At 45.6% G+C, this 124,735-nt stretch overlaps 6 protein-coding genes across 6 annotated transcripts; 3 read left to right on the top strand and 3 right to left on the bottom strand.

Moving 5' to 3' along the window:
- Window positions 1-28,647: 28,647 nt before the first annotated feature.
- On the top strand, window positions 28,648-33,139 carry LOC119163762 (neurotrophin 1). The gene is made up of 4 exons (XM_037415829.2): window positions 28,648-28,841; window positions 29,417-29,700; window positions 30,663-30,926; window positions 32,742-33,139. The coding sequence occupies exons 1-4, from the start codon at window positions 28,797-28,799 to the stop codon at window positions 32,920-32,922; spliced, it is 774 nt and encodes a 257-aa protein (XP_037271726.2). The 5' UTR covers window positions 28,648-28,796; the 3' UTR covers window positions 32,923-33,139.
- A 10,964-nt stretch (window positions 33,140-44,103) lies between these two features.
- On the bottom strand, window positions 44,104-51,969 carry mRpL46 (mitochondrial ribosomal protein L46). The gene is made up of 6 exons (XM_037415828.2): window positions 51,811-51,969; window positions 51,348-51,543; window positions 50,146-50,267; window positions 47,627-47,769; window positions 46,159-46,290; window positions 44,104-44,428 (listed from the first exon to the last, which is right to left on the bottom strand). Exons 1-6 carry the CDS (start codon window positions 51,905-51,907, stop codon window positions 44,144-44,146), a joined length of 975 nt encoding a protein of 324 aa, XP_037271725.2. The 5' UTR covers window positions 51,908-51,969; the 3' UTR covers window positions 44,104-44,143.
- Window positions 51,970-52,077: 108 nt separating this feature from the next.
- LOC119163760 (uncharacterized) lies at window positions 52,078-58,002 on the top strand. Its single transcript, XM_075873503.1, has 4 exons — window positions 52,078-52,359; window positions 52,445-52,506; window positions 54,622-54,649; window positions 57,741-58,002. Exons 1-4 carry the CDS (start codon window positions 52,317-52,319, stop codon window positions 57,902-57,904), a joined length of 297 nt encoding a protein of 98 aa, XP_075729618.1. The 5' UTR covers window positions 52,078-52,316; the 3' UTR covers window positions 57,905-58,002.
- A 1,630-nt stretch (window positions 58,003-59,632) lies between these two features.
- On the bottom strand, window positions 59,633-60,802 carry mRpS34 (mitochondrial ribosomal protein S34). The gene has a single exon (XM_037415825.2). The coding sequence runs from the start codon at window positions 60,641-60,643 to the stop codon at window positions 60,083-60,085; it is 561 nt and encodes a 186-aa protein (XP_037271722.2). The 5' UTR covers window positions 60,644-60,802; the 3' UTR covers window positions 59,633-60,082.
- Window positions 60,803-64,530: 3,728 nt separating this feature from the next.
- LOC119163758 (XK-related protein 6) lies at window positions 64,531-82,173 on the bottom strand. The gene is made up of 5 exons (XM_037415824.2): window positions 81,666-82,173; window positions 78,150-78,355; window positions 74,742-75,027; window positions 73,674-73,905; window positions 64,531-70,470 (listed from the first exon to the last, which is right to left on the bottom strand). Exons 1-5 carry the CDS (start codon window positions 82,064-82,066, stop codon window positions 70,222-70,224), a joined length of 1,374 nt encoding a protein of 457 aa, XP_037271721.2. The 5' UTR covers window positions 82,067-82,173; the 3' UTR covers window positions 64,531-70,221.
- Window positions 82,174-82,995: 822 nt separating this feature from the next.
- Window positions 82,996-111,509, top strand: LOC119163756 (XK-related protein 6). The gene is made up of 5 exons (XM_037415823.2): window positions 82,996-83,399; window positions 86,009-86,214; window positions 87,150-87,438; window positions 91,499-91,730; window positions 102,219-111,509. The coding sequence occupies exons 1-5, from the start codon at window positions 82,996-82,998 to the stop codon at window positions 102,474-102,476; spliced, it is 1,389 nt and encodes a 462-aa protein (XP_037271720.2). The 3' UTR covers window positions 102,477-111,509.
- The last annotated feature ends 13,226 nt before the right edge of the window (window positions 111,510-124,735 follow it).

Here is a 124,735-nt window from a genome sequence, read left to right as displayed (position 1 = left end):
TGGGTAGTGATCACAAACGTATCAAGCTAAGTTTTGGAAGAGCAGTGAAAGAGGGAAGGAGACAAAATGAGAAACTACAGGAAACTTTTTATTCATAAAGGCGAATTGAAATAGCCACTAAACAAATTGAGAAAGTAATCACTGAGGAAAATAAAACAGTGTGGACATACACGAATCTAATTAGACTGTTTGAGCTAGAGCTTGCTAAGGCACGTGACAAGTCACCCTGGAAAAGAAGACACAAGCCCAAAAGTTGGTGGGATGAGGAAGTCAAGAGAGCCATAGAAAAACGTCAGTAAGCCTCTAGGGAACACAGACATGCTAAGCAGCGGGGTGAACCGACAGATGATGTTAAAAGAAAATGGGAAATCTTTCCAAGCCGTAGAAGGGATGCATCTCTTCTGATCAATGAAAATATTAGAAGACAGGGAGCTTATTGGCTGGTAGAAGTACATAAAAAAGATAGAAAGGCAGCTGCGAAATTTTGGAACCATCTAAACTCCCTAAAAAATTAGACTAGCCTAGAGCAGAGGTTTATAACTACAGCTCAATGTGCTAGGCTAGAAGGGGACGAAGCTATTGTATATATAAGAACAAGGGTGACAGAAAAACTTCAACAAATAAGTATTTTATGCACCATAATAGACAAAGATGAATCAAGTGGCGTAATGGCTCCGTTTTCACAACAAGAGTGGGAAAGGGCTGAGAAAAGGGTTCCTAGTAGTACATCAACAAGTCCAGATGGCATTCCCATTATGCTGATAAAGACATTAGGTCCGAAGTGTAAGCAGGCTTTGAGAGAGGCAGAGAGCAAAATAATAATCGATAGAGAAGTTCCCGATGAATGGAAACTTAGTAGGATGAGCATGATCGATAAAGGAAAGGGGGACAAAGCTGACATGAACAACTACCGTCCTATAACAGTGACATCAGTGGTCTATAGGCTGGCGATGCAGATTATAAAAGAAAGACTGCAGGCGTGGATAGAGGATGAGGGGGTGCTGGGGGAACTGCAGAATGGGTTTCGGAAACACAGGAGGTTGGAAGACAATCTGTTCTCACTGACGCAGTGCAACGAAATAGCAGAAAAGGAACACAGGCCCCTGTGGCTAGCATTTTTGGATATCAAGGGAGCGTACGATAGCGTGGTTCAAGAGGAATTGTGGGGAATACTGGACACACTAGGCGTGGAACATGTAGTCACTAATCTTTTAAAGGGTATCTATAAAGGTAACAATGTAGTTATAAAGTGGGAAAACAGGTATCCAAGCCTGCAGAGGTACAACGGGGACTCAGGCAGGGGTGTCCCCTGTCATCCTTATTATTCATGATGTACCTATAAGGATTAGAGGCCAAATTAGAGGGAAGTGGACTGGGCTTCAACCTCTCTTTCGTCAAACAAGGAAAACTCATTGAACAGGCACTACCAGCATTGATGTACGCAGATGATATACTGCTAATGGCCGACAACAAGGAAGATTTGCAGAGATTGATGGACATCTGCAGTAATGAGGGAGATAGGTTAGATATTAGATTCAGTAAGAAAAAATCAGCAGTCATGATTTTCAATGACAATGACGGTAGTGAGCTTAGAATACAGGAGGTCACGCTAGCGATAACAGATAAATACATATATCTGGGCGCATGGATAAGCAATGGGACCGAGTACCTGAGGGAACACGAAATATACGTGTCGACTAAAAGTAACAGGAATGCAGCGGTAATGAAAAACATGGCACTGTGGAATTACAATAGGTATGATGTTGTGAGAGGAATATAGAAAGGGGTCATGGTTCTTGGTCTGACGTTCGGCAATGCGGTCTTGTGCATAAGATCAGAAGTTCAAGCAAGATTAGAAATTAAGCATTGTGGAATAGGTAGGCTTGCCTTAGGAGCTCACGGTAATACACCAAATCAGAGAGTACAAGGTGATATGGAATGGACATCAGTTGAGAGCCGGGCAGCTAGCAGCAAGATAAAATTTGAGAAGCGACTGAGAGAAATGGGGGAGGAACGTTGGGCTAGGAAGGTATTAAGCTACTTGTACATGAAGAATGTCAATACAAAATGAAGGAAGCGAACCAGAAAATTGCCTGGTAATTACTTGGAAAACAGCAGGGGGCCAAACCAAAAAAAAATTATCGGTTAAGAAGAAGGTGAAGGAAGCTGAGACAGATATGTGAAGGATCGGCAGGATTAAGAAGTCCGCACTATAGATCTATCGAACTTTTAAGCAGAAAATTGCCAAGGAAAAGTTGTATGATAATACTCGGGGTAGTTCTCTACTTTTTGAGGCCAGGACGGGAGTATTGCGAACCAAGACATATCGGGCCAAATACGAATGGGTAGACACGGTATGCAGTGCGTGTGGAGAGGAAAAAGAAATTGTTGAACACTTGATAATGTTCTGTAAAGGGCTTCACCATATAGTTCAGGATGATGGCGCAAAGTTTTTCAAAGCACTGGGGTTTGGGGACAGGGAGGGCAAAGTAGACTTTAAGCGGGTAGAATTAACTAGAAGGAGGTTATCTGATTGGTGGCTAAAGTCAAGGCACGAGTGAAAATTAAACCCTTCACTGCAAAGTACGAATCCTCAACCTCACTATTAAAGGGGGAAAAATATAGTTCTTGGTTCATTAAGTATTACGGCTCGGTGGCGCTAGCTGCCGCCCGATCGAAAGGGTACAGCCATATACATCCATCCATCCATCCCTCCCTCAACTCCAGCGCGTGCTCTGGTATGAGTGGAGACTGCTAGTGGCGCTGCGCTTCTCTGCGTGTAGGCGCTTTCTCCTTTCACTCACACACACAGCGTAGTAGTATAAATAAAGACATGAGCATGAGTGTGGTGGAGGCGAGAGATTACAAAGCGCTTGTGTTCGAAATAATTAACGTCTACAGCAATGAATAAAAACGCCTCTTTACAGAACCTTAAGTCGACCTATGGCTGCTTCGCATGCTACTCATGGTTCACATTACGAAGAGATTTTTTTTACCAGCTTTGCAGTAAAGCTCAATTGTAGCAGTAATTCAAGAACGATCGCAAAGTGTAGTCCCAGTGAGGGTAGACATTGTGTTGCGTCAAAAGTCTCTGCCACCTCCCCGCTGACGTCAGTTGTCGAGACGTTAGAATAACGGCGGGCCCGGACTCCTTTTGGTAGCGTGGTGGGGAAATGATGCTAGGAAATGATGCTCCGGATTGGGTAAATGATACTAGCAAGTTGGGACAACAAAAAACGAACTGGTTTACTGACAGTTTTTGTTCAACTATTTACGTAACGAAAATGTAAGATTACCGCGAGCCACGAGCAAGGTGGATGAGTCGTTGGCTCCACGCCCAGGGCTCCTTTTTCCACTTGCGTTTCAGCATTCGCGTTGAATGACACATCTAAAGCTTTTGTCTTAGAGAGAGAAACGAGAAAAAAGGAAGGCAGGGAGGTTAACCAGATGCGAGTATCCGGTATATGCTACCCTACACTGGGGTTGGGAAATACGGGGTTGAGAGAGAAAGAGAGAGTTAAAAAATATAAATAAGAGAAAAACACTGACACACACGCACACACAAAATCAGTCCACACAAAGGCGTTCTGACAAGCCAGTAGTTCGTAAGAAGCCCAGTAGCGCTTGCCCGGCTTTCTTCTGTGACGATGAGTCATGACGATGGCGCAGTATACTTTCTTCGGACAGTGGCTGGTAATCTAACCTGTTTAGTTTATTAGAAAGGTGTTGTCTTTCCAGGTTGTATTTCGGGCAGTCACACAGGATATGTCGAATTGTTTCTTCATCTCCGCAGTGTGCACAGTCGGCGGTGTCGGCCATACCTATGCGGAACGCGTACGCACGGGTAAACGCGACTCCCAGCCATAGTCTGCACAGAGCAGTAGCGTCGCCTCATCGAATTTTTGTTGGAAGCTGCATGCTTAACGTTGGATCAAGAGATCGTAATCTTGCATGCGTAAAGAGAGGCTCATTCCAAAGAGCCATGGAGCGTTGGCGAGCAAGCATGTGGAGCCTCCTAGCAGTGTCCGTCCTTGAGAGAGGTATTGACTGGTCGTTGTCTTTTGTATGGGCTGAACGGCCAGCTTGATCAGCTCGTTCGTTACCGATAATTCCGCAGTGGCTTGGAAACCACTGAAATATAACGTGATGACCTTTCTCTGTTATATAGTGTAGCATTTCTGCTGTTTCAAATACCAACTGCTCGTGTGGACCACGGCGTAGATTTGACAGAAGTGACTGCAGTGCCTTCTTGCAGTCGCAGAAAATCGTCCACCGTTGTGTGCTTTGGTCGTTAATGAAACGCAGCGCAGCGCGAAGCGCTGCAAGCTCTGCTGCCGTTGTTGTGGTTGCATGAGCTGTCCTGAATTTGATGGTTGTGGCAAGCGTTGGAATAACGACCGCCGCAGTTGAGCTGTTTGGCAGGACGGAGCCGTCGGTGTAGACGTGGGTGCAGTCTTGGTACTTCTCGTACAGCAGAACTAAGGCGAGCTTCTTGAGGGCTGGTGTTGAGAAATCTCGTTTTTTCTGGATGCCTGGTATTGTCAGGTTGATGACTGGCTGTTTGAGGCACCATGGAGGAATTGAAGGTCTCGCCGCGGGCGTAAAACCAGTTGGTAGGGAGTCACCATGTGTAGTTATTGTTCGACAAAAAAGGAAGTATGAGGTCTATCCACTGGTAGAGAGGCTAGGTGGTGATGGGGAGTCCGGCCCACATGCCTTATGTGTGTCTTCAAAACTTCAATTTCAATATGGGTCTGCACGAGGTGGTCTTTGGCTATAGCTATAGTCGCCATTGTTGAGGCACCCTGAGGCAGACCTATAGACATATTCGAAGCGTCTGTGCCTGAACGCTTTGTATCATGCGTCGACTTGTTTTGCTGGCATTTGATAATGCAGGCTGACTGTATCGTAAAAAGCCAAGGAAAAGCACCCTGTACAGTCGTAACATAGCATTAGGCTGTATTCCCCAAGTCTTTCCAGCGAGAAACTTGAAAAGATGGCATATGCCTGTCAATCGCTTTTTCAAATACAACACATTAGGGCTCCTTGATATGTCTCTGTCGACTATGACACCCAGAAATTTGTGAGATCGACGAAATGGTATATTTTGACTGTTAATTGACACTCTGTAATTCGACATGGGTTTGCGCGTAAATGCCAGAAGAGCGCACTTTCCGGAGGAAATTTCCAGGCCTCGATTGTGTACATACAAAGCAGTTGCAGTAGCAGCTCTCTGTATTTTCGCTCGTAACTGCAGGCGAGTTACCGCAGATGTCCAGATGCAGATGTCATCAGCGTATGTTTATAGAAAATATTGTTTGGTAGGTGCGTATGGAGAGCGATTAGTGTTATATTGAATAGCACGGGGCTCAGTACACCACCCTGAGGGACGCCACGACAACTGAACTGTGTAGACGTGTTCCCGGTCTCTGTACTCACAAAATAGGATCGCATTTGGAGATAACTGCGTATCCACTTTAACATTCGGCCACCCACTCCAATCTCTTCTAGTGCGGTAAGGACGGCTTCATGTGTAACGTTATCATAAGCTCCTTTGACGTCAAGGAACAGAGAGGCGCAAAGACGCTTATGGCCTTTCTCGTGTTCAACGTACGTGATTAGGTCGATGACGCTATCAATCGATGATCGACCACGTCGAAAGCCAGCCATGGCATTTGGGTAGATCTCATGATACTCCAAGTACCACTCGAGTCGGACGATAATCATTCTCTCCATCACTTTACCTACGCAACTAGCCAATGCGATTGGGCGATAGGAGGAGAGTTCCAATGGTGATTTGCCAGGTTTTAGTAATGGTACTAGACGACTAGTTTTCCAACTTAAGGGGACGGTGCCCTCTAGCCAACAATCATTATATAGCTGAAGTAGAGCTATTCTCGCGCGCTCATTCAGATGACAAGGGGTTCTGTAGGAGATTCCGTCAGGTCCTGGTGCGGAGGTACGTTTGCATGAAGCGAGTGCTGCTTTGAGCTCCTGAATGGTGAACGGGATGTCCATACAGGAATCACGTGGTGGCGGACAACTGCTCAAAAGTGGTGAGCTGCTGATGGCTGTAGTTTGCTCTGATAATCCGGCACAGAACTCTTCAGCAACGACCACATCTGGTCAATTTTGGTGAAGGGCTAGGGCCTTGAATGGTGACTTCTGAATGGGCGATGACCGCAAACCTCTAACCGTCCTCCATATCTGCGATAAAGGCTTACGAGGGTCGAGTGACTCGCAGAAAGTAATCCAGCGTTGGAATTCTAGCTTGTCCAACCAACGTTTGATCTTCTTCTGCATACGTCTAGCAGTCCGTAAATATTCTATGTCCTTCGTGCGCCGGTACCTTCTTTCAGCTCGTCGTCGCAAGGCTCGAAGCCGCTCCAGCTCTATGTCGATGTCCATGATTCTTACAACGCATGGGATCGTACACACAGTCTCTTTTACAGGGCTCTTGATGGCCTCTTGTAAATCGGATATATGTTCTTGGCATTGGTCTTCCATACGAGACTGAAATTTTTTCCAGTCCACTCTTTTAACCATGTCGCGCACTTTAGGAGGCGACAATCTTCTGATCTTGACGTATGTTGGAATGTGATCACTCCCGTGCGTTTCTATATCCGTGAACCATTCAGTATATTTCACTAGGCTTCACGAAACAAAAGCCAAGTCGAGACAGCTACTGTATGTGGAGCCACGTAAAAATGTAGGACTGCCATCGTTCAGTAACCAAAGTTGGTTGTCGGAGGCAAAAGACACCAAGCTTCTGCCTTTCATGTTGGTATTCTGACTTCCCCATAATGTGTGATGAGCGTTTAAATTCCCCAATGATAACACACGAGTCAGGAGTTAACGCTATGATGTCTCGTAGTCTTTTTTGATCGAAACGGCTTGATGGTGATAGGTATGTGCCAACCACAGTGATGTTGAGCCTCCTCTTTTTCACTCTTAAGCATATGTATTGGTTTCCGTCATGAGGTGGTACAGGTTGAAGGATGTATGTGAGGTCTCGGCGAATGTGCACCAGAACCTTGCTGCTTTCAGTAACAGTAGACGACATAAAATGTTCGTATCCCGAGAGTCGTATTGCACTCGATAAGTTCAGCTCACAGATGACGATTACGTGAAACATATTGACGTACACAAATCGACGAAAGTCACCAATGCGCGATCTCAGCCCCCTGGCATTCCACTGCCTTAATAAATAGAGGTAGCATATTGCATGAGCAGCAGGAATAGAAGGAACTTCGTGTGTGCCCTAGTCAAGTTATTTTCCTTCATTCCTGCTGCTATGCATTCATAGAATCTACTGTATTCTGTATCAACTGGCGCAGCATGTACCACCTCTAAATAGCACGTCTTACACGGCAGGATTCATGATTACATCTTTTACAATGCAAATGATTTTTGATGTTCCACATAAGTATCTTCCCATTGGTTCGTGCCGTAGCTTGCTCGTTGAAATATGCCATTATCATAATTACACCATTTATTTTACTGCAACGTCACCGAATACAAGCCCGCGCATGATTATACTCAACTGTGGATGTACCCCCTCACAGTGATATTGTTACAATAGCGTGCAATTTTAGCTCAGTGTCGCACTGTACAAGACTCATTCCGGGCTTTCTCGCAGCCCAGGCACTGCTGCATATGTCGCTGCACGGCCGGTGACCATAGGCGAGCAGATGATCACGTCTTCCCGGACACCGCATTCGACGAGGTCGACGTCAAACTCAGTAAGCACCTTGCGGCGAATTGCAGGACACCACGTCACGCCTGGGAAAACGATGCCATTGACCCTATTGCGTGGAAGGATGGCCACTGTGCCCCAACGGGGGATCAGGGTTCCTAAAGCGATCAGGGTTACTAAAACTCTGATCGCTCTAGGAACCCAATCAGGGTTTCTAGAGCGATCAGTGTTCCTAAAAGCAGTTCCTAAGAGCGTGACTTCCGAGATCGCGCGCCGGCACGGAATCTGGGCGCGCAGTCTCAGAGGCCACACTCGAACGTAAGACGTTAGTTTCACGCAGCCTTGACGAGAATGAAAACGTTCATTCGGGCTCGGTTTTATTTACGCGCGCTCTTGTTTTGAAGGCACCATCGGTCTGTAGGAACAATACCCTTCCTAATGATATTGCCTGTGGACGCCTTGCAGGCGAACGACAAAAACATACTGCCTCATCTCAGCGTTTTCGCCACCGAATTTTACAGCGTACCAACAAAAGCGTGCACATGGTCGTACAAACACTTCTGTATGTATCTCTACAGAAGCGACCGAGCGCGCCTGGCGTCGAGCCACCAGGACATCTGCCCGCCTTCGCTGAATCAGGAAATCCTCGTCTTCAAGCTTGGCTTCCGAGTGCCAGAGGCCCGACTGCTCGCCGTTCGCCAGCGTCCACACCGGTTTGTACTCATATCTCTAGTTCTCTGTCTTATCTATAGGTTAGATTTATGTCACCTTATTTGGAGTTGCTCAGCGTTCCCATAACAAAGAACGAACATACAGCACCTGTCACGCGACGACATAAGAACCCTCGGCGATGTACTACAGCCTAAAGACGAAGCATAATAAGGTCTCACCAGTTATGCCAGTTATATATTTTGACCTGTTTCAAGTGGTGTGAAAGGGGTCGACTGTTTCATGGGAGGGCGACTGAATTGAAGGGTTACCTAAGAGGAACAGAACGCTAAGCAAACAATCTAATAACAAAGTCTGATACCAGTTTTAATACTGACGCTACTTACCGAACGCTGCCATAGCTATCTCCAGCCCATTTAATAGCTAAACCTAAGCTATGGCCTAAAGCCGTGCTCCCCTGAAACCAAGGTTCATTTCATACATTTTAATCCTGTCACAGGAATCCTCCATTCTCATTCACCACGTCGAGAAGTCTTACCGGACCGTAGCATTGACGGTGGCCTTGGCCATAGCCACGACCGTCATCCTTAGCATGTTCACCTACGCACTCTTCACTAGGCCTGGACCAGAGCCGAACGTGATGGACAGCTAGCCGTTTCTGCCACACCGATGACTGCGAAAAGCAGGCGCACATACTCCAGCGCTGGCTGAACATGATCATAGATTCATGCAGCAACTTTGACCGCTACGTCTGCTCTAAATGGGTGTACGCCGAGGGTGAGGTGCCGTTCACCGGGGGGATAGGCTACGGACTCAAGAAGTGGGAGCACAGTCTTGAAGACAAACTGAGTCATGTGACTCAATACATCAAAAATGCCGGTCATGTACAGGACGTCTACAGAAGGTGCATGGGTGACGTATCAACGGCTAAGTCGCGCAAGAGCATCCGCCAGCTTAAGGAATTCATGCGCGAACTCCGATTTCCCTGGCCCGAAGCACCGCCAGCTAGAGTAGACACTCTGGAGGTCGCTTTAGACCTCTCACTCAGCTGGCGTTTGGAGCCATGGTTCGACGTCACCGTGTTGAAGTACGGTGACGGAACTCACAACGCTGTGCTTAAACCGGCAGCCCTTCACTGGCAGTGGTTTTCTATTGAGAAAGACATGCGAGCTTCGAATGCGCACCTTGTTGTTTGGGATGGTCTGTACGGAGAGCTTTCGCAGCGCAGTCCTCTTCGTCCTTGGTCCGAGGTAGAAGAGGTCGTACGAACGCACAGGGACATCTACGACGAGTTCAATACCGTGGTCAGAACAGCACCCACGAGGCCGTTCCAGGTAGATCTTCACCACATCGGGGCACACACCGTCAATATTACCACAGAGCGCTGGAGAAAAGCGCTGCAGGCGTCGAGTCGTCAACCATTCCTTCTGTCAGACAGCGTTACGTTCTCTACCAAGGCGTCTCTAAAGGCTCTGAAAAGAATATTCATCCGCCACAACAACACTTCCCTCTTGAAGGACTTGTCCTGGACGTTTGTTCTGGTGTTCTCCTCGATCGCCGAGCGAGACTTCCTGACGCTCAAGTTCGGCACGCCGGGAATGGCCCGCGATCAGCGACGCTCGTTCGGCGCTACCGAACTAGATGCGGCGTACCGGTGGGTCATTGTCTCCCTGCTCGTCACCGCCGACTTCCCGCGGCAGAGTCGAGACGCCATAGACGCTTCGTTCAACGAAATCACGCGTACCGTCATCTCGCTGCTCAAAAAGGCGTTCTGGTCCCACCTCGACCTAGAAAAGGCCCTGAGCGACAAGGTGAGAAACGTGTCGGTTATCCTATGGCCAAACGAACGCCTCCTGACCGAGTAAGGGCTCTCCATGTTCCTAAGGGGCTGGTTCTCGAAGGCGAGAACCTTCATGGAGCACTGGATTACCACTGTCAGAAACTGGCACAAGCTGAGGCTGTCATGGGAGGATCATCGAGAAGTCATTGAGCACCCTCTAAACTTCCTAGTGCCCTTCCGCCAGTACGATAACTTTCTCAACGCTATCCACGTGGCACTAGTGTCGTTGTCACGTCCCTGGTACTACGCGAAGGGCACCAAAGCGATGCTTACGGTTCTCTCGGTTCCTTCTACGCACATCCAGCTGCTTAGGAGCTTCGACGCCACAGGAATCCAGGTGCGGCAATACTGCATAGTATATTCATAAATCGGACCTCTTCGCTCAGGCCACGGTGTAAGATATATCTTACAAAATGACCCATGTGCTATGGCTATGGGATGAAACGGCACTCTACGTCGCACCGATGGGTTTGCTGAAGATGTCAGTAGAAATTTAGCTCATGAAAAACTATCGAGGTGCCCTAGAAAAACGCATCATTCAGCGATATACCTTGTATACATGGTTGTATATATTGTTCCTTCTGTGGCCACAGCTGCATAAAGGACAACTTGACGGTTATTCCTTTCTGCTTTGAGCGCCCTGACGTGAATGTACTTAAAACATGTAAAACCTACAAAAATAATCGCACCAGTTTCACAAGTGGACAACTCGCACCACTCTTTGGGTATATTTATAATTCCGCCATATTACGCGTCGTAGTGGTTAAGTTAATTAGGACAGATAATGATGCCAAGAAAAAGTGTGGGGGACGTCATAAGTAGTAATTGTATTGTAAGTGTCGAGTTGGTACATCTTGTAAGCTTGGCAGACTAGGTGGCGTCTGCCACCACGCATATTATCTCCTTTTCTTCACCCTTCACGTAACGAGGAGCTGTGGGGCGATGCTCTCCACGATGTACCTCTTGAGGTCCTCCGACCTTTGATACAGCGGGCCCGGCCGACTCAACGCTGGAGTCGTCCTAGGAACTCCAGACTAGGTTTCCTCCCACTCCCTCCTTCTCCATGCCTTTATGAATAAAGACGTTTTCTCTCTCTTAATCCACATAGACAAAGGCTAAAAACAACTGTGTAGTTACGTTTAGGCGGCTGTTACAAGCGACAAGGTTGTCAAAATCCATATTCTCCTACACCGGCGAGCGCGATAATTCCTATTGTAATTTTGGCACGTGAAAGTAAAGAGTTTAGGTTGAAATATTTTGGCTTCTTGTCGAAGTCCTCTTTTTGAACGCAATCAACAACTCGCAGAGCGGCTCCGGCGGCGATATATATAGGGCCACATGCTTTCTGGGCTTCTGATTAGAATACTTAAACATTTATGCCATCTGCACTTCCTATCAGTAGAAGTGCAACTACATTTGACTATAAATATGAACATGTCCCTTGTCAGAATTTAAAGACAGAGGACGTAGATTTGTCAACAGCAGCCTTGGGGGCTCCCTAGCAGGGCGGTGGTTGGGGAGTTCAAATTGCCCGAAATGTTTCGATTTTGCTTGCGTATATATACACGCACACATAGAGACGCACGCACGAACAAGCATAAATAATAGTTAACCCGCCCCTCCTCCAAAAAAATCACAGCATATTCACGGAGTGAATCATGAGTGGGGTGAAGCGTGCGTCAGTCGGTACGCGCTTCAGTCCGTCCGTGCGTCCGTCTGTGCGTCTGTCCCTGCGTTCATCCATCCATTCCTGCGTCCGTCCATTCCTGCGTCCGTCTGCTTTTCTGTCCATCTGTCCAGTGAACACTCCAAGTACCGTCATCTCGCATCTTTTCATCTATTCATTATATGAAAGTACCGCTATCAAGCGGACATTTCAAGGACTAAACGAGAAGTGGCTATACTACTACTACCACTACTACTACTACTACCACCACTACTACTACCACCACTACTACCACCACTACTACCACCACCACCACCACTACTACCACCACTACTACCACCACCACCACCACCACCACTACTACTACTACCACAATTACTACCACCACTACTACTACTACTACTACTACTGCTACTACTGATGAATTGCCTGATGCGGCGTGTTTCATAAGAACCTGGTATCATGAATTGAAATGTTTGTGTGCGACTGCATACAAACATTCCGATTTCGTATTTATTGATATGCTGCCAACAGTTGCTAGCACTGGCTGTAATGATGGCTAAAATTTTGCTCATGTCAGCAACCATGTCGGCTATGTCACCTATAACAGGCCGACCACCTTCATTTTTTTTTCTAATTGCCGCGATGATTCGGATATGCGTAAACAGAAACTCGAATTGGTTCTGACTGATCTTTTCACGCACTTTTCAGGTGGACCCTCGAGGAAGAATCACAGATTCGTGGCTGCCCGCCGGCACGAAAGCCACACTAGCCGAAAGGGCATCATTCCTCGGGCCCGATTCGTGCAACTACAGTGCCTTCTTCCCGGAGATGGCCGTCACCCAACACAAACGCTCGATGAAGGTTTTTCCGGCGCTGAGCGAGGACCAACTGTTCTTCGTCGTCGCCTGCATCACCGTGTGCAGCCTAGTCAACGTGTTCCCGGTCGAACTGCGAGTCAGCTGCAACAAGGCTGTTTCCGGCATGCCTGCCTTCGCGAAAGCTTTTCGTCGCCAAAAAGGCGCCGCCATGAATGGGACAAACAAGTGCATGTTCTTTTCGTGATTTCCGTTCACATCGAGCGAGGACTTCGAATAAACGTCTAACCGTTGTCTATCATAAATATTTGTTGATTTACGAGATATTTCAATCATGATGCTCTATTGCGTGATGCCTCAGTGTGTTTCATTAGAAATGTGTATGCATGCAGTGCGCATGAACTCTAAGTATCACGAGTTTGGTTTGCCCCGCATATCTTTTTGTGCAGCGTATATATAAATACACAGATCATGCACGCATTTTTCATTGGGGTAGGAGAACAGATGGTTAATGACGATTGCCTTATGTTCTCGCCGAACACACAGGCAATCATTTCATCTAGTATTGTCAGTAAACTTTCAAATTATACAACGTAGTTTAAGTGGTCTCAGAGGGGACCTGCTACTACTTCCTGCTCTCAAACTGCGAATGCGTATTCCTGCTGTCGAAGTAACATCTGATTAGTCCGCGAGAACCACCAAGAGACGGCACCCTCTATACTTCGTCCACCAACGGGACATGAACGCAGAGGAGTCAGAACTATAGGACGACCCCGACCGTCTTGCGAATGTCGAAAGACGGCACAAAGATAAGGCCGAAGCACGTTTGCTCATACGCAAGCACTCGTAGTGCACGCGCTTCGAACACCTACGCACCAGCGACCCTGCATTCGGTACGAGCTCCTTGGAGTCAGAAGACTCCATGGGTCAAGGTCTGTCTTCGAGACCCTGAGATCCGCCTCCTCCCTCGCCCCTAGTCTCTTGCGCAGCTGGGTTTGTTATTCAAGTGACTAGAACCCGGCCATGCATGACATGTAGACAATTTCAAAATAAGTTCAAAAACGATGTCCAGCCACCAACGCTTTGTTTTTCACCACGCTGGACGAATCGACATGAACGGCTGCGAACGAAACCGGGATGAACGGCGCTCCGCGCTCGTTACATGGCCCGATACAATAAACGGCCACTCCGCAGTCCTTTGGCTTACAAGGTAGAGGACGCAAGAGCGCGGGCCGGCGTGCGCCCCTTTCATGAGGATGTCCGCCGGGATCCCCGGCGCACCGTGCAATATTTCCCGCCGCAATAAAAGGACAGAAGCACGTCGCGATGAGCCACTAGAAGGTCGCGAACGTAGCGGCGGCGCCGATAAAGAAACCAAGAAAGGCGTGCGTCGCCCAACCAGCGCATTACGTCATCGCTGAGGTCTGTGTTCCGACAACGACCGCTGTAGCGTTCCTGAGCGACCCACTTCAGTGAGCCGACTCCCCCGCACGCTCTTGGGCAGAAGAGTGCCAGCATATTGAAAGGCATACCATATGGTTTACAGAGGAGGATCCCCCTTGTGGAGGTCACTCGCACTGTGATAGAAAGGAGTTATGGTGAAGTAGCAGTATACTATGATGGAGAAAGTAATGTTGCAAGTACGATATAGAGAACCTCTTGGAATATCTGTCCTTGACAATTCTCGACTATCCAAAACGGTGACAACAGTGCCTACAGCACTTTGGGTAGTAGTCCTGGTGCTGTCAGGGTCAGATAATCGAACAAGTTAGGATACTGCCTCCTCTAAGCTCATTTTCATTCCTCTGTTAAGATAAAGGGTCGCTAATATAAGCGAGCGACGAACTCCGACGGCGCAACTCAACTCGCCGAGTGCGCCTAAATTACTCGCTGAACGAATTCATTGAAAGAGTAGACTAGTTTGCTTGTGTGTGTGTTCTTGGGCATAGACTGTCAATGAAGAGTTATCTAAATGAACCACAACGTAATGAAACACTACGGGATAGCGCACTCAAGTTCTTAAACAGCGAACCTGTTCTTGATCGAGCCTTTTATACCATGATCCGTAGTAGCGCTTGTGGGTATCACAAGCGGGTATGCGCCACAGCAACAGGGTAAATCCAATCCACTGTTAAAATGAAAGCAGCTGTTCGCTCAACCAAATGGTATGTGACACAAATATACGTTTGACCTATCAGAAAGCAATTATTAAAGACGAGCATCTGTCATAAAAATCGGGCTAATCCCACTGCACACAACTTCCAATGAAGAGGAAGAAGGCAACAGTTATATATCCCAACTGTCACGCGGACTTCTGTGATTTTAAAAAAAGGTGGTGGCTATTCCTTTCACTCACGGTGTGTACAAATGGAGACACACACTTCAATGGTACGTCATGCACCGCGTGTTTGATCAAACGACTTGAAACTTGGTGGGCACATTCGAGCGGGCCTCCTAAGTGGCGATTATTTAACATCAATATACAAGCTGTGTACTGCTGCAGAGGACGACTTTGCTGGATGTACTACATGTTCGGTGATTGTTCGACGTGACGCATTCCAAGACCAACATGAAAGTATTTTTTTTCCTTCGCTCGAAACAAATGCAGCCATAAAACAAACTGTATATATCTCAAGCCTAGTAGCGGATTCTCTTTATGCAAGTACTGAAGCTGACTGCTGGCAGAATAATTAGATAATTATTGACACACTTATTAACTTCAATTACTCAAACTGACACGACACAACGCTTTCATTCATTTTGTTACTTGGAATGTTATACTGAGGGTTTAAGAATTGTGCCACGCGAATTTGACATGTTTCTGACAGCGCATCATAATTCGTGACTGAAGGGGATAATATGCTACCACCTGAAAGCCAAACAAATTGTTTAATAAGGAGTAGTGATGGAACATAAATGGAAATCTTGCAAAACACAGGAATGTGTTAGCCGCATGTAAAGAAAGCCACCCGCTTCGCTGTTTCATCGGTGTCCTCGAAGCGGAACTGGCTGATTTTTTTTAATGTGAAGCATTTTTTGCATACTGCAAGGTATTTTGGCATCTATCTATCTATCTATCTATCTATCTATCTATCTATCTATCTATCTATCTATCTATCTATCTATCTATCTATCTATCTATCTATCTATCTATCTATCTATCTATCTATCTAGTCGCTTACGCCTGGGTGCTCTCATGATCATCCTCTTAACTTTTCGTGAACCAAAATTAGTATGGGAGCGTAAGATGGTTTGACGAATATGACGCACTGGTAAGCACTTGAATGTCACAATCCCATCGCGCACCTCATCAAACGCTTCCCGCCAGATGGCCGCGGGTTTGTGCCACAAGTGATTGACGCTGAGTATCCGCCCAGGAACGACGAGAACACATCGGCAATATTAACGCATGCGTGTTGAGAAAAACCCGACACTGGCAGCGTTGACCCGACGAATGTAAAGAATTATAATTGTCAGGGTCTCAGCATGAATCAAACCCAAGCATTCTGTGTGGCAACCAAACATTCTACCACAGAGCCACGCCAGATCTCGGAACTACTTTTCATATAGACCCTGTAATGTTCGTGATACGTCAATTATGGTTGCAATGTTGTATATCCATTTTTATAAACATTACATATGTATTCATACGATGCAGCTGTCACGTCGGGTTAACTTCAATTGTAGTTAGGTGCCATGCGCTGAAGTTGGTTTATGTAGCAGTGTCCCGTGTTACAGTCTTCGCGAGCACCAGCACTTCACATCATAAGCTTACCGCTTCTGGTGTTGCTAACACATTGTTCAAGTGCTGACTACTGGTTATATAAACATCTGCAACTATTCAACATATATCGGTGCATGCAACATTTATTTAGCGCAATTTCATGACATGTCACTGATAAAAAAAATGCTGCAGGGTCACCCTCCCTCCGCATGCTTCTCGTACCGTCGACACCGAAGTGTGGTGGTTCTTGGGCCCTCATACGCAGTGAAATCCATGACAAGTACAAGAAAAACATTTGTGGACTTCACACAAGACAATCACAACACTGTGGATATCTGTACAACGCACTGGATTTTATAGCTCAGTTATACAGTCCCTAGGTCTACGCGCACACGAGTAACCGACGCGTCCTGACTGCTCGGAAGCCTAATTTCGAGTGCCACTCACGCTCCCGCTGAAGACGATGGCGTCGACGACGCAACCTCGCCACGAGAAGGTTGCCAAGTACACGGGAGCTCACGAGAGCTCATCAACTGCTCGTGCTGGACCAAGCGGCCCCACGCTGAGACCGACGCAACACCGAGGTCGCACCTTCGCGGTTGTGTCGGACCGGCTCCAACGTGGCACCATGGCCACGATATCGGTGACTGGTTGGGCCGTACCCGAGTCTGGACAGGATAAGCCGCTCGCCCTGGCCCGCACACTCGTCCGCCACAGGAACCGCATGTCGGGCCCGGCCCGGAACGCCACAAGCCTCAGGAATGCGCCACGCTGGTCCCGGCTGGGTTGGTGACACCGGCTCATCCGTTCGGTCCCCTGAGGTCCAACGCCTAGCGCTCTTGCTAGCTGGCCACGTTCTTCCTCTACCCGTCGCTGTTGTTTTCCTTTGCACATGGCTCGTACCCAAAGGAGGGGATTGACCGATCATAAAGTGAAGCTCACGCACTCACGTTCATCTGACCCCGCGCACACCTTCGTCTTCATCGGTTGTTTTTCGCTGTCAATATCACTTCCAGTTTCGGTTTCTTACCACCATGCTACGTGGGATCTGCCTTTTTTTTTTCAAGCTCTACGTGCTACGTAAACTCAAGCTGAGGTATCATCGGGAGACCTTTCATATCGGCCACGTGCACCATATTACAGTTGTCAACTCCACGCGAAAGCCACTGCAGAACACCTCGTAAATTAAGCCGACTCACCATAATGAGTCAACTGTCTTATTGTGATGGCAATTATATGGACTCTCTCGGCTGGATTTTTCCGCCGGCGTCCCTTATGTAAATGCATCTATATATGAAAATACAAGAAAGAAAAAAAAAGACCCAGTAAAAGACTCCGGCGCGCGGAATCGAACTTCCGTCCTCTCAATCGTGAGTGCGATGCATTAACCACTAAGCCACCGAGGAACTTTTTTTTCTTTATTGCCTTCTTGACTACAGGTTAAGCTAATATGACAATCACTATCACACGTGTTTCATGCGTGATAACGCGTCAAACAAAGATATTACATCTTCAACACAGTCGGTAGTCTTATACACATCTCGCACTTTTATAACAGCTTCCACGAAACACTCATTAACGGATAGAACTCTCACATCACAGTGTCTGTACGATAGCATACTACGCCAAACGGAATGAAGACCAAGTAAAAATATAACATCCAAATTTTGCACAGAACTATCACAAGGCAAAAAACGAATTCCATATGAAGTAAGAGGTAAATCTTTTTTTAAAGTCCTTTGTAAAATGTCCCAAAAGAAAATAGCGTTCTTACAATCAATAAACACATGTTCAATGGTCTCAGGTTTGTTACACAGGAGACAGCTGCTTCCCCATGGTACATACATCCCTCTCTCTTCAAGCCACGTTTTTACTGGCAAGGTTCCCGTATGAAGTTTAAAAAAGAAGGTTTTCACACTGGGTGGTATACACATGTTTTTCACTCACTTTAGTACGTCATGACCATATGATTTTTCATACTTTGAACGGTACAGGGGCACAGGAAAAACATTCTATATTAGGTCTTTCACCTGGAGCTCTACGTGGGAGAGAACATCTAGAACTAACTTGTTTCGGCGAGTTAAGCAAGGAGGGTTGTCTCTGTGCCATCTGTTTCTTAAACAAGTAATATCACGTTTCCTGCTCATTAGAGACCAGAGAGACTCTTGTTTACGTTCTTTATTTCAAACAACGCTGTTACACCACATGCCTGACTTCTTTGTATCTTCAGACAGGCGAGAACGACACACCTTGTCACCGTTTTTGCGCGAAGTTGTGTTCTCATATCGTTTCTTAAGGGCGAGGTTTTCGATAGATTACCTAACTAATGTGGAAAGAAAGAGCCACCGAGGAACGTGTCTTTCACCATTCAAACGGCAAGCTATTTATATATACCACTTACCGCTGCTGACGGGCACCTCGGAGGGGGGATTATTGTGTTTGCAGCATAATCAGCAAAATGGAATGGCGCAATAAGCACGCGTCGCCACCTCGCTCTGCGGCACGCGCTTTCATCTCCCACGCGTACTTTGCCCCGTTTAGAAGGTGGGAGCAAGGGTCCTTCGCGCACCCTTATATAGCAGTGGGGAGGAAGGGAGGATTTTACATCTTGACAGGCCTCGGGCTTTACCTGGAACGACTGTGTTGTAGTTACCGGGCGCACAAAAGTAACTGCAATTATTGCAGCCTCCGTTTGCGAAAAGCGCGCGCTTTTCAGACACAGCGAAGGTATAACTAAGACGTTTAGTCGCGTTCATCTGTACCTGTGAGTACGTTTCGGGTGGAATTTGTGCGTGAGAAACGCTGGGCACGTTTCGATCTGCTTTGCATTCTGCGCGTGACCTTCCAATTTATTGCTATCACGTTCATTGCTTCGCTTTTGCGGCAAAGCTGTGACAGCGAAAGCACCAATGACACAGTGGGTTTCGAACCCGGGTCCGCTGGGTGCCAGCCCAGTATTGTTCCACTGAGCTACACCAGTGCTTGTGACTTGTTGGCAAACTTGCCTTAGGCAGGCAAGTTTGTCGAGAAGGGAAATATTGTCGGGAAAGCAATCGCGTTAATACGACTTATAAAGTGTTTTAAAACAGCGAAAGAACAACCAGTCGTCGCACAATGCCAATAGCATAACGACTGCTCTGTCCAATGCTCCAACCCATTAAAAAAGCTTGTTTTTGCTCAGCCATTAACTGTGGTGCACACCGACTTCAGCCATAATTCTTCATCATCGTCCGTCACTGCATGAACAATTGGTACAGCATTCCTTGCAAGTGTTCAGCGCATGCCACGTTTCTCCGAAGAATGACGAAAAATAGCATAGCGAATGCCAGCCTAACACCCAAAAAATTTCTTATTAATGCCCTAGTGGGTATCAAGCAAGTGTGCTTGCAGTAGTTATCTAATGAGCGTTTTGAAAAGGCACTGAAAGGCCACTCTTCTAGCTTTCGCTGAGACCTGTGCTGCGCCTTCCGAGCAGGCCTGGCGTGTTTTTTTTTTTTTAAGAAAACGATGTTTAGCACTGTCTTGCTAGGACATGTATGCTGTGCAGAATCTACACGTGCCGCTGTTCTCAGAGGCACGTGAATATCTGTGTTTGTTGAGACTATAGTGAGCTAACGAGACCCGCGCGAGCCAATACTAAGTCTCGCGTACATGGTCTCGCCAACAAAAGCAGCATTAGCCAAGTATTCAAAAGAAAAGCTGTCACAGTAAAATGGTTGCTTGACCTGTGCGATGTTCTGTAATCTCTTCAGTCATAAACACAAATTTTGTGTGCGTGTTGCTCAGATAAAAAGAAAAAAATCGCAGCATATCCACGAGGTGAATGATGACGAGTGGGGCGAAGCGGACGGAGGGACGCACGGACTGACGGAAGCTTTGCCCCAATGATCATAAACTCCATGGATATGCTGGGACACCATTTATATTGTCATGAAATGCAACTGGCTACCACGACGACTATGACGACACGGGACATAAGAACCACGGCGTAAGGAGCTTCGCCTCTAAAAACAAATGAGACCATTTTCACTATACTATGGAAATGGAAGCCAGCGAAGCAGTGACTGTGGTGGGTCTGGTATAGCAAATATCGCTATAAATAGTAAACGTTATAATTATTGCGAATATTCAGTGTATAAAGACAAATTCCAAGTTCCAGATGTTTTCTTTGCGCGTGACGCATGTTATATCGTAAGCGGCGGTCTCAGAATGAGACACTGTAGTGCAGAGTATACTCTTGAGAGTATACAAAATGGCATGACGGTCGTTCCTCATGCACGTGACCTTGTCGTAAAGCATCTTAAATTGAGAATCAGTAGCACTACGGCTTGAACAGAAAACAAGCATGTGCGAAAAATACAGTCAGAGAAGTAACGCAACAAATTTCTGAAAGCGCTTGCTCATATAAAGTAAAGTGTACTCCATGCTTAGAGAGGCCCGAATGTTGATAATAATGCCCACACGCTAAATAATGGTGTACTCACTGAGGAGAATTAAGTTGTTGCGAGTGAATTGATCAGATCAAACTACCTAGTGTCCATCACATTATTTCCCATGCGTAAGTTTCTGATTTGCGCCGCCGCTCTCCTTCGCGCGTCTTCCGCATCCTTCAGGAAGTGATAGAACTACACGTTGCCATCTTTCCATCGTGATCCCACGCATTGCGGCACACTTCAACGGCCTTTTAAAATCACTACGGCACACATCGCAGCCCGCGAATGCGACAACTGGGCATTCCCGTACGAGATCCGAGGCACCTCGCCACTCTACAAAAGAAGCAGAGGCAAGAGAACCCGTACCACTAACATATTGCCGCGTGCATAGCTGCATTTAGCGGCGAGATAGCAACGACAACGAAGAAGGCGGTTTTGCTCGAGAGGCGCAGCGCAGGCAAGTGAAGAAGACGACAATCCTAGCGGCCTTCTCTGAGAGCGTCTCTATAAGTTCCACTGTCCGTGTTTTTAAATAAACCCCCTGTAATTTACAACCCGCGACACTGGTGGAGGTGCTGGGTACTACCACCTCATGGTCAGCACCCCTGTGAGAAGCCCCGAGTCCAGCCCTACGAGACAGCCACGCGTGGAGACGCCGGTGCACCGCTCAAGCCGTCGCCTTCGAGGTCTTCAACCGGAATTTGGCCTTTTAAAGGGAGCAACACTTTCTACAGCCACCCCTACTCAAGAAGTGGCAAGGAGTCCTGCACAGGTGACGGTTCAGAATATGCGCATTCCTGAACCATTTCACGGCCGGCCGAACGAAGATGCGCAAGACTGGCTTGAGCAGTTTGAACGGGTAGCTAAATCGAACTACTGGAGCCTCGAGGGGAAGCTCTTCCACGTATACTTCGCCCTTGAAGACGGCGCGAAGACGTGGTTTATAAACCGGGAGGCAACATTGACGACATGGGAGGAGTTTTGTCGTCGGTTTCTTCACACCTTCGGTAACGCGGACCGACGCGAAAACGCACAACGCCTTCTTGAAGGACGCACCCAACAGCTGCATGAAAGCGTCGCCATGTTTGCTGAGGATATGGTGCGTCTGTGCCACCGCGCGGACCCCAACATGCCCGAGGCTCGAAAGCTAAGCCATCTCATGAGGGGCGTCAAATAGCAGCTATTTGTTGGTCTTGTGCGCAATCCACCGACAACAGTGGACGAGTTCACCAGGGAGGCCACCGCAATATAGCGTGCGCTGCAGCAACGGTACCGACAGTCTGATCGCCCGGCCACCGGCGCAGCTGCAGGCGCCGCCGCACTTACCGCAAACGACGAGTTTTCTCTACGCCACCTGATTAGACAGATCGTGCGTGAGGAGATCGCGAAGGAGAACGCAAAATACACATTGCAGTCACAGGCACCCCCGCAGCAGGAGTCCACGGTAGCCTCCGTCGCTGAAGTCGTTCGCCATGAACTTCGACAAGCGTTTGCCTCTCCTCAGCAGTATTCCGCTCCACCGCACCGTCCGAACTCGTGCACCTATGCAGACGCTGTGCGTCGTCCATTGGCTCCAGAAGTATCCTACCAGCCGAACGGATACAGCTATGCAGACGCTGTTCGTCGACCCACGCCCATGCCAGCACCGCAGTACCTCGAGCCGTATCCTGTGGCAGCCTGGGCTCAGCAGGATTCTGTCAGGCGACCCTATATGCGGAAGACCGACATATGGCGCACTGCGGATCGCCGACCACTCTGCTACAACTGTGGAGAGCCAGGGCACATTTACCGTTTTTGCCCACATCGCCGAGCTGAATACCGCGGTAGTGCACCTGCAGCTACGCGCCGACAGTTTGACGAAAGCCATGCCCACATCGACGACGACCAGGCTGGCAGGCGGGAAGGCTCTTCTACCTTCCGGACGCGCTCACCATCCCCGGCTCGCTTTGGTTCACCAAGCCGCCGTAGTTTTGCCGACGCCGTCAGAGGTCGGTCTCCCAGCCCACGGCGGGGAAACTGAAAGCAGCGACCTCTGGGGGGAAGGTTGCAAGCCGTCGAATTGCCGAAAATCCCCCACTGCTGCCGAAACACGTGAGAGACGACGATGAAGACTCCGCCGAGAAAACTGTGACTGCCGACCTCGCTGTGACGATTGACGGCGTTGAAGTGACAGCCTTAGTCGATACGGGTGCAGACTTCTCCATAATGAGTGAACGATTGGCAGACGAACTTAAGAAAGTCAGGATGGAATGGACGGGCCCATATATCCGAAATGCTGGAGGCCAGATAATGACTCCCACCGGAAAATGTACAGCAAGACTCACAATTGAGAATGCAGCTTTTGTAGCCACATTTCTGATCCTACCGGAGTGCTGCAAACCTACGATACTGGGAATGGACTTTTTAAGAGAGTACGGTGCTGTGGTTAACATACGCGATGGTGTGATCACATTCGCCGCTGACAAGACTGCGACCCAAGATCGAGACCAAGAACCCAGGGTGTTACGTGTGGTTGACGACGACGTCTGCGTGCCACCACTGTCTTGTAGTCTTGTTTCTGTGTGTTGTGACGTGAACTGTAATGAAGACGCCATAGCCGAACGCATCACTGCCCTTCTTTTTCGCCAAGGCATCGCCATCGCTCGCGGCATCGTCAGCTTAGTGGATGGGCGCGCAGAGGTGCTTCTGACCAACTTCACGAATGAGCGCCGGCACATCGGTAAAGGCACGGCTGTGGCGTACCTCGAAGAGCTCGACTACTCTCACGACTGTCTTCTGATGCAAGGGGAAGCCACAGCTCAATCACCTCCACATACACCACCAGTTGATATCGGTCCGAGTCTAACACCGACTGAAAGATGCCGTCTTATGGAGCTGCTCGACCAGTTCAAGGACTGCTTCTCATCGACATCACGAGTGGGTCGAACGCCTCTGACTAAGCATCGCATCATTACGGAAGACACAGCAAGACCGATCCGACAGAACCCATATCGCGTTGCTCAGAAAGAACGTGAGGTAATCCAGCAGCAAGTCAAGAAGATGCTAGAGGATGATGTAATCCAATCATCGAAGAGTCCTTGGGCATCGCCAGTGGTTCTCGTGAAAAAGAAAGATGGCAGCTTGCGTTTCTGCATCGATTATCGTAAGCTGAACCATGTTACAAAAAGAGACGTTTATCCATTACCACGGATTGATGACTCTTTGGACAGGCTACGGCATGCGCGCTACTTCTCGTCAATGGACTTTAAAAGTGGATACTGGCAAATAGAAGTGGATGAGCGCGACCGAGAAAAGACCGCATTCGTGACGCCAGACGGGCTTTATGAATTCAAAGTCTTCCCTTTCGGTCTATGCTCAGCCCCAGCCACGTTTCAGAGACTAATGGATACGATTCTGTCCGGCCTGAAATGGAAAACATGCCTTGTGTACCTCGACGACGTGATCGTTTTTTCGGCCACGTTTGAAGAGCATCTAAAGCGGCTACTGTCAGTTCTTCAAGCCATACGGTCCGCTGGGCTCACACTCAAACCGGAAAAGTGCCACTTCGGCTTCGAAGAACTCCAGTTCCTGGGACACGTGATCAGTCGCGAAGGTGTGAAGCCTGACCCAGATAAAACGGCAGCCGTCGCAAAGTTCGCAAGGCCTGTTGATAAGAAAGCGGTCAGGCGTTTTCTGGGTCTCTGCGCCTACTACCGGCGATTTATAGCAGGCTTTGCACACATCGCCTCTCCACTCACCCGCCTTACAAGGGAAGACATTGCATTTGTATGGGGTGAAGAGCAAGAAGCTTCGTTCAACGAGCTGCGACAGCGTCTACAAACTCCACCTGTCCTCGCTCACTTCGACGAGAATGCACCAACAGCCATCCATACAGACGCCAGTAATGTGGGCCTAGGTGCTGTTCTTGTCCAATGCCAAGATGGTATGGAGAGAGTGGTCGCCTACGCTAGCAGAACGTTGACACGCGCCGAGTCTAACTACTCAACAACGGAGAAGGAGTGTCTGGCCGTCGTCTGGGCAGTTGCGAAGTTCCGCCCGTACTTATATGGTCGCGCCTTCCAAGTCGTAAGCGACCATCATTCTCTTTGTTGGTTGACCAACATGAAAGACCCATCTGGACGTTTAGCACGATGGAGCTTACGGCTCCAAGAGTACGACATGGCCGTAGTTTATAAGTCCGGAAGGCAGCACTTAGACGCCGACTGTTTGTCAAGGTCTCCGATTGAATCACCGGCTGTAGAGGATGATGATTTCCCAGGTTTTTTAGGAGTTGTCGATGCAGCTATCATTTCTCGACAACAACAAGATGATCGGGAGCTCAACTCGCTTATAGAATTCTTGAACGGACGGGCCGCCAATGCACCAAGATTGTTTTCGAAGAACTTATCGTCATTCTGTTTACAGGACGGAATTCTGTACAAAAAGAACTTTTCGTCAACAGGTATAAGCTATCTGCTGGTAGTTCCTGGAGCTCTCCGCAGGGAAATATTACAAGCCTGCCATGACGAAGCCACTGCGGGCCACCTCGGTTTCACAAGAACACTGACACGCATCAAAGAAAAATATTACTGGCCAAGAATCGCAGCAGAGGTTAAAAATTACGTACGAACATGCATTGATTGTCAGCGGCGCAAGGTACCACCTGACAAACCCGCTGGGCTATTACATCCTGTGCCCGTGCCAGAAACGCCGTTTTCTCAAATCGGAATGGATCTGCTGGGCCCATTCGCAACATCGGACAGCGGCAACAAATGGGTCATAGTAGCGACGGACTACCTCACCCGATACGCGGAGACCAAGGCAATCGCGAGTGGCACTGCAGCTGAAGCGGCCCAGTTCTTCATTGAGAAAATTGTCCTGAGACATGGTGCTCCAGCTGTCGTCATAACAGACAAAGGCACCGCGTTTACAGCCGAGCTTTTGCGCACTGTGCTTACGCTCAGTGGCACAGCGCATAGGAAGACGACTGCTTACCACCCACAAACAAATGGGCTCACAGAACGACTTAACAGGACAATCGCTGACATGCTTTGCATGTACGTCGACGTGGAACACAAGAACTGGGACCGAATATTGCCGTACATCACATTCGCGTATAATACGGCACGCCAGGAAACAACAAAAATGACACCGTTCGCGCTAATTCATGGCAGAGAAGTTACGACAATGCTTGACGCCATGCTGCCTTACGATTGCAATGATTCAGAGACAGACGCCGCAGACTTCACTGAGCGCGCCGAGGAAGCAAGGCAGCTTGCCCGCGTCAGAATATTGAACCAGCAGCAACTTGACGCCCAACGGTACAACCTTCGCCATCGATTCGTCATATATCAACCAGGAGATAGAGTCTGAGTTTGGTTTCCTGTACGACGAAGAGGCCTCTCAGAGAAACTCCTACGTCGATACTTCGGACCCTACAAGGTTTTGCGCCGTCTTAGCGACATGACTTACGAAGTCGTGCCCGACGCCTCCTCCTGTTCGAAACGTCGCCAGCATCTGCCTGAGACAGTGCACGTGGTCCGCATGAAACTTTACCACTCTCAGTGATGTAAACACCCGCTGGCTGCATCTCTACCTGTTGAGCATCGGGACGACGCTCACTCTGGCGGGAGGGTAATGCCGCGTGCATAGCTGCATTTAGCGGCGAGATAGCAACGACAACGAAGAAGGCGGTTTTGCTCGAGAGGCGCAGCGCAGGCAAGTGAAGAAGACGACAATCCTAGCGGCCTTCTCTGAGAGCGTCTCTATAAGTTCCACTGTCCGTGTTTTTAAATAAACCACCTGTAATTTACAACCCCCGACATGCATTACTGCAACATTATCGGCTCGAACGCAGGTCATACCCTCCGTCACATCTAAAACTCACAAGAGACGAAGGCACTGACTACACAGGCGTCTTTAAAGCAACGCGTTCACCCATGGCGTACTATTGCACCATATGAGGCCAACGTTGCACAGCTACATCTGTCCTCACTGCAATGTGGCAGACACTCAGGGCACACCTCCTACTGCAGTGCAAAGTGAGCGTCCCAAGGCTACAAGTAGCAGCAGCAGATGCGGACCAAGACCTCCTCAGTGAAGCGTGGGAGGTGGCGATCTCCCAGCAGGACCTGGTCGAGCAGCGTCAACTCCTCGCTCGAGCCCGGCAGGCTGTCCAGGCCAAAGAGTTCCTGGAATAAGGTACCCTCCCACCTTCACTGACAAGCTTAACTCAATAAATGTTTTCTCTCTCTCTTTCTTTCTTCTTTTCCGGCGCTTGCTTGCCGCATAGCGAAAATAAAGGAACTTTATGCGGCCGCTTATGAACGCGCGCAACTTGGTAACGTATCCCTTTTCAAGGTTGACCCTGCTAACGCCGTTTTCAGGCGCGGCCGCTGGGTGGCGACCGCTCAGTTGGAATCGCAAGCATGCCACTTTTATTTAACGAAAAAAAATTGCTGCTTTAGTCGAGCTAATCAGTTCGCCGAAGGATGTTCTACACGTCTTTTGCCAGTGGTAAAGATTCACCGAAACCGAGCCATATGTAGATTCGGTGTAAAAATTAAGCAGATCCGCACTAGTGCCAAGCCTGAAGAAAATGTGGGGCTGGACAGCCGTCCTTATTGCTCTTCGGTTTCGTCTTTCTTGCCTCCTTTCATCCTTTTTTTTTTCAGACTTTTCTGTCTTGTTTTTCTCTTTATTTCTATTTCTTTCTTTATCTTTCAACCCTTTTCTTCTCTCTATTTCACGCTTGCTTTCTACTTTTTTTCTATACTTTCATACCTAGTTTTCCCTGCGTTTTGCCAAGCGATGACAGCATACGGAAGCCCAACCACTTAAAATGCTCCGCACTTAACAGTAAGCTTTAGTGTAGCGTATAAGCTAAGATAGCGTTCATTGCGGTCGTCCACTATTTCCGTCAGCAGGGGCCCGCAAAAGGTTAACGCAAGATGCAGCAGGGACAAAGCAGCAGGGATGCAGCTAACGTAAAGCTTTGCGTACTCTATTCTAAAACTGCCTAATATCATCATGAAGGCACTCGAAGAACAAGAAGAAGACTTCTTGGTGCAAGTGCGTGCACAATATGCTACAGATGAATATGACACATGTGGTTTTACCTGTGTTATTCCAAGCGATGACCGCTTACGACAGCATACGATAGCATGGCGTATTGCACTTGAAAAAAATTACGAATAAGCAACGAATCGGCAAGAGTTTGCAGTTTCGCACTTTATAACAGCCGGAAAGAGAAAGAAGGCAGAATATCCCTATAGTCAACGAGTAGTGTGCACACAGTGTAGGGCTCAACTACATACTTCCGACGACTCCAGTGGCACGGACAACTTGCCTTTTCGGGCCCAGAAGAGCCATTAGCGCTTCTCAGTCATGCTAGGCGAGTGGCGCAAGAACGTGAGGCCCTGTATTTGGGGCCACAACCAACATGCTCCCGTATTCCCCCTTCCCTACCCCTCCCCATAAAATATTTAAGTTTTGTTCTCCACCGCTTGTTTTCAAAAGGCCCGACCATGCGCTATATCAGCACGCCATCGCCACTTCCAGATGACGCCTTGAGCGGCAAGTCCACAAAGCAGGCCCACGAAGAAGGCCGCGTGCTTGAGCCGTCAGCTCCGAACGAGTACGCCCCCATGTGCCACTGCGCGCCTCGCGCATGTCTACGAGCGCGCGGAGTCTTCGCGTTCGCTTTCACCGGAATACGCACGCCCCTTCTACACCGTGGCGGCACAGCGAGGCGCGCAATTAGCGGTGCCGGTGGCATCCCGGCGACCGCAAGAAAACAAAGCTCGCCGCGCGGCGGTGGCCGCTCTCCCTTGGCCCCGTTCCGGCCCGGTGCTTCTTTTGTAGCGCGGGCCGCCTTAAAAACACCGGCGCCGGACCGCGCGTCCACTCGGGGCGCGTAGAGAGAAGCATCCGCGTGAACGGAGTTGCCGAGCGAGTCTCAAGCTTGTCACCATGGACACTCGGCGGAGGCCCAGTATTCCGCCACGGATAGGCACGGTGAGGACCCGGGCGGCGACGGAATGGGATTGCTCCTGACATCTCGTACTTTTGTTTACTGGAAGTGATACGCGCCAACACTTGTTGAGGACGTGGATGCGCCGGTGACGAAGAGTGCAGTTCCACTTACAGTCACAGAAGAAGCTATGTTGTCCACAAGAAGTAGCCTTAGCGGCTCGACAAGCCGTAGAAATACGAGGCGCTGATTTGCAGCTGTTAACAAGTGTAACTTGATTAGAACTTTAAAGAGAAGGGGGGAGGGTAGGGGACGCATTTTTGTGCGATGTCCTGTAAGATTATGTCCGGTTGCTAGACGTAACATGTCATATAGACATGAGCCTTTACACGTATAGTTGTTGCAAATACCATAGTTCTCGTCACGTAAAAAAGTATACAGTGCGGCCTTTATTTTCGTTGCGGAGCTGCGGTAAACTTATCCTTTTTCGCGTCATATTAATAGTATTGATTGCTATTAATAGATTGCTTCAGGTTCAGTTCCATTTACCCACTTGCTCCTTGATGCAAATGTAAATATCAAGCATACGCTGTTACACGATACAATATCCCCCGCATAGGCGCAGTTGATGCCAGCAGCGGCCGGTGCCCTCTGCCTGGCGCTGTTCTGGACCACCACTACGGTTTTGGGCTCTGAGTTCCCGCACCACCACGGTTCTGGCGGCGCAAGCGGAGTGGTGGTCCTGTACCACAAGGAACCTCCGTTCTCCAGTGACAGGCGCTTCTCCAAGGGAAAGACGTCTCTTGTGCCGGCGGCGTCCATCATTCCGTCCGGCTTCGTGCACGGCAGGCCCTCTTGCGCGAGGGACCTGGACTTGTGCGTGTTCAACCACGACTACCCAATGTGAGTGCGCTGGAACACACAGCCGCATGTGCCGTACGGGCAGTCGTACGTTTTTTGTGTGTTTGTGAGTGTGCGTACGTGTGTATACACACACAGACGTGGATACTTTCAGCAAAGGGGATAATCCTTCCCCACTCTAGCCGCGCCAAGGGTTGATAGGGGAGACAAAATACAGCAGCAGTTTATTTGTACGCTCATGTTGTATTTTCGGCAAGGAAGCAACCAGTACATGTTTACAGATGTGCATTCGAGACGTATGAGCCACCCCGTTGGGCTGTGAAAAGAATGCTTCCATTTTTTAATATTGTGACGCGAAACTAAGGAGGTCACAAAATGCCGAATGCACCAAATAAAGTGCTTATATGCATGTGCGCTCATGACTGCACTGTTCGTTTAGTCGTTTAAGAAACATGAAGGCAAAGTTGACTGCCCAACATAGCAGCATAGAAACCAACTTGAAAGGCAGTCTAGTGTGTACCGCATCATGCTTAAGCTGACACTATTTCCGTTTTTCTTTTTTGTTCCGAGATCGGCCGACGTTCGTACTCAGCGGGCTAAACACTCATCGCATGCTATCAGTTGCTTTCGAACCCGCGCAGTGTGTCGTGTAATCAACGACAGCCTAGTAATTGCCTAACAATCGAACAGAAAGAGCTAGTGGACTTATTCGACTGATAAGCTGAAATTGGGAACAAAACTAATCCCTTATTAGGCTTCTCGCGCCGAAGGAAACATTAAGCGGCACTAATTTTGCTCACTAGTCAATGTACAGGGAACCTGGACATGCGTCCAGGTATATTTACCGCTTATCCGGCATGTAGGAACGAAGGCACTGTCGATGTCAGTTAATGTCATCTACAAAGCCAGAGATATAAACAAAAAAAAGATATAGCTTCGAGTGTGTAGTCTTTGAACGCTTCTGATGACGTGGTGCTCAAGACAACATGCTTGTCCCGTTGCAGCGAGAAAGTGCAAGCGGTCGTGGACCGGTACTACAACCACATGTACGACCTGTACCACACGCTGTACAAGACGCCTCCGCACGAAGTCCAGTGGGTGGAGAACTACACGCTGGCGTTCGCCGCCGAGAAGCAGCACGGCAGCTTCGTGTGCCGCTCGGAGGCCGTGTACCTGCGCATCGGCTGGGCCAAGAACTGGAAGGGCCTCTGGATGACCGTCGTCAACACCGAGCGCTTCCCGCAGGTCACGCGCGTCGAGAAGTGCAAGTACGTATGTGCACGTGCGAACGCAAAAGCGTCCTTTCCACATTCTATCAGAAGCGCAATGACGAAGCTTCCTGTAGCCGTCCCATCGGCGCATCTCCCAGCCGCAGTGAATATTCTCGCGAAAACATCCTTTTCAGGTCGCACGTCTTGTGACGTGTGACGTAAGTGTGCTTTTCCATATTACAAAACACGGAATAGGCACTGTAGGCTGAGTGTCGCGTATACACACGGCGTCATGCAGATGGGGCGTCCCGAAGCAGTGCGGGCAACTGTACACATGGACTTCGCGTTTTAGAGGCGAAGCTCCTTATAGCGGCAGTCGTTCGTCCCTCGTAGCCGTTGTAGAAGTGTAACAAGTATAACATTTTGACCTCCAAGGTGGTGCCGGTGAGAGATTTCTTCTGTGCATTGTTGAACAATAATAGATAGTGCTCAATGTACGTGCCAATGGCTGCTAAGGGGGAATGAGAGACGGGAGAATTCGGCTTTTAGTTAACGCGCACGCTGCGAATTTTTTATTGTTCAACAGCGCACAGAAGACAAGAAAGGGTTGCTACGTTATACTCGCTGGGCGTAACCTCCTAGGTTTTAAAAAAAGATTTAGCGAGCGTTGGGCCGCAGTGCCATGAATACAGTGAACTAGTATATAACATGAACTCGAGGTGGTTAAATGTGGGAAGTAGACACGAAGCGCAAGCCGTAAGAAAGTGTGCGTGTGCCTCCTCTCGTTCAGTCCTTGGAATGTCCGCTGGATGGTGGTGCTTCTATATGAGGAATATATGATGAAAAGATGAGAGATCGTGGTACTTGGAGTGTTGAATAGGTGGACGAATGGACACACAGACATATGCATTGACGGACGCACGGGTGGCTGCACGAACGGATGGACGCATGGACGGACGCAGGAGCGGATGCATGGACGAAAGCAGGGACAGACGCACAGATGAACGTGCTGACGCACGAACAGACGCACGCACGGACGGATGGACGCGCGGGCGGCCACACAGACGCACGCATGGATGGATGGAAACAAGAACGAATGGACGGACGGATGCTTCGCCCCACTATCCATCATTCACTCCGTGGATATGCTGCCATTTTTTTTTTTGACGAGCGCGTCTTCTCGGCACGTGGTCAGCTTGGCCGCCAAATGACGGCGAAACGGTAGTCGCACGCTCCGTTCAATCGGAAGCGCGAGCGGAGCGAAAGATGCGTTCTACGTTCCGCTGCTTCTACGATCGTTCCGCGCTGGCGCTCTCGAGTTACTTCAACACGTTCGTGAAAATCGGCTAGCATATTCTCGTTTAGTCAGTCTCGGTCATCTGCCTTGCTGCTTCTTGGTCGTCGCGTCTGCTTTCATGACGTCATGCGTACATAATTTGCAGTGCACTTTGCAGGGACGGCGCCAGGATTTTATCACTGGAAGGGGGATGGGGGACATCCACGACAAGAATAAGGCTGAAAATAAAGGTGTGTTATGAATATACTTGCTCTTGGGGAGGCAGAGAGGGGTCAGGCAGAAATTTCGGAAAGCTCCAGCCCACCCATACCCACCACTAGTACCACTCCTGGCTGTTTGGCAGCTTAATTCATAAGCGGTCAAAGGCATACGCTCGATAGAGGAACTGTCCGCGTTCACGAAGCCAAACGTCAAATTTCTTTTTCGGCCCACGATACGCGAAGTTAAAGGATAAACTGAAAGCACCTGCTTACCTGCAATGTATTTTCACTGCCGCTGACACGATGCAATGTCGGCTCGGTTCCGTGACTCGATGAAGTCGTCATCACTTGTGGCGTGTTTCTGCTGTCTCGCAGGTACCGGAACAAGCCGTGCGACTACATGGTGCCCTGCTACAAATCGTCATGCAAGCAGCGCGAGATGCTCTTCCCGCTTATTGCAGTCAATCCTTACGATCCGGGGCAGAAGCCCCTCATCGACCTGTTTCCCATTCCCAGCGGATGCGTCTGCTACGTAGACGACTACCGGTTCCACTAGGTGCCGCTAGGGGACATCACGAACCTTGTTTTGTTAGAGTGCCTCGATGCGAGCATCGAGGCACGCATCGAGGCACCCTATGTTCTGTTAGAGATACTGTATATGCTACCTTTAGGTAGGGAGCATATACAGTGCCTCGATGTTTTGTTATCTGTGACATTCTGCTCGCAAAGCATGCGTCGAATCAAGAAGCAGATCATCGAGCGAAAAGGAGGCGTAACACTTACCGTTGTATGATCAAGTGATCAACTGAATAATGCATCTGATATGCTCGAATGGCAATGATTTCAAAGTGGTTCTGCAGTGCTATCTTAAACAGTTCAGAAGGTGAACCGCTTCGTTTCACGCGTGGGATTCGACAAAATCACTGTTTCACTGACGCAAGTGCAATCGTAGCCAAGCAAGCGGAGGCAAAACGAACTTGTTCACGTTTCAAAGCGGTGTATCATAACACCCCACGTGCTGTTTGTTGTGAATGTGTGGCTCGCTGTGGAATGTTCATTCGTAAAGAAGTACTAACATATTTCTAACGATTCATTTACTGTGTTTAATTAAGGTAAAGACCTCAAGACCATGTAAAGACACCTGAAGCCTGTGGTCCACTTAAGCGATTCGATGTCATAGCTCTTCCACATTTAGTTTTGGTTACGTTTCCCGGATTCTGCGTCGTGAGATCGTGATGACGATTCTGGGCACGTATGAGCAGCACGCTGCAACGTGTTTCTGCTCGCTCGATCGTTTCCTAGGCGGCGTTTACAAGCTTAGCAGCATAAGTGGTCGAGCGAGAGTCACAGCGAAGCATTGTTTTTCTCCTATACGTGACCAGATCAGAGAATACCTATAGGCAACCAGATTTTGTAACAATGACCGCACGCAGCGAAACTTTCTGGAAACGAAAATGAAGGTAAGGTTGTTTCGAGCGCTTTCAGACACCATAGTATTATTTACATGGTTTTGAGGTCCCACGCTTTCATCGACGTAAAATAAACATGATATGAAATAAAAAAGTAAAAAAAAAACTTTTCAGTACTCTGAAATTCATAGCTTGGGATGCACTCATATATACTGTATCTTTGCTGCATTACAGCGAACGTGAGGGTCATAGTGAAGACGCAAGTCAAAACAACCTCACACTGTTGTCTGCGCAATGCGCTAAGCATTGCTTTGTCAAGGAACAATACATAACCAGAACTTCACGTGTGAGAGATGTTACATGGGCTCTGGTCAAGCTCTATGTTTATCAAAAAAAAAAAGAAATGACAAACCATTATTACCAACTTCATTAGTTCTTGTGAATCACAGTGCAGATGATTTCATAATAGTTACGTATCTTTCTTCTTTTTTTTTACAAGATGCGACTTCTAATAGTGCTCATGTTCAAATGTTCTCTGTATGCCCCGTTGGTAGTGGACTGGTACCTGCGTAATGCATTGTTTTGCATTTATCGACAGTAATGTGCCGCTCAATGATACCACAAAGACTGGTGCAATGACTTGTTCTGCTTCCGGCCAGATGAAAGCTTTTTTCCACCATTCACAACAACAAAAACACAGTTTCGCCGCAAGGGCGATGCAATGAATGCGACAGCAATGAATCAGAATGTAAAAATAAAAAAAAAGAAAAGCTGTCTATCAACCAACTCCTTTAGGAAACGTGGCCACGCCGCAGCTGTGAGTGAAGTGACCGTACTTTCTATGGCTCCAGCGCAAACTTAGCATTCAAAACACAACACGCAGGAGGCTATGAGCCAGCTGCTGATCCCTTATAAAAGATACGCGAGCGACTACGCCCGGCCGGTTGATAATAGTAACGAATTTCCTGCATGCACGCCCCCCCCCCTCCCCTCCTCCGCCTGTTACCTTCTCCATGCACCCCTCGCGCAAGGCACATTTTATATACGCTTGAGCAGTTCGTTTACAGCGCGCCTGTGCTTTCACTCGCACACAGAACATACCACACGCGGAGAAATGCTGTCGATTTGGACTTAATACTGCACATGGCGGCAATTGCAATGGCAAGAAATGCACCTGGAATGCTCACAATTATAAAAAAAAAAGTTTGTTCTCTATTACACACTGCTGTCTCCCAGTAAAAGCCTAATAATTTATGCAGTATGTAAATAACCAACACGGAAAAATATCACTGCAGTCTGTGGGGTAACAGTCATGCAGTAACAGTGGCAATATACAAATGAGGACACATTCTACCACACAATATTCTAGTTGCCCACAAACCACCACAAAAAGAAAGAACTAAGTGCCATGAAGGGATCTATTAAACTACATCTGACATTCTATCATTAAAACATGCTAGGCAATATGAAGACAAAAAAAGTTCACCTAAACTCAAGTGCAGGATTACATCAATATTACTCAGATCACTGCACGTTGTAAAGAGACCAATTTATTTGCACAAGTATTACACCAGTTACGTTAGTTGAACCCCGACGTATTAAATCAGAAAAGGAAAATAAGATTGTTCAACACATAAAGTCAATACGGTACACGAGATATGGGCCTGCAAGTACGTCAACATAGTATGCTTTACAGCACTACACAACTGTGCTTCAATGATGCTTACTAAAGAAAATCGACATTAAAGAGGCCCTGCAGCATGCTTCTAAGTGGCCATGGAATGGATTGACTAAAGGAGCTTATTGGTCCCGCCGCGGTGGTCTAGTGGCTAAGGTACTCGGCTGCTGACCCGCAGGTCGCTGGATCAAATCCCGGCTGTGACGGCTGCATTTTCGCTGGAGGCGAAAATGCTGTAGGCCCGTTTGCTCAGACTTGAGTGCACGTTAAAATATCCCCAGATAGTCAAAATCTTCAGCGCCCTTCACTACGGCGTCTCTCATAATTATATGCTTGTTTTCGTACGTTAAAACCCACACGTCAATCAAAAGAGCTTATTACCTCACGAATTCACCGCTGCAAAAGCTTTCGGAATTCCCGTTCAGTATGAGCGGAGTTACAAAGATTTATCACATGCTGCAAACGCATTCCTTGTCTCGTACGGACGAAAGCGCTAGAATTAGGCTAAGCAGAGACGGATGACATGGAGGAAGGAAATGCGTCCCGAACGCCTCGTAACCTACAGTACTTTTCTCTCTCTCTCTTTGCTTCTTCGAACACGTGGCCTTCCAATGTGATCGCAAGCGCACGCCAAGGACTAGACGTGGCTTCCAGCGGTTAACGACCCAGCGCGCCATGCTCAAATAAGCCAATGGCTGATACTAGGCCTGGGACGTAGTAATTTTGAGCCAGTAGTACCTTCTGCAACACTACCTGTAGCGTCATTTGTCGAGAGGAGGAAGCGAGTTTTAGCTGACTTTGAACATTTATTGTAAATTCCACGCCGCGCACTGCGCTATAATATTTGATATACGCGTGTTCTCTGGAGCCTCGACTACCGATCGACGGCGTTTTCTGACCGTGCTTAAAAAAAGTCACAGCACTGCCGGAAAGGCAAAGCAATGAATGTGATAGCAACAAATTGTAGTGTCACGCGAAGAATGGCAAGCAGAAAGAAAAGTGTACCGCGTTGCTCGCGCACAAATAACGCACGCAACTTACTCACTGGTACAGATTAACTAGAATAAGTGTCTGAGTTGTTACTTACTTCGCTGTGTCTGAAAAGTGCGCCCGCCCTTTTCTCGAACGGAGACTGTGCAGCGAGTGCAGTGGCCTTTGTGCACCCGGTAATTATAACAGAATCGTTCCGGTGAAAGCCCAAGACGTACGTACGATTCTCCCCACAGCGAGATAAGCACGCGCACGCATAGTCGTCTACCGCCCCTCCTCCCCCGCTCCCCCACGGGTCAAAGTACCCGTGGGAGATTAACGCTTCAGCGCACGTCACCGCGTCTTGACGATCTGTTTAGATGGATGGATGGATGTATCCAACTGTGCCCTTTAGATCAGGCGGCTCATGCCACCTAGCCATAAAGTTAAGTACTATAACTATGTGTTGAAGGAATGAATTTCACTCGCATCTTGAATCTAGCCACCAATCAATTAACCTCCTCCTGGTTATTTCTATCCGTTTAAAGTCTCTTTTGCCTTTACTGTCCCTAAACTCCAATGCTTTGAAAAATTGCACGCCTATATCTTGAACTATAGGGTGGAGCCCTCTACAGAACATTATCAAATGTTCAGCCATTTCCTCCTCCTCTCCACACGCACTACATAACGTGCCTGTGCCTTCGTATTTGGCTCGGTATGTCTTGGTCCGCAATACTCCCGTTCTGACCTTGAATAGCAGGAAACTACCCCGAGAATCATCGTAGATCTTTTCTTTTGTGATTTCCTGCTTGAAAGTTCGGTAGGTCTTCAGTGATGATTTCGTAAGCACTCCAATCTTCCAAGTGTCCTTCTCAGTTTCCCTCACCTTCTTCTTAACCGATGTTTCCTTTCGGCTTGGTATTTTGCTGTTGTCTGAATACTTGCTTGGCAATTTTCGACTTCACTTCCTCCATTTAGTATGAACATCCTTCGCGTACAAGTAGCTCATTGCGACGCGCACTGATTGCGCCATCTCGATGGTAATACTAAAAACACGATAGCTACCCCGAGTTCGGTATCGGTAAGTGGACGATATAAATCGCTTGCCGTTTCAACGTTGAATGAGGTGCTCCTTCGTGGCTCAGTGGCTAACGCCACGCACTCACACGCAAGACGTGGCTGGGAGGATAGCCGCCGTGGTAGCTTAGTGGTTCGAACGCGTTATTCGAAGGTCGCAGGTTCGGTTCCTGCCCACGGCAAGTTATCTTTTCACCCACTTTTCTTTCTTCAAATTTACCTTACGATTCGGTCTAATTACCTCCCCTATAGACGGTTTCGCCAGAGCCTGCCGGTCTCTGGCAACATTGTGCGTTCACCGGGAAACCCCTCTGGAAACATCCGGTTAAGCTTGTTTTTGCGTGGTTTCAGTGTTTGTTGCTGGCCGCGGCTGCTTGTGTTCCATTGTTTTCTGCGGATAAAATGATTTCGATGAAGCGCTGGCAACTCGAGCACAGCTGTGTCAAGCCAGGATGCAGTCTACATGCCTGAATTAATTTTATATGCTAGTCAAAACGTTCCGTTGTCTGACCGATGACGATAGAAAGAGTGCCTGCATTGCAGCAATCACGCGAGAAAGCTGGATTCCCACCAAGAGCGCGTAGGTTTGTTCTGCCGATTTCATCAATGTTACGGTAAACCTCAGCTCAGACTAATGGCACATAGGTGATACTCAGACATTGGACTAGTTGAAGGCCCCGTTACCGGGAAGACATCAGTCACTCTCGTCTTCCATCCGTGGCAGATAAGTGTACTGACGCGGAAAATGGGTAGCAAAACGTGGAAGCTAACACTGAAAATGCATCGCAAAGGTGTTTATTTTATAGTTTGCGCTATATCGATGATGCGTTCTGTTCGAAACAAACCGGACATAATGTAGCCGCGCTTAACATTAATCGCCGCACAGTGTACGCCACGGTGTCCTCGTTTCGTTGTCGTCGCATTTGCTTTTTCGAAAGCGATGTCGGCGAGTCGGCTGTCATCTGTGCGAGCAAATGACTCATCGTGCCGCGACTGAAAATCACCGCATTCAAGCTCATTTATATTTTGGGTGTGAAGATGAACTGCCGGCTTAGGTAGGTTCAACTTGAAATTTTGGTTCATGAATAGCTTGCTCGTGAGTAAAACATAATAGTTCGCGTGACACTGCAGCCGTAGTTTACCTCATCACATCAGTAAATTTTATAATTTCTCAGTCACACGGACACTTCAAATTGCAAGCGATTCCGATCGCCGCTGATTTCTTTAAAATGTGCCTGGTGTGACATAGGTGCAGAAATAGGCGTTTTCTCCTGAGGTTGTGTGCTTAGACGAAAATACAAATATGTTCGGTGTTCAACAGGAGAAAGGTTTTCAGTTCTAGTCGAAAAGCTGAATTGAACAACTTCACTACTCTCCTACACATCGACGATGTGGGTGCGCTTTGAAGACGTGGACAGGAAAAAGACAGGTGTGTGTTGTCAATTCCCGGTCCGCGTCTTTAAAGCGCATTCACATCGTTGACATGCAGAACCAACTGGCCCAATTACGTTCGCTGAAAAATGTGTTCTGCAATCTATGCATTTTCTGTTTGTATAGGCACGGCCACTATCAAAGGTAAAATGGAGCAGGGGGCCGCGATCAACGGAAGACGGATATCTTGCGCGGCGCCCGTCGGCCACGCGAGCCGCGTTACCTGCAGCAGTGGCCGCACCTGTGCCTGCCGTATGCTACGTCGAGCCGCTTCATGTAGCCGCTAGACGTTGCTCCAAACACATCCCAAGGAATGCGCCAGAAATAATAGAGCCGAAAATTCAAACACACCGCGAAGACACCGCCAGAACCATTGAGAAAGCATTGCCGGAAGTGCCGTACCGGAAGTCAAGTGGGTTAGGCCGTTCGGCGCGAGCCGGTTTGTTTACAGACACCGAAACCGTCTATACTTTCCTTGGCATTATTGTCTGTTATATTTCAATAATTTATTGTCAAAACACGGAAAAACAAGCCCTTAAGTATACACTTCTTTGCCTTATTCATTAACGAGAATCTCGTACTGGCAGACTTAGTGCCTTAGGTTGTATACGAGGGACTATTGGTCAGCTGCCAGATCGTCATAAGTTCACGTGTTACGTGACGCCACACAGGCTCATAAAAGAGTGTGCCACATTTGCCGCCATGGCTACAGATGGCGCTGACTGACATTCCCACGTTTAAATTCACATATATACCTATCAAAGTGGCTGGGAGGATAGCCGCTGTGATAGCTCAGTGGTAGAACATCGAACGCGTTATTCGAAAATCACAGGTTCGGTTCCTGCCCACGGCAAGTTATCTTTTCACCCACTTTTCTTTCTTCACGTTTACCTTACAATTCGGTCTAATATACGCATCCTATGCTTTCCTTGGCATTATTGTCTGTTACATTTCATTAATATTGTGTCCAAACACGGGAAAACGAGCCCTTAAGTATACACTTCTTTCCCTTATATATAGATACGTATACATATACGGTGAATGACGGCGGTCACCGACGCCGGCAGCAAAATACAGCCGAGAGTGTCCATATAATTGCTATCCCAATAAAAGCACTGCAAGGCCCCGGAGCACAATTAAGACTGATGCTGCATGAATCACCAATTTCTGAAGACATATTACAATGGCGTGCGACGCATGTCGCAAATGCGCGACTCGTAAGACCCACTTATCAGCATTTCGGATTTCGTAGCGAAGATCACCGCGAGACTTGCGGTCGAGCATCGCGTACTTCAAAACGTCAGGAAATGCGGCCATGCACAGCGCGACTGCTCGGAGTCGTGGCTAAGCCTAACTCCGCTCACGGTGCTGATCAGTGTACGAGATCTACGAATCCGAACATCGTGCTATCAGACATGCGAAAGCGAAGACCCCGCAGTGTGCTTCATCTGAAGCAGGTAATTGCATCACCCAATGGCTTCTCGGAACCGCAGTTGCCCGTTTCACGCAAGCTCGTCGCGCAGCGATCGCTCGGAACACCGGTGGAAGCGGCTAGCAGTTTCTCATGTCGGCGCTCCCAAACGCACGATTAAGATGCTGCACGCCAATTTTGTTTTCATTTATCAACCGTTTTTACGGAAATTTCCTGTGCCAATCGAATCGAATAGCAAACACTATTCGAAATATATTCTAAAGTTCGAATACTCGCACGCGACTAATTCTTTCTTCTTAAGGAAGCTGTAGGTCTCCATCCTTCGACATTGAAGCATTTGACTACATCGGTGTGACGAGCTCAAAATGCTTGCAATTGCAGAGTTGGTGTGATTTTGTTCAACACTCTACCAATGAGTGTAGCCACATCAGTTTTATCAGATGAAGAAAAACCTACCAGAATGTGACGCTTTACAGAGCAAGTCAAGCAGGAGAAACTGATTGTTTCTAGTGCAGCCGATTGCTATCTCCAGTGAATAGAAGGACGGAAAAATGCAGACGGGGATAGCAGAAGATTAGGTGGGAATAGAGTTAATGTATACTGACACGGGATCGTGACGTGGCCGAAAGCAGGAGACTGGATGTCCATGTCAAACTGTTTTATTTGGACGAAGCTGAGCCCGGTAAAAGGAAAGTTGGATTACAGTATAGCAGGCTTGCACTGATAGCGGCGAACGGAGCGTCGGCCGTCGATCAACTGGCAAGCGGTGAAGCTCGTCGGCATTTTACACGTGTGGTCGAATATTCTAGCGTTATCGCTAGTGGCCAAGTAGGTTCCAGAATAATCTGTAATGTTCGCGAAGTGGGCGTGATCCTAACGAAATGATCTACCACAGGCCCTGATTCTCGAACACTGCAGGCCTGATTTGCGCTAAGAATTACGTACAGTGTAACAGCGCGATAACAAAACTGAGGAAGGAACGTGGCAATATGCTCCATTGTCTTAAGGTAGCATATACAGTAACTCTATAGGTGCAACAAAACTAAAAAAAATTCCGCCATATCCACGAAGTGAATGATAATGAGTGGGCGAAGCTCCGGAAGTAAACCTGGTAAACCATGAATCCTCTGTATATTTTGCCCACTCGATTTTATTACATCGCTCCCCCTAGCGTACGTCGCCACACTAAATCGAACGATTGCCTTCAACCAATGACACGCGCCATATGTGACATCATTCCTATTTTATAAGATCTCGCGTCTTTCGTCAACTACAAGTACCGCTTTCTAGTTTATAACATCTTGCATCTTTTCATCATCAGCTACAAGTACCACCATCTAGTAAACACTACAAGAACTAAACGAGAGGTGGCTACATACAGGAGAGGGTACCGCCATCTAGTGAACACTGCAAGAACTAAACTAGAGGTGGCTACATACAGGGGACGGTACCGCCATCTAGTGAACACTGCAAGAACTAAACTAGAGGTGGCTACATACAGGCTACAGGGGACGCACAGCCCACGCCCTAAGGAGCTTCGCCCCTAAAAAATTGCAGGCTTAGAATGTAAGCTGCTTGCGAAAGTAAAGTCGAAGGTAATTAGAAAAGAAATATACCATCTTGCGCTAAAGGGAACCATCTGTAGGTCCGAAGCAGCGGGCGCTAACGCTTACACTGGCGACGGCGTTGACGCTGTCGCTCATCATGGCTTTACACAGGAGAGAAACCTGGGGAGGCGCAAAGCTCGCAGTGATGAACCGGTGTTTCCTACTGGAATATGTCAATTGCTGCTCATGGACAATATGAGACAGAAGACTCCGATTGCACAGCGAGACACACAGTCCGCTCTTAGTTAATGCAGTCGCTGCAAATTTTTGTTGTTCAATGCACAGGAGAAATCACCCACCAGCACTACCGTGGGGCCAGTGAACGGTTGTGCAGCGCGAGCAGTCAGTTTTCCCAATAGAGAAACTCGTCAGCAGACACTGCCTACGCCGGCGTTGCGAAACACGAAAGGAGGGGATGGAAGCCGCATGCTCAAAGGGATACCTAGAAGAGAGAGAGAGAGAGGAGAGAGCGAGCAGACGCTACCTGCGTTATGTTTTGCGAGGCGAGAGAGGGGGAGCATAGGAGAGGAGGGGCGCGAATGCGCAATAGTCGTGTAAACACCGCGGGGGGAAGTATGCCTAGAGGAGAGGAGAGAGCGAATGTTGGCTAGCAGACATTGCCTGCATGGGTGTTGCGAGGCGAGAGAGTGATGGCGGCGCGCATGCGTAGTAAGGGTGGTCACGCCGCACACCGGATTGAGCTCGATCTCAAGAAGCTTCGCATCTTCAAGCCTTGAGCTTGAATTGTAGCCCTATTGAAACATTCCTTATGCATTCAAATAATTACAGCTGTTGTCACTAAGACTCCTTAGGAAACTTTATAAAACTTTCATGCAATCTGCATGTACTTCGTAAAAATAGCACAAAAGTACAGAATCACTGGAATGAGATACGGAACATTATCATTGAGAAGCCTGCTCAACTAGACTCCTCGGATTTTTCACACCCACACCTCCCCTCATTCGTTAGGCTTGAAAAATCCCACTCGAATTCAGATTTGATTGATTTATTGATATGTGGGGTTTAACGTCCCAAAACCACCATATGATTATGAGAGACACTGTAGTGGAGGACTCCGGAAATTTCGACCACCTTGGGTTCTTGAACGTGCACCCAAATCTGAGCACACAAGCCTACAACATTTTCAGCTCCATTGGAAATGCAGCCGCCGCAGCCGGGATTCAATCCCGTGATCTGCAGGTCAGCAGCCGAGTACCTTAGCCACTGGACTACCGCGGCTGGGCCCACTCGAATTCAGTTTCCTTTGACTCATACCTGTTGTAGAAAGAAATATGTTCGCACGGTCCAGGCATAGTGCAAGGCCTTTGATGCTTTCTGTCGTCACTGCTGCTCAGTAGAGCTCAGGCCCATAGCCAGAATTGTTTTTTTGGAAGGGGTACTCGTTAAAGGCCCTAAAAAACACCCATTTTAAACACCCGCTTGGCTACAAGCCTGATAGAGCTATAAGTTTGTGGCGGACACTCTCAGGAAGACATTGTGGTATAAATGCTAAGCCCCATGGTTTGGACCATCTTATTCCAGCAGAGCAGGCTTCAAATAAACATACAATTGCATGAAGTGTTGAAGACACAATATTCCTGCTGACGCTAACACGACTGTTTAAGGACACATCTTTATGACAATGCTGCATCAAATAAACTCACAGTGATGTGTTCGCTAAAACTGAATAATAATAATTGTTGGAGTTTAAGGACCCAAGACCACCATATAATTATGAGACGCCGTAGCGGGGGCTTTGGAAATTTCGGCCACCTGGGGTTTTTTAACATGCACCTAAATTTAAGCACATTGCCCTCAAGCATTGTCGCCTCCATCTAAAATAGAGTCTTAAGGGCCAGGATTCAATTATGCACCCTGCAAGTCAGTAGCCGGGTGCCTTAGTCACTAGACCACCAGTATGGTTCCACTAAACCTGAATGATAACAATGTTCATACTGTTAGATTCCACTTCACACCCAAAGCCAAGCTGCATTTACTGTGTCTTTTGAATTGGTTAAGCTGAAAGGTGTTCGAATTGGTCATTAAACATCAAGCTCTCAATGATAAACCCATTGTAGCACTATGATCAACATGCCAACACAATAGCACAACAATAACAGTGCTTTGTCACTGATTGGCTACAGTAAATTCAACTTTATTGTAAAACACGTTCCTTAGCTTTTTCCAACTTCTACCGCAGCTTTGTCCTCACGTGGTATTTCTGGTGTGATGCTCGATTTTTGCCACGTGACCGAAGAGAGTGCCCTGTCGAGCAGGTGTTGATATGGAGTTTCATCGGGCGCCATAATAAAAGACCGCACTGCCTTGCAGTACCTTGGGAGCATTTTCGAACAGAGCTCCTTGTACGTAAGCCACGCAAAGTCATCTGCCTTTGTTAGCTTCTTCAAATCGCCAACAGACAAGGCGCCATTTCTGAGTTGTGCCTTGAAGAAGAATACCTGGTGGGGAGATAGAATGAAATACGCATGTCTAGCCAAGGGTCAACTCCATACTCAAGTTCTGCAACACAGGCACACCTCAGAGGTGCAAATTAAAGCTGACTTTAATGTGGATGAAAGGGCACCTTTGCTGTGAATGGGATCGGGCTCCACCGACAACAAAGGTGTTGTTCTGTGCACTTTAATTTGTTTCTTTTCACATCGTAATTACTACACGACAGTTAAAAAGTTACACCTTCTCCCATTAAAGGGAATAATAAGTAGCACGCAAAGCAGCGCATGGGTCAACATAAAGTTCCACTTATCACGGGCACCTTGCCTGATGTTAAAGCGTCCTTGCAAGTGGGCATCATGAATTTTTTGTAGTTTCTGTTGCTGTTACTCGTTCCGAACTCTTGTTAGAGCACGCCACGTGGGAGCACGCAGGTTCATCGCACCTCCGAGGAATCTCGTTCCCTAATGCCATCACGTGATTGCTGAGAGAGTGTAAGGGGGAGAGGTCAAAGCCTCTTAGACAGCCATTTACCCACGCCTGAACACACTAGTGCGGGCCAGCATGTTCTGACTAGGATACAACACATTGGTTCATCATGCGTTGACAGAATATTGCTACTCGGCGCCATTAAATCATTGCTGAGAGAATGTAAGTGGGAGAGGCCAGGGCGTCTTGCCGGGACGTGCCAGCATGTTCTAGCAGTGCTTGGGCCAGCTTCTGCACATGTGCAGTAAAAGTGGTCATGCCGCACACCGGATTGAACTCCACCATAAGCTGCCTTCTCATTTAAAAAACTACGAATAATACCGTGAACGTTATCCAAGGCTTAATTGTCTGTTGGCTTTATTAGGTTGTGACAAAAAAAAAAAGAGCTACCGAAACATTCCCCTTCTTTCGCTTTTATGAGCAGGGTAGCATGTTTTCCTTACTTGAACAACATTTACTTCAACATAGGCACACTGGCATCTCTTATGCCCAATTGTCTTTTATATCAGTGTGCTTTATAATGGAGTTCCAAACACTAAAACATGTTGCTTGCATGATGCATTACAATACCAAGACTTGCAGTATTATTCAGAGCCTAGTTTACCTGTGGGCTTGCAGTTTCTAACCTGTCTTTAAGAATAAACATATAAATAATCCATTCAGCAATAGTAGCATTACTTAGTGTGACACTATCCTTGCTAGCTGCACATTTGAGTGGCAGAAATATAGTATGCTAAATGAGCAAATAATTTGAACTGGCATCGCGCATCAAGAAAAAAAAAAGACAGAGCCAAGCAGACTAGCTTAAAGCACTATAACAATCAAATTCACCCAATCAACATTTGCGAGTAAAAGAGCTGAATACTGTATGTACTGATAACTACCAGCAAAACACCGTATTTGAGGATAGCAGCGCAACATGCATACGGAACACACAAAGATTAGTGAACTCTGAAACTCATACTAGCACACTCCATTTATAAACTATAGGCTTGTACTTTATTTACTCACAAGCTTTCTTGCCTAAGTAAACTTGTTCATACAATGAAAAAAAAAAACTCCATTTTCTTGGCACTTGCTAATGTGTTCATAAAGATTCTAAGTTACAATTCTTAAAAACCTGAATGCATACTGAATCAGAGCACATTCAAGTCACTAGCATGAAGGAATGTAATCAACATATACCTATAAACTTTTTGCATGCTCTACTATATGTATACCATAGAAAGAATAGCTACGTTCTACTTGCCTTGGCTCCCTGGACACCATTCTTTTGGAATTCAGGTGGATAGCTGTAACAGTAGTACCCTGATGGCGCATTGCCAAGAAAGAAGGCCTCTAGGGCAGGCCCGCAGACATCAATCAGCGCACGTTCAGCCGTCTATGTTAAGAACAGATATGTACGCAGTTTAAGTTTCTGTCACCTCACAATGTGCAGTGTGTTTCAAATGCAAGCGATCACAGTCTCCATTGTTACAGAAGGTACTCCTACTGCTCGAAGGAACATTCTAACAATATGGTGGCCAGGTCATGTAATACAGTCAAATATACTTCACCTGCTACATTAAGTGCTTCCGAGGCTAGTGAGATTTGTTACAGCAGATGCGTTCGCACCAAAAAATATTGCAACGATCTTACAACTTGTATTGTGATTTTTTGTGTTCTTTTTCGTTTTTAGACATAATAATATAAATGAACGTGTTTTGTGCTTCAGAAATAGACAAACCCTGATATACGGTTGTGAAATAAGTTGCTCTAGATTGCTTAGCGTCTCTTCCTTTATGGTGTTCCATTTGTTGCTTGCCACAACGCATTGCATGCCGATTACTGCTTGGCTCGCATGAGCATTTCACGATAAAAGGAAGAAGTGAACCACACAAAGTTACACATTTTTCTGGTCCAACTTCTTGCATAGCTACCGCAGTGTTGCACCGAATGTATAAAACGGTGTATAGCAACTTTTGGCGTGCTACAACCAATGTAAATATTCCAGCAGTACTAGAACAAGCAACCTTATTGGCCAAACACAATGCGAAAGTCTAGCAAAGCGGTTACCGTGATTGGCTGCTAACCCGTAGACTGGGGGTTTGATTCTGGTTGTGATGGTCGCATTGTGATAGAGGCGAAATTGCATATACCAGGCTCTTTTAAAGTTGTGGGGTTCTCACATGCACACACTCAGGGGCGTAGCCAGGGTGTGGCACACCGAGCCCGTACCCCCCCCTCCCCAAATTTGTTTCGCCAAGGCATGGAGAGCAAAAAGGTGCCCTCCCCGAAATCGAGGAGGTGCCCCCCTACCTTCCTGAAATAAATTTCCGGCTCCGTGCCTACGGACACTCAAGGTGCAGGTATGTGCCGCAAACAAGGGGGATAGACAACACAAGAGCCTTCTTCATTTACTTCACCTCCACATGACAATTATTCACCGAAAGGTTCAGCAGAAATCAGAACCAACAGAAAACAAACAAGAAAAGTATTGGGGACATTATTTATTGTAATTATAATATAAACGTGAAAAAATTAAAGCAGGCAAGAAGAACACTTCTTGACAGCAGGAAATGAGCCTGCAGTTGTCCTTTTTTCCGCTTCAATTCCTTCAAACTTGTATCACATTTACCAGAAATACTACGATCTTCAGTATTTTCCTTTGCTTTATTGTCTATTAATTCTCACTAATGAGTTCAGCAAGGGATTCTTGTAAGAAGCAAGCTGGTTACCTGTCGCATGGTTTCCCCATGAGCATGGACTGCCTGTGGCAGAATCCAGCGATGGCCCTTGCCCAACTGCTGGTTCACAACAAGCAGGAGTGGCTGGTCGAGGCACCGCTGCGTGGTCCGTGTGTCGCCTTTCGAGTCGGCCTCTGAGGAGAAAGCTTACTCTTACGAGAGTGCGGTGAGACAACCACTGGTACAACACTACACAACCATAATCATCATCTGCTGAACTACGGCCATTCTACGGCAAGGGAATCTCCCGATATCCCACAGTTAGCCCAGTCCTGCGCTTGCTGTGGCCACGTTAACCATGCAAACTTCATGATCTCATCTACCCACCAAACTGCCTTACCAATGTTAAGGCAAAAGGAGAGCAGAGTGGGTCACGAAACATACGTGTGCAAATCTTTGAAAGGTAACCTTTCTGTTTAGAAGGTTGCAGCAGCATCCGTCGCGAGTTTAGCGAGTCTGGTAAAAATAAAGAAGGAATGAACACTATAATAGTATGTAGTCAGATTTCAAGACCACAGCTGAACAAAAAAATAAGAATTGATCAAGGGCTATTATCTCTTTTTTTTTACACAATTATGAAAACCAACAGACAAATAATTCAAGGAGTGCACAGGGGGTGCTACTTGTGGTCTATTCCCTGTATAGCAATTATGACAAAAATAAATATAAATGATAATATAATTGCTAAGAAGCAGTAAAATGAGCAGAAATAATGTCCCCTACACCTTCCTTAGTTTCACTGTCTGTCAGTTTTCATTAAGATAACAGTTGGTCATTAAAAAATTGGAGGACCCTTAAGCTTCGCCTTTAAGAGTTGAATGCGATAGCGAAATCCGGCCCCTAGTGTGCCCTTCAACCGCTAAGTGCATACTTATTAATATGTTTTGTTGCATACACACACATGCATGCACACGCACACAGTAGATCATACCAGCGTGCGCACGCGAATAGTACATACAGGTTTTTTATCTAGAGCAAGAGTCGCATGACTTCCAAGAAACACGCCACGCGCTCGCCAACTCGGAGGCCATAAAGAGTCTCACAATGCCTCACAGATAGCAGCACATTATCTAGCACTTGCTGTTTGCTTGATAAATGCCTCTCGAAAGGCGTGATATGTTTTCCGCTAGGTGGATATAGTTGTCCATTTTTAGAGCTCTTTGAAACTTCCTGTGTGTTTTTAGCAGTGATGGCTGCACTATCCTGGCATTTTTCGACGTAGTTTGAGGCTTCCCAAATGCGTCTACAAATCGCCGAATGGGCTCATTTTTGTCGTGACACCTGTCAAACAAAACGCGTTAAAGGGGCCCTGAAACACTTTTTCAAGTAACCATGGAATGATTTCACTAGAAGAGCTTATTGACTCACTAATTCAGTGCCTCAAAAATTTTAAGAATCTGTCCAGTGCAAGTGGAGTTACAAAGGTTTGTTGCATGCTGCAATTGCACTATCTCTTCTCTCGTCCCGACGAAAGCCCTGGAAGCTAAGCAGGGTGGCAGGGGCAAAGAAACTACCGCACCTCGTGACCTTGAGCACTTGCTTTTTTTCTTCGAATGTGAGGCTTTTCAAGTGTGATCGCGTGTGCACGCGTGGACAAGTAATGGCCTTCCGCGGCGATCTCTGTAACTTGCTTTTTTGCTCACAACCAACGGGGCCGACACAAACGAAGGGATTTCTGTGACACAAGCTCTCTAACGCTATTGCGTTAAAAGTGACAAACTCGACTGAGAACCCATGCGTGGCCACAACCATAGCTGTGTATGCAAGGAGGTGCATAGGAAAGGGCAATTATTCTCACTTTCTTGCCATGTCCCTGTATTTTTGCCTTATTTTACACCCTAACATGATAAGTAGTAAGCAGCTAACAAGTAGCATAAGGATAAGAAGGGCGCTGTGTAAGGTTCAGCATTTTAATACGAACGTCGCATACAAGGAGGGCACTCTTGTCTACACCCACAGCCGAAACTGTCGTGATGGTGACCTCTCTTATCAAAATTTTAAGGTTGTCTAGCAAAGTATCTCTTCGAAGAAGAGTAGCCACCATAGAAACCACATAAGAGATAAAATTCTTGGTGGCATCACCTGCACCTTGGCTGTTATCTCAATGTGTGCTGAGATAACAGCCAAATACAAGGATGGGCTGCATTAAGAGCATTCTAGTAAAAAGAGCACTATGCTGTGAAACTTGCTACTGCTTCATTAACATGTTTTACACAACAAGAAGCATGACACTGATATCTGTCAGCATAACGCAGGTGGTAACGTTTGGTATAAACAAAAGCGCCTCAACGCTTTAGTGAGCTGTACACATTTGGCTGAGTTGTATACTGAAAGTAAATCCTACGTCAAGCTGCTGGATAAGGTTCTTAGCTGTTTAATGTCATTCGTTGGAGCATGAAACTTGATGTAGTGTGGCTTGAATCACTGCGTTCACATTCCTTGCTCTTTTGCCGAAGTACAAAAAACAAGACAGCTCGTGGCATGCTCATGAAATGAAGCCATGGCCTTACCAGTCAGCCTTGGGGCAGGCTTAAACTCCTTAGCCTTTCTGGTCCACTCATCTTCGATGTCCTGCGCTGTTTGGACAGTGATGGCAACTCCTTCCTCTGGGTCGGCCCTCCTTTTTTTGTCCCTGAGTGAAAAGATGAAAAACATGAAAGTGAAAAGTTCTGCACCTATTCTGCATAGAGCCCATCCAATGCCCTCAGTACTGCACCTGTAACTCTGACAGAAATTCATCACATTTCAATGACAAAACGAAAACGCAGCACTTGTGGCAAAGTAGGAAAGCTTAGGATGTGTTGGCGATGTCTCGAACAGTTTTGCAAATGCCTACCATAAAAATGTTCTTACCTCAAGGTGGCATCCTCTCCAGGTTCAGTTTTCATGTCTTTTTTTCTGCCTTAGATATAACATTATAAGCGTAAGAGAAACTTTCACATGGGTAATTTGCTAGGGCTTGCGCATGATGACATGGACTGAGGTTCTTTAGCTACTGGTCTTCCAACAAGGCTGCTATGATGGCATCGGGGCAGGGTAAGCCCGTCGCGTTCAACCAGCTTCAATGCCACACGTTGCAGAATTTTTATCAGTCTCTGTGCATAAATGACGAAAGAACGAACATAGGACAAACTGACAACATTAACATGACATCATAAACTTCACGTGCCCTTATGCTGGTTGGCATGGGGGAAGCTTTAGCTTAAGGTGTACTTCAGTTCTGTTATTCAAAGACATTTGAAACACTCAGATGACTTTATTGCAAAACCACTCCTATTAGAACAACTCGAGTATAATATCTTACATTGATACAGCAACATAATAAAGTGCCCATGAGATGGGATATTTTGATTTGAAAACCTCGAAATAATGACAATTATTCAAAAAGAATATTTATGTCCATGATTACAAGTTCGTAAAGATGCAAAAAAAAAAAAGAAGAAGTATTCCAGTTCTGTAAGAAAATTTAAGTATTGTAAAGTAAATCACTATTAAATAACCATACAGCTACTATAATGTAAATTTTTCTGTAAGTGAAATAAAAGTGCACATATTTGCAACATACCTGCCACATTTACCAAAGTATTGCGAGAATCCTTCTTACAAATTTTGCAGTACATTTCGGGAAGGTGGGTCATAAAAAAGCCTTGTCGACTTCAGGCGTTTTGTCTACTCTTAGAGTTGTATGCAGTAGGCGAAAACAGTGACTTACTCGAGAAGCTGGAGCTCGTGGTCGCTGAGTAGGCTCCCCTCCACTTCTAAGGCATGAAGAATTTCGAGGTACTTCGTCTCCAGAGCATTCAGCTCCGGCACGATGACAGGCTTACGCTCAAGGGCAACAGCGCCGACCAGGTCCCAACGGGGTGTCGAAGAAGCTTGCGACGTCGACGAACCGAACCGCGCCAATGCTGCGCGCAAAACGTTCACCAGCGATCAGGTTCCCAAAACGAATCTACGGCGCTGAGATTCACTCAAACATTAAGCACAATAATTGTTTCAACAGAGCGCACCCCGTGAGAAAAGGCATTTAGAGACAGTTTAGCAGGAGACTTTCGCTTTGCAAATGAGTAAATTCAGCGACCTTCTTGGAAATCACTTACGAGTAAAAGCATACCTGCAGCAGCCGACTTCACTGATTTACTATATAGTGAGAGTGCATTTTTTTCGCTGCTTACCTAAATTGTTTCTGTGCCGAGTCTTCAGAAGGTAAGATGCGTTTCGAAGTAACCTGCCCCGTATTCGGGCAGCGAGCCCTACGCTAGGCAGCGCCATGTTTTGCAGAACAGTACCGGCTTCGGCTTTGAGTTTGACTGGCTACAAAACGTACTAAAGTCCAACTTGTGACCACTGTGCGGCGCGAACAACGCGACAGTTTCTAGTTTCGGTTTCTTATGCTCGGAATTTCCCTGACTTTTTTTTTTCATTTATCTTTGGTTTTGGGCGTCGCCACTCGGTGAAGCCGAAGGCTGTGCTTGTGAGAGCGCGTGCGATGCCTGCGTGCGACGTTGTTTCGACCTCGACGGACTGCTCGAGATCGCAATGATCTCAGTTGAAATGATTTCTTCGCGACTATTAGTAGGAGTGCCCACATACGCCGCGGCTGCGTTGTTTCGCGCAACTTACGGGAGAAGCTAACCCGATCGACTCTTCGTGGTTTGACTCATCGATTCGCGCGGATGCGATGAATCCCATGACGATCGCTCTGTCTCTTCTCGTCCTAGCCGGTGAGTTAAACACACGTTCGTTCTAAGGATCCTGTATAATGCTCAAGCAGTCGCATTTTCCTGACCTCTATCCTGTTGCCCACAGCGGTTTGCTCGGCGGACTCGGAGGGGCAGCGGGACTGCTCTTCAAGCGAGTGCGCCGAAGAGGTTGGTTTTACGTTTTGTTCTCGACTAAGCTTCGATTCAGCACTCGAATGGTTTCGATCCCTAGTAGCTGTGAGTACGCACTCTACACCCATACAAAAGCATCAGCTGGTCGACAGTGCCCGCACGTCTTTGGGAGTGCAATAATTTCCGTTACTTTTTGACAGGGTAAGAACTAAACGCCGCTTTGTCACTAATACGGAAGAAAGAAAGACAGAACTTCAAGCTGAAACATAACTACGATCGTGCTGCCAATAGTATGCATAATATGTGCTACACATCCCGTACGTGCTCATCGCTATCTACTGCGGATACCAATGGACAATGTAGTCCAATTACGGGAGCATATCTTTCACGGCGTAGTGTCCGATAACTGTAAAATTATTCCGTTTAAAGCCCGTAACACCTCTGCGTAAATGTTGAACGCGACGTAAGACCACGTCGCCGGCTGACTAAAACCGACTCCGCTTGTAAAGGCATCAGTTGGTAACAGTGGCGTAACTAGATAGGACGGCGCCCAGGGCAAATATATTTCCGCGCCCCTCATTATGCCCGTGATAATTTCCGCGCCCCCCCCCCCATTAAAAGCGCTAATGTAGGCTTCCGCGATTGCCTACTGGCGCGCGGCGGGCCATTTCGGAGGCCAAGGGCCACCAGTTCTGATTTCGATGAGCTACGCCCGCGTTTTTGTATAGTATTTTTCTTTTTTTATTCAAACTTCCGGAAGTCCCTTACCCGTCATTGTTCTCTTCCAGTCCACACTGCAAAAATCTTGACGGCACGGGCGCTTCCCAGGCCCAAGTTTCTCGTACCTAAGCTTTCGCGCTATTTGTGCATCCCAAGGAATGCAGGGTGAGTACAAAACAAAGCAACCAGCTAGACACCGCGCCCTCGGGTCTGGTATGGGGGTTAAACTGGTCGGAGTGTTCTGCCGTTTCGCTCCGTTCGCTGTTCCATTGATGGAGGTCATCCTTGTGCGGCCGCATTCTTTCAGGGAAGTTCTTGGTTTCTCCAACGTACGAAGCGGGGCAGTCGGCACATGCTGTCGGGTACACTACGCTCTGCGCTTTTTTCGCAGGTGCGTGTTCTTTGGGCCAAAGGATGAACCTGCCCATGGCGGTGGATGGCATGTGGGAAACGTTGACCCCCGCCCTTCTATTGCTTTGCTGGCGCCCGCGATGCAGGGAATCAACAAACGTCGCCGTCGTGTCACGCTTTCTCCGTCTTTCCTCCAGAGAACTCTGCGAATAAACGCCTTTGTTTAGCCTTTGGTGCCGAGGTCACGGATTATATTCGCCCTTCCTTCCGCCGCTGCGTGGACGATTAGTCGTTGGACGATCGGCTATTTCGTTGGAGTTTTCTGTTCTTACTCAAAAAAGGTGCATTCGAACTTTTTTATTTTATTTTGTTTACGTACGTGGTTGGTTTCAGGGAAGCTTTCAGTAAGTGGTTTGGGAGGCTGGTGGGGTTCGCTGAAACTCATCTAACCCAGTGCTGCGGAGCACAAAACAAAGCTTAGCCGAGGGTCATGGGAAGGCACGGAGGTAGCGCAGCAAAATGAAAATAGAGGATCCTTTTCCCGATGCAAAAGCCATTGCGGCAACCCTTTCCTTCACCACCATCCCCACTTCCAGTCGTACATTACAACCTCGCCCCTCCCCCCTTCCAGGCGGTTTTACGGAAAAAAACATTGACAACCTTTCCAGGGGGCGCCAACCCGAGGACTCGGCTTGGCGCCCCCTCCCTAGTGGCGCCCGGGGCACTTGTACCCCCTTGCCCCCCCCTAGTTACGCCACTGGTTGGTAACAAGATCGGTCGATTAACCAACAGGTATAGTTTGCAGGTATGTTCGTTAGTTTAACGGATGTTGACTGAGCGCGTAATGACTCACTTATAGTCATCAGAGGACGTTTAGATGTGACATGCAGCTACATATCAGCAGCTGTGGTTGACGTTCGCCGTCTATTTTTGGCGCACACTAACTCGGGCACCGTTTCGCATGCAGCGAATAAATAGGTACGCGCGCGTTCGGTAGTGATACATGAACTTGAGTGTGTCTGAGGTATTCAATAATTAAGTGTTGAGCGTGAATTAATCTTTTTTTCATTATCGTTTCAGAAACGTGACCTGTCGGCTGGCGAGCAAGGTAAGTTAGATCACTCTGAAATGCTGTTGTTTGAATGAGCTGATCGATGTGTGGCTTAGTACTTCAGTCGCATCAGTCACGAAGATATACAACTGTCCTGACAGTGGAGTGTGGGCATATCTGTCTATGTCTGTTCTACTCAATAGTGTTCCAGACTAATATGTAATGTTGTAGAAATTGGAGCCATTCATAAGTCACTTCTTCAAAGTGCACCACAGTCATAGTTCACAAATAAGTGAATCAACTAGCTACTACTAAGCAGGCACCGCCGAGCTACAAGATAAGATGGCGCGGGAACTTTCTAGGCAGAATCACCATGAAGTTTATTCAGTTTGTGTCAATTCCGGTTTATAAACCCTATTTCGTGGAAAGGATGGCCTTTTTCTGCTTTAGAAGGGCGATGTAGGTCTCATTTTTATTATGTTTCAACAATTAGTAATCAACTCTAGAGTAAAATATAGTAAAATATCATTTTGTCGTCCCGACTGTTTAATGCAAGACTTCGCATTGTTGTCCAGTCTTTAATAGGGGTAAGAAAATGAATAATTTATTCTTGTTTATGGGGAGGCTAACTGATGTCAATTGCAGCATTAGAATGAAGTTGTTTTGTTGACTGCTGGCAGCTACAAAATGGCAGCTGTTTGAGAACGAGTGCCGCGTGTTCTTTTTTTTTTAACAGCTGCTTTCTGAAGCTCAAAAGAACTTTACGCTAACACAGTCTTTGCAGCAACTGGCTTCACCTACCAGTGACACCACTTCTTTTCTTTTTGTCTTTCGTAAGGACTTCGCAAGCATTGGGGCGTAGTGTTGCATTAAACTATTTTTTCTCTGATATATTAAACTGGACGTGCCTGTTGCTGTGTTACCCCAAGTTGTTCTACAAACTGTAAAAGGCTTCTTGCATGGTTAGAATATTAATTAGTATGAAGGTTCCACGATCAAAACCTAAATTTAATAGCTAATTTCAGGACTAGGATTCAGATTTCAAAAAGTGAACAACTCTTTTTCTTTTCCCTCCACCAGTCATAGTACGCTTCAGAAACGAAACTTGAGCCTTTATTTTTTTGAACAATGAACCTGATGGTTCCAAGACTAAGGATAGCAGAGCTTTTTACTGAATGATTCTGTTTAAAGTGCTTTAATATGTCTGTGTGGCGTCCCTTCAAACCCTGCCATTAAATTAATAAAATGCCCTCCCACTACACACTAAGTGCTTCCTGCAGGACAAGTTTATTCCATTCCCTCAATGCATAAGATTTTCATGGTGTATTTTGCCCTTATAATGCCTTATGTATCATATTGTCATGACGTGTAGACACAGGTCGTATTGAACAGGTAGAGAAAGCAGCAGCAGGACGGTTCTTTTTTATTTACCGGGCCCCAGAGCGGTCTTCGTCTTTCTTGTTACTGCCTTCTGCATAAAGCGTGTAGATGCGCATCTGCACTGTCGTCTTCATCTTCCTCGCAGCACGCACATGGCATTTGCCTCCCTCCGAAAATGGTATCGTCTCGATGCTTATCTGAGTTGCTGTGCATCGAAATAAAAACGCATGAGAGCTAGCTGAACAGGTAGGGTTTCATTCTGATGACATGCACGATTTCGGTGAATGCTTCCGGCTTCTGGAACTGCAATCGCCGCCAGGAATGACTTAATAGTTGACGTCGTTGAAGGGATGGGTGACTCGGTATGTGCCGAAGTATCGTCTTAGCAGCGTCTCTCATAGTCCGCATCGACATATTGCAATCCAGACCCATACCTTGTCACCTGGTGTGTAGGTAACTAAATGTGTTGTAGATCATACCATTTCGCATCTTTCTGTTGCTGGTGACAAATGCGCATGCGGACAGGCTGTCAAGCTTCCTTGGCGTGCTGAGCGAATTCTTCAGCGTTGGCATGAGGGTCGTCACACTCGTGCGACAGCTTAGCATCCACCGTTGTAGTGATTTTGGGACCGTGGATAAAACTGAACGGTGTCATTCCAGTAGTTTCTTGCCTAGCAGTATGATAGGGGAAGGTCACATAAGGCAAGATTTTGTCCCAATTTTTATGTTCTGTGTCGACATACATGCAGAGCGTGTTTGTGAGGGTCTTGTTAAGGTGCTCTATTAGTTAGTTTCTTTTGGGGGTGATATGCAGTTGTTCTCCGGAGAGCTGTACCGCTGAGCATGAGAACACACTCCAAGAGTTCTGCCGTGAACGGAGTTCCTCTATCCGTAATCACAATTGTTGGAGCACCATGCCGAAGGACCACGTTTTCTATGAATAAATAAGCTGCTTGTATGCCCCTCGGCGTAGCTTTTGTCTCCATGTAGCGAGACAACTAATCGGGGGCGACGACGATCAGTGGTGACAATGGCAACGTGCATGTTGCTAGGAAGACAAAGAGGACAGCGAATACGCGCTCATGGAAATATATTCAGAGTATGGAAAACTGCAGCATAGTCTGCAAAGTGCTGCTTTTGATAAGTCAAAGACAGTTCTCGGTAGTGTATGTTCGGTATATGCATTGCCAATCGCTACATTAAGCGCTGGATTTGGAGCTTCACCAAGACCTGCAGAAAAACTACATTAGCGCTACATTAACCGCAGAATCGATGCTAGATTAGAGCTCAATTTGCGCAGCATTAGGTGTTGAATTTAGAGTGTCTTGGCTCGCACAAGTTTTCTTTCTACATTCGATCTCCTTAGGCCAAGGTTCAACAAAAACTTGTCAGGCGAGGGTAGTTCACTGTAGAAATAAAACAGACACTCGCCTTGTCCAAAGAGGAAGAAACATACATTGGCGTTTCGGGGATACTACCGGTCTCTTGTTTGTGAACAAGAGACCCATAGCAGCCCCGAAACATCAATATTCACTCAAGCCTCGTTATAAGAAAGTAAATAAAAAATAGTCTTGCAATAGATCGTGTTACAAATAAGTCTTTATAATGAATTTTCAGGTATAAGGAACTTATTTTCATGTAAGATGCAACTTCGTTATAATGACGTTTTGAGTGCATGCGTCTTTTTTTTGGAAAAGGTGAATGCGTGTTTTAATTTTTAATAAGTGTTCCTCTAATTTATGTAGTCTCATTTTTCTGCACCATGCAGGATCGAACGCAGCGGTCACGAAGCAGGGCGCCACGCATCGCGCTCCTGCATCACCTCAGCCAGCCCACGACAGCCACCAACAGGATAGCAGCAGCCAGCTCCTGAAGGTCAACTTCTGGTTGACACTGCTCATATCGGCGCTCGTGGCAGCGCTACTTTCGTGACCTTATTGTCACCTGTAATATACGTACACACACTCGCCGGTAGTATATTTACAAAGTAGTATTGATCTGTTGAAATAAATGACGTCCCTACTTATCCACCACTGTCTCCAGAAGCACTTCTTCGTCACTGAGCAAAAGAGGGGTAAGGGGGATTGTCCGAGGGCTCATTTCTTATCTAAGCTGTTTATGCTCCAAGAAACCTCATTCATCATTTGAAAAAATCTTTGATCATCATGAACTGTGCACACTCTCTTTGTCCTCTTCTCTATGTTCTGCTTCACTCACAGAACATGTGTGGTGATTTCCACGGTGTGGGATGCGATAACTCGAATAGGTGGAAGTATGGATACAGAGAGAGAGAAAGAGAAGGCAGCAAAAGTTAGAGAGTGGGTTAGAGAAAGAAATACTCAGAGAGCGTAGCACACGTATACTATATCTTAAGGTAGTATATCAAGTGAAGAAAAGTAAGGGTAAGGAGAAAAGCGTGAAGCATAGCATAGCCATGTGTACTATAGTACAGTAAGGAGATGGGAAAGGGAAGTATGGTATAGTAAATCAAAGGGAGGGAGAAAATAAGGAGAGGAAAGCATGAAGCATTGAGTAGCCATGTATATTAGAGTACAGTAAGGAGAAAAGATAGCAAACTATAGTATAGTCTATTAAAAAGGAGGGGGGGGGGGGCATGAGGCTAAGCTTAAGAAGAAAGCGTGAGGCACAGCGTAGCCATGTGTGTTACGGTAAAGCAAGATGGCGAGGTGGAGGAGGGGAAAGCCAACAGCTCCATTTTTATCTCGGTCTCCACACCATCAAAGCGTAGCTGGCCCAATTCTTTAGTTTGACACGACCTAATGAAACCAGTGAACAGTGAAGGTAACTTAGGTAAAGGTGGCATTACTTGTACGTTTTCGACTGCAGTACAGTAATTGTGACGTAAAATGAAAAGAAATTACAGTGGATGGATAATCGACGCAGGTGGACATCAAAACTAACACGTTCGGAGAATGTGCGAGATGCTCTATCGATTCAGCTACATCAGAATTCGCCTTCCCATCCACTTTAGCGGGCATTTACGTTTTTGTAATCTCGGGAGCATTAAATGGTGTTGCTGGTCGCCATGACAGTGAGTGTGGAACACGTTCTAGTGGCCAGCTGGTGTGACAGCATTTTTTCATCAGTTAGGTCACTACAATGCCTCTGTGGTTGCGGGGCTAGGCTGTAGACCAAGAAAACGCAACTTCAATCTCGGCTGTGGCACTTTTGATGGATTTGAAATGGTAAATACTCATGTACCGTGTGATGTCTGAGTGTATTGAAGCACCCCAGGTCATTGCAGTTATCCACAGCCCTCTTCTACAGCATCTCTCATAACTGGAACTGGTTTAGAACTCCACAAACTAAACCTATCTTCGTCGTTAAGTGGTGGTGTGCTTACACGTAGGTGATAATACTAGAGGAACAATGCTTCAATGTTAACAAACGTTGACATATTTTCATGAATGTAAGTGCATACTGCTCTTATGTTAAAAATGTTTGATGCTGCTTTCTCACTTCTTTAGGGAGAAGTAAAGCTTCTACTCAAACTTATGCATCAGTGCAACATGTCTTATCATAGCAAGTTTTCATCATTTTAGATAAATCGCATGACAATTTAAGAAGCGTTACGAGTCTTGACAGCATGAAACAAAAACTTTCCACTTATTAAACACAAAGCGGCTTCTTAACAAGCCGTAGAAAACAAAATCGATGTGTTTATTACGCTTTCTAAACTCTCACGAATGCATACGACTGACAATGCTCTTGTACGCAGCTATGAAGCATGCTTTCTTTTTTTTTTTTGCCATTTACCATGTTTCACTCGCTATAACATCAACCTACGTGCAAGTTTGAGGCACATTCTGCTGCAAGCCACCGCTTGCTTTTAGTTCATACAACAAAGGACGTGTTCCCAGGTCGAAGCTCTGTAAGCCTTCAAGCCACGCAGTTAACCTCGTTTCGTAAAAGACCCTTTAACTACCACCTTCAGCGTCCTGTTGAAGAGGCTGGTGCTGCCACTATGAAATCGCGACACTACATGATGGCAACGTACACATACGACTTTTTTTTTTTATAGACTTTGTATTCAATACGCATCTACGAGTTTATGTACACGTGTGCAACGAGGTGAATAAAAGGGAAGTCCTAAATTTGCTTGACGCCCTGACGAAACTTGTCGGTGATGTAGTTCTTCATGTCGGTGTGCTCGACGTCCGGCGTCTCGCCTTCTTCGGCGATGCGGTAGGCCCCCACGTAGGAGCTCGAGTACACAGCCTTCAACTTGGGCTCCTCGACGACTCCCTTGGCCTTGAGGTCTCGTTCGACGATGATGCGCATCAACGGCGGCATCTTGAGGTAGCGGGGCAGGACCTTAGGCACGGGGTCCACGACCGGGAGCGACAAAAGTCGCGCCTCCTCGCTCCTGGGCACCAGCTTGTAGTCGGGAACCTGGGGCGACTCCAGCTGGATGACGCCGAGTCGTCGGCCCCGGAAAACCGTTTCGGCCCAGACGTCGCCGTACTGGTTGGCATCGTCCATGTGCGGCCGGACCTTTGTGATGACGTAGTACGAGGGCTCCGGGTACCGCTCGAACGAGGTCCGAGTGACGACGCGACCGACGCCGAAGTTCTTGAGGTTTCCCAGCAGCCAGAGCAAGTGCTTGCCAACGTACGGGGACGGGTAGCCGATGTACTTGATGCGAGGCATTGCGAAGAGCGGCTGTCTCTCTCTCTTTTTCTTTTCTACAAGTTGCACCAGCGTGGAGTCGCGAAACGTTAAAGGCGAGCTTGACGCAAAAGCACTGAATCAGTTAATTTACCTCTTCAGACGTGGATCAAGCAATGAAAGCATGCTCACAGCACGGAAAGCGCCATGTTCTTTTTGAATAAGGTCGGATCTCGGATTGACTCGAAACGACCGATTTTTCGTAAACATATTTTTAAACATGTTTCTTCAACCTCAGAGACTTCTTTTTTTACTAAAGTGCACAACATAAAAAAACAAGACGTCTATTTCATCATTTTTTTAAATACTAAGCTTTTCAGAACTGACATATTGAGCATGAACTTAGTTTCGGTTTTGAATGCTTAGGCCACGGTGTCATAGGCGTACTGCGCGGACTCCGGGATCTTGAACGAGTCCTGTGAACACAAACCACTTAATGAAACTCAAGAGACAGTGAACAACTGGCGCTTAATGAAGAACTGGCGCTTATCGGGCCCTTGGTGGAAGGTAAAATAAATTGCAGCTTTGACCACACTCGCTACAGCGTGTTGCGCTTAAACGTACCTCTCTCTACATTGGCGCACCGCTGGGAGGGGGTGGAAAATTACAACCCCCCCCCCCCCCCCCCTGAGACCGACCTAACTACCTTCTTATATGCCCCAATGTCCTTGTCGCCGAGTCACCTACGTCAGCGGTGCACCAAAGGCGGCGGGAATTAGGGGTTATCATTCCCCCCACCAGAGGTCGACCCCAACCCCTTCCCTCGTATGTGCAGCCTTGTTTTCAAGTTGTCGTCGTTTCAATTCAAGAAGTGGCTTGAGGGCAAAATTTTCTGATTTATTCTATTATGTCATATTCACATATTTACTCTCATACTGAAAGAGCAGAAGCCGCATGCTCTGTGGCTCGAGCTGTGTTCACTTTCAGTGAAGCAGCTTTGTACAAAAAAAAAAAAAAAAAAATGTGCTTTCACGAGTTTTTAGTCTCACCATTCTTATATTATTCTTGGTGGAAGAGGGGCTGTGTACAATGACAATGCCCTGCGTGACTTGGCTTCGGTTCACAGTGCATGTCACTTCAAAATGTAATTACATCTAGCAGCTCAGCCAGCTGTGTATGCGATGCTACATACATGTATCTTGCAAATGAGCAACATTTGCAACATACAATGCTTATGCCCATGTGCTTTGAGTTGTCGATGAATACACCCTCGCGCTGTCAAATGCTAGCTTCCTCGTTAGCTCAATTGGCAGAGCAACCACCCCAGATAGGTGTTGGTACTGGTTCGAACCATGTTCCAGGACGAATTTTTCGGCAACTAAGAGGCTTTCTTTCTGAGAAATCCGCATAAATTTCCTTGCGGCTTTTTGCTACAAGCGGGTGGTTGTCTTCTTTTTCTTTTTATACATGTATGTTCAGAATAAGAGTTTGCAGTGTTGTTCCCCGTTTATAACATTATCCGGTTCACAAGGGCAAATCTACTGCACCAACATGCATACATTCAAATACTTGGTTCACTTAGATGCTCCTAATGCAATTATAGATTAAGATCTCAAGTGCCTAGATACCACTAAATTATCAGCCTCACAAGGCTTGATCTAATGGACCTAAGGGTGTGATGTGACGAAGCTGCTAACAAATAACATTATGCTCATGTTGCTTTAAATGTGCAACTTTCTTCAAATAAAATAGTCTTGAAGCTAAATTTATAGAAATAACAGGTAAGTTCATTCAATGGCCTTACTCGCTATAAAATTGAAACACGTGGTGCCAATTTCCAGTTTCGGTGCTGGTGGCAGTTTCGTTACTTTTTCCCAAATCCTTTACATTATAGTGAACATGAATTGTGTCCGACATGTAGCTTGTTTTCCTTTAAATAGTCAACAATAAGCACACTACCTGGCGAAAAATATTCTTTTTGCTTCATAAATGAGCTCCTCAAAACAGGAAGTAACAACGAAGGTACATATTCGACGGCAAATGCGTGTCGCCGTTACAATGCTCTCTAGATTTAAAGTCTTTCCAATTAGCGTCACTTTTGACGTGCAAACGGTGTATAATTCAAATTGGCAGGATGAAAGCAAGTTAACTATCGATCCTCTGTAACAAAAAAAAAATATATTTCAGGCACCCTTGCCTTTCCAGATACATTGTGCGACTCTTCTTTTTTTTGCCTCATCACAGTGCATTACTTTTGTTAAATATACAAACTTTCTCAGGAACTCTGAGCCCATGTCTACATACCGCCGCCACAAATATAACAATGAAACACACCAAGGAACATGCTTTTACTCCATTCCAACCGCAGCCGTATCTTCTCAAGGACCAGATTCATCTGAAGGACTGTCATTTCATGACATCTGAAGTCACATTTATTCTCTCATCTAAATTTATTGAACAAGTATTCAGTTCCCCCTTCAAACAGCGGCTCATTGTCGCTTTTGGATGTTCTCACAACCTGAATATAAAACTGTAAACACACCTACCCTAACTGATATCCTCAGTTCACTTCAGACCACACGAAAATTTGCCACACATCAGTAGTAAAGACAGTAATGCGAAGAACCACAATCCAGTGCAGCACACAACAAAAAAAAGAGAAAAAAACACGATATATTTAGCAATCTCGCCAAAAACGGTTACCCAAGATTGTTTATTCAAACCAAAAGCACAATGATGCAATCTCAGAAATGCAGAAACAGTATTTGCCCTATCAACACCAGGACAGAAACATATCACTCTCCGTTGTCCGAGGCACCAGCAAAACCATAGCCCAAACTCAGGCGACGTGCCATTCGTGGAAGGCTGAGTCAGGTGATAGTAAATACGTGAGTGGCCCGACCATTTTCGCTGCGGCCACATGCACTCGAACTCTGAAATAGGAGGGATAAAGGCCGAGCTAGGGCCTGTTCTAAACCGGAAACGATGCCGGGCACGCGTCTTCAAAGTGAAACCACATGTTAGAAGAACTGCTTACGTACTCAGCTACTGTAAAAAAAAAGCAAAAAAGTCTTGCTGACTTCTTACAGTCTGAATGCATTGCCCGCCGCCGAGGATGGGGACGGGTGGTTCGTGCCTCCCGTCTTTGAACCCTAAAGATGAACCGTATGAATTCCGAAACATCGGGACAAGGCCCACTCAAAGTTCTAAAAAGAAGAAGGTGCTCCAAAACACGTTTTCTGTTTTTTTCAGGACTTGCGTTTTCTGCAGGCAAATGGTGTCTCCACAAGGGTGGTCGTGCATTTTCTCCAAGACAGCGGATGTACAATGAACACTGGAGTGGCGAGAAGAAAGGCGACCTTGCACGCGGCTCCTTCATCAAAGCCACCGCAAACCGCGGAGGCTCTGCAGCAGAAGCACATGGCGATATTAGTTTAAGCACATATGTACGCTGTGGTTTCTGCGTTTCTGAGCAAACCTTGTAGCGTGTGCACCGCCAGCATAGTCGCCAGCCACCCCGCAGTACCGCACACATGCAGGGACCCCAAGCATGCACGACTTCCGTGCGAAACCTACAATTGCAAAGAAGGGAGCAGTACGACGCCGTGGTATAATGAAAAAAAAATGGCTTTGGGAACTTGCGAAAGGTATATCATCGTATCCAGAAAACAGCACACAAAGAAGACAAAAAAAGAGAGCGAACACACATGCAGCACTGTGTGTGCTTCTTTTTTTGTTTTCGCCTTGTTTGTGTGTTGTTTGCTTCAAGCATATGCCTGAACACGTGCACTTGCACGAAAGATTACATGTCATTATTGGTGATGTATATCAGTATAGCTCAATTTGACATTCTTAGCAGAGTGACTTAGTGGGCGAGTTGGTTCATTCTTAACGTAGCTTATAGCACGAAAAAACACGAGAGGACAAGGGCAAACTATCAACTAAATTTATTCGGAAAGGCACATTCTTACTTGGGTATTCTAAATGTGTCCTAACTGTGGCCGAAGTAGAGTGTATACTTTCAGTCACACTAGCTGAAGTGCACTTTAGCGAAAGCAACACGATGTGGACAGCAGCTTGTGCCGCACATCAAGGAAGACATGCCAGCCCATAATCGGTAGTGGACGTTCTTGCTGGCATGCATTCAGACAAAATCCGGACAAGTAAGCTCCTACGCCACTCTGTGTTGTGTCTGTTCCCGGCCACAGTTTGTAAATCCTGTCTAGCCTTACATGTGAATTCGCCAGTCTCAGCAGTATCCCAGTAACAATAGTGCAAGCTGAGGCAAATTTTTTTTTTTTTCACATCTTGATACAAAAAGATAAAGCTTGCAGTGAGAAATTTGAAAAAAATATTCAGCAACAGTTACTGATCATCGCACGAAATTTGACATTCTGTTCAGGCGTAGTACTCCTGACAATATATTTATGTTCATGCAGCTAACGGTTGGTGAATTTATGGGCGTAGACAAGAAGTGACCAACCCCTAGCTTGAATGTGCAAGTAGTTGAAGAACTCCCTGCAATGAAAGCAATCGAGGTTGAGCCAAGTTCAGCAGAACTCTTTACATGCGCAAGCCAAGGAACGGCAACTGCAAGGTTTTTTAACAAAAGCTATTTATTATATTTTTAACACCTCGCGAATCGCGCGAACTCCATGTTTATAACAAGGTCACAAACATAACGCACAAAAAACCTTCCATAATACACAAACAGATGCCTTCTTAATTCGACAAAAAAAAACTTGTCTCGTGTTTTCTTTTAACAGTGGAATCGCTTTCAGTTATCACAGATGGCAGGAACAACAGTGTCCCGCGTCAAAGGAGCCTGTGACGGGTGGGCCGGGCATGACCACATATGTGGCACACTTTCTGCACCGAGATCATGTGACTTCTGGGAAAACTGTGCTCTGTGTATTTAAAATTGCCAAAGTGAATACCTAAAGTGTCAACTATCATTATAAATGCGATATTGCACTGTTTTTCTATGGCAACAATTCTTGGCAGTATGGTGTGGGTCTAAATGGAGATCCTTCGGCACATTAAATATAATAGATATAAAGATACATTTTTGAATAGCTAAGAGCTGAGTCGTTCTATCACTGCGCAAAACGGCTGTTAAGATAACCTGATCCAATACTTTGTGAGCCTAACCATAACAAATGTGCATTTATCTAACAGCTATAGGCAGTACTACTAAAGTGCAGCATGTACTTATATCCACGTTGTCTTTAGTATGCAGCTTTCCTTTCTACAGCTCTTCTAACTAATAACCATAACTAATAACATTGGGCACCTCTTGGTAATACTAAATAAAGAAAACAACGCTGCGCAAAAACACATACACAGCAACATGGTTAACAAGAAAATGTGGGCGTTCGCTAATTCCAATATTCTGTGACACAAACTCGTGCATAGTATAAAACTTGAAGCTGTTTCACCATTTTGGCAATGTCTGGACTCTTCGGGCATTTAAAATGGATAACAACATTCAGTGATTATGGTGGCAGGCATTAGTTCAAATTCAACATGTGAATGCTATAGTTATTGGCACCTCGTCGCTCACAAGTTAAACGAAGTGTCAATGGTACAACTGTACAGAAAATTTCAGCAACACAAAGCACACTGATGACTCCCTATTATGCACTATTGTTCAAAAGGCTCAGTTCGTCAAGGACCTTTCAGTCTGCCATATGTTCAACATACATTTGTCATCCGGTAATGTGGATAATTATGTAACAATTCATCATCACTAGTTTAAAAAGCGTCAACATCGACAGCGATCTCTTGATTTTGGGCTCAATAAATCGAGTAAGTTTGTTCCACAATTCAACATATAAATAGTAAGTCTCAGCAGGATTTGCCAAAACTAGCTGCACCAGCGGTAACTAGTCAACATGCTAACTTGGTGTTTTCGTCATCATGGGGTGATTTGTACATACATCCGTAAGCGACCAACTCGTGCAGCACGAATAATAAGCATGGAAAATTCGTGGCATGAAAAATGCTGGGTGGATTTACCACTGCAAAAGTTATGACAAGAAAGCTAACTGCCATCGACGCGGTCGTCACTGGTGCTACCATAAGACTGCTGCCGTTAGCTCACAGCAAAAAATGCTTTCAAAAGTCCCTGCTCATTCAATTCCACTTCTACAAATGGCACAGCAAGAAGCCATCCTCTTGATATGAAACTCTCAAACTGTATTGTAGAACACTGAGACGCTTGTGTGAGTGTGCAGACAATGCTAGCAAAAACAAAAACACGGCTCACATAGTGCAACCAGCAGCAGCAGTTAAAACATAGGACCCAGAAGGAAAAGTTATAATATGTATGTCGCAAATACAAGAATGGGAAGATACAGGAGAAACTAAAAATAAACAAAGCAGGTTTCATTACTTAGCGAACTAAGGACCATAGGGGATGACTAGATGACGAGTTTTGAGCAATCGACCACAAATATTGTGCCTAACTACTTCAATATGTTACAAACTGCCCTTCATAAGCAAGCATTATGCATGAGATAAATTGAATCTCGTTCCAACAAGGCCACACATAATGCGAAAACATATACAAAATATTTGTTACACGCAGACATTAATCTCTTATATGCCGATACTGGCAAGCAAAATTTGTCTTACTCTATTATCTAACAAAAATTAATTATATTCAGTTTGGCTATATCATTCTTCAACTGTACTTGCATGACTGTAGCACATGAGGTTGGAAGTCGTTTGAATAAATTTAAGAGAAAATGAAAGAACAGTACAACACGAGCTAGACGTGGGAATTCACGGCTTCATAACAGGTTTGTAGCAACACCTACTGCTCTTATATTAGGGCTACCATTTCGCCACATGTGCGCTCTGCGTATGCAAAACGTGCATTCTAAATGTTTCAAGCAGCATGACTCGTATGCAAGTAACAGCTTAGAAGTTACGTGCAGGGGTAGCAGGTGTGGATGTGACATTGATATCGATGAGCTGATATTGCCCAAATTTTATCACAGTACAGGTTTATTTAAGAACATGAATCTCTCTGCAATAGCCGCCCTCAAAGCGATACACTGCAACGTCATTCGGATATCAAAGCTACCTTAAATGGGCGGTGAAACGAATAAAAATTTCTTTCAGCACTAAACATGATGAGTCATTCATGTGGACTTTGATCTTTAGAAATCATGTAATCCTATCTTCAAAGGTTTTCGGAGCTCAGGACTTCAGAAACAGCGATTTTCTTTCCTGTTGATGCACATATATCACATTTCAAGCTAAAAGGTGCAGCGAATAAATTACCACACAACTTCCATATTCGTTTAAAATGTAGGTTAAATGGCAAAAGTACGAGGGCATTTATGTTTTTACAAATATTGTGTGCCCGACACCTTTGCTGCCATCTATAGCCTCAATCATGCACATGTTTCAAAGCTTTGTACCTTAGACAGTCATGAAGCAATGCAAGGATTGGCACATTAAATCTGAATATTTTAGAGTGCAGCCATCCACAAAACACCCAAAAATACCCTAAAAAACTTAATGCTTCAACTAAGCTGCTACAGCACAAATCACTGCCGATAATTTCATTAAAAGCTGCCATTTCAAAGCACAAAAGTACTAGCACACTTTAGCAGAGGTTACTGGCTCACACCAAGAATTTTCCAAGTAGTATACACGAAGTTTACAACTTGAATGTGTAATTTACTGTTCAAAATGAAGCAACAGCAAACATTAGGCACAGGCATACACAATAAGCAATCCATGACTAATGCACATCATCCAGTGCTTCTTAACAACCTACTACCGTCTCACCGTTAATGAATCTATGCATGTACATCACCCAAGCTCAACTTAATGAATTCCTGCTTGTAATACAGAACTCTACGAATATTTGCACTTCATCATTACCTCAGTCTCCTTGCTTCAGCACTTGAAGTTACTTCACTAGCAAGTTCTGCACGTAATTTTTTTAAATGTGCACAAACCATATTCAACATCGGCTGGTGTTCTTTTGTAGTTGTTACAAAAAGACGAAGCACAGCCAGCCACAGACACTCATTAGACGTAGGTACCCCAACAAGTTCAGTCTCGCTTTTTAACACCTTGCTTCCTAATTAAATGAAAATAATTAAATTCATACCAACCATAAATGTAAGGCTTTCACCGTAAAGAACTGGCCACACGGCAACCGATCGAACCATTAAACCGCAACTGTAATGGCTCGATCGTTACTAAACTGAAAACTGTGGTCGTAGGGTGGCCGTACTGCATGCACGAGTGATGGCAAATAATGTTTTACTTTTGTGAGCTTGATGCACACAGCACCTTCACACTTGACGTTTTGGCACTGTTACATTTTTCTTGTAGTCACATGTCACTGACAAGATGGCTTTCCAGCACGGCTCAGTTACCTTGTGGCTGAGCAAGTGACAACCTTAAAAGTGAAGTTGGACGAGAGTGGTAGAGGGAATCTGGTGTAACTTTCCCTATGGTTCTAAATATGACAGGATGTACATTTCTCAGCTGGGCACTCCAGAAAAACATAGCATAACTCCATGACATCACTAATGTGTTCCTTAGGTATGTTGTATTGGATGTGAATAGAGACATACTACTGCGAATGAAGCAACAAGAAATAAAGCTCAGCCCTGTAGATAAGGACAGTCACAGCTGTAAATTGGCGCATTTCATACTTTTTTGTACTGTTATTATTTGTCTTTTTCAATGCTTTGTACTGAATAATAAAAGAACTCTGAATATTACTGAAACAAACATGCATCTAATATAAAAGTAACTTTCCTGCATCAGAAAATTTCTCAGACACGTTTCTTCATTAGAGTGTAAACGGAGAAGGACACATTCTTACTTACTCCATTATATTACATAATTCATCATATCAGTGTTTTTTTATATCTCGGCTAAACTATGCATGTCAGTTAGTGTCGACCTTCGCAGCGGTTTCATTTAGACAAGATGAACAGTCAGGATAACTGCCATTCGGGCGTAACAAAAGCGCCCGAGTTCTTTCTTTGTCTCTGTTCAAGTTGTGCTATTGAAATTGTCAATGATGGACGGCTTAGCCATTGCCACTGTGGCAGGGAGGGGGGGGGGGGGGGTGTATTTTCCTTGCAGAGCCCTTGCTTGCATACACAAACCAATCTTATCCTTATGTTATGTTTTGCTTAAGTTTTTGTACACTCTGCGTGTGTTATGGGGGCACCAAAATGGTAACAGGGTAAAAGGTAACAACAAGGTTGGTCTGTGATTACTGTCCTGCTTAGTTTATCAAATGCACAAAAGGTACAAGATGGATAAGGGAAACGCGAGATAAGGATAAGGCTGGTTTGTGCATATGGGCCTAAGACTCGTCGATATCCCCAGTCGTAAGACACTGTATGACATTTCGCCGCTGGTGAAAACAGCACATGCAAAAAAGACACGAACAAAACAATGAGTGTGTTGCCCTCACAAGCAGTAAAATGTCATACAGTAAGTAACACGAACCAAGCCAAAGAGTTCTCCTCAGCTATCAGACACCTAAGCTTCTTGAAGAAAGCCACCTTGCCGCTATTGTGATCCCACAACACAAATCTACCTGCGATTGCTCTTGAACTAATCCGTACTCTCGGTCAAACGTCAACCCTATTGCGACTGTCACGCGCTGCGCTGCTGTCCGTGTCGCAGGAACAACTGCAGTCATCTTCGCTGGGCGGAGACTGTGCGGTGAGAGATTCAAGGTGGCCGGCCATGTCGTTCTCAAGTGCACTGGCCTTGAGCATCTCCTCGCGCATCTGCGCCCGTGGCAGCGGAAGACACTGGTTTCGACGCAGCACCACCGGAATGCTGCCCGTAGGATGGAGGAGAAGATAGTAGATCACCTGCACAAACAAACTGCATTGTCTCACACATAACCTGCACCGAAAATTGAAAAAAGAAAAGAAAGACTGAAAAGTGGGGGTGCGGGTTATCTGCGAACAATCCGAAATAAGAGGTCGGCTTCGCAGCAACGCATGGCCTGCCATGCAGTCCGCATCCCCATCGGCATCGTCCAATGCAAAGCCAATAAAAGCCAACACAGGCCATAGATAGACCCCCTCCGTAGCGTGTTTATTTACTTTTTGCGTGCTTTGTTTGATTTCGTCAACAGAGTCACAAAAGTGATTTGATAGCGCCTGTAGTTTCTTTGTTTACTAACGTACCAGTACCCTTAGCGGTATCCTCTGCATGTGCTGCACTTGAGGGCGACGCAACTTTGAATGAAAAGACTTATTCCGTTGTTGACGAGCTCCGCCATCTACCAGAATTCTGCCTGTCTAGTATGTAATTTTCCTACAAAGAAATAGTTTTCAGGCAGAACAGTGGAACCGCAATGGGAGCCTCCATGTCCGTCACAATGGCAAACCCGACCATCGAGCCTATAGAAGGGAAAGCACTGAGCTCCTTCTCGCCGCGACCCAAGCTCTTTCTTCATTACATGGACGATTCTTTTTGTGTCATGAAGACGTCTGAAATTGAAAACTTCAAAAAGCGCTTAAATTTCGTGCACCCAACCATACAATTCACGGCCGAGTGTGAAAGCGGCCAAAGCCTGCCCTTTCTCGATGTACAGGGGGCAAGAAAGCGCAATGAGTTGGAGCTCTCTGTCCACAGGAAGCCTGCGTACACCAGCTGTTACCTTCAATATGATTAACATCATTCGGCCAGCTAGAAGGCCTCGGTTGTGATCACATTACTTCAGAGAGCCAAGAACATATGTTCCAATGACACGGAATGCGGGAAAGAAGAGGCTCATGTAATTTGCGGACCTCAGAAAAAATGAATACCCGAAAAACTTCATTCGATCCGTCACCAGCCGCGCAGAGCAAAAGAGGCTATGCAAACCCCAACCAGCTTTGATTGGCAGCTTTCCGAAACACGTGTCGGTTCCATACGTCCAAGAAACCAGCGAGGCTTTGGCTCAAATTTTCAATAAAGAAGGGGTGCACATCGCACACACGCCTATGCCTTTATGCACGCTGGGCTGCTTCCTCCCCCACCCGAAAGACCGGCCAACAATAGACAGGACTCCCGGCATTGTTTACAAAATCGCCTCCGCAGAGTGCCCTTCGTATATTGGCAATACGAAAACCTGCCCGAACGACTCAAACAACACGTGAATGACATCCGGAAGCTGAACAAAGAGCGCAGCGCCGTCGCTGAACACTGTGAGACGTTTGACAACTAAGATAAATTTCAACGAAACAACCACCCTGGAAAGCGAGACTACCTGAAGGAGAAGACTCCTAATTGAGTCGTGGCATATACAGCGAACAGTCCAAAACATGAATCGTTCCCTCGGAACCATTCCCCCAGTGTATGCAAATGGACTACGCTCCGTGGCAAAACGTGGGGTCATTAATCGCCGCGTGAGTGCTTTCAAGACGCCGCTCCAGTGTCGCCACAGTCCCCTCCTGAGAAAGGAGCCAAGTCGGTTCCGGCACGTCAATTTTAACGTGTTTTCACATACTTTACTTTGGTTGGAGTTGAGACAGTTTTGCTCAGTTCTCTTGGGTTTGAATGTTTCAGTCTAATGCTACTGTCTAGGCCTTGTTATACTTCAATGCAACTACAAATTCATGATATGTGATGGTAAGTAGTTTAATATACAGTGGCACTTTCTGAATGTAGTATTTGCCGGCATAATGAACGCACTCACATAATAAACACACCGCCAACTTCAGTCTTCAATATTTGGATTTTTTTTTTTCTCCTGCGCAATAAATGCACCCCCGACAATCATCCGCAGTAGTTCCGCAAACCGACACCTGGCGCTTTCTTGCCTGATGAATGTTTTCCGTTTTTTATTATGCCGACGCCCTCGGCCCCCTCAGCTAGCTTCTTCACCCCCTTTGGGTGCTGCCATGTGCCATTTCGTTTTTATTTTTCTCTGTGCGTGGCACATACTTCGTCTTTTTAATTATACATGCACCACAGCAGGATTCATGAACATTGTGAGTCTAGAGACTCCGCAGCAGACAAGCACACAGTGACCAATGTTCATGAATCCGCCAAGCAACGGCTGCTTCCCGCAAATATGAAACTTTAAGGCCTAACAACATTCATGCGATTTTTGAGCCACGACCATAGGATCTCCAGTCGCCATGGCTGTTGTTAAAGGCCATTGATCACCATCATGTCACAGGTTTCTCGAAAACCAGAAAAAAATCACTTTTCACCCAGAAAAACATGGTAGCACCTTTGATTCCAGCTTGAGTTGCAATTAGCTCTTCATGCTTGTCATCTGTGCATACTTCAAGGAATGCAGAATATAGGCTACCTCTTCTACAGTCACTTCTCAGGTGGACAGTGAGGCAGCAGTCATATTTTGCGATTAACCTTGTTATTAATAGTTTGTTTGGATGGTTTGGCAGTCGCTCCCTGCAATGTTGTTTACTTGCTACAGTGTCAACGGCGACAGCGTCGTTGTCGTGCGAGGTTGCCTGAGGTTTCCACATAGTTGGCAAAGTGCGTCGTAGCGTGTAGCGCACGCTTATGGACGCCCCTCGAGATCACAGCAGATACCACTGTTGCAGTTAAATGATTGCAAAAAAAGAAAGCTGCAAAAGGCTGACATAGAGTGCGGGCAGTGTGGGGACAGCTGGCAGATGATAGCGCCATCAACCACCGAAGATAAGTGAAGTGCAACAAAGAAGCCTTTTCCGAACAGTGTGCACATGTGTCAACTTCAACACTAAGCGGCCAAATTTTTTTTCGCATTAACGCATCTTTAGCTCATCTCAAAAACGTTTACATGAAATTTGCCCCACATAATAAGCACACCCTAACATTGCTTCGATTTTTCGGAAAGATAAGTGCGTTCATTGCTCGGGTATCTGTGGTAAACATTGCTGGAAGTGGCACTCCATGTGTGTGATTGACTCTCCTTTTGTCCGTATTGTCGTCGCACCTTACACTTCAAGATATGCAGCACCAACACATGCCGACTGATATCCTTCCATTCTAGCCATATCAGTACTATCCAACTTCGATTATGCTACAACAACACACCAAGTTCTCTACCTTATCGTCTGCGCACACTTACCATGAAGGTGATGCCAAGGAAAAAGCAGAGGGTACCACCAAGCACTGCAGGAACCTTGTACCATATGTCTGACGGACTGTATGCATAGAAGACGCCCAGCAGGATGGTGTTCTCAACAAAGGTGCCCACGTAGAAGGCAGACATGCGAAACCGAGTCGGGGTGTCCACGGGGTTCAGGTAGCAGAAGATGAACACCACGCCAAGCACCAGGTTGTACACCAGCTCCTCCACTCTGCAATTGAGAAAAGGAATTAAGATTTCTGTATCTTGAGCTGTGACCGACACTGTAAACAGCTACCGCAGACAGGTACTGACTCACAAAAAAATTATTACAGCACAAACAAATTAAAGAGTATATACCATCAGCTAGCACGGGTGACTTGTGTGCCAAGCGAAACATGATTGCTAAACAAGTTACAGGAGAGTTAAGGCAACTTGAGGTGCCACGTCTCTTCTCACAAATGGAACCGTGGAAAAAATCTAACCCCTTTGGCTCTGACATTCTCTATGACTGTGTCACGCTTCGGCATAGAAAAAAAAAGAAAAATATCATGCAAAGCTGATTCAAGGTTTCCTTCTGCTTATTGAAGCCCTGCACTTTGTTCAGTATGCTATGCTTGCTATGCTGAATAATAACCCAACCTCTAGAGGCCAATCGGAACACTTTCATCTAATTGTCTTTAGAATTTCACGAGCTTCCATTAACACATTAACAAAGCTCTTGGAATGTTTGTTGTCCTACTTACTGCTCGATGTTTTCTGCCACCTCAAAGCGGCTGATGATGATTTTGAACAAAATTACATGCTATGCACTCGCGATCGATACTCGTATTTCTTACAGTTATGTACTTTTAGTTTTGCCTAAGGTTGGATGTTAGACTCACTGATGTGTTATAATAAATGCCACTGGCGAGGCACATACAAGGCGGCACAAAGAGTGACACAAACACAAAGCACTCTGTGTGCATTAAACTTATTTCAGACTATCGCGATCCAAGCTGGAAGCACAAGTTTCACAAAAGCTTGGGTAACACTGGTGTACACAACCAATACATCAGTTGTCCCAACCTGTTCTCGTAGAACTGCGTCTTCATCGAGATGATCCACGCAGACATGATGAGCCAGCGGAGGCCACAGACAAGGAACATGTAGAGTGGGAACAGCGAGGCAAACAGCCCCAGTGCCAGCACTCTGGGCACGATGACAAAAAGACGCCACAGGAAGTAGACGGCTGCGCCGCGCCACCGCATGTTGGCTTTGTCCTCGATGACCAGCCGCAGCGACTTGTTGTACGAGGCCAGGGACCAGGCCACTGACACCAAAGACGTCACGATGGACACATTCTGTGCCACCACTGACGAAAAGAGAGGGGTCAGCAGTTTATGAGGGATGCGAGGAACCTATATTCTGTCACGACTTAAAGGAAACATAGGCTCCACCTACATAAATGCAGCATGCCTGCACTTGACCTGTGAAAGACAGCATTGCTAGATTGTTCCACTCAAACCACAACTATGTATTCTCGGATAATATAAATACTACGCATATAAACAGTTAAAGACTCATTGTTATTACCCAGAAGAGATGAGCAGTGTTGTCAGAGTCCCTGACAGGCCTGTAGCGAGGAACATTAAATGGGAAGCATTTCTTTGCATACTGTAAGCACTTTTGGTATCTATCTGCGTGTTTATCTATCTATCTAGCCGCTTACATCTGGGTGCTCACGTGATCATCCCCTTAACTTGGTGAGAACCAAAATTGGTATCGGAGGGTAAAATAGTATGCCGAATTTGACGCGCTGGTCAACACAGCAAGAATGCCACAATCCCGTTGTATACATCGTCAAACACTTCCCACCAGACAGTGACAGTTTTTTCTAACGTTCACGCGTTAGAAAAAACATGAAATCGGCAGCATTGACTCGAGGAATGCAAAAAATTAATGTCAGGATCCCAGCAGGAATCAAACCCAAGCATTCTACATGGCAAACAAGCATTCCACCACAAAGTCACACCAGGCCTCGGAAGTGCTTTTCAAATACAGCTTAATGTTCGCAAAACATCAGTTGTAGTTGCAGTGCTGGCTATCTGGTTTTATAAAGCTTACATGTGTACACTTTTAATACTGCCGCCACATCGGGTTAATGACAATTGTAGTGGGGCGCCGTGAACTGGAGTTGATTTATATAGCAGTGTGCAGGCTACCATCCTCGCGAGCCCCAGCGCTTCGTAACAGCTTATCGCTTCTAGTGTTGCTAATACTCATGTTCCTGTTGGCATCGTTGCGCAAGTGCAAACAACTGGTTATATAAACATCTGCAATTCTTCTGCTTATGTCTGTATGTGCAATATTTATACATATATTTAACGTCATTTCATGGCCTTGTCGCTTAATAAAAAAATTACAACACAGTTACTTCCCCTCCGCATGCTTTGCATAATGTCGATTCCCAAGGCACGTGGGATCTGCCAAAATTTTTTTTGGAGGGGAGGGGGGAGGAACTTGTTGAAGGCCTTGGAAAACGTCTAGTTTCATTAATTATTTTTAGCAAAACAACCTGATTCATCTGAACTTTAGGGGGAGGAGGGGGGGCTACCTTCTCTTTGGCTATGGGCCTGGTCGCTGATGAGACTTACTGGGACGGAGAAGTTTCCAACTTGAAATCAGCATAATAAAAGCGTGTTTTTGTGGCAAAGTTAGCTGTCTGAAACACTCGAGCAGTGCTTGATGTTATGAAAATGAGCAAGCACTACTGGGTGAAGCATTTATGCAAATTGTTTGAGGCAGGGACGTAGGTGCCTGTGGGCGGAGCCGACATCTTTGCTTAACTTGTAACAGAGCGCAACGTAGAGGTCTGAAAAGTTGGTTTGCTGTCCAAAATGTGAGTCGTTTTACTATTTAAGCACAACATCAATACGACATGGATGCAGAGGAAACCGAGATACCCACTTTGTTTCTGTCAACCATATCAATCTTTGCTGTGCTTAAATGAATTTACGCCTGTCAACGTGCGAAATATTGTTTTAAACTAGCTCAATGATACACTTAGATTTTAACTGAACAACGAACAGAATGATGAAACAAAAATGACAAATCATTTGACAATGGTGTTAGTGCTCTGTCAAAAAAAAAACATACATTGCATTTCATACATACTAAAAAGCAATTACCAGTTTAAAGACTTCTTTCACAGCTCGTGTCGGAGGTCATTACATAGTTTGCCACATTGAAACAAATATGATTGTCTCGTAATTTTGAAGTTAACATTATGTCTCATATTTTTATATGCAATGTGGTACGTTCTTCACATGGACTGTGTTGCAGGTTTGAATCATTGAATTAGTAGAGCTGCACGTTTTTGTAACATGTGGAACCTGCAAATTGCTAGTGACAAAAACATAATGCGCTGGATATTGAAATCTTATAGCCATACAAATAATACATGATTTGATGTAATTTTACATACATATATCCCAATATATTTGTCATAAGTGAAGCACCAGCTATTGTACGAAGTAATGCAGATGGATAACAGCACAGAAAACAATGTGCAGAGTATAAAAATGTTCAGTCCTGCCTCCCGGCATCCTGATTTATCCTCCTCGGTCGCTGGGTACCCAATTGGGTATTGCTGTTTTAAGGGCTACAGATCATCACAGTTCGATATTGGTGTGTCCAAATTTGTCTTGCCACAATAAAATTGAGTTGCTTTCATGAAGCCTTGATAGGTGGCGTCGTGTGTCTAGTCATAATCGAAAAGTGAGCGAACGAAAATGACCGAGTACTGCACAAGCAATTTGCTGCGTCCTCGTGATTAGCGAAAGCATTTTTTCTTAGTTGTAGCGTGAACAACATTGTCTATAGTGCAATCCTTTAACTGTGGACACCTTGTAGATCATATTGAAAGTCATTTCTGTCTGATATTTTTGTTTCACCCAATCTCAGAGACTTCAAAAGATCAAGAGTACGCAAATACGTACCACCACATTTTGAGACAGCTGCTCAATTTTTTGAATTCACAATTTTTCGAATTCACAATTTTTTTGCATTTATATTCAAGAGCAGGGAGTGAAATAATGCAGTTTCGCAAAAGCTTTTTACATTGGTGCATTCTCGGGACTGAGGAGGTTATAACCTGATGTTCATACATCACAGTAGGAAGATTGAATAATAAAATATTCTGTCTCCGCATCCTTACACACTGCATGACATACTGTAATATGCTATATAAACGTTTCGCTTTTTTTTTTACAATCTATAGCGGCCTCCACCAACCAAGTAATGTAATGTAACCACGGTATTGTTATGTAACAATATTACACTATATTACTACATTCATCAGACTGCATGTCATACTGCTATTAGAACACGAAGCTATGTAAGAATCTGGCATCTGTTCCGGTTTTTGTAAGCACTCAGGACAAATAAATTTGAATTCATTTCAATGAATCCCACATCTCTTGGGAGACAACTGACTCGTCCAAAAGTCTTCCTCTTGGTGAGGGTAGTCCCTGGCCAGAATGCAGATCTGCAGAATCAACTGTGGAGTGGCCTCCATGAAGCATTCAAAGAGACGCAACATGCTGGCGTCGACATCTTCCTCCGCACTCCGTCTGTAGAACTCCCGCTGCTCCGATTTGCTGCGGGCGCTTTTAAGGCCATAGATGAGGGCATCCACATACCTGCATCCACAAATCAACTTTACCTGTGTTGCCTAAACTGCAGACGCTGCCACGCATACGAATCATCTGAACCTTATGGCAGGCCTGTCTATGTGTTCCAACAAAGAATGCTGGTAGGTATCGAAGTGCAAACGCTAACTAAAAGTTGGATAGCAGACTGTCTGTCAATTGAAATCTTTTGAATAGAATAGCTACTTAAATGAAACTGCCTCTAGGATGATTGCTTTTGAACACAAACTTCATACCCTCGTCCACCTCTCAGTAAATGAAACTCCTCTTCATTGGAACATATCTGCCTATTTCCTTCAGGTTCCATTTTATGAGTATTCCATATTTTGTGTTCATGGTGTGAACAGAAAGCATCAACAATAGCGACAAGGGCTGTCAAGAACTGTTTCAAAAGTATGGGACTAGACTCTAGACTTAAAAGAAAACCATCATATTATATGCTTATAGTACATATGCATCCCTCCTTGTTATCATTACAATTACTGGTTTTGTTCTTTTTTTTTCCTTCCCTGTCGAGAGTAGCAGGTCAGAGAATATTAGCTCAGGCCAACTTCTCTGCCTTCCTCTAAAAATCCATCTTTCTCTCTCGCCCACATCGCCTGCAGCAGAGTCATACATGCTGGAGTATGAACATGCAATATCTCAGTGAAAACCCTCCATTTTGATATATTTTGGGATGCATTACCACTGCTTAACTAAGCCAGAGTGCGACACTACAAGCTTGCTAAGAATGTATCTTTAGGCCCATAGACATTACAGTAGGAAATTTGAGAGCACTTTGTCAACTTAACTCTAAGCTATGTCTGCCTGATTGTATTTGTGGAAGCTTCACGTTTTGTGAAAGCTTTGAGCCTGACTGCTGGGACGTACGTGTATACAAGGTGCCTATATTAGCTGTATAAAGCACACTACAGCTGTAAAAATAAATTTAGAACATTTGACTCATGTCATTCATCGAATGACTTTACACTTGTGAATTTACAGTTCTGCATATAGACCGATTTTCACAAAGGCAGTTTGGCCACTGCAAGGAGTTACACATTATTAATAATTGTCAGGGTTTCAGATCCTAAAACCATGTCGATCAAGAAACAAGGGGTACAGGAGGGCTCGGGAAATTTCAACCACTTGGAGTTCTTCGATGTGCACCTGAATCCAAACACATGGGCCTCCAGCATTTCGCTTCCATATAAATGCATAAATGCAACTGCCGAGACCAGGATTCGATCCAACCACTTTTGAGTCGACAACCAAGCCCCATGACTGATAGACAGTGGGAGAAAGAGTTCCTAATTGAAAAGCCTCATTGAGGAAAGATGCTGGTAACGTTTTCTTGTATTGTGCCAAGCAGAGAAGCAAAGGAAAACCCATAGAGCTAACTTCTTTTTCTTGGCTTATCGGGTTCAACATTAGGTGTGCCCAGGATAACCACATGATGTAGGCAATACCGCTTTAATCTCCATTTCCTGTCGAACACATGATTAGGCAGAGACTGAGGCTGTTGCGAATGGGAAGGAAAATGAGCTTGCAACCGATTTTATTTAAAGGCCAACTACGGCGATCTCTTTAGGTCAATGGATCTCAATAAAATTCGCTGGGTAGGTTCCTTTGCACATTTCCGTCACTTATGCCAAACTACAGGCTTCAGAAATGCACTGACTGTTTGCAAATTATATTATAGACTGCCTCGAAAACCTCACCTCGCTTGCCAGAATTATTCGCAACACTGTCTGTGTGACGTCGTGTTTGGTATGTCAACAGAAGTGACGCAGCCAATAGCATCACTACTTTCACCGCTACAGCGTTTATTGAGCTGGCCACAAAGCGACGGCGGCGGTTTTCGGCACGGGTATAGCATGGGAAAGTTTTCTCCCTTCTTCTGTGGGGTTTGGCCGGCGCTTCGCTAGTCTGGCTTTCACAGTTTTCATACTACGTGCCGCCGAGACCAGTATATGACCTCCGGTTCTTACCAAATAGTACGTCATACGCAGACAGGGTGCCCGGTATTACACCTTTTTGCTTATTGAAAATCATTTTTTCGAATTTCCTGAGCATTTTAGCTATTCGGCTCGTGACAAGAGTGCCTCAGGAACATAGAAACACCATTATCTTGACACGGTTGAAAAATCGCAGGAGTTGGCCTTAAAGTAAGCATGCCTATCCCGCCGTTGCAGCTGGGCTGTTTTTTGGCTTGGCAAAAGCGGGAGGCACCAATGTTGACTGCTAATAAAACGAACCAGCAGCAAGACAAAGGCTGACTGTGTTTCATCCCACTTAATATATGACATAGCTAATCTAAGCAATTGTGTTTAAAACAATATCTATAGAAGCACTTCGACAGAATCATCATTTGGCCATTAGCAATAGAGTTTATATCGATATCTCTACTTCATAAGCAAAGTGAATAGGTCACACCATAAAGTGTAATCAAGTAGTGCTTTACAAACTGAAGTGACGTGCGATTAGAATCCCTGGTATCTCTTGTGACAGTCCACTGTTATGCATGTTAGCCTATAAATCTATATTTTTCATTGTGCGTGATATTGGGGTTTGAGGCCTTACAAATAAAGCCATAGTTTTGTGACAGACCACTGTTATGCACGTAAACCTATCTATATTCCTCATTGTGCCTGAAATGGCGGTTGGTGGCCTTACAGATATATATAGTGCCATATACAGCATTGTTCTGGTGTTGACACATGCAATAACCGAGTGATAAAGATAAATGTCTGCTCTCAAGTACAACGCTAGCTAGGGCACACGAAAATGATGTGGTATGCTATGCTCTTCCTTTTTTTTTTACTACAAAAAAAAAAACATTTCTATGTGTAAGGAAACACGCTTGAGAAATATATTTGCTTGTTTTACTGTTAACGAAATAATTTTAATAATTCAGCGATAACACACTTTACGAGGGACATTTCTGAAGTATCCATGCGGACCTTTCTGGAATGATCCTGATGCACTATCAACCTATTATCTTGGAGATAATGCCCAGTAGATCACAATGGGTCGTCCCGGCTGGGATGGCCCAGAAAACGTGAGACCGCGGGCAGGTTCAATCATGTTTTCCCCTTCTCATTCTTAGAAAGTGCTAAGCGTTCCTCCAAATGTTTTCACTCAGGAGGATAGTCAGAATAGGGCCACAAAATCGCAGCAGGAACGTCCTTAGAGCGTGCCTTGAATGCATGCGTGCTCTTAGGATCGTCTCTAGGCACGTGGCTTCACCGAACAAACACAATCGGACACTATTCTGGCTTTGCGGACTTCAATCAACGTTTCGGCGGCAGCCTCCACTCACCTGACAACTTGTCCCAGCTGCAGCAAGTGGAAGGCAGTTCTCACAAACCACTGCAACTTGGACGGGTGCTTGCCGTGCTGCTTGAGATCGAGTAGATACCACCTAAAGCTAAAGCCCATCATGATGGTCGCGGGCACCATAATAAAGGCGACAGTCAGGCCGAAATACCAGTAACTGCCGTCATTGTAGTGTCGGTAGGCGACCCAGATGTCCGAACCAGTGTCGAAGAGAAAGCTGCCTACCGAGCAAATCACGCACAGACCGTCCAGAATGGTGTACTTGCGCTGCTTGAAAGCCGTGCGCACTGACGGTTTGATCACCTTGGGCGGCTCGCAGTTGCAATTGGAGCCGTTGGCAATCGGGCCGGACGAGACAACGTCCTTCTTTTCCGAAGCTGACATCGCTCCGTGTTTCAGCGATTATTGCCATTAGAACCGCGGCGACGATATAACGCCAATGCAACCAGTTCTTTAATCGTGCCACTCACAAGCGCGACGGAGCGTCAGACCGCACATAATGACCCAGTGGCAAGCACGGGCAAAGGCTCGGCGCTCACAGCGGGTCATCTAACAACAACGCGACACTGTACACCGCACATCAGCAAGCACACACATCCTTTTCGTCCTCGGCTGAGCGTGACGTTTGACCAGAGCAGCTTGTGACGTACCCCCCCGGGGATCCGCAAGAGCCAGCAACAAAGCTGTCCTCTCCCTCTCCAACTGCTTTTTATAACACCGCTCGATCCACGCCTGTTGCGCTGTGGAGAGGCTCTCTCTTTTGTTCTCTTCACGCCTCAGCGACAGTTGACTGATGGGCCAGGTACGACTCGCCGATCACACTGAACTGCCAGACCGGACCACGGAATGCGAAGTGAGCGGCTGCTGCGACAAGGACGTCTACTTTGGATGTGTGTTTCTCCATGACAGTTTCTGTTTCGGTTTCTCCGCATTCCGCATCTCTATCCGGCTATCCTATATACTCGCTGAGCGTGCGCGCTCCACTGATAACAAGCCCCTCGCGCAGCACGTACTAGTGAAGCTCGGACAAGCTTTCGCAATCCGACAAAACGTGTAGTCGATTTCACGTCCTAACCACCACACTGCAAAACCCTACATCAGCAGAGCCGGCGGAGGAAAGGAACTGGAGCAAACGGTTGGCCTCCGACGCCGGAAGTACAATCACCTTGCACTTCCTGGGCGAGAGATGACCGCTGGCTGGCCGACGCTCATACCGTGGCGACTGCGAGGTAAACAAACCCGTTCGCTCGCGTCCCCGCACCTCCCAATTCCTTGATCGGGAGTGGCCGCTCCGATCGGATCGGCACGTCGCTATGCCGGCCGCGACGGCGCCGAGCTCGCCGAACGGCGGTGCGTACTCGCCGCCGGTCGCAGCGGTGAAAATGGACGGCTTCAGGACGATGGACGACGAGGTGGACGCGATCTCAGATTCCCTCCCCTTCAATGCGTGGGACAAACTGGTGCTCCTCTTCTCCATGACGACCGCGATCGTGGACATCTTCACCGACGCCTGGGTGGCGCACAGGTACTGGCAGCAGGGCCAGCGGGTCTACTTCGGCCTGACGATCGCGCTCATTTTCGTGCCCTCCTGGATCGTCACATGGATTAGCCTCAGGTGGTGCCTCATCCAGAAGCGCCACCCCGAGTACGACGAGTTCAGGCTGCGGACGAAGCTGGCCGTCGTCCTCCACGTCTTCCAGCTCGCCATCGTGTACAGGTATGCAGTGCCACAAAGGCATTACATTGCCGTACGTACTGCGCGATTCAACTCGCGCGTCTCCGGATCGTTGCGCTTACCACAACGCAAGACGATCGCATGCGTTCATCTTTTGTACGCCCTCGCAATCTTTTCTACTCACTATTTAAAGTCGACCACGTCTGTTCAAGTAATACTTGTAATGAGTGGATATTCTATGATTTACAATACAGTGAAGTAACCAGTATACCATGCCAGATCCTAGACCGCAATCCTAAAACATTTTACAGTATATATTGAAGTGAGTAACATACTGACAACTAACCAGCATAAGTTTCGACTCGTTGTTCAGTGTCGAATGTCTCATCAGTGCTAGTGATACTTAGTGAACATCTAGTGATCTACAGTACAGTACAATAGCCAATGGATCGTGAAAGGCCATAGAAACCTAAAATTCTAACAGATCTGGCAGTGTGTTTTGAAGTTAATAACATACTAACAGCTAACCAGCGTGGGTTTTAATGTGAGATCACAACAGATAACACAATATAACGAAGTTGCCCGCAATTCTTTTCGGTTAATTGAAAGTTAGACAGATATAAGAAAAGTCTGATTGCAAGCGTCACAGCAAAACTAGAGGCAATTATCGGCAGGCAATAATTGGCATTGGAAGCATTGCAACTAGCATTAGAAATTTCTTATTCCAGCGTTCACAGTTTTCCTTTCACAAGAAAGCATTATCTTATATTCTTTATACTAACAACTAAAACAAGCCTCATGTTCATGTAAAGTTGCTTTTTTATGTTCTTTGTGTCTATTTTTTCTGTTCAATTAGATTCTACTAAGTTAAAAGATTGTTAGCTTTTGAATAGCTATGTTGTATTAGGATGAACAGCTGTTTAATTGTGCAATGCATTGCCTTCTAAACTGTTTTGCACATGTGCATATTTTCTCTTCATGTCAGTTATATAGTGGTTCCTTGAAATGAGCTGTACAATATGTGTATTCACGATATAACAATATGCTCACCTGTTAAGGTCAAGGTGTAGATACTGGCAGTATTGAAAGTTAGATGCAATGATCTTCAATAGGTGGAACCGAGCGAAGTTGTTGGTCATCGAATGTGAAAAATCAATAATCTCCAAGTTTCCAAGTTAGCTCACTGCTACTTGTAGCATAATGGCTGGGTTTATACATTGTATTAGTGCTGCTACTCTGGCTTGCTAACTGATATTCACAACACCTGAATTTCTTTGTTCCTTCAATCTGTGAGCATAAACCATGAAATGTAGCATACTGCAAATGTGTTGTCATTGCAGATATTGCAGTGGCGCACGTTTGAGGTCTTGTTTTACACACACGCACACACACACACACAGGATGTTTCAAAATATGTGGCGCACGTTTGAGGTCTTGTTTTACACACACGCACACACACACACACAGGATGTTTCAAAATATGTGTTCAATATTCATTAAAAATTACAGAAAGGAGGTATCTGCGTGCTACTTGCGACATTGCCTTCCTGGGGCAGAAGACATCTTAGGATGGGTACAAACATTAATTGTGGCAGTAATTATAGAAATTAACACAATTAACTTTTTAAGCAGTGGTAATAGCCAGTCGAGTCGAATGGGCGAACCCGAGCCCTTTTTTACGAATAGTCTATTGCCACTTTGTAATTTTGGAAAAGCAGCCACTGGTAATCACCGAGGAGTGATGCGATCTGGCCAACTTAGCTAGCGAAAACGAAATCGACGCATCAATCGGCGCATCTACTATCCACTTCGAAAACGCCCTTGGTGACGGCACTGTTTCTCTCGGCGTTATCAACCGTCAATTTACGCCGCTTATCTACGCCCGCTTATTCTTCTCCCCCAATGCGAGGGAAACAGTGTTGTCTAAGCGAACGGCAGATGCGCTGTTTGGTGCATCGGTTTAGGTTTCGCCAGCTAAGTTGGCCAGATTGCATCACTCTGCAGTGATTACCACTGGCCACTTTTCCAAAACTTTAAAGTGGCTATAGGCTATTTGTAGGGAGGGTTTTTATTTGCCCATTTGACTCGACTGGCTATTACCACTGGTTAAAACGTTGTGTTAATTTCTATAATCATTGACATAATTGATGTTTGTACCCTTCTAAAGATGCTTTCTGCCACAGGAAGGCAACACTGCAAGTAGCATGCAGATAGCTCCTTGCTGTAATTTGTAAGGAATATTGGACACATTTCTTTTCTTGAAACACCTTGTGTATGTTTGTGTGTTTATGTGTGTGTGTAGTACACACACACACACACACACACACACACACACACACACACACACACACACACACACATATATATATATATATATATATATATATATATATATATATATATAAACAATAAATGTCATCGAAATGAAGCATGGCCAAACTTAGTTTATATTGGTTCATTACAGCTGATGATTCACTAGTCTTTATTATATAGACGCTCAGCTGTACATGTAAACTGCTGGTGCATGCAGTTCAGTAAACGTGCCTTTTTTGTATGCTGTTTGGTTTTTCGTGTAGCTGACAGGCGACGAATATGCAAAGTAGTTTGATAAACGTTTTGCATATACAGTTTATTTCTTCATTACGTGGCAGGTACCTGAGTGCACTGATCTTTGGCTGCAAGAGCCAAGACAAATCGCGCACAAAGACAGATCGTCGCATCTACTACCAGCTGATGCTGTGGGAGGACAACGATGCTTCCATACTGCGATTGGTCGAGTCCTTCCTCGAATCAGTGCCACAGCTCTTGCTCCAGGCCTACGTGCTCCTCACCACACAGGACCAGGCACAGTCATTGGGTGGGTGTTGTTTTCTTTCTAAATGACCGGGCACGCAAACACAGACACCAGAGAGAGGTGAAGACACCACAGACACCAACTAACGACTGCAATAGCGCACAATGGTGCAAAAGAAAGAAGGCATATAAAAGCTCATCTGTACGTGCCCATGCAATAGGCAGACCTATTAGTCCGGCATGCGTGATGGTCTACGTGGGAAATAACTAGTCAGGGACTTGATTGATTGATTATGCAAGTTAGCAGTGGACTTACGTACAGACTACCACTGTTATAGATATGCCATGTTTCAACCATTAGACACGCTTCGTCATTCTGGTACCTGTACGAAACTGTGCATTAGTGGAATATTGGCGTGTACTTACAATCTTGACAATGTAAAAATAACTTATAAAACAAGTCCCCGTTTAGAGATCTCTGAAGTTCCAATAATCTATAGTTAACACTGCAGCCAGTCTGGCCCGTGTAGAAGCGGCTGCAGCTGAAAGGAACGTCATACACCACATCTGCTTGGCAGTCAGCGAATTTGTTGGTGTGTTTTACAAAACAAATGTACTAAAAAATTGCCCACCTTTATAACAAATTTTCGGATATAACAAACTTACTTTCGTGTAAGGTGTAACTTTGTTATATTGAGGTTTGAGTTTACCTTACTTTCTACAGCCACACAAATGCTGCCTGAACGCAGCATTTCGTGCGGCTGTAGAGAGGAACGTCAAGGCTCAGGAGGAAGGTAAGAGCGTTTGTATTGTAAGAAGGAGGAGGAGAATTGAAAGAGGAAGGACAGGGAGGTTAGCCAGTTCTCAGACTGGCTGGCTACCCTGTATTGTAAGGTCAAGCACAAGGCCAAGGAGGTTGAAAGCGTCACTGGTGTGGTGTACGACATTCTGCTTTCATTCAGTGAGTGCTCGCTGCTGACCACTTCCTACGCCTCGCAGTACTCGCGCAGGTGGTGTCGGTGGGAGTTGGCGTCGGGTCAGTGGCCTGGTCGCTGGTGGCCTACGTGCGAACGCTGCGTTTCTCGCTCGAGGACTCGCCCAACGTCTCCTGGCTCGGCACGCTGGTCATCTGCTGCTGGCGCCTAATGGTGCTCATGCCCCGACTGACCGCCCTCGCCCTGTTCACATCGGTATTCCAGTGGGCGCTGTTCGTCGTCTGTGGCATCCGCTGGCTGCTCATGTATGCCTGGCTCATCAAGTTTGTGCGCATCGGCCAGTACAAGGGCAGGTGAGCAGCCGGGATTTGCACAGCTCGAGGGCACTGCAGCCTTTTAGTGACATAAGATATTCTAGTTCCATCAAGAAAATGCAGCTACTAGAGGGGGCATTATAGAAATAGTAATGGTAGCGGGTGTCCCCCTTTGTCTGTTGCCTTCTTCTCCTTCTTTTATGTAGGGTTGACTTGAAGCATGCCAGTGGTATAGACCTTTCCACAAAAGAGAAAAAATTCTGCCATGCAGGATGGCACATGAAAGCACAACGGCTAAGGTCACAGCCTCAACAGTGCGTTTTTTGGGAGGTCATGCCTATTTAGAACAGCCCAAAGGAGATAAAAGCAGTGCCCTGGGGGTCATCTGTTAAAAGTCTCTATGGATGCGAGCAAAAATATGTTTTCGCTATAAATAATTTCTCATTAATGGTTCGTGAATAGTATTTGAGCTTCCGAATATTTTTCAAGTAGTATTTGCTGTTCCATTCGATTCATCTTGTGGGGTCTAGAATTTGCGAGCGACGTGCACGCTCTTGGAGTGAAAGGACACGGCAGACGCTGTCAGAACAAACCAAAGTACAACACACATTTATTTAACTAATTTAGACGACGGTATCATCCGCCGAATCGATACATCAATTGTAATTAGCACACTAGGACACGCACACAATCTTACCATCCACCCTATGACAAACACAATAACACACCCAAGGCGGCGTCACCAAGGCTTGACCTACCACGAGGGCCCCAACATGCGGCCCGCGGTGCCACGTGCCGAGGACCCACGCTAAAGACAACTGCGCAGAAGAGCCTCGCTCAACTCTTGCCCACCACCAAGGCTCGCCTTCTACCAGGGGTCACCGCCGGCGCTACTACTCTATCAACAATGATGATGATAGTGGTGCTCAACGCGAACACGCCATCTATCATCGATGGTTGTACCCCGAAATGCGGCTTTTGGGTGAGACACGTGCGCCGCGCGGTGCAAACTACTTTACAGGGGGTGTCAGCACCCTCACATTTTTTAATCTTAATTCAAACCATATTCCACAAAAAACAACAGCAAATAAATCGGCTACACAAGCTCTAACAAAAAAAATCACAACACATGTGTCTTCATGATGTCCGTGCACCACGACACCGCCGCCGGTTGACACTGCTGCCACTGTGGGGCTCGACTTCACCTCAGTACCGGTCCCGCAACAGCAACATTGCCATTGGCGCGACAAACCGTCACTAACGTCGACACGTCTTCCAGTTGCGACCAGCCCTCACGAGGGCGCCGGACTGCAAGCAGTTGCGCAGGTCCCAGGCATCTCCATCGCCCAACCTTACAACCGCATTCCTGGCCAGCGGCGCTAACGCTGTGCTGAAGACAGCCGGCCGTGGATTACATCACTCCCGCTTCGTATATTGCAAAACACTCGACAGAAACCATAGAGCAGGGCCTAGGGAAAAGAGCTTCGGGCAGTTCGCCCACATGGTACGATGGTGGTTACTGCTAGCTAATACATCGGGAGCGGCCTAGACGCCCATCAAAATAAAACAAAAGTCGCTTTTACTAACTCGTGCATCGCAAGATAAAATGTGAGGGAAGCAGAGTGCGACACCTCGACGGCATGATCTTCCTGGTTGTGCCACGTGCGACAGGCGGCTGTGCAGAGCCATAGGCCTAATGAGTCGCTTGGCAACAACCGTCATCCACCCAGCCTAGGCGCAGAAGAGGCAGCTGCAAGGAGACATCCACTCTGTAAGGTGGCCATATCGCTCGCCGCACACAGCAGCTTACCGAGTGAGCGGCGTCCACTGCCGGAACGGTTTTACGACGCCCCGGCGTCGAGCTGCAATACCAGACAGCAACGACACCCGGCTCCCTGAACCCAAAGAGATTGAAGAAGCTATTTACAGAAAATCGGACCACCCACGAGGCTTCTATACTCGCTCGCTTCGGGCTTGGCCTACAATCCACGTCCTCTAAGCCTTGCTCACCCCAGGATGCACACCGCATGGCTCTCGTTCCAACTAAACGTTCTTGAAAACCACGACAACAACAAAAAAACACTTGCGAGCAGAAAAAAAACTGGAGTGCTGACTAGTTCAAACACGTCACAAGACCAATCTCTTCGCTCTCAAAAAAAAGCATACCGCCGATGCTAGTAAAGAAGTCTCTCTAGGCCTATTCTACCCTGGCTGGCTCTAACAAAAGCTTGTACCGAATCGCAAAAACTGTCATCTGATACTCCAAGAGCGCCTTGTTGGGCAGCCAGTGTGGGGTCTCCAAATCGGCGAGCGAGCGCCACGCTCTTCGAGTGAACGGACACAGTTAACGTGATGGGTACAAACCAAACAACTCACACACATTTAATTAACTAATTTAGACAACGATGTCGTCTGCCGAATCGTTACATCAATTGTAATTAGCACACTAGGACATCCGCACACAATATTACCATCCACTCCATGACAAACACAATAACACGACAAGCACAATAACACACCCAAGGCGGCGGCGCCGACGCTTGACTTACCACGAGGGCCCACGGTGCCGCGCGCCGAGGACCCACGCTAGAGACCACCGTTTGCGGCAACCGCCACACACAAAAGAGACTCGCTCAACTCTCGCCTCCCACCAAGGCTCACCTTCCGCCAGGGGTCACCGCTGGCGCTACCACTCTACCAACCATGATGATGATAGTGGTGCTCAACGCAAACACAACGCCATCTATCGCGGCTGGTTCTACCCCAAAATGCGGCTTTTGGGCGAGACACATGCATCACGTGGCGCAAACAACTTTACTGGGGGTTTCAGCACCTCGACAGTTTGGAATTTCACGATTTGAACTATTCGAACTCTTAGAAAACAAATATAGTGGTTTCATTCTCTGGAAATCAAATCACAACACTGCTAAATAATCGACGTAAACACAATTTTTCTCATGAGCGTTGACGTGTCAAAAAGTTAATGTCTGTCATCTTATCCTGACTATCTTTCCGACAAGGTAATTTGATCGCTCCACACAAACTAGAAAGAGTGCAACTCAAAAATGCGAAGCACGGCTGCATTTGGAGCGTGCACCCAATTTTCAAAAATTAGTATACTCAGGTTTAGTTAACATAATCACTACGAAGAAATGGAGCGTAAATAATGCTAAAAAGGAGTGGCACTTTTGGCTGTGATGTACCAGAGATAAAAAAAAAGTTAAAGTTTTGCTGCAAGAGCAAAGCAATGAATGCGACAGCAACAACTTGGAAAGTAATGCTGAGAACGGCTAGCAGATCAAAACGTGCAGCGCACTGCTCATGCACAAAATGGCGCACAAAAACAACACACACGGAACGAGAGCTAGCTAACGTTTACAGCTCGACTCTTAATGCACAGTTTAAACAAAAATGATGCATGGAATGTAATCACAGGTACAGATATGAGTGCGAAGTTACGAGTGTCTCAGTTGTTACTTTGCTGTGTTTGAAAAGCACGCTCTTTTCACAAACGGGGCCTGCCCAGCGAGCGAAGTGACCTTTGTGGTCCAGGCAACTTACACAGTCGTTCTGGTAAAAGGCCAAAGCACACGATTCTCCCACCGAAGGATAAGTGTGCGCGCACAAGCACCTACCCCCCTACCCCTTCTCTATCCGCGGGGCATAGTACGCATGGGAGATAAGCACGCATTGCGCATCGCGACGAGCTGGGTGCCGAGCATGGGCAGCCTTTTTCTTTCTTGAGTTTTCGTATATACATATAGGTATGTATGTGTATATATATATGTATATATACGATGCATGACGGCAAAAACCAGGTGAGACTGTCCATATAATTGCTATAGCAATAATAGGACTGTTGCCTGAACCAGTCGCTTGACTGGCCGGCCTTTCTTTTACTGTGGTACTCATAGCGGCTAGCGCTAAGTGGCAGTTTGGTGAACAGAAAAGCTATTGAGAGACTTTGGTAGCACTTAAGCTGCTGCAGCATTACAGGCTATTGGCATGACAGTGGAAAACTAAAACACCGATCACATAACTTGTAACATGCAGCAGTCGTTCTTCTTTCTCTTACTTTTTGAAAAAATGTTCATTTCAGGAGCGACAAGCTTGTCTTCAAAGCGGTGCTGGCATTCATATACATTTCCTGTTTCATCGATCTGGCTCCTGGAAACCGCCGGTTCCGTTACGCCTTCTTCTACGCGTTCACCTTCGGCGAGAATGCTCTTTTGCTCGGACTGTGGTACCACTACAAGCAGGGAAGCCCCTGGTATGAAACAGTCGCGCTCCTGGGCAGTTTCTGCAGCTTCTGTATGGGCATGGTCTTTCTGGTAAGCTTTGTCGGCTTCGCTGTTGTCCTCTTAATTTAACCACTCTGTATCACTGCTGAGAGCGACCCAGAAGTGTTGCAGTGGGCTGGTAGTTAACACGCTTTGGTGATGTTCGCTTGCTGTAATCAATAAAACACCAGATGTCATTCTAAGATTATCATGAAACCCAAGCAAGGGCCCCTGTCAGCAAGTCAATATCACCGACAAAGCGGAAAGGTGGGGGCGATTTCTTGGAATGGGCATCAAAAGTCGCGAGCGTTGAAGCAAAGTTTTCATGCCAGAAAAGGTGTGCCAGTAGGATTGCACAGTAATTTTCTCCCTTAAGAGTTGATAAAAAACAAAAAAAGTGTTTTATTAAACTGTAGTCTAGGACAATGAAATTAGTGCTGTATACATAGGCTTTTACGCTGATTTCAAATCTGCAATTAGTTTCATAGTAAGTTGCACAGTTTTCATTTAGTGCAATGACAAAGTTTATATTATAGTTCATTCTGGACAAACTTTTTATGCCACAAAACTTTTTTATGGTTCTGAGCCATTAATGCTTCATATTGCTCCATATTAACTGTAAAATGCAAATAAGTATCAGGAAAGCTCGTATAAGACATGCTAATAGAAAAGAAAAATTGTAATGTGAGAATTCTTAGAACCCTCAGACCATACTAACTGCTTACTTTAGGCTCCTAATAATTATGCAGGTGATGTCAAATTTTAAACAAGATACTTGCACTCTTCACATGTTAAGGAATATGTAGGTGAATTTCATCGCAATCCGGCTTTCAGAAGTATCGAAAGCATGGTGTCCAATCTAAAAAAGTTGCCCAAAAACGGATCTTGTGACAGACGCATTTTAAAGGTGCAGGAAAAAGCTCATCTAGGGAAAAAAATAAGTTTTTTTTAACGATGATTTCTTCATTCATGCATACTTGCCAGGTCTCCCAGATTGGCCGGGAGACTCCCAGATTTCGACCGTTTCTTCAGTTTGTACGGTTGTTATGAAAATCTCCCAGAAATCGAAATTTCTGTCCGTGATCTGGCCGCATTGAGAAAAAAGCAGCTCATTCCGCTCCAGGCTTTTTGAACCTACCCCATTTTATTATAAATGAGTTTAAAAGGTGTTCATCTAAACCAGTGGTTCTCAAAGGGGGGTCCGCGAAGCCATTTCTATGATTCGCGAAACACCGCATTTTTCTTTAGGTGTGAGTGTGCGACGTATTGATGAACTGTCCAAAATGAAGTGATGTGGCAAGTTTATTTGATGTTTTTTTGGTAGCAATAAAAGGTAGGCTTGTGCGAATATCCGAATAATAATGTTCAAATGAATAGTGAGTATTCACTTCAATTCCTTAAACTTAAACCTTAAACTTAATGCATACAAAACACTAATTATACCATGTTTAGAGTACGCCAATCTCATCTGGAGTCCACATCAAAAGCACCTCATTAATCAAATAGAAAGAATAAAAAAATTGGCAGTTAGATTTGTATACTCAGATTTCTCGAGGCAATCCAGTTCTGCAGGCTTGCTCACAAGGGCAAACTTAAAGCCTCTTTCGCAACGCAGAATTATCTCGCGACTAAAATTTCTTTACCATTTATATCATGGTCAATTCCCCATATCGCGATCTCATTACCTGCCAGACCCGCCCAAACACTCATCACGACTGAACCATTCCAAAACAATCCATCAACCTTTCAGTCGTGTTAACGCTCATAAACATTCCATTTTTCCGTCAGCTATCCACCATTGTAATTGACTAAACAACAATATTGTGTGCTGTAACACTATTCAATCATTTATGAACTTAATACAGTGTGTCCATTTTGAATTATGAGCTGTTTGACATTATATCTTCTTTCTTGTTCTTCCGGTATGTATTTTCTTACGATGCTTAGTATGTATCTTCTTGTCTCCACTCCTGCATGGGCCGTGAAAACCCTGCAGTATGTTCAAATAAAAAAAAGTTTAAATTTAAATGATTGAAAATTTTGAAGTATTCGCAATGAACGAATAGGTGTATATTAATCTGCTTGTAACGGCTCGTAAAGGTGGTTTTGCTGCAGTGTTGCAGTGCTAAGCCGTTAACGCACCTAACCAGGGGAAATGCGCTGTTTGCCGCGAAGCCCCTCTGCAAATTTAAAGGGACCCTGCAACACTTTTTGAGCATAGTGAGAAAACGCTCCCGATCGATAGTCGAGGCTTCCGAAAACACGCGAGTCAAATATATGGCGCACCACGCGACCTGCGATTCACAGTAAATTCTCAAAGCCAGCTGAATATTGCTCTCTTCTTTCGGCAAATGAGACCATGAGCTCAAAAATCACTCATCAGAGCTATTGCATCAGCCATTGGCTGGTTTAAGATGGCACGCTCAGTCCTCACTGGAGCTGCAGTGGGAGGCCGCGACATGTACAGGCCTGCGGGCGCGATCACACTGAAAAGCCGCATATTCTAGGAAAAGAGAAGAAAAAAAAAGAGGTGCTCAAGGTCACGAGGTGCATATGACGTATTTTCTTTTGCCATGCCACTCCTCCCTGCTTAGCTTCCAGTTATTTTATCAGGACGAAAAGAGAGAATTAAATTGCAGCGTGCGACTAATTTTCAGAAACTCTGCCGCTCGTACTGGACTGTTTCTAAAAATTTTGCAGCGATAAATTTGCAAGGCAACAAGCTTCTTTACTGGCCCCATGGCTACTTGAAAAAGGGTTGCAGGGCCCCTTTAAATGAACATGTTACCCTCAAATCAATTAATCTTTTTATTAAGCTTAAAAGCTTGTTATGACAACTTATATGTTATAAGTATAATAAAATTTAATATGTTAACTATTTTACAGGTTATCATTCGCATCCTATCGAAACTAATATCCCGCTACTACTCAAAGTTGTTTCGACTTCCTGTGAATGAAAAAAAATGACATTTGCATAGAGGCTTTATTGCAATATAAAAATATATTGTGCTGGTTAGTCAGGTCATGATAAATATGCCCATTTTTTTTTTGTATATTATATATGCTATTCAAATTTTATTCAAGATTATTAGACTAAAATCACTATTCGCTTCGAATTCTTTTCTAACCTAAAATTCACTATTTGCACAAGCCTAATAAAAGGTACCTGTTTCGCGCTCCAGTTGTGTTAACTTACCTACGTACCCCCCTCCTCCTCCTCCTCCGTACGCTCTGCTGCAAGTGGTCTTCCATCACTTCCACCAGTCCCCAAAGGGTCCTCGACACATCATGGGCTGAGAACCACTGATCTAAACGTACAGTATAATCTCAGTGATGCGAAACCCCGGCAGGTACGAATTCTTCAAATTCCCCAGCCAAATTCTACTATGTTCATTGGGCCTCAATTCAAATATTCTGAACACATTTCCTAATCACAGTGGTTGATACGAACTTTAGTACGGAAACCGTCGAACGAAGGCCAAGAGTAGCGTACTCGAAGCTATAGAGGTACGCATGCGACCGGCGCACGCACTGTCTTTTACAATGCTTGTGATTGTCGTTGCCACAACCGCTCTCGATGAAACTGCGGTCGCTCTTGACACAATCATGTATGGCGATGACGTAACTGACAAAACTGCGAAAGTGTGCGCTCAACCAGGAAAAGCAACGCTGTTTTCCGCAAACTCTGCGGACAGAACTGTGGCAGATGCTATCATAGATGGCATAAAACGACTTAGTTTTGAAGGCACATGCGCATCCACGTGCACGGAGTTTGTAAAATGAACTACCATTTGCCGCAACCACGGCGCACAAAACCACGATTACAACGACGCGATGGCGATCTACGAGTTCCGAGGGCACGCAGCAGTAGGTTAAACGCAGTAAATACGTAAAAAATGAAAAAAACTTACAGTTTTGCCACGAGGGCGAAGCAATGAATGCAACAGCAACAACTTGGAATGTAACACTGAGAACGACAAGCAGATCGAAACGTGCAGCGCACTGCTAACACACAAATGACGCACGAAACGCAGGACGAGAGTGAACAAACAACGTTTATTGCTCGACATGTAACGCGCTGTTTAAACAAAAACGATGCACGATACGTAATCACAGGTACAGATGAGTACAAGCTAACAAGTGTTCCAGTTGTTATACCTCACTGTGTGCAGAGACCGAAGTGACTTTTGTGGGCCCAGCAACTAACGCAATCGTTTCAATGAAAGCCGAAGGCACACGATTTTTCCCACCAAAAAATAAGGATAAGGAGGTACTGGCGATATGGACCTTACGCCAAACAGTTTCGATATCTGGAGGTGACTACAGTACAAAAAAACTCAAATCAGACCTCAAGAAGATGGCCACGCCTCCATCACGACCATGTTGTCTATCAGCACGAACAACAACGAACCCTGGGGGAGTAACTTCAGAGTCATAAATGTCAGCGTGAAGCCAAGTTTCCGTGACGCCAATAATGTGGGGACAATAAGTTGCAAGCCAGTGTATAAAATCACGAACTTTATTATTGAGACTTCTGGCATTAATATTCAGGAGGCAGATATTATCTTGTGCCTCATGATGTGGTCATTTCGTACGGTTAGATGAAACATTAGAGCTCTCAAGGGGAGACGCTCCTCGAAAAAGTTTTTTTTTTTATTTCTAGTAATAGAGACTTGAAAAGTTTGTTATTAGTATAGTTTTTCATGCAGATTTCAAATATGCAATCATTTTTTGTGTAGCTGCTATAATTATTGAGTTATGCCATAAATAATAGCAAAAAGTTACATTTTTTGCGGGCACTCTTTTATGTACTAAACTTTCAATAAAAGCACTGTGTCTGATCTTATTTGACTCTTGGTAGATTGAAAAGTGCAAATATCTATATAGATATGTCACAGAAATATTGGAACCAAGAAAAAAAAATTGTATTGAATGACTTATTATTTTCAATCTCCCTTGAAACAATAAGCTAATATTTTCACAACTAATGCTGGTAGGCATTGCAATTTAGAGTAGATATTTGCATTCTGCATGTGTTGAAGAATATGTGTGCCAAGTTTCATTACTATACAATGAATATAAGTTTCTAAAAGGCTGCCCGGAAAACGTGAAACTGTCAGAAAAAATGAAAATGAGAAAAACAAGTTTGAAAGTTCGCAAAGTTGGCATTTATTAGGAAATCATTCTTTTTGCATCAAATTGGGGCACAATGAAAAGTACCTTGCCTTGAATGCACTGCAAGTGTCTAGAAGTCCCCTGCACCATAGCTTTGTCCTTCACGGCTCTTGCGGTCAGTGTCCTCAACACGAGCTCTCTTCGCTGTGTTGGGACGGTGTGCCCTCGCTTCTGCAGTTTGCTTCAGGTTCATTTTCCTGATGCGCATGACGTCACAGTGGTCACCATGTGTGGCCAGATCTTGTGAGGGGAGAATTCCAATGCCTTCGAGCACTTCTTCAAAGCCCCTGTGGCCTTTGTTGTACCAGAGTACAGCAAGAGCGGTGGCTGTCTCCACAGTTGTTCTGGAGGCGAACTGTTTTTGGACGTAGCAGCCATATCTTGCTGTTTAGCGATTCGGCTGCATTCTGTGTCTTGCCATGAAGGCACCGAATAAGGAGTTTCTCCTCTGTAAGGCGCTTGTAGATAGGCATAATTGCCAATCCTTGAGCCTTCGTCAACAGTGGGGTGTGGCGTGGTGCAGGCTCCCCCAGTGCTTCCGCACGCTTGTGCTTGCACCACGAATTTGGTCCCGCGGGGCAAAAGTTGTGGCTACTGGCACCATCACTGGAGCAGCAATGAAAATACGATGCCCATATGGCAGTGTACATATTTCGGACACTGTCCTTGTTGCTCGTGATGGCGATCTTGTAATATGTTTGTAGTTTTATTATTGTCGCATCTTTCAGTTTTTCGCCTCGTAGCAGTGGCGTTGCCAATTTCCGTAGGGCAGTTCCCAAGCGCTTTGCAACGTGGTTCGTGCACTCTTCTTTGTGAATGGGGGTGTCACAGTATACATTTGCCTCGCAGACTGCAGTGTAGGCCTTGCTGTCACCATCACTTAGGAAGCTGGTGAATCGCAGTGGAGTTTCATAAGACAAGGTCCTCTGCCATATATTGACAGCTGCCGCAGGTTCCATTGCATGGGATGAGCAGTCAGTGTTTTTTTGGCAAACTGGAAGATGAAAAGCTCGCCATATCTCTTCATCCTCCCCAAGGTCCCTGTGTATACTGCAAGCATGGCAGTAGTTCGAAAGAACTTCAAAATCGAGGCAGAGCCCCGTGTCCAAGGACACGACTGTGCCCACTCCATTGTGGCTTTTATGACCTCTTTTCTGCCAGGTGCCATCAAACATGACTGGCACATCTCTGCCGCCGACTGCGTCCTTCGTGATGTTTCGTGCCTGGTGCAAGTTTTTGCTCACTGCCGTCATCGCCGCACCATGGAGCTTCTTGCAAATGCCGTTGAATGTCTTGTGATGCATCGGGCTCGGAAGACCGAGAATCGCACAAAATCGTGAAAGTTGGTCGTGGCCTGCGCCTATAGCGCGTGCTGCCAGAACTGCCTTCACGTTTACAGCAAAGCTGTCACGCGAGCTGCCGCTGTCAAAACGAGCGCTCGTTCCTTGGTCCCCGGCCGAAGCAGTACGTCTCGACGTGTGCGTGAACGAAAGTGCAGATTCAGGGCAATCAGAATTTTGACAGCACAGTTCGAGGAATGCCGAAAGTCCTTTGCGCTTTCCAGCTGCCTCTCGCACGCCGAGCTTCCGTTCGCGGCAGGTTGGGCATTGCGCACCCGCCACAAGTGCCGTCAGCGCATCGATTTCGCAAAGCAGCATGTTCGCAGTAGCAACATCTACCGGTCTACGTTCACTCTCGAAGAATCCAATGTTCCTTTGGGATGCACTGACGAATTCCACGGCAGCGGCTATTTCACAACCACTGTCGCAGGGTTCGGTGACGGTGTTAGGCCTATCCGAAGTCGGAGCGTCGGGGCGTTGGTCGGGGGCGACATCGTCGTTCGCTGTCGCTTTGCAAAGCGTCCGACGCCGTTTCCCTCGATACTTGTGGCGAGTTCTGAACTTTCGATTATCTGAACTGCACTTCTTCGGGCTTGCCATGACGCAAAAATTCAGAGAAACGCAGAAAAACTCGATCGCGACGTCCGAGGCTTCGCTCTTTTGCCGGAAAGATAGGAGGGGGAGGAGCATGGAGCGCACCGCCGTCCAATGGCGGCCTCGCGCTGTGTGCCGCGATATTCAAAACGCGTGACGTACGCGTTGTTTTTCTCGTTTTTTGTTTATTCTGCGTGAAGGCACGAGACTGGCTACTAGTGGATTATGAAGGATACGGCCTTCACAGCATGCGTGCACGATTGCAAATGGCGGCCAACTCGTCGTTTTCGCGACAGGACGACGCGAACTTCGCCGTTTTTCGCGACTTTCGCGCATTTCTCGCGTCACCGCTGCCCACTTGGAAGCATTTTTTGATAATTTCTCGTGCGAATTTCAGCTTGATATTTTCAGAAGTAATAGATTATAGTCCAAGGATGCCATGCCAATACAGCCGGAAAAAAAAAAGCGAAAATTTTCCGGAAAACCGCGACTTTTCGACCCGCGTCTCCCCTTAATAGACTGTTTCGAGGACTTCAGTAGTGAATTGGAAGTGCAATTCATACCGTTCACTATCAACATTTACATGGTCATACCCAAATGTAGAATGGAACCGTTGTTCCTGAAAGAAGCAGTAGCATTCCATAATTTTTGACGAATTAACCGTACATGCTCCGAGAAGTCTTCAGTTATCCGCAGTTTGGAAAACCCAAAACGTGTCTGGCCCCTTTTTATTACGATAGCAATAAACAGGGGCCAGACGCGTTTTGGCGTTCCTGTCAAAAGAATTTAGTAGTGAGCAAAGCATTGACCCGCGCTTTTGGGGCAGCCAGCTGCGCCGTCCCGTCCGTTCTCATGTGTCCCAGGAAGACACACACGAGTTGTTTTGGCCGAAATAGATTCTGCTAGTTGTGTCAATCCTTCGAGACTCTCACTTTAGTGAAAAACCATACCCTCGTGTTCCTCATGTAAAATGCAATGGCAAGCAGCCAGGTTACAATTTACAGGAGACTGTGGACATGAAGCACTTCTTAGTTTTTAGTCGCCACCTTTCAACATTAAAAAGTGTTTTTGACCTACTTCGAGCTTAATTACAATCTTCAGTTTTTTGTAATCAAAGTAGAGAAACTAAACTTGTGAAAGCAAATAAACATAAAAAATATGTAATTTTAGAAAGAAAGCTTGTTTTTCGACTCGCTGATATCTTACAAATACAAGAAACAAGAAAGTGCGTGACTTGAAAGTGCATAGTAGCGCAAGGCTGGAACCGGCTGTGGAGCTAGTGTTCGAACTAGCAAATTTTTGCTAGTAGTGCCAGGCTTTTGATGAGATGCCAGATTTTTGCTAGTACCAGTACTTAGTGTGGCTGTACTTTCCTATTCTTTTCTGTTTTCGATCAAATCACCAAACTGTGCTTGTCATGGTGCAAGTTCTGCACCAATTTCACCACGCTGCACCAAACCGCTTCTGCTGCGCCATCCTGCTCCAGAACGCATTATTGCGCCGAAACTGCCCCCACGGGGTTTTTGGTGCCTTCATGTGCTGTCATCAGAGAAGTGGTGAGCCGAAGTGAGCTCCCATCGTCACCATTACCCGATGCGCCATCTGTGACATTGGTGACGGCACAAAACAAGCAGTCTCGCCTCAAGAGCAGAGTGAATGCAACAATTTAGAGTGTTGTATGAAGCAAGGCTATCAGCTAGCTCTTTTGGGTCCGATGTCACGTACCTAAGGTAACAACCATCAGTTAAGTAATTAGATAATACAGTGAGTTATAAGGTACTCCTTTTGAATTTCGCCCGAGCATAAAAGTCAAAGAGACGCGCTGAAATTCAAGTAACTCTTGGGGCTGTAAGGGGAATAAGGCCAGGCATGTAAGGGAATATGGCTTCTTCATGGAGCGAATTGGTTTTCGTACTCTGTAATCTCAACGCAAAGTAAGCGGGCCGTTTGCTGATATCTGCCAAGGTAGCGCACATGTAACTGCCAGCGACCACGTCTCTATGGTAAAAGTTCCAAGTTGCTGCTCTAACGACGCAGCCTTTGCCCACGCCTTTTTGCCCAACGAAACACAGGCGGAGCTTTTCCTCTCTGCTTGAAGGGCCATCGACAGCATGCCACCTACATGGGATGATATTATAGCATGCACCTTTCGTGCAGCGCAAATGGCCGGCTCATATTATCTGTCTCTGCCGCGATCGTCACCAGTGCTTGCGCGCTCATGCTTCAAAATTTTGACGCCTTATCGGGACCGCCAGAAGCCTCATAGAGCCAATGTATTACAACATCTGAAGTTTTTTTACGCCGTAAGCCTTACGAGTCTAAACTTTTTATCAAATTGTGAGCCCCAAAAATGCATTAACAATACCACCGTCACTCCCACGCTTTAGTGCATTTTGAAAGTCAGCTTTGCTGCAATACTTCAACATCGCCGGTGAAGCATATCGAAAATCCTGGGGTTGTGGGGTCGTGCTAAGGTTGTGAGCGGGAGTTCAGTAGCTCAAATTTCTCTTGTTTCTTTTCAAGAATGTTGCGTTCCATTAACTTTTGGCACAGATACCCAACTGCCAAAATTTATTGCTGTAACTGATAATGCGACATGCGGATGTTGTTCTAAATAGGTTATTTCACCATAAAAAACACACAAAAGTTGATGGGGCGCACCTTCACATTGTTATAAGCAATATATTGTTAAAACCGATACCATTATTTGTGGGTCGACTCTGTATACATGTGTGTGCATGTGTGTGTGTGTGTGTAAATATATCTATGTATTTTTGGGGGGTTGGGTAAGTGTGGTTGTTTCATTAGTATTGAATATTTACTAAAAACCACTGGAACTTCATGCTTCCCAGAAATAAAAAAAATTGAACTAACAGTTTGTCTGAAGCCAGCAATACACTCCAAAACTAACTTGCATTGCTCCCAAACACACCCTTTAATGCTCCAAAGCTGCTCCAAACCTCCCCTTTTACCGCTCCAAAACAGTGCTATACCTGTTTTCAGAGCTGCTCCGAAACGCTTGAACCTGCTTCCACCCCTGACATGTCATGTGACTAGTTCTGTGATGCTATGTCTTTTTGTCACGTGGTGAGGGTTACGTGATGCTACGTGATTTTATGCACAGGATTAGGGTTACGTGATGTTACGTTAGCTTAGCCACGTAACTAGCTATTACATGGTATGTAATAAGAACATGTGATGTGACTAGCAGTTACTTGGTTGATGGAAGGAACACATCACGTGACTGGTATGTTACATAATGTTTAACGATTTCTAGTTGTGTTGTTGTACAAGTAGTTGTGGGATGTTACGTGATCTTTAGTTGCATGCCTAAATGTTAACGTAATTTTATGTGATTTTAGTCACGCGACTGCTCAGAATTTTCCGGTAATCTTAGTAGGTTCAATCTCTCAATGTCCCTTTATCACAGGTCGTTTACTACCTTCTGCTGCACCCAAATGCTTCAAGCATTGTGCAACCGGAAATGCAAGATGCAAACACCCGCATCGGCTACACATCCGACGGGCTGGAGGACTCACCGGTGGACACGCCAAACGCGGAGCACAGATCACCACCCCGCGTCCGCCTCGCCGATGTTGTTCCCAATGGCGACTCGTCTGAGACGTCTTTCTTCGAAAGCGGGGACTCCCCGTGCTCCGTTCCGGGATTCAAGGTGACGGCTGTCTGACACAGGGCCCAGCCCTTCGAAGGGGGAAGAGAAAGCGACAACTCTGCAATGCCCTCGTACCCGCTGCACATTTCTCATGCGAGCGAGTCCAGTCGAGTGGCAATGAACTTTGCAAACATGCTCTGAAATCGTGAGTTCACGATGTCTGATGTTGAACGTAGAACAGAAAAGTGTTTCGACTCGCCAATCAAGTGAGATACAGGTTGAGGCCTTGTGGAACAAGTGAGAAAGTTAAGAAAGCACAGAGGTGCGCCAAGCGAGATGTATTGATATTTGTTGATGAGATTATTGGCTGTGCTCTCAAAGACTGGCCTGGGCTAGAGATTGGGATTGCTTGTGAATGAATAAGCTGCGAGTATAACTCGAATCTAGACATTGAGCCTAGGAAAGAGAGATTCCAGTTAGGTAATATAAAGGGAGAGAACGACACCCACACTGCCTTTGTCATTTGTAAGTTAGTGGTTAGATGCTGCGCTGATCCCTCGCAAACGTGGTTCAAACTGAAGGCCAGCCTTGCGCATTACTTTAATCATTGAAGGTGGTGCAACGAAGGAAAATTGTGAGTACATGGCCTAGTAGCTACGAAGAAGGTTAGAAACTCTGCTCAACTACAAAGTTGTAGGGTTGTCCACCGAGTCAGCAAGCATTAGAAGTGCCAATACTGCACACTGTTTGTGAGACTGCATGGCCACTCACGAGAAACTTTCGCCCGTGCCCATACGTACCGACTGTCAACAGCCGATGTTGATTTGTCGGATTACAGGGAAATAATATAACCAGTGCTGAAAATGCAGGCTTGTTCACTTGATGTAGCACTCACTTTGGCTGCAGCCACACTGATGATGTAAAAATGACAAGCCTTCATTTCCAGATAAATCTTTATTAACAATAGAGTGTTATATTTAGAATATATGATGGCATCCTGCTAGGAAGCGTAGTTGAAGTGGGTTTTCTAGCAAGTTTTTCGCAACCACTCGATTGATTCCGATTCATGACCTGGGGTTGAGCTCAACCAATTTCATCTAGAAGATCAGGAGGACATCGCTTATCTACTACGAACCTATTTGTGTTGCTACCTGTGATGTGTGTGGTATAGTTCCAAGGTGACAAGTGCAGAAGTGGACTGGGTTACTTTTTCCTCTCAACTGTGGTTTATACCACGCTGAAAGTGTTAGTGTGACATATACAGAGTGCTTTCAAGAGTAGCGACGGACTTTGTTATTATATAGCTAAATGGCTCTGTATGCAACATTGGTCTTGTGCATCAAAAAGGATACCAGGGTACTATTTGCTTGCAAGGATAACAGCACCAAACAGTTAGTTTTAGCTTGGACTGCTGGCTTGATGCGTTTGAGATAAGCGAGATACCGATAAAGCCTACGTTCCTTTGTGTGTTCATTGTGGCACCTAATGCATTTTGTTGATGCCAACACTTTACGGATATTAAAATGGTCCTGCTGCACTTTTCAGCACGGTCAGAAAATCCTGCCAGTCGGCAGTCAAGCCTCCTGAGAACACACGAGCCAAACAGGGTAGCACGGCGTGCAGACTGGATTTTAGAATTACTCCTCAAAGTCAGCTAGAAGTCTTTCCCTCTTCTTTCAGCAAATTATGCTACATACCCAAATTGATGGATGGGCATTGCCTGATTCGAGCTTCACCAGCTGCCTAGTTGCCGGGGCCACCTCAAGAAAGCGTAGCTTGCCTGCGAATGCGCTGGGGATCACACTGAGAGTGAGCCGTGTGTTCGAAGGATGAGAAAAAAGAAAAAATGCTCACGGTTATGATGTGCACGTGATGTGACCGCGCCATCCCTCCCTGGTTAGTTTCGAGCGCATTCGTGAGGACGTGAGAAAGCAATTACAGCACGCGACAAATCTCTGCTCATACTCAGCGGATTCTAAAATTTTTTCTGGCGGTCGATTCGTGAGTCAATAAACACTTTTGATGCAATCATTCGATGGTTACTTGAAAAAGCGGAAAAGTGTTGCAGGGCCTCTTTGAGCTGGTGCCAACCATTGAGGTGCTACTCAATGCATGTCACATTTTGAGTTGCGGTAACGGCCAGCATAAGCTGGCTCTGATCTAACGCTCGTGGTGCTGATCATCAAGCTTTCAACACTTGTGTGGCAGGGTACAAATTTTTTGCCAGATTTTAGTAACCCTATATGTCCACCTGAAGGACTGTTTTGAACGAGGTCATTCAAGTACTTTACAAGCCTAAAGCATGTGCGCTTGACACCGAAAGTTTATGCGCCACGGGGCCTTACGTAAAGATGTGCAGGCATGGTATTCATGGCCATCACTGCACATGAAAACTGTGAAGCATCATAGAAAATTTATGAAGAGTAGTTGTAAACTGGTCAGAAACAACATTTTATCAGATCCCATGGCTCGAGTACTCTTAAAGCCAACCATACTTTGATGTGAATTTATAACCAGAACATGCGACATTCTGACCAGTTTCTTGGAAGTACCAGAATTTCTCGAGTGCAGGTATTGAGGATGCCCTTCAGAGATGGTGGGCTATCCAATTACAGGATGACTGAATCTTACACGTAATTAACTTACTTGTTTTGTTAGGCAGCTGAAAAACAGCCACTCCTAGCATTAAGCTCATTTTGAGAAGTTGGCTAAACTTTCAATCCCTTCAGTTGTATTTCCAACATAATTATCTGGTCACTGAGGTCAGGACTGCTCAGGAAAGCTTAAGCTTCAGCTAAATTTGCGTGCATAATTTCTTTACAGCAGTTGCACATCATCGATGAATGTTGAAGTGTAAACTGCAGCTTCAAAGATTGCTGCATTTTAGCAGGGCCTGAAAAAATGACTTTGAATCTGCGGGAATGTTATGACTAGCTTCATTTAATGCTCATGATTTCTTACTAATCATCCAAACAATCGCTAAACAGACATGCATCATGTTCATTTGGCCATTTGCTTGCCACTTGTAACAAAAAAATTTTCTCATCTTATTCATACATCACTCGAACAAAAATGTCACAATTTTTAAGGTTGCTCAAAATGTATTGTGAATGAGCCAACTAGGACAAAGTAATTTGTAATTTGTCCACTGTTTTCCTGCTTCCTTGAGCTATGACTAGCCTAGTTTAGGTTATGTTAATAAATTGGAAGTCTTCAGCCTCAACTTGCAAAGCAAGCACTAGATATCGTCATTTTTGCATATAGTTTTGCTCATAACTAGGTGGCTATTCTTGACGTAATAATAGTCTCACTTTGTAATTACAACTTTCATTTAGGTTGTGTTGTGTGGTCATTGTTAGTGTTCTGCATGTAACCACGTTGACCAGCTTATCCTTTGTGGTTTCTTGTCGTGACTTTCTAGAGCATGCCGACTGAGGCTGCTGTAAGCATGGCTTATTAAAAGCAGCGTACTTTACCATACAGTAATCGTATTGATCATTAAAGGACAAATGCTAATTACACTAAGTCCATAAAAGTTTATTCTAGTTTGTCATTGGTGCTCCCATTCCTGATAATCTGACAGGCATTATGGAAGCGCGTTGTCTATTTTCCGTCTTGATTCGCAAGGCGTATTTTCAATACTGCTCTCTTTTGTTTTTGTTTTTTTGTCTTGACAAGTTTTTTTTTTACTTTTATTGTGGACAGTGCATGCCTTTTTTACATGTTCAGTGTTTTAAAAATTTGTGTGTCACTCTTCAGCTTGTCATCACCTGCCATATCTGTCAAAGCTCCAGCCTACCCTTTTTGTGAACTGCTGTTTGTGCTGGCACATTCCGCTATATATTTGAGTGACTGGGTCTTCTGTCAGTTGCTGACATGTTGTAACCCTTCCGCAGCATGTTTGTCGTTATCAAATTATTTATTGTTAATGTTGAGTATACTAAGATAATCGAAGCTCTGCTTATCTGCATAATACGTAGTATTTCTGTGCACTGTCGCAAAATTTTCCAGGCTTAGTTGCTTGAAGCCTTAGTTGCTTGAGGCTTAGTTGCTTAAATGTAAGTCACTGTGACGATGTCATGTGGGAACTGTATAAAACACATTTTTGTTATGCATTTGCAGTGTTGCTTTGACCCAGCATTCATTTTATGGGTGTGTGACAGTGGTGTTACCATGACATGCGTGCCCTTCTAGAAATTGAAGTTAAATCACCAAAATCCATTCCAGCATAGAGTGCCGTTCAGTCATCCAATATTGTTTTTAAATAAAAAATGCCCTCAAGTTTCGTCGTGCATATGATCAACATGGTTGCTTCTTCATGTCTGCACGAGCTATGTTTAGTAATTTGCTCGACTAATTGTCAAGCTAATCTTAAGTGCAGTGGCTCGTGAATGTTAGTGGTATTATCGCTCTGTTCCTATCTCAGATTGGTGCGATAGCTTCCATATGAACAGTGAGCACAACGGCGCACATTAGTATAATAACAACAAAAAAAGCAGCGTTACAGAAACTTTCTCAATCGCCAAACATTAAGGTATTCAAATTTGTGGTGCTGTTGCTGGCTCAACAGCGATGCAAGTAAGGCAGTGGAGGAAAGGTGTTAATGCTGTCAGCATACAAAGACATCAAGCAAGTAATCCAACGTTAATGCCCACATTTTTTATTCTTAATTCTATAGTAAAGAAAGCTTCGGCATATGTTGGAGATGGCTTGCACATTTTCTTTCTCAGCTCATAAGCATGTGCACCAGAGTCACACGAAAGCTATGACCAGCATTAGGATCAGAACAGGATTTTTGGCAGAGCCTTAGAAATCTCTGATACAAAAGATCAATGCTTTAGAGGTGTTGTACCACTGCATTATTACTTTATGACCATTCTGGCCATGACCTGGAAATTTTTGCGACAGAAAGTACTGTCGGCCACAGAAGTTTGTGGGATCTGCAGCGCGTGGCGGCAGACTGTATCGCCGTGCCACCTACCGTCACACTGCGTGGAGTTGAGGCTCTCAGCCATGGCCTTCGTGGCCATCTAATGGCTAATAGCCTCGACATTTCACTCTGTGATGATAGTTGGTGCAGCAATGCAGTTTCCCGTGGCTTTGCTATGCACTGCAGATCCCGCAAACTTTTTCGGCCAACAGCACGTCTCAGCGTTGTTGAATAAAGCGTTATTACTTGCACGTAAGACAAGCAACGTGCTATTACCGTCGCATGTTGTACGCTTCACTGATGTTCCTTTTACATGTTTTTATGCATAGACCTCCATACGTAATCCATAAAATGTCGCTTTCACCTCTAATTGAAATATTTACCCTCATATTTTAAGTCGCAAAATAATATTTCGATTCTTTAGATCAGACATCTGCTGTTGGATTCTGAATCTAGGGTGAATAGCATAGGGGGCGTGCTCTTTTACATGTTTCGCATCTTTTCTCGCAATCGAATTAGTGAGATCATGAAACAAATAAATAGTTTTTTTAGCACCTTGCAATCAAAGACTGCCAACAAGTGCTACAGAACAAAGTCGTACAAGTGTGTGTATAACTAGGTTAATGCTTTTACATGGTTTGTATATTGCAAGCAGACAAAAAGTTTCTAGTTTAACTGTAACAGTGTGTTAATGGACAACAGCAAAGAGCTCGTTACACCGCAGTGACTCATACGCCAACATTCATGTGTACGTCTAGTTATTCAATCGTGTATCTTTAAGTTCTGCCTTTGTGTGTGAGTAGCGAACAGATGTGTCGGTCGGTGCTACTGCTTGGCTACCTAAGGAACGGTTGGGCAGAACATAGCTTTGCATGTGTAGGTGTCAATGTACAATGTGATTGTTGGTTGTTGGAGTCTTTGCTGCTGATGTGTCAGGAACTGTCACTGTTTATGGTTTGCCAAACAATTTGTCATAACAGTGTCACAAAAAAATGTACTATAGTAATACCTTCTGAGTTGTTCAGGAACCACTCAGCGGCCCTGTTAGCACAGTTGCAAAATGTGATTTCAGTGATAGCTCTTGGGACAGCTATTGAGATCAGCTCAATTCACTTGAGTTGAAGAACATTTCATTTTATAACCTCCTTTGCACCTCATTCATTATTCAGGTAGATGGAATAGTTTCCGTAAACTTTTCTTTTTTTTCTAAAGCTTTAGGAAATATAGCTGCATTGGTCCTCAGCCCCGGCTAAATAACTTTGCATTACACTGGTGTTGTGTGACTATACAAACAAGCACTGGCTAGCTTAATAAAACAGGAGTGAGATTTCAGAGAGGTTGGTGGTATAGCAGCCAATATCTAGCCAATGTGCTGCCAATACGGTTTCAGGGTATTGACGTGCATTCAAGTACAGAATCACAAATACCTTTCGTAGTGATGTTCTTTACTTCATATGCAGTTTTTAGAGGACAGGGTATTCGGTTAAGGATATGTCTAGTGCCCTTGGGACAAGGATACACAAGGAACAGCGACACATCAAAAGGTGCCAATCGCGGCATACATATTGGTGTGTCTCTCTTTGTAGGGTCAAGTGCTGGTGCACTTGAGATGTGAACACAGGATAGGGCTACACAACATATACCATAGAGACAGTTGCTCTTTTTCGTGTTCTGCTGCTGTGTCGATGTGTCGCATATTTAGGGAGCAGATGATTAACACACAACAGAGGACCGTAGTTTGCATTTGGTGAATGAGCTAGTTGTCTGCCATCTTGGAGACAGCCTGATTATGTAGCAGAAGCTGCAGGCAGTTTTCAGATTTGTTGCGCAGCAGAATTTCAGCCGTAAGTGGTTTTATTTTTATTTTTTCTTGGTTGCTATGACAACATGGTCTAACACCTGCTTTGCACCCAAAACATTTCCTTTATCATCATACTTCCTTCATGATTTCTTACCATTATTTTTTTTTAATTGTGACATTATCTGGTTGCCCATGTACGTAGGTGACTTGTGGAAGTTTCTTTCTCTATATATTTATTTTCTCTGAAAGTATTTTTGAGCTTGCTCATTTAGGTTATGCTTTATTCAAGAGGGCTACTTCGCAGATTTTAATCAAGATGTTTTTATAAAGAACAGTTTCAGTGCTGGGTGTTCTAGCTGTTTCCTTAAGAGGGACATGAGGAACAAAACCGCAATCTTGCTTGCTGTCAAGCAGTATTATATTTGTGCATGGTTCACAATATTGGCATTCTGTCGAAAGAAGCTTGTCCTGTGAAAGTTTTAAAGCACGAGGCCTCCCTATCAGAAACACCATATTCGATACCTTGTTATGTATGAGCAACTGTTGTTTTCAGGTTCATTAAAAAGCCCTCCAGGGGCTCTGCGAATGTGTTATCCTATAGGAGTTTGTTGATTAACGTTCTTTTGGAGGATGTCACATTCGAAATTGTTTGTTCCTATTGATTGAAAGCAAGAAGTCGTGAAACAGTATGACAACAGGAGGCATAAAGTTGCCCAGTGGCCTATGCCAAGTAATCCTTGTGAAATTATGGTATAATGGCAGATTAATTTTGGTAAAATAACTTCAGCTGAAAATTTTTCGGCATGGCCCATTCTGTGGTGGTGTGAAGGATACCTTTTTAGAAACTCTTGCATCCTTTCCTCTTGTAAATATTTTTTGCCTTTTGAATGATCCAGTCATTTCACGCAGTAAGTATTGTAATCTTCTTTTTTCTAGTCACACGAGCATTTTTTTTTGCAAATCGAAACTAGAGAACTGACACTGCGTTTGCTTGGAACAAATGCCTTTCTTCTCATCTCTATTCCAGTAAGCACAACACATTTTGTAGCAGTGATATCCTTGAAGTGTTATGTGATTTGCATATTGAATGCGTGGTAGATACAAATGGAACATAACAAGCCCTTTAGTCGGCAAATTGCTTTGTGACCATTTACACTTAACACTTTCCTGAATTTCTATCAATTGACTTCGTTAAGTGCTTTGTATTGATGCTACAACAAACTCTTGCTCATCTTTAACTCTTGTCATTTATAAGCATTCTGACGGCTTGCGAGCTCAATACAGCCTCATCGCAAAAGCTCATTATTTACTGCGTAAATACCGAGCTGTGTATATTCAAGACAGTGATGCGAGAGACCCATTTGCGCCGACAGACATTCCTTTCAACATATGTTTCTATCATTACATCATCTGTGATTCCATTACATTCCATTTGGTGATGCAGAGCTGGTTTACAAGCAAATACGCTGGTCCCTGTCGTGCTCAGGTATATCTCACTAGTGTGCATAGTCGTACGTTGTTCTGTCTCTGAGCCTCGTAATGCGTGCCTTGAACGGCACTCATTATGTTCGTACAGCCATTGACAGCGGGCCGTCAAAGGTGCATCTGGCTGTAGTGTTTGAGCGAAAAGTTTGGTCTGAGTGGTTGATGAAGCACTACGCCGACATCCGCTCATGTAGTCATGCAGCACAACATTCCAGTCAGGGTATCTGCTTGATGCTGATGTGGTAGTGTTTTGTATTATTCAGAAGCTTGGTACTTTATTTAGCTGCATATATTTTTCTGTTTTTGTTGTTTTTAGTGCATGTTTTTATTCAGATAACACAGTGGTTTCTAGGTAGATTTCGTTAAAGCGGGAAAACTAGGCTGAGAAAACTGCTAGATAATCCAGCTACTGAAATTTGGGTGACATAAACAGAACTTTGACTTTTAGTCAAAGTTTACTGTAAGAATAGTGATCTGGATCTATATTGTTTAATTGTGGGTGTCACACATCTTTTAAGATTACTTTGTCATTACCTGAAAAAATGTCACCCTGGAATGAGTGTGATATGCAGTCGTCTGTCAACATTGACATTTATCATCAAACAGTTTGGGTGTGTTTGGTATTTGAGCTTGGATAGTATCATGCCAACTTTGACATTTATAATGAGTGAATGAAATTCTGTGCTTTTTTGCCAGCATTTCACTCGTATATCTACTCCTGAATTGAACTTTGTTGATTCCTGTTTTCCTACCATCGTGTGTTCCTACTACCTTTACACTTGTCATGCTAATATTGTTGTGTATCTCATATTGTGCTCGCGGTACTTTGTGTGTTGTTTCCAATGAGCTGTACCATGTGTCGAAAAATTAATAAACCTGTTTAACAGAATGATGCCTTGTGCTTTTTTTGACAAGAGAGATGTATCAACCAGCGGCGGTGTGAGTTTCTATGTTCACCTCTACCACTCACACACAAGAATGAAGATCTAGTGGAACATCTGACCTTAATAAATAACGCACATCGAGCAAAAAAACAAAAAAAAGAACGCCACGTGATTACGTGTCTTAGTTGTGTTTTGTCCTGTCCGGCGTTTCGACGACCTCCTAGACCCACTGATAATCATTAAGAGTGTTCATTTTTTAGCCATACCGTTTCTAAGCAACTTCTCGGCAGACGTTAGAGGAAGCTGTCAAGCTCTCAGACAGTAAACGCGCCTTTTCGCTATAATGCTCTGTCGCCACGATATCACGACTGGACTTTGGCTCTACACACAGCCAGTGATGATGGCGATTGGCGCAAAGTTACGTGACAACCTGTTGTCGCTCGCAAGTGCTTTAGGACGGCTAGCTAGACGCAGTGTCTGCTTTCAGATCTCGGGCAATGCGTTCTCGTTGATAACAGCGAACATTTTATAGCTTCAACTGGAGTCTCCTTGGGGAGACGAGACCTTTGGTGATGGAGAAGTCATTCTCAGTGATTACCTCGTTGGTGGTCAGCATGCTGTCGACTCAAACTACCAAGATCTTGCGGTGGCCGATCTTGCGGAAGACTACTCTGCACGTGAAGACTACTGTGCACGCCTTGCCCGCAGTAAACTTTACGAGTTTGGACAACAAAAGCTGATTTCAAAATACGTTTTGATAAACTAAGCATAGGAGATAAAAAATATATCTACGAAGCGTTATCCGATTCCGTGATCGAACAGAAACCATAGCAGGCACGGCTAGCTTCCAAGATTCCCGCCAGAGCGCCCTTATCTGTACCCAAAGACCGCAGCCTTATAGTTACGATTCCGCATCAGTTTTACTTGCGAACGTCAGAAGCTATCTTCCCAGGACGGCAGCTTTTGAGGCCATCTTGGAGTATAATGCCACCGACTTTGAGATACTAACTGAAATATGGCTTCTTCGATTAATGAAGAAGAACTACTACAAGATAACACATCATGCCACGTGTACTGACTTGACCGGACTGGGCGTAGAGATGGAGGTGTCCTAATCTTTGTCAAAAGTGCTTTGCCTTCCTTCCATGGTAATATTGACACTAATCATGAAATTCTTTGCGTAAATATATCCTTTCCTTCTAGTGTAAACATACTTATAGCGTGTTACCGAGCCCCTGACTCCGATATCTCGTTTATTTATGACCTTCATTCCGTCATGATTGATATTTACTGTCGCTTTCCTCGTGTCGATTACCTCATATGTGGTGACTTCAATTTTCCCGACATCGACTGGAATAACCGGTCCTTCCCATCCCGTTATTCCAAAGTTTTTCTGGATTTTGTACTAATGTTAAATTTTACCAAAGCAGCCAATATACCGACACGTGGCAGTAATATTCTTTATTTCGTCCTATCTTCGAAGCCTGATTTCATTCAATCGTTATAGTGCATGAATGGGCTAAGCGACCACAAGACTGTTCTGTTTTACATGGGCATTCCGATTCTTCGTCGGTTACCCTCGATAAAATATATTCAGGATTACAAAAAAGCAAACTTCACTTGCATCAACACCGATCTTAAAAACTTCTACAGCTTTTTTTTTTTTTTAAGGTTTCCGCCTTTCAGAGGACAGTCGAACGAAATTGGCTACTTTACAAACCTAAAATTCAGGAGCTAATTGAAAAGTATGTTCCCCTCATTCGTATTCACGGCAATTCCAATCAACCATGGTATTCTAATGCCTTAAAAAAATTTCGCAACGGAAGAAACGTCTCTTTCGAGAGGCAGAACGCCGCACCACTGCAGCGATGTGGTCTAAATATTTCAAGTCTCTTCATGATTACACGCGTCTTTTGTGACGCTTTCAAGAAGAGCTTTATCGCATTGATATGTTAAGCATTTTACGCGTTAACCCCCGTAAATTCTGGAATCTCCTAACCTCAAAACACAACCACACGCATACAATTTATTTGAGAAATTCCGACGGTTCGGAGGTAACGCAAGACCAACGGTCTGACATCGTGAATACATTTTGTCTGTCTGTTTTCACCCGTGAAAATAACTTTGATAGCCCGGATTTACCCTTTCAACATTTCTCCCAAATGCATCCGATTGGCATTACTGCCTCGGGCATCGCTAAACTAATAGAAAACAAAAATCTTGTGCCCCGGGACCAGATAAAATCACAGCTAAAATACTTAAAGGTACGCTAACGTGTTCCAGCAAAATATTAGAAATAATATTCACGTAGACGATAAAAGACAGTACGCTTCCGCATGACTGGAAGCTAAGCAGCATATATATCTCCAATATTTAAAGCGGGTATAATCGGTCCGTTCCTTCAAATTATCGTCCGATTACTTTAACTTCTATATCTTGTAAGTTGCTCGAGCACACAATATACTCTAGCGTGGTAAACCATCTTGAAAACAACTTCTTCTTTTTTAAAAATCAGCATGGCTTTAGCTCAGGTTTTTCCTGTGAAACACAACTTTTTGGAGTTAACAACGGACCTCCACTTAAACCTCGACTCTTCATTTCAAACCGATGTCATCTTCCTCAATTTTTCTACGGCGTTCGATCGTGTTCCTCATCAAATACCTATGCTTAAACTATCCTCCCTTAATCTAGACCCGCTCATGCTGTCATGGATACAAGCCTTCCTCACTAATAGATACCAATACAAAGTCATCGGAGGTCACCGTTCCTCGACTACAAATGTAATATCTGGCGTACCTCAAGGTTCCGTCCTTGGCCCTCTCCTCTTTCTAATTTTTTATTAATGACCTTCCCTCAAGTGTTACATCTCCGATACGTCTCTTTGCCGACGATTGTGTCGTTTACCGCCGTATATGTGATGGCTCTGATCAACTTGCCCTCCAAAATGATTTAAGTGTAATTGAAAATCGGTGTTCTTTGTCGATGATGCAACTTAATATTTCTAATTGTAAATCTATGCAAGTTTCCCGTAAGCGTGAAAACCTAAATTTTACTTATTTTCTGCAGTCTAACCATCTCGCTCTAGCAGAATCGTACCAATACCTGGGTGTTCTCATCAACAGCAAACTAACATGGACTGACCATATCGCACAGCTTGCACCCAAAACATTAGGTTTCATCAGACGATCCCTGTCCTGCTCACCGGCCTCAGTTCGTAAACTCGCCTACGCAACCTACGTCCGTACTAAACTCGAGTATGTCTCTCCAATTCAGAATCCACACCAATCTTATTTAATTGACGCCCTTGAAGCCATTCGAAATCGCGCGGCCCATTTTATAACCTCCAAATACAATTTCCGCACAAGTGTTACTACTATAAAATCATCACTGTCTCTCACCTCTCTGTATCTTAGACGAAAAATAGCACGCCTTTGTTTATTTCACAAACTGTATTTCAATTATTCTTACTTACATGGCTCCCTGCTTCTCCCACCAATTCAAACTTCGCGCCGTCTCTTCAATTCTTTGAGTGTCCAAACTATAAAAGGTTCAACCAACGCTTTTAGCAAATCTTTCCTCCCGTTAACATTTGAGGATTGGAATCGGCTTCCAAATGCAATAGCCAACGAACGTAATACTCCGAAGTTTAAAACCTTACTCGAAACCCATTTTACAACCGCACCCTCGTAATTTCTGCGTAGCCAGTTGCCTTTCTCTTATTTTTATGCCATTTTAATCATGCTATTAGTTTTTATAACGAGTTCTGTTTTTATTGTTGCCCTGTAATTCCAATTATTGAATTGTAACCTACTTTATGTTCTTGGTCTGTAATTGCCTTTGTGTATCCTTGTTCGATCCCCCCCCCTTATGTAATACCCTGTCAGGGGCCATTAAGGGAAAATAAATGATAATGATGATGACACCTCAGTATGCCGTTTCAATCAATGTTTATTGCTCTCCCTCCTCCTCGCTTGTCCCGTTCACTTCCATTTACAGTTTAAATCCGGGTTAAGCAACTAGTGGTCCGCGAAGTAAGGGTTTGTGCAGCAGTTCTTCCCCCGAGTCCGAGTCACATATTAAATGTTGTTTCTTTTGAGCAATGCAAGCAAGAAAATTGAATTCTGTGATCTGGAGACACTCCTTAATCGCGATGTTTTCACACAATATACCTGAACGCCAGCGTCTGCCGCATTACAATGTATAATTAATTTGTCATTTACATTATTACATTACATTATTAATTTGGAAAGAATAAATTTGCGAAAAATAGTCAAATAACCAAGTAATTTTCTTTTTTCCGCCAGATCGGGCCAAAAAAAAAAGGTAGCCAAATTTGCACAAAGTAGCCAAACATGGCGACCCTGAAAATGATCCACGGCGCTGCACTCACAACCGGAAGTTTATTGTAAGGAAACGTAATAATACAACAACCACAAGCTGCGCATGTTAAGTGAAATCAACTTCAGAAAACATTTATACGTTCCTCACAAAAAAATATTTTGTGCGTATGTGTGTGTGTTTGTGCGCGCGCGCGACATCACTCAAGTTTTGCTAAGCCACGAATTTATGAAAGTGCGACAAACATTTTTTTTTTCATTTAATATTCAACGGTGTGTTTTCACTCTCACTTTTTCTTCGTTTTCTTACTCTCTATTCTCTTCTTTGTATAATGAATACGCAGAGGCTAGCTGTAAACGCGTTCCGAGTCCGGCAGTCGTTTGTGAGGAAATGAAGGGTGATCTACGAAATAGAAAAAAAAAAAAGATTATTATATATGCGCGCTACTCAGTTTTCCTGTAAAGCGTGCACCACCTTGCGCTCAAATGCAAACAAAGAAGCCTACTTTCAAGGCTACGGTAAGTGAGGAGATTTGAATGGGCAGTGAAAGCTCGTAAATTCGAGCCACGTTGAATCCGAAAATTAGATGATTCGGACGCGTTCTTTTGTCTTGGCCACCACATTCATTCATTAATGACATCAAGCTGTCATTGATTCAGTCACAGTGCAAACGACGAATCGAAAACGGCGTTCGCAAATAGCCGGAACTATTCATCGCTGTCTGCATCGCTACTTAATAAGGTTTTGTCCTCACGAGGTTCCGGCACTGTGCAGCTTCGTTCCAACTCGATGCACTGCGCGCGCAATGTCACAAAACTCAAAACAGGCTGGAAGCTGTTGAAAAGCTTTCAGCGGCGGTCGCTATTCTGGCGTGAAACTCGTTTGCTACAACGCGATGAACGGACCATCAGTTGCCGGCCATTTTACATGCGAAAGAACTGCGATAACATGCGCGTAGCAGTGCGTAACAATTAATGAAGAGGTGCGTAGCATGTTTTGGACTAATTAATCACGGCAGTCTGGCGCTTCGCCCGCACGTACCAGGATGAGAAAAACTGCGTCTTTGCACTGCTGTCATGCAAAAAAAAAGGAAAAAATGTATAGGATTTGCGTATCCTTCAAGGAAATTAAAGTATATTAATATTGTCCTCTTGATACTTTAGATATTTCATTATTCGGTTGATTCGGTCATTCTTTTTTCCGCTCCCTTGAAGTCTGAATTAACGATCTCTTATTGTATTTATATGTAAAAAGTATTAATAACGCCTTGGAATTCGGAGGTGCACTCTGGTATTTGCCTACCGCATTTACTCGTGTATTAGGCGCACTTGCGAATGCCGAAAATCTTTTTGGCTAATGCACGCTACCATGGTAATTGAAGGTGATGGCAGCACAATTCTTTCCTGTCTACCAACTAATGGTCAGCAAGTGTACTATTACTGCAGAATTCAAAAAGCGGCGTTGTTACCTAGTAATGCATGTAATGAACATAGAACGTTTTATGGTTGACAACGCATGACGTGGCATAGCGGAGAATCGTTGAAAGTTCAATTTTAAAAGTACACAATTTTCGCTCTCTTTCTTTTTTTTTCTTTTGCGCTTCCTTATTGGTTAACCTTATGTTTTGTTCGCCAGTAAAAGACGGTACACACGCATAAAAGCTGCAAGGTACAGCTGCTTGCTGGCGTGGCCTCACCCGAGGGTATGTGTACGCGTTCATAGTAATTATTCTAAACTCGCACCACGGGGAAGTGTACACACTGATCCATGATTGCTTGTAGCTGCTGGGTAGAACCTTAGCTAATGTAAATTTTCTGTGGAAGGTACAACGGGGGGGGGGGGGGGTCGGCGGAGTTGACATTTTTTCTAAGTGCAAATGCACTTTATAAGCGACCTTGAATCCGCCGTCCGCAGTGCGCCTCCTCCTGTCTCCTAGCAACGGCGCGAGGAGCGGAGGGGAGCATCTGTAGCAACGGCGCAGCGACGTCACACACCACGTGATTGCGCGCGCTCCGCCCTCCGCTCCGTGGGTGCGCGCGCCCCTACGACTTGCTCGAGATCGGCAAGTCGTCATAGGTATGGATCCATCGCAGGCATCAACCTCGAATGCGATACCTTTAACAACGAGTACAACGCAATCGAATGCGAGCATTGCACGCGTCGTTGAAGATGTCGCGCCGGTTGAAGACAAGGCAGCGCGGCGAAGGGCCCGTGATGCCGAGCGCAAGCGGGCGAAGCGGGCCGCGGACATAAACGCCATTACAGTGCGAATTTACCCTCACATATACGCGTAAACTCACCAAGATTTCCCGAGAGCGTCTGATGGTTCCTGGGAATCGCAATGTGATCACACGGGGAGTTTTCGCTAACTCACTGGCGAATGCCAACGAATTTTAACTTCACTCCCCCTAATAGCATCACCCCGTGCATTCGCACTTAACCATGTTCACCCTCGGGAAAATGCTTAGAAGTTTTTTATTAGTTAGTAGCCGAGTGTGGCACATATATGTCTGTGATTTCTGTTTCCCTCTTAACCACAGCTTCAAGAAGACATGCATGCGAAGAAAGCCAACGTGCAGATTTGTTTTATCATCCTTATTAATCTTAGCAGTGCGTGAATGAATTCGTGACTGTAAACGAGTGAAATATTCTTTTAAACTAGCTCAACAATACTCTTCGTTTTTAAGCAAACAACAGAAATAATGGCAATGCTAAATGACAAATCACTCGACATTGTCATCAATTGAGTTCTCTGCAGATAAGCAAGGAAATACCACATTTCAATTTCATACCTATAGAAAGCAATGCTATGAAGAAAAGGCTTGTCTTGATTATGAAAGAGTGTGCCACATTAACAAAAAACAAAAAGACGAGTGTCTGGTAACCTTTTCGGGCCAACGACGATTTCTTTTCGGGCCCTCTTCACCACCATCATATTTACCGTTGGCCGGAGAAAAAAAAAAACGTAAGCGCCGCGCCAAATCCTGCATCCAGTCTCCTATCACATGCACGTGGCAGCCGCTTTTTTGTCGAAGTTTATTGTCTTTTTTTCTTTCTTTCGCCCCCCCCCCCGCACTTTTTTTAATGGTACCGTCCAACCATCCATCGCTTAATGTCCATCGTAGTCACCGATAGCCTGTTCAAGCGACCTTCGTGCGTGAGAAGCCTTTGCTAATTCGTTCAACTTACCTTTGAGGGCACTCAAAGCGCCGCGCGTTAAGCGGCAATCACGTGGTATTTTTTTATTAATTTCGCGCACTTTAAACAAACCCTGGCAAAAATTAACCAACGTTGTTATCTTACCGTACCTGGAAAATTTAGTTATTTCTGGATAAGAGCTACAAGTCTTGTATTGATTTTTTTCTCTGGAGTCAGTAATTAAATATTTCATTAGCAAATCTTTGGTAATTATCGTACTTGTCGGATCAAAAAAAATATTCTGGTGTGCTAAATACAGCTAAGAACAATACTGCGCCAGCCGGAGACGCATAGCACTCATTTTTAATTCTTTGTTGCTTAGTGCTTTTTAGATGAAACACCCTGTATGTGTACTACCCTTCGAATTTCCACGAGTGTGAATTAAACAAATGCGCATCATCTTTAATGAGAAGTTCCTCAGAAGCCTAACCGCAGTTTTAATAATTTTTTCATGAAGTCAGACAGAAATATCACGAAGTTCAATTGCACATGAGCACTGATAAAATTGAACATAAACTCGAACACGTAGCAGGGCGCTCATCATAAAGTTCGGCACAGCAGCAGAAAGCTCAACCAGATGGTCCAAACAGGCTTTCGCCTTCACGTTTCTCGAATACCCACCCCTCTTTCTGAGAAACAGAAATGTACTTCAAAAAATGTACTTCAGAGCAACGAAGGTTTCGTCGGCAGATCTCACTCAACCGACAACTTGTCCCGGTCGTAGCAAGTGGAAAGCAGTTCTCACAAACCATTGCAACTGGGTGCCGCTTTTGATCGGCTACACCACTTATAAACTAAAAGCCCATCGCGATTGTCGCGGGCACCATGATACAGGCCACTATCAGGCTGAAGTATACCAGTAACTGTCAGACCATTCAGAGTGGTGTACTTAACCGTACGCATTGAACTGCACAACCGTTGCGCAGCTCGAATTGTAATGTAGCCATTGACACGTGGGCCCCATGTAGGGTATGTCACTTTCAATATATCACTTTCTAGCGTGGCCTGGGAACTTTTGACTCCCGCTGTGCATATTTTACGTAGCGTGACGCTTCACCGGCACATTGTGATGTATACTCCCCGGGGATCCGCGAGCTCGAATTGTAATGCAGCCATTGGCACGTGGGCCCCATGTATGGTATGTCACTTTCAATATATCACTTTCTAGCGTGGCCTGGGAACTTTTGACTCCCGCTGTGCATATTTTACGTAGCGTGACGCTTCACCGGCACATTGTGATGTATACTCCCCAGGGATCCGCGAGCTCGAATTGTAATGCAGCCATTGGCACGTGGGCCCCATGTATGGTATGTCACTTTCAATATATCACTTTCTAGCGTGGCCTGGGAACTTTTGACTCCCGCTGTGCATATTTTACGTAGCGTGACGCTTCACCGGCACATTGTGATGTATACTCCCCGGGGATCCGCGAGCTCGAATTGTAATGCAGCCATTGGCACGTGGGCCCCATGTATGGTATGTCACTTTCAATATATCACTTTCTAGCGTGGCCTGGGAACTTTTGACTCCCGCTGTGCATATTTTACGTAGCGTGACGCTTCACCGGCACATTGTGATGTATACTCCCCGGGGATCCGCGAGCTCGAATTGTAATGCAGCCATTGGCACGTGGGCCCCATGTATGGTATGTCACTTTCAATATATCACTTTCTAGCGTGGCCTGGGAACTTTTGACTCCCGCTGTGCATATTTTACGTAGCGTGACGCTTCACCGGCACATTGTGATGTATACTCCCCAGGGATCCGCGAGCTCGAATTGTAATGCAGCCATTGGCATGTGGGCCCTATGTAGGGTATGTCACTTTCAATATATCACTTTCTATCGTGGCCTGGGAACTTTTGACCCCCGCTGTCCATCTCTTACGTAGCGTGACGCTTCACCGGCACATTGTAATGTATACTGCCCAGGGATCCGCGAGCTCAAATTGTAATGCAGCCATTGGCACGTGGGTCCCATGTAGGGTATGTCACTTTCAATATATCGCTTCCTAGCGTGGCCTGGAAACTTTTGACCCCCACTGTCCATCTTTTACGTAGCGTGACGCTTCACCGGAACTTCGTGATGTACTCCCCAGAGATCCACGACAACAACCAGCAACAACTGTTTTCCTCTCTCTCTCTCCATCTGCTTTTAGAGCGCAGTCTTTACATACGTACAGGTGCCCGTTCCCGCAACGAGTTGCGTCGTCGTTATTGGCAGATCGAACGATGAGCAAAGTGATCGAGCGAACGCGGATCACGATGGAGTGAGCCACAGTTGACAGTTAGTCGCGAGGCAACAGGTACTGCGGCAGACACCACTGTACAGTCGCTCGAGCATGATGTCATCAATAAGGTACGAGGCCTGATGCGGCTGAGGACTTTCACCATTACCACATATCTATGGAAACGAAGCGCTGCATGAACGCGGAGACCTGTCTGCGGCGGCTGTTGTGGAACGCGCCCAGGTGATGCTCCAGCGGTCTCCCAGACGAAGGTCATCTGTGACGTTTTTTTGTGTGTGTGTGAAATATATGATGTAAAAATAGTCTTCTTGTCGTGTGTTCTTTTTCTAACTAAATCCGGGCTTTCCTAAACAAGATGTCGAACCAACTAGCCCAACAGCTCATTCATGGTCTGTTGGGCTAGTTGTTCGCGCCAGTGACGCTACTCATGGCGTTCTAAATTCTTCGTAAACTATATTAGAAAATAGCCTGCACTCTTTCATTGACATGTAAATAGGTGCTCTCAGAATTCGCATTGAACAGTAACGGCGTCGGTGCTGCTTTTTGATATATATATATATATATATATATATATATATATATATATATATATATATATATATATATATATATATATATATATATATATATATATATATATATATATATATATATATATATATTGACACGTGTTTGTATGAAAAAGAACGATATTAGGAATGTTCTGTAGATTCCAGCTAGTGGGTCAGGTGGTTTTTCGGGACGACAACGAAGCAGGCGTCTTGCTGTACAGCTGCGAATCAGAAGCGGTCATACTTACCGATTTTCTGTCAGTATGCACTGCACTATCTACAGCAAAAAATTTGACATTATTGAGTATGATTAGCAGTTTATTACCAGAAAGCCTGAAAAAAATTCACTTGCTATGGATACCCGGCCACTGCGGGATTTATCCAAATGAGATGGCAGACTCGTTAGCCAAAGCATCTTTAAGCGGACCAATCTTACCTATGATACCTGATTTCGCCTACGTAACAGCACTCAGATATAGAAAGGCTTGTTTGCACAAAAAAATAGAAAAATTATCATTGGATAAAGTCAGAGACTTCGTACATCTAAGATATTGCTAGAACAAACAGTGGTGTGTATCTCGGCAGTTAGAAACTACAATCACCAGATTACGATGCAGAATTCCGCATCTGAATTACTACCTACATAAAGCTGGACTAACAGCATCTCCGTTGTGTCTCTTTTGCAAGGAATCGGAATCAATAGATCATTTCTTTTTATCCTGTAAACGTTATGCTTATCAAAGGAAAAGATACCTGGTCGAACCAATTGAGAAGCTAGGTTTAAAAATAAATGTGGAACTAATATTACCCTTCGGAGGGATTACATTAGGTTATAGCCACAGGGAGGTTTTCTCTGCTGTGTGCGAATACATAAGGGCAACAAAGAGATTACCCTGTTAGCCTATTATTATTTACGGCTATGAGACTACCTGAATGCCTGACTGAACACACTTGATGATCCTGCCGCCCGGTTCTTGGCCGATCCCCCTTTGTGGGCGAGTGCCAGCAAAGCCGAAGGTTCATCATCATCATCATCATCATGATCCTGAATACGCTCTTTTCGCTGCCGTAAGCTGCTGTCATCTTTTGTTCGCGTTGCACTGCGACACTGGTGGAGGAGCTGGGCCGCGACGCTGCCCGATGCTTCACACTCCTAGTGGGAGCCGTTCATCCAGCCCGGACGAGCCTACTGCAGCCCTTGTCCATCGATTCAGTCGTCAGCTACGAGGTATTCCTCCAGACTGCAACCCCTCGCAGAAAACCTCTACCAGACATCTAGAAATGGCTAACACCAGCCCCCAGCCTGTACTCCTCGGCACCAGTCCTCCCGCCCCATCCCAGGTAACGTTTTTTCAATCGCTGGAGTCTAAACGCTTTGGTGGTGGCGCACACGAAGATGTAGAAGACTGGTTAGATCACTATGACCGTGTTGCGAAGATCAACCAGTGGTCTGCTCAGGAAAAGCTCGGCCGGGCCTACTTCTATCTTGATGACAGCGCTCGTACTTGGTACGAAAACAGAGAAGGCAACCTGTCCACATGGACCGACTTTCACCAAAAGATGGTTGAAACTTTTGCCAATGTCGACAGACGTGACCGCGCCCACCAACTACTAGAGCTAAGGGTCCAAAAACCCAATGAAACGGTCGCCACGTTCGCCGAAGACATGACACGTTTATTTCGGAGGGCTGACCCGTACATGACCGAAGATAGGAAGTTGCGCTACCTCATGCGTGGCGTGAAAGAGCAGCTGTTCGCCGGACTTCTGCGCAACCCGCCAAGCACTGTAGAGAACTTCATCAAAGAAGCGTCGGCTATCGAGTGGGCCCTTCACCAACGCTGCCGACAATATGACCACCTGTGCAGCAGCCCCCAAATTCAGGCCGCCGCTGTGACGTTTGGCAGTCATAGCTCCTTACGTGACATGATTAGAGAGATTGTTCGTGAGGAACTGCAAAGGCTGCGGACTCCGGTAGTGGATACACCCATGGCATCTGTCGCTCAAGTCGTCCGTGACGAAATCCGTCAAGCATTCTCGACAGCTGATCCTGCCCCCGAACAACGTCCCATGACGTACGCCGCCGCCCCTCGAAGCTCCCCACCCGCTCCGCCTTCATACTACCCGCCACCTGCAACTTTTCCTTGGTCACCACCACAGGGGGAGACATCGTGGCGCCCGCCATCCAGCCCCCATACGACCAGTCGTCTTCTGGCCTGCCATGGCCTTCGTCGCGTGAGGAGTCATCACGGCAACCACAGCTTCGCCGAACAGACACCTGGCGCGCTGTCGACAGGCGTCTACTCTGTTTCAACTGCGGAGGTGTAGGCCACATAGCCCGCTATTGCTGGCATCGCGCCGATTCGTCTCGCCCACTCAGGCCACGGTTTGACAGTCGACATAACAACGACTACGTATCCCGCCGTGGCGATGTCGGTTCTCAAGGACCTCCGGTACCTCGACCCCCATTCGACGGCCGCCGTAATAATGATAACGAGATCATAATTGATCACGAGCCGGTCTTCCCACATCGACCACGCTCTCCCTATCCTGCCCGGTCACCTTCGTTGCAGCGCCGCACTTTTGCCGACACCAGAGGAGCGAGGTCACCGAGCCCACACCGGGGAAACTGAAGGCGGTGACCTCAGGGGGTAAGGTTGCAGGCTGTCAAGACGAAAAAAAAGCCCCCATTACTCCCACCTCAGGACGCTGTAAAGCCGACAAGACGTAATACCGACGAAACTGTGACCCCAGGCCTTACCGTTCTTGTGGATGGACAGCAAGTCAAAGCTTTAGTCGACACCGGGGCTGACTTCTCTATTATGAGTGATGACCTTGCCGTACGCCTCAAGAAAGAAAAGGCAGCGTGGACGGGACCTCACTTAAGGACGGCAGGTGGCTAAT

This window comes from Rhipicephalus microplus, chromosome 9, assembly GCF_043290135.1.
Source record: "Rhipicephalus microplus isolate Deutch F79 chromosome 9, USDA_Rmic, whole genome shotgun sequence".
Taxonomy (NCBI): domain Eukaryota; kingdom Metazoa; phylum Arthropoda; class Arachnida; order Ixodida; family Ixodidae; genus Rhipicephalus; species Rhipicephalus microplus.
This window is presented reverse-complemented; position numbering and strand designations above follow the sequence as displayed.

Excerpts from the sequence above, each read along its gene's own strand:
- LOC119163762 (XM_037415829.2), top strand. The coding sequence starts at position 28,797 with ATGGACACTCGGCGGAGGCCCAGTATTCCGCCACGGATAGGCACG. Across the intron at positions 29,701-30,662 it reads TTCAACCACGACTACCCAAT|CGAGAAAGTGCAAGCGGTCG; the intron begins GTGAGTGCGCTG and ends GTCCCGTTGCAG. Across the intron at positions 30,927-32,741 it reads ACGCGCGTCGAGAAGTGCAA|GTACCGGAACAAGCCGTGCG; the intron begins GTACGTATGTGC and ends GCTGTCTCGCAG.
- mRpL46 (XM_037415828.2), bottom strand. The coding sequence starts at position 51,907 with ATGGCGCTGCCTAGCGTAGGGCTCGCTGCCCGAATACGGGGCAGGTTA. Across the intron at positions 51,544-51,810 it reads TCGGCACAGAAACAATTTAG|CATTGGCGCGGTTCGGTTCG; the intron begins GTAAGCAGCGAA and ends TTTTGCGCGCAG. Across the intron at positions 44,429-46,158 it reads ATGGTGTCCAGGGAGCCAAG|GTATTCTTCTTCAAGGCACA; the intron begins GCAAGTAGAACG and ends TCTCCCCACCAG.
- LOC119163760 (XM_075873503.1), top strand. The coding sequence starts at position 52,317 with ATGAATCCCATGACGATCGCTCTGTCTCTTCTCGTCCTAGCCG. Across the intron at positions 52,507-54,621 it reads CAAGCGAGTGCGCCGAAGAG|AAACGTGACCTGTCGGCTGG; the intron begins GTTGGTTTTACG and ends TTATCGTTTCAG. Across the intron at positions 54,650-57,740 it reads CCTGTCGGCTGGCGAGCAAG|GATCGAACGCAGCGGTCACG; the intron begins GTAAGTTAGATC and ends TGCACCATGCAG.
- mRpS34 (XM_037415825.2), bottom strand. The coding sequence starts at position 60,643 with ATGCCTCGCATCAAGTACATCGGCTACCCGTCCCCGTACGTTGGCAAG.
- LOC119163758 (XM_037415824.2), bottom strand. The coding sequence starts at position 82,066 with ATGTCAGCTTCGGAAAAGAAGGACGTTGTCTCGTCCGGCCCGATTGCC. Across the intron at positions 75,028-78,149 it reads AGAGGAAGACTTTTGGACGA|TGGTGGCACAGAATGTGTCC; the intron begins GTCAGTTGTCTC and ends TCTTTTCGTCAG. Across the intron at positions 70,471-73,673 it reads TCCTTGGCATCACCTTCATG|GTGATCTACTATCTTCTCCT; the intron begins GTAAGTGTGCGC and ends TTGTTTGTGCAG.
- LOC119163756 (XM_037415823.2), top strand. The coding sequence starts at position 82,996 with ATGCCGGCCGCGACGGCGCCGAGCTCGCCGAACGGCGGTGCGTACTCG. Across the intron at positions 87,439-91,498 it reads ATCGGCCAGTACAAGGGCAG|GAGCGACAAGCTTGTCTTCA; the intron begins GTGAGCAGCCGG and ends TGTTCATTTCAG. Across the intron at positions 91,731-102,218 it reads GTATGGGCATGGTCTTTCTG|GTCGTTTACTACCTTCTGCT; the intron begins GTAAGCTTTGTC and ends CCTTTATCACAG.